Source organism: Carcharhinus amblyrhynchos, chromosome 2 (genome assembly GCF_965287045.1).
Source record: "Carcharhinus amblyrhynchos chromosome 2, sCarAmb.v2.hapA, whole genome shotgun sequence".
Taxonomy (NCBI): domain Eukaryota; kingdom Metazoa; phylum Chordata; class Chondrichthyes; order Carcharhiniformes; family Carcharhinidae; genus Carcharhinus; species Carcharhinus amblyrhynchos.
Genome location: NC_137325.1, coordinates 7,849,114 through 7,960,106, shown reverse-complemented (window position 1 = coordinate 7,960,106; position 110,993 = coordinate 7,849,114). Strand labels below are relative to the sequence as shown.

Here is a 110,993-nt window from a genome sequence, read left to right as displayed (position 1 = left end):
ACAACACCAGGTTAAAGTCCAACAGGTTTGTTTGGAATCACGAGCTTTTGGCATTGCTCCTTCATCAGATGAGTGACTCACCTGATGAAGGAGCAGCACTCCGAAAGCTCGTGATGGGGTGGCACATTGGTTAGCGTCTCTGCCTCACAGCGCCAGGGACCCGGGTTCAATTCCGGCCTTGGGTGACTGTGTGGAGTTTGCCCAAGTTTGCGAGGGGTTGCTCTGGTTTCCTCCCATAGTCCAAAGAAGTGCAGGTTAGGTGGATTGACCGTGCTGAATTGCCTCTTAGTGTCAGGAGGTCTAGCTAGGGTAAATGCATGGCGTTATGAGGAAAGGGCCTGGGTGGGACTGTGATCAGTGCAGAGTCAATGGGCCGAATGGTCTCCTTCTGCACTGTAGGATTCTATGATTCTTCCTTGTAGCCCCTGCAAGTTTACTTCCCTCCAGTGTCCATCCAGTTTCCTTTTGAAATCATTGATGGTCTCCCAGATCCTTATTAGTTGCTGGGTTTAAAAGACAAATTCTTCACGGCGGAGACATTTATATTTGATGGAACCACAGCAAAATATTAAACTTGTTGGACACAGTATCTTGTAATCAATGAGGCAAAACTGAATATGAATAATGAGACCTAAGTAAATAAAGAAACTATAACATTATTTAAATATTCATGGCAGTAAATGTAATGGTTTTCCTAGTTGGGAGTTGGTGTTATAATATTTAGGAAAACGTTCACAACCGGGGCTAGGCTGGAACTCCAGGACCTGAACTTAAATCAGACAAAGGTGTGTCTGCTGGAAGGTTTCTGTGTGACATTATTCCAGTGGACATAGAACTGCAGCACTAAACGGTGAACGTTGTGACCAGGAGGAGTGACTGTTAGGGTTGCCAACCCTGTATGATTGGCCTGGAGTCTCTAGGAGTTGAAGCCCAATCTCCAAGACATTGTTGTGTGCGACCCTGGAAACAAAAATAATCGAGGGGCGTTAGAAAAGGATTGTTCTTTTTGTCATTTTCTTTAAACGTTTCTTTCTACTGGATGTAAAAAGATTGAAAAGGGTTGGGGGGGGGCAGTGTTTGGTTTATAATCAACGATTATCCAGTTGGGTAATAAATCTTTTTGCTTTCCAATTGGTGTTGCGACATGGGATGGAGGTGTTGGCCAACTAATGGCTGGAAGTGGGGTGCATGTCATGCAATGAAACCTCCGGAATACATTTAATCACAGTTGACAACCCTGTACAATCCCAGTGGAGTTAGAAATGATTTTCTAAATCTGGCCAGCAGAATGTTTGAACCAAATCTACAATATCCCTGACTTGTTTCCTAATAAGTCCCTGGTTTTAGAATTTACAATAAACGACAAGGATAAACTGCAATAAAAATCTGTGCGTGTGTGTATTCCATTTGCTTACTAGTAATTTAAATGAAGATCACATTAAATATATAAATATTAGAGCACAAATTATATTGAGGACAGATGAAATTGTCTCAAAAGCTTGGATGAAGATGTTTTGGGCTTTCTGAAGTATTTTCTGATTTAAGCTTTTAAATAATCTTCATCTTGTACTGATGTCTCTTTTTGTAAGGATTGTAGAGTCATGATGTTTTTTTCCATTCCCCCCCCCCCCCACAATCCATGTAGATTCTGCTTAATGACTAATGACTAAAGCTTCAGGTTTTTAGGTGTACAGATCACTAACCACCTGCCCTGCTCCCCAGCCCAGGCCAAATGGTGGAGGTTACATGTAGTGTGACATGAACCCAAAATCCTGGTTGAGGGATCTTGGCTTCATGTCAGTTCACACCTCTTTAACCTGTGATTGGTGGTGAACCAATGGTGAACCCTGGTGCTGTGAGGCATCAGTGCTAACCATGGTGCATAACAGGTTTGGTTGAAGTAGCCAAGTGGAAACAAGAAGCCCACCACCCCACTCCACTGCGGCACTATAGTTAAAAAGCCCACCAGTGCCTCTACTTCCTCAGAAGATTAAGAAATTTGGCAAGTCAGCTACGACTCTCACCAACTTTTATACATGCACCATAGAAAGCATTCTTTCTGGTTGTATCACAGCTTGGTATGTCTCCTGCTCTGCCCAAAACTGCAAGGAATTACAAAAGATCATGAATGTAGTCCAATCCATCACGCAAACCAGCCTCCCATCTATTGACTCTGCCTATGCTGGCTGCTGCTTCGGTAAAGCAGTCACCATAATTAAGGACCCCATGCACCCCGGACATCCTCTCTTCCACCTTCTTCCTTTGGGGAAAAAATACAAAAGTCTGAGGTCATGTACCAACCGACTCAAGAACAGCTTCTTCCCTGCTGCTGTCAGACTTTTGAATGGACTTAACTTGCATTAAGTTGATCTTTCTCTACACCCTAGCTGTGACTGTAACACTACATTCTGCACTCTCTTCTTTCCTACGAACAGTATGCTTTGTCTGTATAGTGCACAAGAAAAAATACTTTTCACTTCATATTAATACACGTGACAATAATAAATCAGTTACGCTGCGTGTATCTATCACAAAGATACAGAGCTGTACCGTGTGTGAGTAGGGGGAAAGCGAATGGTCTCGTTCTCAATGTAATGAATGTTTGATACACTGACAGTCCAGGCTTGGTGATTAGAATGCATTGTGGACATTAATCCTTAAAACGTCCAGAGAAACGGAAGGACAGGGGCGAGGTGGAGACTTTGGGCGCTGAGTTCAGCCACAGTTTAACGTTGACGGAAATGTTGAACAACTTGTCATTCCGTGACTTGGCATTTCTTTACCACGTTGCCTCAATCACCATCTGATGCATTTATTTTAGTGGTTTGTTCGAGCTTGTTTAAGCAAACCAATTAAGAGTTTAAACCACGCGATTACCAACAGGCACTACAGCAAAATACTTAACTCGAAATGACCCCTAACATATTTAACTGTCAGATGTAGAGCTGTCAGATTTCTGCTGTTTGCCTCGAGTTGGTTAGCAAATCATTCCTAGTGATCCATCTTTGAGAGTGAGTAATCAGCCATATCTTTCATACCATTTCCCTCTGCTACCATTCACAAAGCCAAAGAATTTGCCATTTTTGCCTCTAGTCCATTCGTTTAATTTGCTTTTCTCTGCAGGTTTTATTTTCTCGATGTTGGTATTTGGCTTTTCTAAGACCCTCGGTTTTCACCTTCGTAACATCACCTAGTTCAGTCCCTACCTCAGCTGCTGAAACACTTAACCATTCCTTTGTTATCCTTACACTTGCCAACTCGAATGAACTCTTGGCAGGTTAGTGTAGACATGAGTTCATCCTAAACTCTGCAGCCCCTGTCCCACTCATACTGTTCCCCTATCACCCCCCGCCATGCTCTCTGACATACACTGGTCTCGGTCATGCAATGTCTTGATTTTAAAATTCTCACCCTTGTTCCTCTGTAGCCTCATCTCTCCCAATCTTTGTAGCAGTGGTTAGCACTGCTGTCTGAAAGTGTCAGAGACCCAGGTTTGATTCCCAGCTTGGGTGACTGTGCAGAGTCTGCATGTTCTCCCCGTGTCCGCGTGAGTTTCCTCCGGGTGCTCTGGTTTCCTCCCACAGTCCGAAAGACTTGCTGGTTAGGTGCATTAGCCATGCTAAATTCTCCCTCAGTATACCCAAACAGGTACTGGGGTGTGGTGACTAGGGGATTTTCACAGTAACTTCATTGCAGTGTTAACGTAAGACTACTTATGACACTAATAAGTAAACTAAAACTTAACCTCCTCCAGTCTCTGAGATATCTGTGCTCCTTTAATTCACGATTTGAATCATTCCACCATTGGAACTGCCTGGGCTCCGAGCTCAGGAATTCTCTGTCCCTCTCTACCTCACCTTTCTCCTTTCAGACATTCCTGAAAATTGACCTCTTTTGACAGCTTTTGGACATCTTACTGAATGCCTCCTTATGTGCCTCGGTGTCGTACTTTGCTTTATGACGCTCCTGTGAAGTGCATTGGGTATTTTTTTATGTTAAAGGTGCTCTAAAAATGCAAGTTGTTATTGTAATTGCATTCTGGAATGTTGTCGGGTTTCCACCTTCCAGGATGGCAGCTTCTATACCCGGCCCTGCTGTCACAATGGCAGAGATCAGACCCAGACTTCGCCCCATCCACCCAGAGTGAGCTGTCATTGGCCTTTTCTCTACATCTCTCTCTGAGAGAGATGATGTGCGCACTGAGCCACTTGCCTTCCCAAAGTTCTCAGGATGCCTTGCAGAAGCAAGGAACAAGATTCAGCAAAGGCAGAAGATGGCGACTTCTTTGGGGAGATGATGGGTGAGATTCTCCGATCTCACCCACTGCAAGTGAACTGGAGAAATTAGTGTTCTAGCCAAAACTCCATTCACTTCCAGCAGCATCGGAGAATGCCAGCCACAAACGAGGGTGGAGATCTTTGCCGTATATCTGAAACTGTTGCCGTTCTCATATCAGCTGTCTGTCTTCCCTTAGTGTTCTACAGTTACATCATTTAATACCCTTTAATGTTACCCACCTTGTGGGTATGTGTCAATTTCTTTACCTCTCCACTTTAAAGTTAGCACTTTTATAGCCCCATTGTTTTCTCTGGTCACACCTGTAAACACTTGTTTTTCCACTGATAGGCTAACTCGCGTCTCATCATTATTTTCCCAACATCTGCCTCTAAGCAGTTAAGTATAGTGTCACAAGTAGGCTTACATTAACACTGCAATGAAGTTACTGTGAAAAATCCCCTAGTCGCTACACTCCAGTGCCTGTTCGGTTACACTGAGGGAGAATTTGGCATGGCCCGTGCACCCTAACCTGCATGCCTTTCAGACTGTAGGAGGAAACCGGAGCACCGGGAGAAACCCACGCAGACACGGGGAGAATGTGCAGACTCCACACCGACAATGAACCAAGCTAGGAATCGAACCCAGGTCGCCCAGTACGTTTTGACATCATGCATATCTTGATTATGTGTGATGATCTCTCTGCCTGAATTAGTTTGCATAATGTTTAGCATCATCTTATTTTCTGATTATTCATAATTATCTCTCTGCCTTAAATTATCAGTTCTTATGTTGTCCTTTCGCTTGTTATACAGCCTGTTGACACTTTACACATACTGATTATACTTAACTGCTTGTACTTATCTATTAGCACGCGTGATTACCAGTAAAGAGTTGTTATTCAGTCAGCCTACACTGCACTGTCTGTACCTATCTATTTTCACTCTTGATTAATTATGAGTCAGGCTTTTCTCACAGCACCTATATATTCTGTGCCTGCGCGCTTCTCTCGACCTCACCTGATGAAGGAGCAGTGCTCCGGAAGCTCGTGATTCCAAATAAACCTGTTGGACTATAACTTGGTGTCGTGTGACCTCTCATCCTGTCCACCCCAGCCCAACACCAACAACCTATCCTGGTCGTTCCACGCCGACCCTATAGCCTCTACTTTCTCAGAAGACTAAGGAAATTTAGCATGTCAGCTACGACTCTCACCAATTTTACAGATGCACCACAGAAAGCATTCTTCCTGGTTGTATCACAGCTTGGTATGGGCTCCTGCTCTGCCCAAGACCGCAAGGAACTATAAAAGGTCATGAACAAAGCCCAACCCATCACACAAACCAGCCTCCCATCCATTGACACTACCTACACTTCCCGCTGCCTCAGAAAGGCATCCAGCATAATTAATGACCCCACACACCCCGGACATTCTCTCTTCCAACTTCTTCCATCCAGGAAAAGATACAAAAGTCTGAGGTCACGTACCAACCGACTCAAGAACAGCTTCTTCCCAGCTGCTGCCAGACTTTTGAATGGATCTACGTTGCATTAACTTGATTTTTCTCTATACCCTAGCTGTGACTGTAACACTACATTCTGCACTCTCGCCTTTCCTTCTCTATGAGCGGCATGCATTTTCTGTCTCGTGTGCAAGAAACAATACTTTTCACTGTATACTAATACGCGTGACAATAATAAATCAAATCACATACATTGACATGTCCACATCATGGCCAGATTGAATATGAAGCTGACTTTCAATGAGGATGTTAGGCCCTGATTGAACTGATGGGAATACAACAACAACTGACTCCCCCTCAGGGGGACCAGAGCTCGTTGCGCTTTCTCGCCGCTCTTTTTGTCCCCAGCTGCGCGCCGTGGCGGCAGCGACGTCCTGACGTCAGGCGTCCAAGGGAGCGTGTGCGTGCCAGGAGGGAGGAAAAGAAATCAGCGGCGTCACGTGTCCGTGGGCGGGGCCTCGGAGCGGGGCCAGAGTGCACGGCCGGCGTCACGTGTCCGTGGGCGGGGGGGGGCCGGGAGCGGGGTCAGAGTGCACGGCCGGCAGCGGAGACGGCAAGATGGCGGCGGCCGCGTACGAGAGTCTGAAGCTGTGAGTGCAGCGCCCAGGATTATAGTGATTGCGGCTCCGGTGTTTCCTCTCTGATTTGGGGAGGGTGATTCACACGGTTTCGGGGTTTGGTTGCCTGTGCGCTTTTGTTTCACTTTCTTCCCCCCTTGTTTTGAAGCGGGTGTGGGGAGCGAGCTCCAGTCAGGCAGCTCCTCTCTGCCTGAGCCCGGAGGGCCCGAGCTTGGGGAGAGGGGAATGGGGTAGTGTCCCTCCTCTGTCCGGGGTGAGGGGAGTTCACCCACTGCCCTGCTTGTGGGGCGCAGAGAGTGAGTCTGGAGTTGGGGCAAAGGCAAGTTTGTTCGGCGAGTGGTGGGGGGAGCTGGTTCTCTCCACTTGCCCCCCCCGATCTTCGCTGCCCCACAGTCCCCAACATTTATTTATCTCCCTTCGTCTTAATTTGATATGTTATCAACCATTATCTTGCAATTGTGTCTTTGTACCTCTTTAACCTGCGATTACCACCCCGCCCCCCCTCCACTCACATTGTCTGTACCCGTCAAGAATTGATTACCTGTAAAGACTCGCATTCCAACCATTATCTTGCAATTGAGTCTGTATCTGTACATGCCCTGTTTTTGTGGACACAGCTCTACTCACCTGATGAAGCAACATCTCTGAAAGCTCATGATTCCAAATAAACCTTTTAACCTGGTGTTCTGAGACTTCTCACAGTGCCCACCCCAGTCCAACACTGGCATCTCCACATGATTTATTGTTGCCTGTTTTCGGATAGTGAAAAGTATTGTTTCTTGCGCACCATACAGACAAAGCATACTATACATAAGGAAAGCAGGACGCAATGTTACAGTCACAACTAGGGTGTAGAGAAAGGTCAGGTGGGTCTAGTCAAAAATGATGACAGTACCTCGTATGAAAGACTCAGGGAAATCCACAGGAGCATTCTGAAGCAAAACCTGACCTCAAGACAAAGCACCAGAAGGGTGGTGGAAGAAGCTTTAAGCAGAATCTGTGGGTGGGGAAGGTAGCACAATTTCAAAGTTCCCCCCCTCCTCCCTTTAAGATGAGCTGGGAAGTTTTTTCTCTTGGATGATGGTCATCAGTCTTGGGAATTCTCATCCCTGATGGGAACTGGAGGCTGGCTGGGTCATTGAATATATTCAAAGTTGACGTGGGCAGATTTTTGTACTGTGAAGAAGTGAAGGGGCAGGTAGGAAAGTGGAATCACAGCGATGTCAGATCAGCAATGACCTTATTGATTGATGCTGGAGGAGCCGAGTAACTATCTACTTCTATTTCTTAAATTCTTGGAAGAGAGTGAGTGGGTGATGTTTAGGGAAGGAATTCCAGAGCTTACGCCCCAGGCAACTGAAGGCATGGCTGCTAATGGGTGATTCAAACCTGGAATTCTCAAAGGGCCAGAATAGAGGAGCACAGAATATCTTAAGGATTATAGGACTGGGGAAAAATACAGATTTGGAAGGGTGAGGTCAGAGACGGGTATTGAAAACAAGGTCGTGAATTTTTTAATTGGGCAACACAGTAGTTAGCACTGCTGCCCCACAGCTCCAGGGACCTGTGTTCGATTGCTGGCTTGGGTCACTATCTGTGCAGAATCTGCACGTTCTAACTGTGTCTGCATGGGTTTCCTCCACAGTTTGAAAGACATACTGGTTAGGTTCATTGGCCATGCTAACTTTTCCCGCCATGTACCCAAACAGGTGCTGGAGTGTGGTGACTCAGGGATTTTTGCAGTAACTTCATTGAAATGTTAACGTAAGCCTACTTGTGACAGTAATAAATAAACTTAAAAACTGTTTAACTAGCAGCTATTGTAGGTCAGTGAGCACAGGCTCACAGGATGAACCAGGTTTGGTGCGAATTAGGATGAGGGCAGCAGAGTTTTGGGTGACCTCAAGTTAACAGTGGATTGAATGCTGGAGACTAGCCAAAGTGTGTTAGAACAGTAACATTTAGAGGAAACAAAGTCATGTAGAATACTTAATTTTGTGATATATCTTATGGTGATTTGAAGCAAGTATTCCTCTTTTCTACATTAATGTCCTGCTGGTTAAAGCTGAGAGGTTTGTTGATTGCTATATCTGTGACACCTTTTATTAAAAGTAAAGATACTGGTGTTTGTGATATGGACCACATTTCTACACAAGAACTACTATTAGCCTTACTATTTAAATTTGTTTTTAGCTGTTGGCAGTGTTGATTTGGAACATTTATTATTCTGCACTGTAGGGATTCTATTATTAATAGCAGATTAGAGTTCAGGTTACTTGAGTCAGTTGAGTTTTATGAACTCTGGCAATTTTTATTGCCTTTTTTTGCTCTCTGTTGTCAGGCCACAGATATATTGAATTTGAGCTTGCAACTCGCTCATGGACAGTGAACTCGTGCCCTCTAGGTTACCAGTTCAGTGTCACAAATGTTGCATGTGTTATTTAGCTCTCCTGTCTCTATGTTTAAGGAAGAAACTCTCAGTTAAAATCCCTGGTGCGCTACTGCCATGCCATCGTCTCTACGTTGCAATGTAGTCAATTAAAAAAGGATATTATTTGGATGTACCATCCCTAATTACAATTGAGTGACTTGCTTGGCCATTGTGGAGGGAAGTTAATGTATCTACCACATCCTTGAGAGGACTGGATTCTTATGGGGTGGCTGAGTGGTTTGCACTGCTGCCTCAGCACCAGGGAATCGTGTTCGATTCCAGCCTTGGGTCATAGTCTGTACAGACTCTGTACATTCTCCCACTGTCTGTGTGTGTTTCCTGCGGATGCTCCGGTTTCTTCCCACAGTCCAAAGGTATACGGCTTAGGTGAATTGGCCATGCACAATTTGTCCCTTAGGGTCAGGAGGATGTGGGATTATGGGGATAGGGCCTGAGTGGGATTATGTTGGTGCAGTCTCAATGGGCCGAATGGCCATCCTTGCACTGTAGGGATTCTATTCTATATCGACCAAACTGGATGAGAATGATAGGTTTCCTTGCCTAAAGGGCACTGATGAAGCATTTGGATTTATAGGGCAATCCAGTAGCTTCATGGTAACTTTTAAACTGCCAAGATGGGATTTGAACTTGCACTCTCGGGATTTTTAGTCCAGTAAAATGACTACATTATCCTGCTGCCAGTGAAGAGCTCTCTTGGCACTTTTTAATGACTGACTTTAAGCCAGTGGTGGACAACATATGCCCCAGGGGCCACATGCGGCATGGCAAATCAGGGTTCTGAGTGTGGCTCACAAGATATTTTGTTGACCGTTGCAAGATTCCACAGTCCACTGGTTTCCATTGTGTATTGCCTTTGCTACTGGTATGACTCAAACACGTAAAATGAGGTGCATGGTGGCACACACTGATAGCCACGCGCTCCCTCTGCATTCAATCAAATCGTAAATGTTTATTCTGCTTTTACTACTTGACGTTGATGACAGTCCTATTAATAGACGAATGATTAAGCATTTCCTATAAACGTACGAAGTATTTGGCATGCATTAAATTTTTTTCAAGGGTCATGGTTGTGAATATGCTTGATTTTAATCTTATGGCCCCTGAGATGGAGGAGGGCCACTCATGTGGCCCACTCACGAGCCTAGATTGCCCATCACTGCTTTAAGCCACGTTCACTCTGGGACCCACACCTCAGGGTGGATATCTCGTTTTTGGAAATGTATACTGCAGAATCACCCAAGTCTCCAAGCATCATCATGTCAGAACAAGTTGATCACTTTTGGTTTGTATCCCTTTGAGTGGAAAATCCAGAGGCCAAAGCTAATAATATTTTGGAGACATTGGTTCAAATCCCACCATGGCAGCTGGTGGAATTTAATTCAATTCATAATCTAAATCTGGAAATGAAAGCTAGTCTCAGTAATGGTGACCATGACAACTTCCATCAATTGCTATTAAAAACCAGTCTGGTTCACTGAAGGAAATCTGCCATCCTTATCTGGTCTGGCCTACGTGTGACTCCAGATCCACAGCGATGGATCTCAACTATCCTCTGAAATGGCCGGGTGAGCCCCTCAGTTCAAGGGTGATTAGGGATGGGCAACAAATACTGGCTTTGTTTGTGAAGCCCACATCCCACAAAAGAAAAAATATATGCAGGATCTATTTCTTCAAGTAGCAGAATGCAGATCTAGTGGATTCTAATTTTAAAATTGGGTCAGGCCAATCAAGAGGCACTTTACACATCCGGTTGTTGAAATCTGGAATTCTCCTCCAAGACTTTGGAATCAAAGTCAGTGGAAACTTCCAAGACTGAAATGGATAAGATATTTATAGGTAAGGATACTGAGCAAAGGCAAATGGAGGTGTGATGCATATTAGTTATCTAATTGAATTGTGAAGCAGACACAATGGGCTGAATGGTCTAATATTCCTGTTTTGCTTTGCAAGAATGAATATGGTTTGTTACTTGTACTAAGTTGTTTGACATTGTAGTTAATTGAACAGTTGAATGAATGGTGACACTGATATGCTGTACTAATGCCTGCTGTTTAGATAACAATCTTATTAGGAGAGGTTTGCAAAGGGCCATTTTTTCCTGCTACAGTTCAAATTAATGAAAGAAAGTTGATCTTAGATCGGAGAGAAGCCCTTATAAATGAGGGAATGGAAGGCGAATAATATTCCACACAAACTGGTCTTAGCCTTTCAGTAAACATCTGTTGAATTTTTTAAACCGCTCAAGGTCATTGTTGTCTGTTTACTTCAGTGACTTTAATACTGGTGATGTTATGTTACACCTTTGTTAGGTATCAATACAACACAAGCTTTCAGGGCTGTGTGTATTGATTACACAGTTTAAATCCAGATGGTAGTGCTATTCTCGGCTAGGGTAGGCTAGCCTTGACTTAGTGAGTGGCACTCTTGTTTGTGAGTCCGAAGGTTGATGTTCAGGTCCTGCTCTGGATCTTTTGAGTACAAAAATCAAGGCTGACACTCCAGTGCAGTACTGAGGAAGTGCTACTCTGGAGATGCCATAGAATCCTACAGTACAGAAGGAGGTCATTTGGCCCTTAGGATTGGCCATGCTAAATTGCCCCTTAGTGGAAGGGGGACTAGCTTGGATAAATGCATGGGATATTGAGGATAAGGCCTTGGTGGGAGGGGGGGAAGGAAGAAAGTATGTGGAGTTCTCTCTGACGCCAACATTTACCTCAATCAACATCTCAAAAATGGATGATCACAGTAACATGCTGCTGGTTGTGGGAGTTTGCTGTCTGCAAATTGATTGCCATATTACAACAGTGACAACAATTCCAAGCACTTTATTGGCTCTGAAGCACTTTGGAGCATGCTGTGGCTGTGAAAAGCGCTATGTAAATGCCAGTCATTTTCTGGGCCAGCAAAGATTCAGTCGAGCCCTGTTGCACGATGAAGTCCTAGTGCTGTTTCATTGCCTACAAAGCAGTGTTCAGGTGTGATGTACTGTGTCATGCTAGTGAACTCCCTGAGCATGGTTGATTCATCACAGAGTTGGAAATGTTATAAATTGCAAGGTATTGTGACTTCCATTAACTTTGTTATAATTGATAGTTCAAAGCAAGCCTTATCATCAAGTAGGAGGAGTGGGATTGTGGACCCTGATTTCCACATGTTCTCTGACTGCGATCGTGTGGCATTGTTGCATCACTTGCATAAAGTCAGGTGTAGAACCCGAGAGGGACTCGTAGTATATTGAACATGACTCATTGAATCATGAACAAGTTATGAGTAAATTATTTGTTCAGCCCATACTTTGGACTCCAGGAATCTTTGTGCAGAGACTATCCCTCCCAAACACTAAATTGGGTGGCACCAGAGGAATTATATCTGCTCGGAATGGTGTATTTTTATGATTATTTCAGTAATGTGACTGCTTTATTATTCATTTTAATGAATAAAACAACCGAGATAATTAATCACAGACAGTGTTTAAAACTAACAGTGTCCTGTTGTAAATGAGCTCTTGTGTTTCTACCTTCCATTTAACAAAGAAAATAAACAGTAATCTGCTCCTGGGTCTTAATAACATTCTGCCATGGTGCTAAAGAGTGGTCGGATGAGTTCCCAGAACTCTGCTTTGATTTCTTGTCTACTCCTGTCAGTTAATTGGGACTGAGAACCCCGTGGAAGGCATTGTAAAACGTGTAAACCGTGTCTTATTGCCAACGCACTGATGCTCGAGTGTGATTTATTGCTTTTTTGCCAATGTATCATGCTAGTCCTACTAGTGAACTTTCTGAGCATGGTTACAGAACTATTGTTTTAATTGCAAGATGCTCTAATTTAAATTAACTGCTGTCATATTTGATAGGACAGCAACAGTGTTCATTTTCTATAGATTTTCCTGCATTTATAAAAACATACATATGCTTCACGAGTGGAAATGGATGAAGAAATTGAGCTTGAATTGCAGATTGGATGAGCAGAAGAGGAAGCTGAAAGCTCAATCAGGGAGATTGGTGTTGAAATGGTTTGGAAGAGAAGTGGCAGAGTTCTGTGAGAGGGACTGAAGTGGGGAGGGTCCTGTCACTAATTGGCACATTTGCAATCTTGTTGGGCAGCTTAATTTAAGAATCCTGATTTATATTTGGGCTGTTTGAATTCCTTCCCCGTTTCTTTCTTGAAGGCACTACCTCATTCTGGTTGGAATTCCATGGGCAGAGAGCAAATCTGCTCTAGTCAGTCTTTTTGATCTCTGATCATCAGTTGCATTGTGGCTGTAAGTTGGAGTTTGCACCTTTGGTGAATCGGAGAAGAATTGAGTAACCTTTGGAGGACTCTGAGGCAGTATAACATTAAACACAGGTTTATGTGGTTCTTAATCACTGTGGTTATGATTGCCAGCAGGGAGCCCTGGAAATTATACAGAGAACGGATGTTATTAAAACATAGCATAGAAATCTGTCTAAATAGATGTTAAATTTAACAGAAGTTGATTTAGTCATGTTAAAGTCTTTTAGTCACAAGTAGGCTTACATTAAAACTGCAGTGGAGATACTATGAAAATCCCCAAGTTGCCACACTCTGGTGCCTGTTCGGGTACACTGAGGGAGAATTTAGCATGGCCAGTGCACCTAACCAGCACGTCTTTCAAACTGTGGGAGGAAACCCAGACGCAGACACAGGGAAAATGTGCAGACTTCGCATCGACAGTGAACCAGGCCAGGAATTGAACCTGGGTTCCTGGCACTGTGAGGTAGCAATGCTGTGCAACTGTGCCCCCCTCATGGAGCAGAGAATTCTACAGATTTACAAGCCTCTGAGTGAAGAAAGTTTTCATCATTTCAGTGTAAAATAGCCTATCCCTCTTTCTGGGACTGTGACCCCATCTGCTAGATTCCCCAACAGGGGAAATAACCTTCCAACATCAGATTTTTTGAGTCCCTTAAATGCTCATGTTTCAGTGCAATCACCTCTCATTCTTTAAACTCCAGGGTTGTATAGCCCTAGTCTCTTCAATCTTTCATAAAACAATTTGATCATTTTAAGAACTTAAGAAATAGGAGCAGGAGTAGGCCATCTAGCCCTTCGAGCCTGCCCCGCCATTCAATAAGATCATGGCTGATCTGTCGTGGCTCAGTTCCACTTTCCCGCCCTCTCCCCATAACCCTTAATCCCCTCTCTTATCAAGAACCCATCAACCCGCTTCTTAAAAATATTTAGCAAGGCAGCCTCCACCACTTCAACGGGCAGAGAATTCCAGAGATTCACCACCCTTTGAGTGAAGAAGTTCCTCCTCAACTCCGTTCTAAACCGCCTCCCCTTTATCTTGAGGCTGTGCCCCCTAGTCCTACTGTCTTTTTTGAGCGGGAAGAGTCTTTCCACCTCTATCCTATCCATCCCATTCATCATCTTATACGTCTCAATGAGATCTCCCCTCATTCTTCTAAACTCTAACGAGTACAAGCCTAGTTTATTCAGCCTCTCCTCATAGCTCAATCCCCTCAACTCCGGTATCAGCCTAGTAAACCTCCTCTGCACTCCCTCCAGGGCCAAAATATCCTTGCGCAGGTGCGGCGCCCAAAACTGCACACAGTACTCCAGCTGCGGCCTCACCAATGCCCTATACAGCTGCAGCAAGACCTCCCTACTTTTATATTCAATCCCCCTCGCTATGAAGGCCAGCATCCCATTCGCCTTCCTGACCACCTGCTGCACCTGCAAGCTGGGTTTTTGCAACTCATGCACAAGGACCCCGAGGTCACTCTGCACCGTCGCCTGCTGCAGTTTTTCGCCTTTTTTTAAACCCTTTGGGATTAGTGCTTCATTTCCTTCAAGTGTTGAATGTAAGACTTCATTTTGAGAGCTTTTTGTGATTGTCAGTTATGATGATATTGGAGGAGGTGTGAAGCTTTACTGCGAATAAATGTTATAAAAGCACAAGAGATCTATCTAGATAGATAAAGCAAAGGATTGGGGAATGCATTTAGCTTTTGTGTGAGGATAAAGGTGGGAGGGGATGTGAGGAAGACTTATTTTTACACAGTGGGTGGTTATAACCTGGAGCTCACTGCTCATGAGGATGGTGGAAGCAGAGACAGTGAATGATTTCAAAAGAAAATTGGATAGGCGTTTGAGGGAAACAAACTTTAAGGGCTAAATGGACTGAGTGGCTTGCTCTGTAGAGATTTGATGGATCAAATAGTCTCCTGTGTTGTTATGGCTCTAAACGAGTCACTGTTCCACACACTTCCTGATGGGAAGCGGTTTATTATGTGTGGTTTTGCAATAATTACATATTCTGGAACCTGAATAAACCGACTCTTCCACGCCCAAATAACTGCACTGCTAAATATTTGGGAGACACGCACCAACAACAAACTACAGACAGCCTTCGTTACACTGAGCATTTTAAAACACGCAGCGCAGTCTGCTGCCACACTTTCACATCTTCAGTGTATGGTCTGAGCCTGAGGATCTTGGTATCCAGTTGTTTCTGCTTTCCTTTCTGTTTGTGCAACCTGCCTGCTGCTGCTGCTTCACTTCCAACAATGACCTTCTTGATGGACATCACAAACCCATCTTGACACAGAGCTGAGGCCTGTGTCCGCACCCGTCTCCACGCGGGGCCGTAACCTTTGCGAGCACCCATCCTCTGGCCCCACATGGACCCGGACTGTCATATAAACTCCTACCGCACATGTGGATTCTGAAGGTTAACAAGCAGCAAGTGCAGACATGACTCCAGGCTATCAGCCTCTCCTTCATCTTGAGAATGTTGCAAGAAACAGCTTTCACAATAGTTATTGGAGTTGGCAGATCAGTTTTGTGATATCTGCTTCCAATCTTAACTCTTCAGCATTGATGCAGCTGAATTGGTGCTGTTCAAAATCTGCTTCCAGTTTGTTGGAAAAATGTTTTTGTCATATGCCCATTTTGAAAATAAAAACAGCTGCAAAAATAAGACAGCTGCTGCCTGCCTGTTGGGGATTGTCGTTTATAGCTTTCACTATACTCAGCGCACTATTCAAAATCTTAAATGGTTTAAGAAGTTACAAACTGTGTTGCATGTGGTTGCGTGCAGAGGTCCAGGGACTTAGACAAAAATCTAGGTTGACTCTCTGGTGCAGTACTGAGGGACTGCTGCACAGTTAGAGATGCTGTCTTTTGGCTGAGACACTGTCTCTGCTCTCTCAGGAGGATGTAATAGATCCCATGGCCGTTATTTTGCAGAAGAAAAAAGGAGTTAGACCTGGTGTCCGGGTCAACATTTATCTCTCAACCTCTCAATAGCAGATTGCCTGGTCATTATCATGCTGCTGTTTGTGGGAGCTTGCTGTGCATACAAATTGGTTGCTGTGTTTTCTACTTTCCAACAATCACCACACTTCAAAAGTGCTTCATGTGCTTTGGGACATCTAGAGATTTTTAAATGCGCTTTTTAAAAAATATACCTATATTTTCATGTGATGTGGCCGTCACTGGCTAGGCCAGCATTTATTGTCTATTCCTAATTACCCTTGAGAAGGTGGTAGTGAGCTGCCTTTTAGAACTGCTGCAGTCCCTGGTACACCCACAGTGCTGATAGAGAAGGAGTTCCAGGAAACCCAGTGAAAAAACAGCAATATATTTCTAAATCAGGAAGAAGGGTGACTTGTAGACAGCTTGCAGGTGATGGTGTTTTGAAGCATCTGTTGTCCTCCTCTTTCTAGGTGGTAGAGGTTACTGGTAAGGAAGGTGCTGTCGAAGGAGCCTTGGTGAATTGCTGCAATGCATCTTGTGGATGTACACACGGCTGTCACTGTGTGTTGGTGCTGGAGGGAGTGAATGTTTTAAGGTGTTTAAATGGGGGTACCGACCAATCAGGGTGCTTTGTCCTGGATGGTGTCGAGCTTCTTGAGTGTTGTTGGAGCTGCAAGTGGAGAGTATTCTATCATATTCTTGGCTTGTGCCTTGTGGACAGGCTTTGCAGAGTCAGGAGGAGAGTTAGTCGCCACAGAATTCCCAGCCTCTGACCTCTTGAAGTCACAGTATTTATATGGCTAGTCCAGTTCAGTTAGTGGTCAATGGTTAAACACACACACACCGGTGTTGATAGTGGGGGTTTTACCAATCTTAGTGCTATTGAAGTCATGGAAAGATGGTTGGATTATCTGTTGTTCGTGCAGTTTGATAGGTGTCATCCATAGTGCTATCACTTTGCTGATGGTCGAGAGTAGAATAATGGGGGTGGTAAATGGCTGGGTTGGATTTTGTGTACAAAACATATGGGAAATTTTTCACATTACAGGGTCAATGTAGTGTTGTAACTGTACTGGAACAGCTTGATGCGGAGTATGGCTTGTTCTGGAATGCAAGTCTTCAGTGCTACTGCTGTAATATCCATAGTCTTTGTTATCAGTCCATTCAGCCCTTTCTTGATATCACATGGAGTGAATAGAACTGGCTGATGAATTACACGTGTAATGCCAGGGACCTCAGGAGGAGGCTGAGATATATCATCCACTCAGTACTTCCGGCTGAAGATGGTTGCAAAATAAATAAATTTAAGCCTTGTTGAAAATTCAAACAGATTGTCTTAGAAGATCCAAAGCTACTGGTCAGGAGCTGATAGCGTCAGCTGTCTAGTCCTGGATTAAACTTCCAGCAATGCTTCACTAATTCATTGCAATGTTGGTTTCATCCACTGAAAGGAAGTCAACAAGAATAAGGTATCGGATTGTCGACAGCCAATGCTAATTCTGGTGAATCTGCTGTTTGGATAAGGCATGAGGTTCTGCTGATTAAGAGGCTCTGTTATCAGTATTGGATTACTTTGTTCTTAAACGAGCAAAGGGAAAGCAGCATCTTGTCTACTCCAGCATTTCAATGTAACGCAATTTAACTAATGGGATGGAATTAGTTCAAAGGAAGTCTTGTTGAAAGTATGGACTAGAAGCTATTGTTTGTCTTTCCTCTGCCTGCAGCAAGAGCTCAAGAATATTGGGAAGAGGTGTATGCCAGTGAAAGATATTTGAGAGCTTGCATCTCACAGATACTTAATTAGATAGTTTAGAAGAAGTGTTTCTTCCAATGAGGATTGTGTAATATGGCCCAGGATGTGAGATTGCTTGTGTCAAAAGCATAACCAGTTGTCAAACAACGCAATTATCTGAATTCCTACAAGCCAAACTCATCACCATTGGTTCTGGACATCTGTACGTAATGGTACTCGCGACTTTAATCACTAAGGATTTAATCACTAAGGATGTACATCAGATCCTGATCATTCGTCTCGTTGTCTAGAACAAATGTTAAGTGTTAATTCACAGCTAAGCGGCTTGTGACCACCATCTGTCTGAGAAAAAGCTTTCTAGTTTATCTTTGCAGTGCAGTGCCTGAGGAGGAAATAATCCTACCTAGATATTGCTGATGTTTTGAGTTGAAATGCTCGCCTTTAGATTTTGCCTCCATGCTTTTTTAAAAGCTTTGCTATTTCATTCTTTGATAACATTAGTGACTGCCAGGTTTCCCTTTATTTTTAAATGTGTATTGTGTGTACACAGCTTGTTATTGGGAGTGTACTGTGTCAGAGGTAATGGTATCAGTATCAAATCACACTAGATGAAACCGATATTGCTGCTTCTCACACCTAACTTGTCTTTTCCAGCCATTTTACTCAAACCACTGCGGTAACCCCTGTGGCATTAGTAGTTGCAGGCCTTTCTACTGACTTGATACAAGGAGTGACATGCTGACACCCAGCAGACATGTATCTTACTTCATCTTGCTGGTTGAAATATTTAGAAAAAGCACACAGTACACTTTCACATAGAGGAGTGCTAGGATAGACAACTCTATATACGTGCATCCTGTCCTATTGATTCCAGTCACTGTCTTTGTCCGATTGTTGGTGTGGTGGTCCGACACCTTCTCAGGCTTGGAGTTACATTCAGGTCATAACCACGCGTGCGCACCTGCTTACTACTTGCACCGGAGGGACTCCCGTAACGGAGTAGAAATTGAATTTCCAAATGGGAAACTGATTCACCAGCCATTTCAGACAATCATAGAATCCTACAGTGCAGAAAGAGGCCCTTCAGCCCATCGAGTCTGCACTGAACACAATCCCACCCAGGCCCTACCCCCACATCCCTACATATTTTACCCGCTAATCTATACATCTCAGGACACTAAGGGGCAATTTTATGGCATGGCCAATCAACCTAACCCTCACATCTTTGGACTGTCGGAGGAAACCCATGCAGACATGAGAATGCAAACTCCACGCAGACAGTGACCTGAGTCGGAAATTGAACCTAGGTCCCTAAAGCTGTGAAGCAGCAGTGCTAACCACTGTGCTACCGTGCCACCCACAATATGTGAGTGACCTGCATGATGAAGGTTGGCATGTGACAGTAATCTCTCTCGGTTGTCACATGAAGGGTTTGTATAGCTGTTGCAGCCACTGACAGGAACAACCCTGTCCTGGACATGGCTCGTAGGTTTGGATGCAGAAATCTCTCATTGCCTTCTTGGAGAATTGTAATATTAGCACACAGGTGTCTTCAGACATGTTCATGTGCATGACTCCAGCCCTGTTTCCATGGGTTAAGCACAGTACGAAATCTCACAACACTAGGTTAAAGTGCAACGTGTTTATTTGGCAGCACAAGCCTGCAGAGTCTCAGGCCCCTCCTTCAGGTGAAGAGTTGTGTTCACAAACAGGGCATATACAGGCACAAACTCAATTTACAAGATAATGGTTGGAATGTGAGTCTTTACAAGTAATCAAGTCTTAAAGGTACAGACAATGTGAGTGGAGAGAGGGCCAAGCACAAGTTAAAGAGGTGTGTATTGTCTCCAGCCAGGACAGTTAGTGAGATTATCCAAGCCCAGGTAAGTTGTGGGGGTTGCAGATAGTGTGACATAAACGCAAGTACCCGTTTGAGGCCGTCCTCGTGTGTGGAACTTGGCTATCAGTTTCTGCTCAGCAATTCTGCATTGTCAGATGTTGTGAAGGTTGCCTTGGAGAATGCTTACCTGAAGATCAGAGGCTGAATACCCGTGACTGCTGAAGTGTTCCCCAGTTGGAAGGGAACACTCCTGCCTGGTATTTGTCAAGCAGTGTTCATTCATCTGTTGTTGTAGCGTCTGCATGGTCTACATGGGTCAAAGCAGAGACACAGTAAAAAGTCTGACAACACCAGGTTTTAGTCCAACCTATTTATTTGATAATATACTCGCAAGCTTTCGGGTTAGCCCCTTCGTCAGGTGAATGGAGAGTTCTGGCCTCAGACAGAGCATATAAAGCACAGACAGTTTAGAGATTACTGATTAGAATGCGAATCCTTACACCTAACCTGCTGTTCAAGACCTGAAGTGGCTGATAATGTGAGTGGAAGGAGCACTGATCACAGTTTAAAGAGATGTGTATTGTCTCCAGACAGTACAGTAAGTGAGGTTTTGCAAACCCAGGCAAGTCACGGGGGTTACAGATAGTGCGACATGAACCCATCTGTAACCCCCGTGACTTGCCTGGGTTTGCAAAACCTCACTTACTGTACTGTCTGGAGACAATACACATCTCTTTAAACTGTGATCAGTGCTCCTTCCACTCACATTATCAGCCACTTCAGGTCTTGAACAGCAGGTTAGGTGTAAGGATTCGCATTCTAATCAGTAATCTCTAAACTGTCTGTGCTTTATATGCTCTGTCTGAGGCCAGAACTCTCCATTCACCTGACGAAGGGGCTAACCCGAAAGCTTGCGAGTATATTATCAAATAAATAGGTTGGACTAAAACCTGGTGTTGTCAGACTTTTTACTGTGTTTACGCCAGTCCAACGCCGGCATACCCACATCAAAGCAGAGAAACAGAGATGCAGTGGCATCAATGGAGCATCAGTGGTGGTGATATCATTACTGGATGAGTAGACATTGATGGATGCTGCTCAACTTTAAGAAGCGATCAGAAACTTTGGCTGGCGTTTCTCTGGTTTCCTTTCATCAAGAACAATAATGTAACAGTTAACCGATGACTAACAAGCCAATATATCTCTAGCAGCAATGACCTACCTTTTAGCAGCACCAGGATTAATGTTCAGGAGCGTGAATTGTGTTATGGAGAGACTGCTCAATGCATGTGTGTATGGACTTTGATGAACTTAACAAATGGCTGGTGCTCTTGGGTGCTTCCAGCTCGTAATGCCCAGCACTGTACACAGGGATGCTTTGTTGATCTTGGTACCTTGAACCTCGTAAGTTAGGCACCTAACTAACAATAGCAATAAAGTCTGGATCGTTGGATTGAAAGTCTCTCCTTGGCATTATATGTTTTGTATAAGTTTTATGTCCATAATCTGTTCCTAGTCCATGGTTCTAACCCTGATATACCTGCAAAATACTAATGGGATTATAAGGAAAGGTACTGTGGAGATGGAATGATATATTGGTGTGATGACCCCAGCAAACTATTTTAAGAATTTGGGTAAAAACTGTATTTAAAGTGGAAAATAGTTCATTATCTTTCTGAGGAGATCTGTGCTTTCCAGGGTGCTTTGGATAGTAAGATTACACTTTTGGTTTTCTTTCACCTATTAGACATTCACGTAACTTAACTTTTTTTTTAGGCACACTACACCAGAGAAGTTCTACTTCGAAGCTTGTGATGATGGATCAAATGATGTGCTCACGATCGACCGTGTCTCAAATGAAATTACCCTTGGAGGTAAAACATATATGTTTGAGCTGTTTCAAAATTGGCATTTGTAATTCAAAAGCAACAAAGCTTTTTAAAAATTTCCAATTAAAAATGTTCTCATTACTGCAAGAAGGTGCATTATAGGTTTTATTACTTGTGTGTTGCCTCAGCTGTCAATGTCAAAGGAAGAAGTCGTAATAATAGAATCTTAGAATCCCTACAGTACAGAAGAAGTCTGTATCAGCCACATCCGACCTAGGCCATAATGTAGCTGTATTTAAGAAGAAGCTAGATAAGAATGAAGAAATAAAGGGGTGGGAGGAGGAGTGAGTGGAGCATAAATGTAGGAATGGATTAGTTGGCCAAATGGCCTGTTTTGAGTTGCATGCTCTGTGTTGTGAGAGCTTGCAACAGGTTGGAAAGTGCTTGATCAGTGGGCAGGTATAGATGTGATCAGTGCAACTTGTGGGCCGAAGGGCCTGTTTGTGCTGTAGTGTTCTATCTTTCAAATGGAGCATTGCTTTGTTATGGAACCCCTGTTCAGTAAAATCATATTCTACGTTGGTCCAACACACCCCACCAAGATGAGTTAGAGCTTTGAGGCTGAAATGTGAGAGATATTTGGTCAAAGTTTAGACACCTTTTGTCAAACAAAAAGACAAAACTGATGAAGCTTCTGTTGATTCATACTGTGAGAAGGTGTGAGCCTCAAGGTCAAATTTAACAAAAAAGGTATCTAACAGGAATAGAACAAAGGGATCTCGAGTACAGATTCTCAGACCATTAAAAATGGCAGTGCATGTTATCAAGGTCATAAAAATTGCAAATATAACACAGGAGTTCCTTTTTTTTCAGTGAAGTAAAATTGCAAAGTAGAGAGGTTATGTTGAGCTTCAATTGGACTTTGGTTAAACCTTGTCTGGAGTAAGGTAACCTCTATTTTTGTAGTACACAGCTGATTAGTTTTGGTCTGTAGACCCTTCAGAAACTTTTTTTGTGACTGTATAGTGCCTATTAGCTTAACGCCATGGTGTATGCACAATCTGCATGGGGACTAGGCAGGGGGCTGCATAGCTTAGATGGGAATATAGGCTAGGGGTGCTGTGCACAGTTCTGGTCTCTTATAAAAGGTGTGTTGAGGTATTGCAGTGGGTGCAAAAAACTGTCAAGGATGATACCAGAACCAAGAGGTTCCAATCCTCAGGAAAGACTGAACAGTCTAGGAAAGAGAAACCTTGAGGCTGTCTGCATAAAGTTGTTTAAAATGATGAAGGGACTTGATGGGGTAAACAGAAGTTTATGGGGAAGTCTTAAACCACAGGGTGTAAATGCAAGATGGTCACTAATAAATTCAGCAAGGAATTCAAGAGAAACTTACTTATTTAGGGAATGTTTAGAATGTGGAAGTCACTGTCATATAGAGTAATGGAAGTGAATAACATAGCTGCTTTGAGGAAACTAGACAAGCAGCTGAGAGAGAAAGGAATTGAAGGAGGTTAGATGATGTAGAGTGGATCATTTGGACCAAATAGCCTGATTCTGCACATCAAGTTTGCGCTGTCAACAGAGCAGGCAGGTTTTGTGAAACCCAGTGATATGACTAATCATTCTGTCAGCAATTTGATATTGGAATGTTCAGCATTGCTGAGGTTTAAGAAGTAACTATCTTCTTCATGAAATCTTACCCGACCTCCTAAGTTTATTTTTCCTGATACTGTATCTAGCATCTTTATACACCTACTTATTTTTAACTCGGATGAGCAAATGTGAAGTGATCTCCTGCTGTTGTGCTCCAGTTTCATTACTTTATAGACCAAAGTTTCTCCTTATTCAAAGTACAGTTAAGGTGATGACAAGTAATTCTCCAAGCGTTGAGCTTTGTATATGGGAAGTTCTGCTGCAGGATCAGGCTGTCTGCTTTCTAATGATTTCACGTGGAACTTTGACCTTCAAAACACAAGGAAAGGACAAAGAAAATTGCAGCACAGGAACAGGCCCTTCGGCCCTCCAAGCCTGCACTGTCCGTGCTGCCTGACTGAACTACAACCCCCTACCCTTCCTGGGATCATATACCTCTATTCCCATCCTATTCACGTATTTGTCCAGATGCTCCTTAAAATTTGCTATCGTTACCTGCTTCCACAACTTTTCCCGGCAGCGAATTAATGAAACTTGTTACTATTTCTGCTTGAATATTTTTTTTAAAAAAGTGAATATTTCCATTGACCTCTGCAGCCACTTGAAAATTCCAGGCCAACAGTCATTCCAAGAGGCAGAACACCCTTCCTGTCTGTCTCCCTCCAGTCATTATGTTGGTTTCCTCTAATACCCCAAATGCTACAGCTTTCATACCCTACGTCAGAAAGCTGCTCATATGTTTCTGGCGATTGTTTTTATACTCACATTTAAAGTACTGCAGCTACTCAAGGCATGGTCTGAGTAAGGTTTCTTGTTGGCAAATTTTGTTTTGTTCTCCTGGGATAAATTAATTTGATTGCAGATTAGTTTGGCTGAGCTGCTAATTAATTTGCTTCTACAGGTAACCCAGGGAGATATGTCTCCAGTTGACTGCATGCTCATCAGATTACCTGAGGACATTGCATAATATGTGTTGACTTTTTTTTAATCTTGATCTATGTTTTCAATGTGTTGGATAAACACACCTAGGCATTCATGCCTGCTACAAATGCAAAGCATTTTTGTAAGTTTATTTTCTTTATGCAATCTGAATGTTTTTGGCAAGGCCCATCCCTAATGCTCCTGAACTAAATAGCTAGTGAGGTCACTTCAGAGGGCAGCTAAAAGCCGTCCACATTACTGTGAATCTAGTGTCATGTGTAGGCTAGACCAGGTAAGGGTGGCAGATGTCCTTCCTAAAGAACATTAGTGAATCAAATGGTTTGGTGCAACAGCCAATTAGAGCTTCATGGTCCCCTTTTCTGAGACTAGTTTTTAATTCAAATTCCACCAGCTGCTGTGGTAAGATTTGAACCTACATCCCCAGAGTATTAGCCTTGTTCTCTGGATTGTTGGACTGGTGACAATGCCATTATACATCTGTCTCCCTTATTGTCTCTGACTTTTTCATCAAGTCCCCAGCTAGAAACTGATCATGTTTCCAACCTCCAAAATTGAACTCTGGATAACCTTAGCCACTTTACCAATAAAGACACTTAGTCTTAAGAGGGAGGTGGGGTACTCAGCAGTGCATATGCTATTACCATGCTGTGTTCACTGAATGTTATTGTGGTTGTGCAGCTCTTGAAGATTTCCACTCCTGGTGGATGTACTGTAGCTACAAAGCTGAAAAGGGAAATCTATTGATGGAGATCTTCCGTCTCACTGAGGAGGCCAATCCACATTCAACAACCTGCTCTGAAAACTCTGCTCACGTTTTGCTAGCTGTGACAAATTCCACCGCAGTTACTGAGACCATCTGCAGCATTCTAAAACAATTCAGCAACATTTTAACCAAAACTTCACTCTCTCTCCAAATGTCATATCCAACCTGTGGACCACACTTTCGATTTTCTTGACCTAACCCAGCTGCGTGCTTACATCACGTGACCCCCTACAAAGTCCATTTTCAAATAAAGTTTTGATTAGCACAGTTTCTGATTTTTTTTCCTTGTCTTATGGACATGACACTCTCAAAGCATAGCATCCAACTAACTTCCCTTAAACAGCACAATTTTAAAAACCTATTAGTATGAACTATACAATATTAAAATTAGGGGCATGAAATCATTAAAAGCTTAGTTCCTTGTAGTCCCTATTTTGTGTGTCGGTGGTGCTCTAAGTATTTTCACTATTGATTCTGCCACACTTTACATTCGCCATCACACTGTTCCATAGTGACATAATATGGTACAAAGCTGCTTTTAGCCTACAGTTTAACTTTTTGAGCCTTCACCCATGTTGGTAAAAGTTAAAAAAGAAGTAAGGACTAAATTTACATTGGAAATTTTATGTCCGTAGAGATTTCCTAGTGCTCTCTGCAGTTGAATCCAACCATCTCCTTTCCCTGCTGACCCCGTACCTCAGCTTGTATTTCTGCTTTGAGCCTTGCTCTAAACTCCTCACTCATTTCCACGTTCCTCAATGATCTTCTCAGTAAATCTGGCTGGCCCCTCTGCATGATCCACCCATTGTGACGCAGTGCCTGGGACTTGGTCACTGTAAACATAGCATACTGTGGGTGTGAACTGTTGTTCAGGCTGCACTGCTGTTCCTTAACCCTGCTATAGTGGCCATCAGCTCAAAGTGTTCTTTGAACTATTGGCATGCCTTCTCTTTAGTCTCTGGCTATTCTCTGGTATTTAACACCTACCTACCCACCCTCCCTCCACCTACATCCGGCTATGATCCACCTACATCTGGCTATGACCCACCTTTCTTCCTGGGTTTCTCTACCTCAACTCCTGCTGTACCTTTCCAATTTTTCCCATGTCTCAGTCCCTAACCGTGCTGTGTACCTCCTGCACTGCTCTATCCCCACGCACACTCTAACATTTGCCCCTCTCTGCCTCTCCCTCCACCATCTTCTTCCATCCCATTCCCTCTCTGGCCCTTCAGCATTTATGATGTGGGTATGCCAGCGTTGGACTGGCGTAAACACAGTAAAAAGTCTGACAACACCAGGTTTTAGTCCAACCTATTTATTTGATAATATACTCGCAAGCTTTCGGGTTAGCCCCTTCGTCAGGTGATGATTCACCTGACGAAGGGGCTAACCCGAAAGCTTGCGAGTATATTATCAAATAAATAGGTTGGACTAAAATCTGGTGTTGTCAGACTTTTTACTGTCCTTCAGCATTTGCCACCCTTCCTGAGTGCTGGTCCAGTTCAGATCCAGCTTGACCTGAAGACTGGTTTTCGACTTGATTTTCCCACGGAAACACCAAGGGAGAACCCTGATAACAGTTAGCATTGGTACGCCACAGCCCAAACATCGTGTGTCAAAACAATCTCAAATGGCAGCATTTCAGACATTGAGCAGCGCTTTGAAATATGTTTATCAATGCATTTATACTCGAGCCTGTGTTTGCTTAACAATTCAGGTTAAAATATTACTAAGAAATAATACGTTCAAGGTAAAGTCACTGTAGTCCCAGATGACCATAGGCGGCTTTGAGGGGAAGAGCTGACTGGTGATGATTTAACCTGAGGGTCACCACCCCTCAGGCAAGGGACAAGGTTGAAAAGGTGGGGCCTTTATGAATAACCTCAGCCGATACAGGAATTGAAACCATACTGTTGGCGTCGTTCAGCAAACCAATTGTCCAGCCAGCTGAGCTAACTGCTTCCCCATACATGGTATGATGTTTAGGCCCCTATGAAGAGCAGATCTATTATTAAGATTCAAAAGGGAGATAGTGGCTTAGTGATAGTGACACTGGGTTAGTAATCAAGAGGCCCAGGCCTGGCAATGTGACAGCTAGTGCAATTTAAATTCAATTATTAAAGCTGGACGATGAAGTAATGGTGACGGTGACAGCTATCATTAGTTGTTTTAAAAAAAAAGAAGCCTATCAGGTTCACCAGTGCCCTTTAGGGAAGAAAATCTACCATTCTTACCCCAGTCTGGCCTACCTGTGATGCCTACGTCCCATGTAAAAAAATTTTAAAGATGTGTATCTAGTCTGTGAACTCTGCATTAGAGTCAGCCCAAGGTTAGGGTGAGAAAATAGTGGGTTGACTATGATGCTGAATTACCAGTCCCTGAAGAATGCATGTTTCTTTGCACGCGTTCAGTTTACACTGGTTTCTCCTGGATGTATGTATGAATGCTTTTAACGTCTAAATTTGCAAATGCATATTGATGCATTTTCACCTCTTCTGTTCATCAGTTAAGAAAGACGTCCCTCCCTCTGCAGTTACCAGAACTGTTTATGGAATCATGGGAACAATCCGTCTGGTGGCAGGTGGGTTAACCTAATTAATTAACGTACACAGTTTTAGAATTGGGAGAGATATGTTTGTGTTTTAATTAGTTTACGTAAGACACCATTGCTGTGTTTTCACTATTATTGTGGCAGAGCTCCGAGCTTTACCTCGCCTTCTATAAATCCACGCCTTCCTGGTCACTGTGAAACAACTTCTTGGGCCATGCTTGGTTCAGTATCTTGTGCTACTGGCACAGTTGTGCCTTTCGACGGCACCGGCCTGCGTGGTGTTAATGGGCTGTCTGCAGGTGGGGCAGTCAAACCATTGGTTATTTTTAGTTCTTTGGGAGTTTCAATTCTGTTGAGGCACAAAATCCAAATGTCAGTGTTAGCGTGTGTGCAACAGTCAGTTATCTTGAATACGCCAATTGAGTCTAATCTGGGTGCAGGATATACATGCAAGCAAGCTCTAGTTGGGTCACTTCCTGTTTTTATATATTCCGAGCAACTCAGTAAAGAAAGATCATAAAATGCTGCATGCTTTTCAGTTGGTGTAGCGTATTTGCAATGAATTCTTTGCTGCCTAATTTCTTTTAAAAAAGAAATGTCAGTTAGTGACCAAAGGTGATTCATAACTTGTTCTTATCCCATTTGTAAAGAATGTCACATTGGTTACATTATTATTTTAATAAAATGATAGTTGATGTATTTAAGGAGAAGCCAGGTACACACATGTAAGAGCAATAAATAGGAGTTCACAAGTAGGTTTACATTAACACTGCAAATGACCGTAGGCAGCACGGTGACACAGTGGTTAGCACAGCTGCCTCTCAGCGCCAGAGACCTGGGTTCAATTCCTGGCTTGGGTCACTGTCTGAGCGGATTTTGCACTTTCTCGTCATGTCTGTGTGGAGTTCCTCTGGGAGATCTGGTTTCCTCCCACAGTCCAGAGTTGTGCAAGTTAGGTTGATTGGCCATGCTAAATTGATCCTTTGTGTCAACGGGATTAGCAGGGTAAATACATGGGGTTATGGGACTAGGGCCTGGGCGGGATTGTGGTTGGTACAGACTCAATGGGCCGAATGGCCCCTGTATGTACTGTAGAGATTTTATTTTAAGTCTCTGAAAATCCCCTAGTCACCATACTCTGGTGCCTGTTCGGCTACACTGAGGAGAATTTAGCACGGCCAATGCACGTAACCAGCATGTCTTTTGGACGGTGGGAGGAAACCCATGGGGAAAATGTGCAGTCTCTTCACCAACAGTGAACGAAGCCAGGAATAGAACCTGAGTCCCTGGCACTGAGGTAGCAGCACTAACCACTGTGCCATCGGGCTGCCCTAAGGGTATGTGAAAGGGGTTTCGATGCAGAGGGATCGGAGGCGGCTTGTGTGGAGCTTAAACACCATGAGGACCAGTTGGACCGAATGGTCTCTCTTTGTGCTCATGTTCTATGAAATTCTATGCCAAATAATCAGTAATAGTTTCAAGAAAATTGTTTGTAGATGTGTTGCGAACTCACAAAGAGCTTTTTGTGCAGTACCAAGCATAGTGGTTACTTAGTAATTAAAGCAACACTGCTTCCATTGAAAAGCAGCTGGCAATCTTTCCCGTTTCCAAAATACCATAAGGGAGTTTATGGTGCCAAGATAAAATGTCACATTACTCCCAACTGCCCCTCCCCACAAGGCTCTTCTTTTAAAAAGAATAAAGTGTGCTTATGATGGTTTCAGCAAATTCACTTCGTTTTCTGCTTTCAAATTTTAATTGTTTTGCCCATAGATTAAATTACGTTAAAAACTCAATGACTCAATATTTTCCATCTCTGTCACTGAACTGGTGTTGGGCACTTACCAAGAACTGGTGGGTGCCAGCCAGGGGTATCCCAATTTACCTTGCTGGCTTACTTTCTGTTGTTTCTGCTGAACAGCTTAAAAATCAGCTGTCCAGCCCTGGGGTGGTGGGGGGGGGGGGGTTGTTCTTCCTGCCGCATCTTAAGTGTTGTATCTCTTTGGAAACCCTGAATGAAAGAGGAAGGTGAAGGAGAAAATGAAGAAAATAACGAGGGCGGGAATTAGCTGGTGAATAAACCAGCAATTCGATGTTAGAGTTACCAGTGGTATGCTGTAATTGTATAACAACATGAGACACTAACACACAGTTTACTTCAAGTGGGGAAAGTCCTAGTAAGATAAAATACCTTCAAAGTCCACAGATGCTTGCTATTGTGTCTGGGGTTTAAAACAAACTCACTTAAGTGCAGAATTGAAAGATAGACTCTAGATTTGTAATATCTTCAAGGCTAACATCACTGGAATCCCAAGGCTGGTACAGCTCTGCTATGCACATTGTAGTACGGTTTGATTAAATACTTCTTTCCTCTTGCTGTCACTACAGGCATGTACCTCATAGTTATTACTAAAAAGCAAAAGATGGGAGAATTGTTCAATCATGCTATTTGGAAAGCAACAGAATACAACATAATTTCCTATAAGAAGACTGTGCTGCACCTAACTGAGACACAGGTAACACATGCATCAAATTCTGTGTTTGAAGTACATACAGGACCAATTGGGTTTCAGCTTCGTTTTCTCTTATTGACTTCATAAGAAATGCACTGTCCCATTTTCACTGCGTAGAATCATAGAATCCCTACAGTGCAGGAGGAGACCAATTGGCCCATCGAGGCCCTATCCCTGTAACCCCCTGTAACCTTGCTAATCCCCCTGACACTAAGGGGCGATTTAGCATGGCCAGTCAACTTAGCCTTTGGAGTGTGGAAGGCAACTGGAACACCTGGAGAAAACACACGAAGACATGGGGAGAATGTGTAAACTCTACAAACACACTCAATGGCTCGAGGCTGGAATTGGACCCGGATCTTTGGTGCTGTGGTAGCAGTGCTAACCGCTTCGCCACCGTGCTGTTCCTGTAATACTTTCCAAAGGATTTAGTTCTCGTGCATGAGCCACAAAAATTGGTGTGCAGGTCTGAGATAAGGTCATATCATTAATCTTTCAGGCTGGCATTATTACATATTCATGTGATGGCAGAAGCTTGGGATAATTGGGTATAATTACCTAGGGCCCGTTATTGCACTCCTATCTGAACTTTGGAAATTGAATCTCTGATCTTCTGACTAATAACCAGATGTTCAACTGAGAGGTCACCTCTTTTGATATTTCTTGGGAGGGTAAAGGACCACTAAGGAATGCTTGTTATATATATGTGTTGCCTTCAGAATGTTGTTACAGCATTTTGCCACATGGTGGCATGCTAAGCTAAGGTTGGGGGGAGGTTGCCCATTACAGTTCTTTCTGAACTGTACATTTGCTTCACAAGTGTCTGAGAGTAAAGTGCAACCATATTCCAGATTTCTAATGTGTTCTGTTTGCTCTGCACTTGGCTCTTCTTTGAACTGTGTAATGTTTTAGTGCTGGATGAGCAGCCTGCTGCCTCCTTCATCAAAATTGCAATTTAATTTCAGCCCAAACTAATGAAATCACCAATCTAGTCTCCCTGCGGATTGTAAGGGTACTGCATAAACGTGCCTAGAGTGGGTATATCTGTCCATCCAAATGCTAATTCAAACGTTTAAACGCGTTATATCAGCTGGCTCGTGCAGTCATGTCTGTTCCAGATGCAAAAATGATCTTAATACAGCTACAACCTGAAATGAATGAGTGTGTCCCAACTAGCAAAGTTCCCTGGTTGTGCAGTTGAACTCTGAGTGGCCTCAGATTCTGTTTACTTATCGCAATTAGACATTCAGGCAGTGAGAATTAATCAAATCTCCACTTCGGCAGTGGATTAATATGTTGTGTACATGGTGTTGTACTCCCAGTCAGCATAAATGCAATTAAAAAGCAAGGTAATCTTTACTGGTATCGCACGTAAGCAGGTCTTAAACTCCTGACCTATTGACACAGAAGCCTGAATGCTCTGAGCCAGATACAGAAAATCAGTTTGAATTCAGCTGCCTTGGTTCCTTCGTTGCTTGGTTTCAGTTGAAACACTAAAGTGAAGGAGTTTATTCAGTGGTGCAACTCAGCCTGTCCTTATTCTATTTTATGTTTGTATGGCTAAGGTATTATGAAAGGCTGGGAATAATATGACATGAGTTCCACCCCACATTCTCCACTTTGTACAAAGGTGGAAAAAGTTTGCCATCAAATGTTGTTTGTTTGTTCTTGTCCAACAGATGCTAGATAACAAGACCTTCCTGGCAATGCTCAACAATGTTCTTAACACTGATGGCTTTTACTTCTCCACGACCTATGACATTACTCACACTTTGCAACGGTTAGCTAACACCAGTCCAGAGTTCCAGGAGATGACTCTGCTGGAAAGGGTAAGGTGGACACTGATCCCATATTCTTTATTCTTCTCTCAATGTGTACGGTCCACTCCACAGTTACAAAGTATGGTGGGAAATACATTTTGCACTCCAGTGCTGCACAAACATTTCTAACATGGGTAGACGGGCATTTTTAAAAATTCATTCGTGAAATGTGCTCGTCATTTGTGAGGACAGCATTTATTATTCTCAGGGTGGTGGTGAGCTGCTGCCTTTAACCCCTCCAGTCCGTGTAGAGGAGATGTTTCTACAATGCTGTTAGGTAGGGAGTTCCAGCAATGAAGAAACAGTGGTATACTCCCAAAGTGTTTTACCTGGGCGGGGAGCCTTTAGTGCTGGTGTTCCCATACATCTACTAGCCTTGACCTGTAGGTAGCTGAGTTTGTAGATTTAGAAGTTGTTTTTGAAGGAGGCTTGGTGAGTTAAGAACATGAGAAATAGGAGCAGGAGTAAGCCATCTAGCCCTTCGAGCCTGCCCCGCCATTCAATAAGATCATGGCTGATCTGTCGTGGCTCAGTTCCACATTCCTGCCCTCTCTCCATAACCCTTAATCCCCTTGCTTATCAAAAACCCATCAACCTGCGTCTTAAAAATATTTAGCGAGGCAGCCTCCACCACTTCAACGGGCAGAGAATTCCAGAGATTCACCACCCTTTGAGTGAAGAAGTTCCTCCTCAACTCCGTTCTAAACCGCACCCCCCCCCCTTATCTTGAGGCTGTGCCCCCTAGTCCTACTGTCCTTTCTGAGCGGGAAGAGTCTCTCCACCTCTATCCTATCCATCCCATTCATCATTACTGCAGTGCAGCTTGTTTAAGACACATGCCTTGCATTGTAGGTGAAGGGAGTGAATGTGTAAAATGGGTGGGGTGCTGATCAAGGAGGCTGCTTTGTCCCAGGTGTTAGAGTTTCTTGAGGGTTGTGGAACTGCACTCGTTCAGACACGGCGGTGTGTGCTGTCCCTCACTCCTGAATCCTGCCTTATAGGTGGTGGAAAGGCTTTGAGGAGTCAGGAGTTAAGTCACTTGCTAGATGCCCAACTTGTAACTTGGGCTTTTAGCACGTTCTTTGTGGTTTTACAGTTAACGTTCCTGGTCAATAGTGACATGGAAGTAGGCTGATGGGGTGGTAATTGGTTGACTGGATTTATCCTAAGGACAGGGCATACCTGGGCAGTTCTTCACATTGATGGACACATGCCAGTGTTATAGCTGTACTGGAACAGCGCCCATGAGCACAAGTCTTTGGCGTTACAAACCAGGATGTCGCATAGAATAAATTGAGTATTAATCAATTTAAAAAATAGAGTAACAAAAAAAAGGTATGAGTACAGCATTCGGTAGTCTTGGGGCCCAGTGGGTAGCATCCCTGCCTGAGTCAGAAGCTCATGGTTCAAATCCTACCCCAGGACATGATGACCAAGCAAGGTGTATTCATAATGTGGTCAAACAAGTTGAGGAGCATCCTTGCAACACACTGCAGGCGGTAAGGGTGGAAAGATTCCTGGTCGGCTATGTGATTGAAATAACGCTGGAGCCTCTACCATCACTATCCAGGCTGCAACACTCATGTAAAAAAATTCAAGTTGTCGCAGCACCGTGGATTTCGAGTGAGCTGCAACACATCCCCATCGTGTCAATACTTTACAATGTCTCTTTTTCCAATGTGGCAATTTTCATTTGTTTGTTATTACATTGCGTAAATGTTTCCTTCGCATTTTGTTCTTTTCACCACATTCCCTGTGCTGCAGGGTACAAGTATTTCACACCAAACAGTAATTGAAAGTTTTGGAATGAAATGAAGTTATGATCCAGAAAGTACTGCAGCAGATGCATATAGTTCCAAACTATACGCAAGTCAAGCAGCTTGTCAAAGGTCACCCCATAATAATGGTGAAACTGAGAGGTGATCTGAGTCCTAACGGTGTAAATGTGACGGATTCGTTCTCAGATGTGTTTGGAATTAGCTGGATTTGATTGCCTGCCCTAACCTGGAGTGATTGGTAACAGCAGCAGCACTGGTGTTTTGCGACTGACCAGGAGTAGATAATCTACCAAGCTCCGAGTTAAGAATGATCCAGCCCTCATTTTTATATTGTGCTTGGGAGTAAGACATGAAGCAATTTTGGCAGCTCGGAGAGGAATGGATTGACTAAGTTGCCAGCCACACATCTGCTTTGCTTGTCTGTCTACCAGACTTGCACTTACATCAACAGTTATTTCACAGATGATGATCCCATGGTACTTGCATATTGGCTTTGTTAAGCCTCTGGACCTGCCATTTAAGCAGCTTGATTTGTTCTGAGAAGTGTTGGTTTTAAGCAAGCTGCTTTTAATATGGGCTATTCTGCAATATCCATGTCAGGAAGCACATAGCAGGGGTAAGCTCATCTTACTGAATGGTAGTATTGCAGCTTTGAACTTCTTAGCATCAAGCCAATGTATCTAATGAAGCAGAGTGAGAGGTGCGGATGTTTATAATGACATTATTCCTGCAGGCAGATCAGCGCTTTGTATGGAATGGACATCTCCTGCGGGAATTTGCTGCACAGCCAGAGGTAAGCCTTTTGCAATATCGTTGGCTTAGAATCGTAAAATGATACGACACAGAAGGACATCATGAAATCTTGCCCAACCTTACGCTGACAGGACAGAGGACTGGTGTGCAATTCATAGTTATCTCTAGAAGCACTCCTAATAGAAAGATAATTCCCTACCTGCATTAATAGTTTAGCTAATGCTGTTAAAGAATCAATTCAGCGTGCATGTCTGTATTGTACAACAATCATAAGAACATAAGAAATAGGAGCAGGAGTAGGCCATCTAGCCCTTCGAGCCTGCCCCGCCATTCAATAAGATCATGGCTGATCTGTTGTGGCTCAGTTCCACTTTCCCGCCCTCTCCCCATAACCCTTAATCCCCTCTCTTATCAAGAACCCATCAACCCGCTTCTTAAAAATATTTAGCGAGGCAGCCTCCACCACTTCAACGGGCAGAGAATTCCAGAGATTCACCACCCTTTGAGTGAAGAAGTTCCTCCTCAACTCCGTTCTAAACCGCCTCCCCTTTATCTTGAGGCTGTGCCCCCTAGTCCTACTGTCTTTTTTGAGCGGGAAGAGTCTCTCCACCTCTATCCTATCCATCCCATTCATCATCATATACGTCTCAATGAGATCTCCCCTCATTCTTCTAAACTCTAACGAGTACAAGCCTAGTTTATTCAGCCTCTCCTCATAGCTCAATCCCCTCAACTCCAGTATCAGCCTAGTAAACCTCCTCTGCACTCCCTCCAGGGCCAAAATATCCTTGCGCAGGTGCGGCGCCCAAAACTGCACACAGTACTCCAGCTGCGGCCTCACCAATGCCCTATACAGCTGCAGCAAGACCTCCCTACTTTTATATTCAATCCCCCTCGCTATGAAGGCCAGCATCCCATTCGCCTTCCTGACCACCTGCTGCACCTGCAAGCTGGGTTTTTGCGACGCATGCACAAGGACCCCGAGGTCCCTCTGCACCGTCGCCTGCTGCAGTTTTTCGCCACGTAAGTAATAGTCCTTCCTACCATTCTTCCTACCAAAGTGGACCACCTCACACTTGCCAACATTAAATTCCATTTGCCATTTCCTGGCCCATTCGCCCAGCCTATCTAGATCCTTCTGCAGACTCTCCACACCCTCCGCACAATTTGCCTTTCCCCCAATCTTGGTGTCATCAGCAAATTTCGACACCCTGCACTCGGTTCCCTCCTCCAGATCATCTATATAAATGGTAAATAGCTGAGGCCCCAGCACCGACCCCTGGGGCACCCCACTAGTCACCAACCGCCAATCCGAATAGCACCCATTGACCCCCACTCTCTGCCTCCTATTTGACAACCAATCCTCTATCCACGCTAACACCCTACCCCCAACTCCATGTCCCCTGACCTTCTGCAATAACCTCTTGTGAGGTACCTTGTCAAACGCCTTCTGAAAATCCAGAAAGATCATATCCACCGGCTCTCCTCTATCCACTGCCCTAGACACATCCTCATAGAACTCCAGTAAATTTGTCAGACACGACTTCCCTTTAACGAAACCGTGTTGCGTCCGCCCTATCAAGCAATTCCCTTCAAGATGCCTCGCAATTTCCTCCTTAATGACGGATTCTAACATTTTACCTACCACAGACGTTAAACTAACCGGCCTATAATTCCCCGCCTTTTGCCTGGCACCCTTCTTAAACAACGGCGTAACATTAGCCGTTTTCCAATCTTCCGGCACTTCCCCGGAATCCAGCGACGTCTGGAAAATAACCACCAAGGCATCCACTATAACCTCCACCATTTCTTTCAGAACCCTCGGATGCATTCCATCTGGTCCTGGGGACTTGTCCACAATCAGCCCCTCCAGTCTGTCGAGCACCACCTCTCTAGTAACAGTAATGTCATTAAGACCCTCCATTCCTACCACCTTTCCATCGCTAACACCCGGCAAATTATTCACGTCCTCCTCCGTGAAGACAGAAACAAAAAAGTTATTCAAGACCTTAGCCATATCCCCATCCCCTACCACTAGCTCCCCTTTCTCATCCTCTAAAGGACCAACGTTCACCCTAGCCAGCCTCTTCCTTTTTATATATTTATAAAAACTCTTGCTATCCTTTTTTATATTAAGTGCTAGCCCAGCCTCATAGCTTCTCCTACCCTCCTTTATCAACTTCTTTGTCAATCTTTGTTGACATTTAAACCTTTCCCAATCCTCTTCTCGCCCACTGCTCTTAGCTACTCTAAATTCCTCCGCTTTTAATTTAACACTTTCCTTCACCTCCTTCGTTATCCACGGCTTATTACCTCTCTTCCTACTGTCCTTTTTAACCATCGGAATAAATTTCTGCTGAGCACCAAGAAAGATCTCCTTAAAGATCCTCCACTGCTCCTCAGCAGACCTACCTTCCAACGCACTCCCCCAGTCCACATTCGCCAATTCTTCTCTCATCCTACCATACTCCCCTCTATTCAAACAAAGGACGCGTGTCCGGGAACCCACTTTCTCCTCCTCCATCTGCACCAGAAACTCCACCATACAATGATCACTCTCTCCAAGAGGATCCTTCACTGCAAGGTCCCTAATTCTACCCGCCTTATTACATAGCACCAGATCCAAGATAGCTCGCTCCCTCGTTGGCTCCAACACACACTGTTCAAGGAAATTATCCCGGCAGCATTCCAAGAACTCCTCCTCGAGCCCACCTCGTCCAACATGGGTCGACCAATCAATATGCAGATTGAAATCTCCCATAACTACTGCCGTCCCATTCCTGCACGCCGCACTTATTTGCATGTTAACAGCCCGCCCCACCTCCAGATCATTATTCGGGGGCCTATAGACGACACCCACCAGCGTCTTCCTCCCTTTGCTGTTCCTAATCTCCACCCACAACGATTCCACGTTCTGCTCTTTGGCTCCGATATCATCCCTTGCTACCACCTTGATACTATCCTTAATCAGCAGAGCTACGCCACCCCCTCTTTCCTCCTGCCTATCCTTCCTAAACACTTGATAGCCCTGTACATTCATCTCCCAGTCCCTGTCACCTTGCAGCCACGTCTCTGTAATGGCCACCAGATCGTATCCATTTGTGTCGATCTGCGCCACCAGCTCATCCACTTTATTCCGAATGCTCTGTGCATTCAGATAAAGTGCCTTCATCCCAGCCTTCACCTGGACCCTATTTGCCGTAACGCCACCAATTGGGACATCCTTGGCCTCTTCCCTTACCTGTACCCTATCCTTAACTTTAGACCTCGTAGCGTCACCTACCCTCGCACCCTCCCCCCCCCCTAATTAGTTTAAAGCCCTGTCTACAGTCCTCTTTACTCGATTCGCCAACACTCTGGTCCCAGCACGATTCAGACCAACCCCATCCCGCCCGAACAAGTCCCACCTACCCCAAAACTGGTGCCAATGCCCCATAAATTCGAACCCATTCCTCCCACACCAATCCCTGAGCCACCCATTCACTTCCTTTATCCTGTCAACCCTACGCCCGTCTGCACTCAGTTCAGGCAGTAGCCCAGAGACGACCACCTTGTCGGTTCTACTTTTTAATTCCATTCCCAGCTTCTCATACTCCCTCCGCAGATCCTCAGTCCGCACTTTGCCTACGTCGCCAGCACCCACGTGTACTACAACGACCGGGTTCTCACCCTCCCACTCCAGGTTCCTCTGCAGCCCAGCTGCGACATCCTGTACCCGAGCACCAGGCAGACAACACACCCTTCTGTGCACTTTGTCATTGTGACAAAGGACAGTGTCAATACTCTTCACCCCACTATCTCCAATCACTACTACGTTCCTTTTCCCCTTCTCTTTGCCTATGTCCTGCTGCATCACTGTACCGTGTGCAGTTTGCTCACCAACCTCACCTGCCTCGTCCTCTTCCAGACTGGAAGCAAGAACCTCAAACCTGTTATGCAGATTAAGAGGCTGAGGCCTCCGCTCCTCACCCCCCTTCCTCCTCCCAGCAGCCCCCTTTTGTCCCTGACCCTTAGATTTAGCCAGTCTAGGGGCACCCTCTCTCCCCCTGATGAGCCTCAGTGTCTGTAGCTCAGAGGCCAGCTCATCCACCTTGAGCTGGAGCTCCTCCAGCAACCTGCACTTACTGCAGACATGGTCACTGGGAAGGACCCTGGGGTCCACCAGTTCCCACATCATACAGAAACCACACATCACATGCCCCTCCATTATTCACTGTAATTTTTTATGGGGAAAAAATTTTTTTCCTTGTTTCTTGCTGTAGTAGTTTGTTTTTTTTCAAACAAACTCACCTGGCCTTTTTCCTTCAAGCCCTTTTTGATATTAAGCCCTATTAACTCACTCTGCTTCCCACTCACTCCGCTGCCCGCTGTCTACACCAGGCCTCCTTTTAAACCTGGCGCTGATTTAAAGCAGGCTGGTCCACAAATGCCTTTTCACCACACCCTCAGAATTCTTAAAGCAGTAAATACAATAAATAAATGCTTTAAACAGTTCTACAAAGAGTAAAGTGCTTTAAACTTATTTTAAACAGGTTTTTAACAGGTAAAATCTTAGCTCTCTCTCTCTGCTCCAGCAAACAATGGAAGGCTTCACCGTGTGGCCCCTTGATAATTAAAGCAGGCTGGTCCACAAATGCCTTTTCACCACACCCTCAGAATTCTTAAAGCAGTAAATACAATAAATAAATGCTTCAATACACTGTATTTACAGTCTTTTCATGTGTGAGGCTGGGACGATTGAGATGAGCAGTGTATTGTTGAGCTAACACCGGGTAAAAGTGGACATGGCAGTGAAATGATCTAGCCAGCATTAGAAATGGGAACCAAGTGAATCAAGATGAACTGTTGTACCCACTTTCCCTTAATGTCATTCTCAACTTGTGGGCTTAGGACAGAGCTGTTAGCATTTATATTACTTCCGCTATTCAAATTTTTGCATTCTCCCTGCGGGTCCATTACTGAATCTTTGCAGAAAGAACACAGTGGCAGCAAGATGCTCCGATTGAGTTATGCAATAAAATATCAAGTGTGGCGTTGGAATCTCCTTATGTTCCAATGAGTAACTAAATATTTTTCTGACACACTTGTAAGAATGTAAATGTTTTGTTACAACAGATTGGTTGGAAAATTACCTGAAGATCACAGCGTTTGTATTGTGCACCTTAAATGATTATCAGCAATTTAGTTCAAAGTTAAGGTTAATAGGCCAGGCGAAATTGCCCTTTAGTGTTGGGGGATTAGCAGGGTAAATATGTGAGGTTACGGGGATGGGGCCTGGTTGGGATTGCTGCCAGTGCAAGCTCAATGGGCCAAAGGGCCTCCTTCTGCCCTGTAGGGATTCTATGATTAAATCCTGATACGTTGAAGAAAGGATGTTGCTTTGTTGAGACTCATCCCACTTAGGGCACCATCCGTTGGTGATGTTTCAATAATCTCATTATTTCTACTGGAATATTGTGCAGGACACATCAATTGTTTCGAGTGCCCACATGCTCCTAATTTCCACACATTTTGTCCCCTTTATCTTACACAGAGAATATGTCTTAACATCTCCCCTTATTGAACACTGGCCACCATTTTTGTTTTTAAAAATTGTCATGCCGTGTTCAAAGTATTGTACTCCCAGTTGCCAGCTAACAGATATTGATATGATCTGCCCAGGCCTAACACGTTCCCAGCTGAGTGCATTTATTGTTATTTTTCTCCCCAACAGCTTCATAGGTTTGCTGTTCCAGTGATTCATGGCTGTATCCTTTTTCAGGCTGGTATTGGAGTGGTGGTTATAGCAATTATAAATCAAAATGCCTGGTCAAAGCTTTAACTGGTGATTGTAAGCGATGTGGCCTTGTTTGTAAAACAACTTTCATCTGTATAGTACTTCATAACCATGGGCTAGTTCGGAATGCTTTACAGCCAGTGAAGAAGGCGTAGTCACTGTTGCAATGTCAGAAATGCGGCAGCCAGTTTGCACACAGCAAGATCCCACAAACAGCAAGGTAATGGATGGATCGTGTGTTTTTTGTGATGTTGACTGGGGATAAATATTGGCCAGGACACTGGGGATAAATTCCCTGCTCCTGTGCCATGGGATCTTTTATATCTATCCGAGCAACAAAGTTAATGGAGTGGTGGGAATGGAGGAACGTTCTAAAAACCAAATGAGATGCATCTTTCTGTTGTGTCACATCTGTGCCACAACAATAATTATGTTGTAATGTCTACATAATAGTATAATATTGTGTATATATATATTAGTATATATCTGTATCCTAGTACTACTGCTTCTATCAGCAGTATATCAGCCTCAGGTAACTTTTCTTTGCTGTTACTGTTCGTCAGAGCTTCATTTCTTGTATTGTTTAGTGTAGGTTCTAAAATTTAAAATTAATGGTGCTTGCATTCCTAATGTCCCTAATGGGACAGCACGGTGGCACAGTGATTAGCACTGCTGCCTCACAGCGCCAGCGACTGGGTTTGATTCCCAGCTTGGGTCACTGTGTGGAGTTTGCATGTTCTCCCTGTGTCTGCGTGGGTTTCCGCCGGGTGCTCCAGTTTCTTCTCTCAATCTAAAGATGTGCGGGGTAGGTTGATTGGCCATGCTAAATTGCTCCTTAGTATCCTGGGATGTGTAGGTTAAAAGGGATTAGTGGCGTAAATATGTGGAGCGATGGGGATAGGGCCTGGGTGGGATTGCAGACTCAATGGGCCATGTAGAGTTTCTATGCTGCTTAACTGTCTCCCTTTCTGTCATTTCCCTTCTCTTAGCTGTCATGTTTACTGTGTGTATTTATACGTTACTGTCTTATACGCCTCCTAATTGGGGAAAGAAATTGCAGCTATTTCAGAATGTGAAGTGGCAGTCACTGCAGAGTCTGTGCTGACTTATTGGATGGAGATTTTATTGAAGAGCTGATTCCTTGTGAATGCCCCTGAATTGATGTCACATCGGAGGAGATATCCTATTACTGCTACTCCACACACAGCTGCCTCTATTTGGCTGACAGATTGAAAATGACATTAATGGGTACCAACACTCTTTATCTTGCCTTTCTCTCTTTTGCATCCTGATTTAGAATCACAGAATCCGTGCGGTGCAGAAGGACGCCATTTGTCCCACCGAGCCTGCACTGGCAACAATCCCATTCTATCCCAGTAACCCCACATATTTACCTGAATAATCCCCCGATACTAAGGTCAATCCACCTAACCCAACACACTATGGGAGGAAATCGGAGCACCCGGAGGAAACGCACGCAGACACAGGGAGAACGTACAAACTCCACACAGTTTGGACCCAAGCCGGGAATTGAACCCGGGTCCCTGGCCCTGTGAAACAGCCATGCTAACCACTGATGTGCTTTTTTTAAAATTAAAGTCATCATAATTTTTTAGTCTAATGGCCATTGCAGATTTCTGTTGTCACAAGTACCCTTCCTGGGACTGGTAACAAGGCAAAAGAGATTAATTGGATCAGTTTGTACAACTTTCTTTAACCATAGGCCAGTTAACAAAGCACTGCTAGTAGTTAATGCTTCCACGTTTCATTTCTATCAACTAACTAATTTAATCTGTAATGGTCATTAAAACGGAAAAAGAATTTTTAATCAAGTTGTAACTGCATGATTCTTAACAACAAGCCACCTTAAACTTATAAAAGCTTCTTATAACCCAGATTAGCTTCCTCACATGTTGTATGGTGCTTCAAGGATTTATTGGGTTGCCCAGCATGTAATTTCAGAAGAGATTTACTTTTTAATTTTTTTTTGAAGTGGAATATTGATCCCTGGAACATTTCAGTGGAACCAGTATTCAAGAAGGGGAAACCTGACAGATTGAGGTCTTTTGTCACCAGTTTTATTTGGAGAGCGCATCATGAAGTCTCTTTGTTTGAAGTACTGATAACTCACTTGAAGCTTTTTCATTTTGAGAGTGTCCCAGAGAAATCATATCACGGTGAAAAAGCGCAGCAATAAGAAACTGTGTAGAATGGTGCACTAAACCTTTGTCTCATCCCTTTTTTTAATCAGAATGTTGAGGCTGTACCCTCTGCTCATTATCTCTGATTAATAACAACTGCACATTAGAGACTTGAATGTTTCCAATGGTGATAGGAGTGCTTTGAGATGTTGTGTTTTGTCACCATTTTGACTCTCACCACCTTTTACAGATGCACCCTGGAAAACACTCTTTCTGGTTGTATCACAGCTTGGTATGGCTCCTGCTCTGCCCAAAACCGTAAGAAGCTACAAAAGGCCATGAACGTAGTCCAATCCATCACGCAAACCACCCTCCCGTACATTAACTCTGTTTACACTTCCTGCTGCCTCAGCAAAGCAGCCAGCATAATTAAGGACCCCATGCACCTCGGACATTCTCTCTTCCAACTTCTTCCATCAGGAAAAAGATACGCAAGTCTGAGGTCACGCGCCAACCGAGTCAAGAACAGCTTCCCTGCTGCTGTCAGACTTTTGAATGGACCTACCTCGCATTAAGTTGTTCTTTCTCTACACCCTAGCTATGACTGTAACACTACGTTCAGCACTCTCTCCTTTCCTTCTCTATGAACGGTATGCTTTGTATAGCGTGCGTGAAACAATACTTTTCACTGTATGCTAATACATGTGACAATAAATCAAATCAAAACTACCAGAGCTTGCCCAGTAGGGGAATATGAAGTGTGTGTGATGATGTAAAGTTGGGATTTTGTGTTTCACTTGGAGGTCAATGGTGGAGGTAATGTGTGCTCTAAGAGCAGTGCTGCAATGGTTGAGTTAATGAGGTATCTGGGAATGGTTAAAAGGGGCCCTGGGGTTAATGGGGGACTTTAAATAAAAGAGTTCCTGGTCTGAAGTTGTTGAACTCAATGCTAATTCCAGAAATCAGTGCCTAATCGGAAAATGAAATATTCATTTATATTTCCTTAACCATCCATTTCTGATCTCAGTCTTGGCTGTGAAACGTTGCAGCATCAATGGAAAATATTTTGACTGGACGATCCTCTCCAGGAGGAGTTGTTTCAGGGCGGGAGTCCGATACTATGTCAGAGGTAAGTAGATAGATCTTGCCGGTGATCAGTTAGCTAAGAGATATTGTATTTTTATCTGTATGACGTCTTTCAAAACACACCTCGGTGTTTGTTTGTTTTTGATCACCGAGACATAAGAGAAACTTTCCGGCTCTGTGACAAGTGCTGAAAGGACCATGATGTTGATCCTTGGTGTCACTGCATAGCGTTACAAGGAATAAAGGAAGCAAATTGGGGTCTTTTGTCCCAAAAGGAAATTGGCTGAGAGGGAATCTTTTCTAAGGTTAGAAGGTGTTCACTGGTATTGATGAGGTACTTTAAAAGGTGCAGTGGAACAAAATGCATGGGCTTAAGCTGGTGAAGATTGATCTAGGTCTGGACGAGGAAAAAGAAACCTGGGTTTTTTAAATTCTTTTATGGGATGTGGATGTCAATGGTTCGGTCAACACTTATTTCCCATCCCTAATTCCCTATCCCTAGTAATAGGCTAAATCCATGCCTTGAAGGGGCATTTAAGAGTCAACCTTATTGCTGTGGATCTGGAGTCACATGTAGACCGGATAAGGATGGCAGATTTTCTTCCCTAAAGGAGCATTACCAAACCAGATAGGTTTTTGCGACGATCGACATTGATTTCATGGTCGTTGTCAGACTTTTAATTCCAGATTTGTAGTGAATTCATATGCTGTGAAGGGATTCGTACCTGGATCCCAAGAACATTACCCTTGGTCTCTTGAATACTAGTCCAGTGACAATAGCATGATGCCACTGCCTCCATTTGTCGAGGTGCTTTTTTTTTTGCTTCATTTAAGATCCACCCCTTAGCTGAAGGGACAAAATCAGGGTCTAGATTTTTCTGTAGCAATCCCAACAGTGCCTATTAATCTTAACATGAGATACAGGCTCGATTATAAATTGGAAAGTGAAACATTTACATTTTGTTTTCTTGAATGGATGAGTTAAGTTCCACCATAAAGAATCCCTCATATGTGTTTCACGATTTTGTTTCAAGCGAGTGTTGGTTACCATTGTACTATGCAATATTAAGTTAGCAGTGTAGGTTTGTGCTCTTGAGTTCCAGTTTAAAGTTAAAGTTTATTTATTAGTCATAAGTAGGCTTACATTAACATTGCAATGAAGTCACTGTGAAAATCCCCTAGCTTGCTACAACCAAACACAAGCAGTTGGTTAGTCCTAAGGCCAGGTTTTCTCACCAGGAATCAGTGCATGTATGAGGAAGGAAAGTCAACTACCGCTGGGGGAAAAAAGGCATTTTCTATTGAAGCTTCTTGTCTTGCACTCACCAGGACATTTCACAAAATAACAAATCCAACAAATGTATGCTGTATGAGAAAAGTATGCTGGTTGGTGGACTCTGGTAGAGGTATTGCCATGGAGAATGTTAACGAGTATTGGTCATGTATTTCAGTGCAAATTGTGCACGGCCATGAAACAATTTTTCCTCAATTTTTTGTAAATCAGTCCTTTCATATGAACTTTGTGATTTGTTCTCTGAATGGTGCTTAAGTTTATATCTACAGCTAAGTTTAGGATTCCAATTTCTGTACAGCAAGATTCATTGACCGAAGATGTGTACCATTGTTGCTCAGTCTGTAGAGAGACCTACATTTGCTACATGAATTACACTCCCATCTGTGTGACCAGTTATTACATTTGCGTTTAAGTTCCCGGTTGTCAACTTGGTACTTTTTCCAATTGCTCTTGGACCAGCGTAGGCTTTTCTATTCCTGTTTTGTCTCCCCTTTTCAGGTCATTTAGCAAATTGAAATGAGATGCATTGGAGAAAATAAGAATTATTAGAGGTTAGATCTTCATGTAAGTTGTCAATTTAGTTGAGAAGCATAACTAGCAATTTAAATTGGATAATTAATTTTAAGCACGAGTTTGTAATAGAGTTTCACGTTTGAACTTTATCAGGTATTGACTCTGAAGGACATGCTGCAAACTTTGTAGAGACGGAGCAAATAGTACAATACAATGGTTATAAGGCATCATTTGTACAGGTATGTCACTGCCACTGTCTGTTGAGTTTATGTGACAGCAAAACTTGGATTTCATCAGTGTTTTAAAATGAAAATCATTCTATCAAACTTCCCAAATGGCAATGGAAAATTAACACTTGGCCTATAAATGGACAGGTGGAGAGGGATGACCAAAGGTTTTGGCAAAAAGATGGGTTTTGAGGAGGCTTAAAGGAGGAAAGCGAGGGCCACAGCGTGCGGGCGGCATGGTAGCACAGTGGTTAGCACTGCTGCTTCACAGCTCCAGGGTCCTGGGTTCGATTCCTGGCTCGGGTCACTGTCTGTGTGGAGTTTGCACATTCTCCTCGTGTCTGCATGGGTTTCCTCTGGGTACTCTGGTTTCCTCCCACAGTCCAAAGATGTGCGGGTTAGGTTGATTGGCCATGCAAAGAAATTGCCTCTTAATGTCCAGGGATGCGTAGGTTAGAGGGATTAGTGGGTATAATATGTAGGGATATGGGGATGGGATTGTGTTCAGTGCAGACTCGATGGGCTGAAGGGCCTCTTTCTGCACTGTATGATTCTAGGAGTTCAGGAGATTGCAACCACAGCCACTGTTTTATTACAAATTGTGAGGTATAGTGAGACAATAGCTTGCATTTAATAGGCAGCTTTTTAAAGGGGAAGGGTTCTTTTCCTCAAATTTATAATCAAATGGCTGTCAAGTCCTAGAAAATATTAGGGGTGGATAACTAAAATTGTGATCTGAGAGGTGGGCTTTAACAAAGCTTTCTAAAAAGACGAGGGAGTTGGCGAACCAGAGAGGTTTAGAGGGAAAATTCCAGAGCGCGTGGCTTAGACTGCTCAAGTCACAGCCAGTGAAAATGGGGTGAAGAGAGTGGGGAATGTGTAAGGGGCCAGAGTTGTAGAATTGCAAAGTTCTAGGAAGGGTGCAATGCAGAAGACAGGGAGGCCACAAAGGGATTTAAACACCAGGCTGAGAATCTAATGTGTTGGGGACTGGGAAACCAATGTATGTTAGCACGCAGAGAGGTGATGGCTGAAAGGCAACTGGTTGCAGAAATGGATGCAGGTAGTAGCATTCAGGATGAACTGAAGTTTTTGGAAGATTGGAAAGCTGCCCAGGAGCATGTTAGAACTGTCAAATCTGGAAGTTACAGAAATGTGCATGATGGCTTTGGCAGGCAGCAAGAATAGTGGTCATGGGTTCAAGAGAGGGTGGTGGAGAGTTGGAACTTGGTTTGTAGTATAAGTGTTGTGGGTACAGTACACGGTGCCCAATTAAGTTGCTCAAAACCTCTTAATACCTCATTTGACTTGATGTCAAATTCTCTTTAGATGCTCCTGTGAGGCACTTTAAAGATATGATATAAATTTAATTTGTCGCTGAACTCCAGGTAACTAGTTTGTTCTGGTGCGTGGGGCTGACTCTTAGAGTCAGACGCTGACTCTGACATTGAGTCGATGTGGATCTGGAAAGAAAGATTGTTTACTGAGAAAAACCACTAATTTTTCCCATTATTTACGTTCATTAAAAGGTGTAATGGATGATGGGAAATAAAGGAATATAGTTGATGCTTGAGAGCTGTTTCATTTATGATTTTTAATAAATCATTTTAGTATGTTTACCAGTAAAAATACTTGAAGCTGAGAATACAGAAAAGATTTACCAGGATGTTGCCTGGCATGGAGGGCATCAGCTGTGAGAAACTTGATTTATTCTCACTGGAACGACGGACGTTGAGGGGCAACCTGACAGAAGTCTACAAGATTGAGGGGCATAGAGACAGTGGATAGTCAGAAGCTTTTTCCCAGGGTGGAAGAGTCAATTACTCAAAGGCTTAAGGTGAGAGGGGCAAGGTTTAAAGGAGATGTACAAAACAAGCTTTATACACAGAGGGTGGTGGGTGCCAGGTGGGGTAGTAGAAGCAGATACGATAGTGACTTTTAAGGGGCGTATTGACAAATACATGAATAGGATGGGAATAGAGGGATATGGTTCTCAGAAGGGTAGGGGGCTTTAGTCCAGCTGAGCAGGCTTGGAGGGCCAAAGGCCCTATTCCTGTGCTGTAATTTTCTTTGTTCTTTGTTCCTCAGTACTGTAGAAGGGGATAGTTAAAGGCTGCCAGATGTTGAATAAATTTCTCTTTCTCTTCCTCCCCCACCCTTGTTTTCAAGACTCGAGGATCAATTCCCTTTTTCTGGTCACAAAGGCCAAACCTGAGATACAAACCAAAGCCTCAGATCAGTAAATCCATGAACCATGTGAGTACATTTGAAAACACAAGTTTCCGTAAGGAGCCTGTTGTCATACAGTTAGAGAAGAGTTTACTGTGCTAGTGAGTGTGTCTCTGCAGGTTTCCTTTGTACCAATAAAAGCAAATGACTGCAGGTGCTGGAACCTGAAAGCAAAAGAGAAAATGCTGGAAAATTTCAGCAGGTCTGGCAGCAACTGTAAGGAGGGAAAAGAGCTGACGTTTCGAGTACAGATGAACCTTTGTCAAAGTTTGCGCTTTGACAAAGGGTCATCTGGACTCGAAACATCAGCTCTTTCCTCTCCTTACAGATGCTGCCAGACCTGCTGGGATTTTCCACTGTTTTGGTTCCTTTGTACCAATGTTCACTTCGAACACAATGAATGTGCAGATTTTTTTGGCAGAACTTCAGTCGCCAATTAAGTCTCAAATCCATTAGTTACTTGGAAAAATCACAGAATTTGTGTCGCCAGCCACGCAGCTCAAGCTGTGCAAAAACCTGCTATTAAACCATACTATTTAAAGAAATTGAGTGTTCACTAAAAACTAGAATGTAACATATTGGATAGTATTTCGTTTTCCAATTGGTGAGGTTACACGTGTAGTATTCTTCCTAGTGCTGATTTTTAAGGTGTTAAAGAGATCGGATGTCAAATGTTAAAAATAGGGCAAGTGATTTCTTTTTGCTCAGAAACTGGCATTTTCACTCCCTCCAGAATGTACCTGGGCAGCAAGTTGTGCTCCACATGGTAAGTGTAGAAGTTTGCAGAATGTATTATCGTGCTGTGTCATATTGCTTGTCCTATCAGTAACCACCTCAGCCATAGAGAGCAGTTTTTTTTTTAGCGCTTTAGTGCACGATGTAGATTATTGATGCTTTTGACTGGGTTTTGTTTGTCAAAAGTGGATTGTAAGTGTCATTTTAATTTTGATTTCAGATGGATGGCTTTCAAAGGCATTTTGATTCGCAGCTCATTAGTTATGGGAAGCAAGTGATCATTAACTTGGTATGTCTTATTTTTGACAAATGTGCCTTCATACTGTAATGTGAACTCTTTGTCATTTGGACACACTGTTTTAATACTTACACTTTTACAGGTTGACCAGAAGGGTCCTGAAAAATCCCTTGAACAGGTTTTCTCCAAAATGGCTTCGAGCTTGGGCAATGGGATGGTTAAGTAAGTTTCCATGCTCTTGTATAATGGCATCGTGCTATTAACCTTTGCTTCTATTTAAGAACATGGTTAGAATTGACTTGGGCAATTGCAGTTTCCTAAAAGAAAAGCCAAAGTGCTGCTGCCTCACAGCACCAGGGAACCAGGTTCAATTCTGGCACAGGGTCACTGTCTGTGTGGGGTTTGCACATTCTCCCTGTGTCTGTGTGGGTTTCCCCCTGGTGCTCCGGTTTCCTCTCTCAGTTGAAAGATGTGCCGGTTAGGTTGATTGGCCATGCTAAATTGACCCTTAGTGTTGGGGGATTAGCAGGGTAAATATGTGGGATTATGGGGAAAGGGCCTGGGTGGGATCATGGTCGGTGCAGACTTGATGGGCCAAATGGCCTTGTTCTGCACTGTAGGGATTCTATGGTTCTCTGAGGCTGGAAGCCTGAATTAAAAATAAAGTGCTGGAATGGGCGGAACAGTGGTTAGCACCGCCTCTCTCAGCGCCAGGGACCCGAGTTCGATTCCCAGCTTGGGTGACTGTCTATGTGGAGTCTGCACGTTCTCCCCATGTCTGCGTGGGTTTCCTCTGGGTGCTCAGATTTCCTTCCAAAAGACGTGCTGGTTAGGTGTGTTGGCCATGCTAAATTCTCCTTCCCTGTACCCGAACAGGGGCTAGAGTGTGGTGACCAAGCGGGATTTTCACAGTAACTTCATTTCAGTGTTAATATAAGCCGCCTAATGATGCTAATAAATAAACTTCAAAACCTTAAACTCCGCACTTCTGGAAGCACTTGTGAAGAGAGAACAGAGCTAACGTTTCGAGTCTGTATGACTCTTCAGAGCTGAAGAGGATGGAACCAGGTGGATTAGATAGTTGGGGGAGGGGGCATGTGGAGAAGGTGAGGCTATGGGTCCCACATGGGCCCCAGTTATGCCTAAAAATCAGAAGCAAGGTGGAGGCAAATTGAAATAACACGATATAAATTAAGCCAACACAACTATTTTGTAAATGAGTTCAATCCCTTCCTGTCAAAATCTTGTTCCCTCGCCATCAACTCCACCTCACTCCCAGATAACTGTGAGAAGCTAAATCGGGCTGTTGCCTACCTTGGTATCACATTTCATCACTGGATTGTTTTTCTAACCACTGTCATTAAGACTGCCTATTCTAAACTGTATAAAACCTGGGTTCGATTCCTGGCTTGGATCACTGTCTGTGCGGAGTTTGCACATTCTCCTCGTGTCTGCGTGGGTTTCCTTTGGGTGCTCCGTTTGCTCCCACAGTCCAAAGATGAGCGGGTTAGGTTGATTAGCCGCGCTAAAATTGTTCCTTAGTGCCCTGAGATGTGTAGGCTAAAAGGACTAGCGGGTAAATATAGAGAGATATTGGGGTAGGGCCTGGGTGAGTGGTCGGTGCAGATTCGATGGGCCAAATGGCCTCTTTCTGCACAGTAGGGTTTCTGTGATTCTAAAACCGCTCAGCTCTGCCTCAGCTCATCAACTGAAAGCCTCATCCATGCTTTATCTCTTGAATTGACCCATCCTTGCTGACTGCTGATATTCTACCTTCTATAAATTTGAGCTCACCTAAAACTCTGATGACCATGTCCTTCCTTGAATCAAGTCCCTTTCATCTATCACCCCTGTGCTTGTTGACTTACATTGTCCCCTCTGGTTAAGCAATGTCTCAATTTTTAAAATTCTCATCCTTGTTTTCAAATCCCCCCATGGCCTGATCTTTGAAATTTCCTCCAGCCCTTCAACCCTATGAAATCATAGAAACCTACAGTGCAGAAGGAGGCCATTCAGCCCATCAAATTTGCACTGACCGCAATCTCACCCAGTCCCCATAACCCCATATATTTACCTTAGCTAGTCCCCCTGACCCTAAGGGGCAATTAGCATAGCCAATCCACCTAACCAGAACCTGGACTTTGGAGGAAACCCTCTGATATGGGGAGACAATACAAACTCCACACAAGGCAGTGACCCAACCTGTGTCCCCTGACGCTGTGAGGCAGCAGTGCCAGACACTATGCCACCCCAGAATTTTCTGCACTCTTCCAATTCTGATATTAACATTCCTTATTTTAATCGCTCCATCATTGGAGGCCATGCCTTCAGCTGCCGAGTCCCAAATATCTGGAATTCCCTCCCTAAATATCTCTGCCTATTCGTTCTCTTTCCTCCTTTAAGTTGCCCCTTAAAACTTACTACTTTGGTCGCTGTCTCCTTATGTCTCGGTGTCAAATTTTGTTTTATAACGCTTCTGTGCAGTACCTGGGCACATTTAACAATATTAATTCTGCTATATAAATACAAGTTATTGCCAATGTTTATGTTCAGCTTGAGCATTATAAGAATATAAGAACATAAGAAATAGGAGCAGGAGTAGGCCATCCAGCCCTTCGAGCCTGCCCCGCCATTCAATAAGATCATGGCTGATCTGTCGCTGCTCAGTTCCACTTTCCCGCCCTCTCCCCATAACCCTTAATCCCCTCTCCTATCAAAAACCCATCATCCTCCCACCTTTAGACCTATCAGCATAACTTTCTATTCTTTTCTGCTTCCTGTACTTACTACTTAATGCATTTGTACAAATTGCCTGTTCTGCTTCTTATGATGGGGCATTCCATGTCCTATCCGCGATGAAATTCTCAGTGGGGAGCTTTCCACTCAGTCTGTTTCACTCTGGTCTAATTACTGGAAATCTATTATTATTTTGCTAAGATGTGGAGATGTTGGACTGGGGTGGGCACAGTAAGAAGTCTCTCAACATCAGTTAAAGGCCAACAGGTTTATTTGATATTGCGAGCTTTTGGAGCGCTGCTCCTTCATCAGGCAAGTGGAGAGTTGTGTTCAAAACAGGGCATATATAGACAAAGAACCAACTGCAAGACAATGGTTGGAATGCAAGTCTTTACAGGTAATCAAATCTTTACAGGTACAGACATTACAAGCGGAGAGAGGGATAATTACAGCTTGGGTGTGAATTGAGCCCAATTCTCTACTCACTTGATGAAGGAGCAGTGCTTTGAAAGCGTGTGATACCAAATAAACCTATTGGACTATAACCTGATATTGTGAGACGACTTACTTTGCAAAGGTTATGCCAAAACATTGACAGCCTTCAGGTAGATAGAATTTCACAAAACTGTATACTGAGTTCTCCATTATGGTTGTAATGTGTATAAATTATTTCTTTAAAAGATCACTGATCATTGTCCCCTCAATTGTATAGATACTGTGCATTTGATTTCCACAAGGAATGTAGCCGTATGAGATGGGACCGACTCCAAATCCTTTTGGATTGTGTAGCAGACCAACAAGATGAGTACGGGTGAGTAGTTTTTGTACTTTGAAGATTCTGCTCACTTCCAAAAGCTATGAAAGTTATGAAACTTAGATTCAAAAGAAATTGTGACTTTCTGTTGCTATTTTATTTTAAAAGGTAATCACTGATGTTTTCTGTTTTAATAATAGTTATTTCGTGGTGGATTCTGAAGGGAAAATGATGGTACAGCAGGAAGGAACTTTCCGGACCAATTGCATTGACTGTTTAGACCGAACAAACGTAGTGCAAAGTTTGTTAGCACGCCGTTCTCTCCAGTCACAGCTTCAGGTTAGGAACATTTTACTAGGTTATGAAGTGGAGATTTAATGTTTGATCATTATCCAAGGACTCTGGTGAATCAAGTGGATTTTCTTAAGCCCCATTACAGACACTAACTTTATATTCCAGAACCATTCACTGAATTTAAATTCTATCAGCTGCCATGGTGGGATTTGAACTCCAGTCCTCACAGCATTAACCTGGGCCTCTAGATTACAAATCCAGTGACACCACCACTATGCCACTGTCTCCCCTGAATTTCAGTAGGTGATGTGTTTCAGGGTGAATGATTATAGTGACCCATCGTGTTTGAGGTATCGTTGTTAGCAAGGAGTATTTCCATTCTGTTTTAAATCCATAACTTTCAATATTAAACCACACTTTATGGTTTATAATGCTAAGTGCTGCTGTGGCACACCCTCAGCTGTTTGAATGGGGCAGAGATTGTATTTGAATGCTGATCAAGCTGTGTGTATTTCCTTGTTCCTCAAATTCTACAGTCATTGCCCATCCAAGTGTCAAAGGCAGGCAATTAATTACACAGTGTGGAAGTTATTTAAACCATAGGATGTTTAACCTGCTAGCAGAGATCCTAACCATCTGACCAAACGACCCATTTTTATATGGGGGTGGGGGTTCACTGTCAGCAGCCAATCCAGTTGTGTGGCCATCACAGCCCAGACCAGTCCTGTCCCTGTGCGCACACCACTAGCTATTTATAGCATGTTGATCAGAGACATTCTTCCATTTAATTTCTGTGCAAAATGGAGATTAATTGTGATGAGGCTCTAACAGACTCCCTCATGAAGACTGGAAGATGTATGTATGATCCGTATGGTTAAAAGCTATGTTACTTGCAGTTTAAGATATTGTGAGCACATCATTTAAAAGCAGAAAAATAATAGATGCAAATTGAACTGTAATTATCTATTGTATTATAAATCATAGAATCCTGACAGTACAGGAGGTGGCCTTTTGGCCCACTGAGTTTGCACCGACTGCAGTCCCACCCAGGCTGTATCCCCATAACCCCTCATATTTACTCTGCTAATCCCCCTAAAGCTAGGGTTAATTTGTCATGGCTAATCAGCCTAGCCCGCACATCTTTGGAGCGTGGAAGGAAACCAGAGCACCCGGAGGAAATCCACACAAACACAGGGAGAACGTGCAGATTCCACACAGACAGTGATGCGAGGCTGGAATTGAACCCGGGTCCCTGGTGCTGTGAGGCAGCAGTGCTAACCATGCGCCACCGTGTCACCCAGTATAGACAACCAGTGTAAAATGTTATATACACACACACACACACACACACACCACCAGTTATATATGACATTAAACTTGTTTTTCTATTGGTTATAGAGGCTGGGCATTCTTCATGTTGGCCAAAGAATTGAAGAACAAGCAGAGTTTGAAAAGATTTACAAAAATGGTGAGTTTCAATTCAGTTATCAAAACTCGTTCGGTGAAGTATTTTGCTTTGGAGCAGTGCACTCCTTCAGTAGTCCAGTGAGTTTATCCAATGACTAGCTGAAACATATGCCCCGGGGAGGTTTGATTTGCACTGAGCTGATTCCAGCAGTAGCAACAGTACAACTGGTTTCAAAGCATCAATGTGAAAGGGTGGGAAAGTTCATGCTTCTAACTGCTGTCCATCGCTCTCTGCTCCATGCATGTGCGCTTGGGACTGATGGGTGAGAGTTCAATGGGAATGGCTTGACTACTGCAATGCTCCCACGCTTGCTGCCAGGGATTGTGCAAGCATTGATTGTTTAGACTAGCAGAAGATGCTGAAGGAACCTTACATCAGTGTGGAGTCTGTGTCTTTGAGAAAGGAGAAAATTGGCAAGAGAAAAGTTGGGAAGAAAAATCTACCATGAAAGTAAAATCTAACTACTGTTACTTTTGTTGAATACTTTGAAGTTGTTACCTTTGACTGAAGTACTACAGCTTAGCAATTAATGTGATTTGTTCACAGCATGGGCGGATAATGCGAATGCTTGTGCCAAACAGTATGCTGGAACTGGGGCCTTAAAGACGGACTTTACAAGGTAATTATTCTCTGAGCATTAACTCTGTGGTTAGTTTATGCCTTGCATGTTTTGTGGCAAACGGGTTAATGTTGCACGGGGAAGGGAGCAGGGAAAAGGCCCTCGAGCTGTGGGATGCAAAGGAAGAAGAATCCCGTTGTGTGATTTGTGACACTGATGGATTTCCAAAGGTAGTTGGATAATTACCTGAGGAGAGAGAACTTGCAAGGCTATGGGAGGAAAAGCAGGGGCCATGGGTCTAGGTGAGTCACTCTTTCCAGTGAGCTGGTACGGGCACAACTGGCTGAATGGCCTCTCCTGTACTGTAGCCATTTTATGTTTAGTGATTAAGGAAATGGCTATGTAAATGTTTCTTTACCTCAATTTATTCTGCTTAAACCATAATTTTTTTTGTCTTTAGAAGTGTAGGATTAAAATTCTTGTTCCTAGGCCATCATAAAAGGTTTAAGATGGCGCATTAAATCTATTTGTAACAGGAAAATAAATCTCAGCCAACATGTTTTACTAGTTGAACCAAACAAGGAACCCAAGCAAAAGCAAAATACTGTGGAAGCTGAAAATCTGAAATAAAAATCTCCAGAACTGTATGCTTTTATTAAGGAGTTCAAGCATTTGTGAAAGAAATGCATCCTGAATTACATAGAATCTGTATCAGAATCATAGAATCCATACAGAAGCAGCCCATCGAGTCTGCACCAACTCTGACAGAGTATTTTGCCCAGGCCATCTTCCCCTGCCCTCTCCTCATAACCTCACACATTTACCATGGCTAATCCATCTAACCTATACATCTTGGGACACAAAGGGGCAACTCAGCATGGCCAATCCACCTCACCTGCACATCTTTGGACTGTGGGAGGAAAAACACATAGACACGGGGAGAACATGCAAACTCCACATAGACAATGACCCAAGGCCAGGATTGAACCTGGGCCCCTGGTGCTGTGAGGCAGCAGTGCCCAGAATAAACAGGCTCTCAGTCTAATTGGTATGTGCTGGTGTTTAAGCTCTGTGTGAGTTTTGTCCCTCTGCTCTATATACTATTATTCCCTTCTTCCTCAGGTGCTTCAGGACTCCCTCTTAAATTCAGAGGCAGTATTTGCTTCAGCCACTTTACATGGCAGTATGTTCCATGTTCTTGTCATTTACAGTAAAGAAGTTTCACCTAAGTTATTTGATCTCTTGGTGCAGGAGTTTTCAATCTGTGGGTCATAGAATAACACCATTTTTGGGGGTTAAGATCCTACACGATCCTAGCTGAGTTTAAAAGTATTTCACAAAGCAGAGACTGAAGGTGAACAGTGATAGTATCTCACTGAGAAACTTGTACGTTCTTTGCTCCAGAGTAGCATCTTCTGAAGGGATATTTTAAACACCTATGTGGAGATACAAAAACAGCATGTGCTCCAGTCAGCTGCATTGTATTCAATGACTCATGTTAAATACAGTGCAGTTCATCGCATACAAATACTCTGGGCTAAGTTACGAGCGCTAGCAATCAGAAAATAAGTTCACTAAGTGGGGAAGTTAAATACTGTTCAGGAATGTTTAGAATGGGTTTTCCAGAAGACACCAAGAGCTGTCATACCACATTTTAAGATGTGCCTGAAGTTGACATGGGGCAGTTATACTGCCCAGGTTCATTGAAAATGAAAGTAACTAGAAAATGTTGTGTTACCTTGTTCTCCAGACTTAAACCGTGCACTTCTGCCAAATCCTTGGCAGTTTGCCTTTTATTTTTAATATCACTCTTGCCCAGCTCCTAATCTGGAGTTTAGAGTCGGAGGTTTACAGCATGGAAACGGGTCCTTAAGCCCAACTTGTCCATTTCTGGCACAAGTATTCACTGTTTGTTTAATACACTTTTCCTTAGGACTGGAAAGAGAACCAAATGGGGTCTTGTAATGGATGGATGGAACTCAATGTTAAGATACTACAAAAATAACTTTTCAGATGGATTTAGACAGGTAAACCATTCTGTTTCACTTTCACCCTGGATCTTTACCAGCAACAGCATGTGTTGGCTGTTTTAAGCATGTTGTTCTTTCTTAATTCCTTTTTGATTATTTTGGAATGTTTTGTAAAGTCCAAAGAGAAGGACTTAAGAAAGCTGTACCTTGCTGACGAGCAGTGTTTCTGCATTGCATGTTATTCCCCTTTGTTTCACGTGCAGTTGGGAACTATCATTGCTTGCCCCCTAACACTACCGTCATTAATCCTCCATCCATTCACACTTTGGGACATGTATATTTCTGCAAACTGTCACTAAGGAGCTTAGAATCATAGAATCCCTACAGTACAGAAGGAGGCTGTTTGACTCATTGAGCCTGCACCAACCACAATCCCACCCAGGCCATGTCCCACAATCTATGTAATTACCCTGCCAATCCCCCTGACACTAAGGGACAAATTTGCCATGGCCAATCCACTAACCCACACATCTTTGGAATGTGGGAAGAAACCGTAGCATATGGGGAGAACATGGAAACGCCACACAGACAGTGAGCCGAGGCCAGAATTGAACCCAGGTCCCTGGTGCTAGCTAGCTACTGTGTCACCCAGATTACTCAGAACTGACATTTGCTTTCTTTTTGAGCATTCCTAATGCTCTACGGAGTTAATTCTGTTCAAAGACAGATCCCACATCTTCAATCTTCTCTAGCCCCTTCATTACCCTTGTAGATAACGTATCGGAAAGAAAGTCCTGACAGGGAATCCTCCCTCTCTCAACATTCCCTGCCCCACCTTTCTCTCTTCCGCATCCCCTCCCCGCCCAGCCTCAACTTTCAAACAATCACATGTCTAAGTCCTTGCAATTGTTTGAAATTTGGCGTTCTTGCATTTGTCCTGAAGAGTGCAAGATGAAAAGCTTCAGCAACACATCTCTCTTTCCGGCAAGATTCAAATTCTTTATGGTCTAGGGACTGTCTGAACTAGTAACGCATTCTGTATGTTGTTATTGTTGCAGGATTCCATAGACCTATTCCTTGGAAACTACGTTGTGGATGAGGCTGACTCTTTAGCCTTTTTGCACGACCAGAAAGAGTGGCGATTCCTAGCCGTGAGTTTGAAGATGATCATTCATTTTGATAAACCATTTACAATTGAGCAGCACCCCGGTTACAATTCAAGTCTGTGCATCATTATTACATTGGCAAAATAAAATGGATGTTGCCTCTGTGACATGTTTGCTTCACCTGTGGGTTTTAGCACAGTTATCGTGGTATTTAATTGCCGTGGAAAGAATTTGACAGCTACTGGAGTGTCTCAAACTGCTCATGATCAGTTAATTACAAGTAGAGCCAGCCCTGACATCATGGTACAAGAAATACGGTGATCAGAAACAAAGGTTGGGGGTGAAGAGGCATTAACACAGGAAATTCTGTTCCAATTTTGATACAGATTTTGTGTAGTTTCAATAATCTCGCATTCAGGCAGTGTTGCTTCAATGTCAATGTGAAGAAGCAGTCGTGCTGGGATTACTTGGCATAGAAAGTGGAGATGTTGATAAAGCAATATAGTATATTTAGTATTGGTATTTGAACCAACGTAGGCAGGAACGCAACGGACTCTGGTAAATGTTATTCTTCTCCTTTCACAGCTGCCTATTATCATGGTCGTGGCTTTCTCGATGTGTATCATCTGCTTACTGATGGCAGGTGAGTAAAAATGTTGAAATCAAGAGTAATATCCAATGCAAATGTTACTATTTTCCTGCATTTTTGGATTTAACTTACTTTTTCATTCACGGAATGGGGGAATTGCTGGAAAGACCAGCATTTTTGTCAATCGCATTTTCCCTGAGAAGATGGCGAGCTGTCCGCTTCGAACCACTGCTGTCCATGTGGTGTAGGTGCACATACCGTGCCGATAAGTAGGGATTGCCAGGATTTTGACCCAGCGACAGTAAAGAGATGGTGGAGCAGTTCTGGGTCAGGATGCTGGTGTTCCCATGTGCTAGCTGCCCTTGTCCTTGGAGGTTGCAGTTTGGAAGGTGCTGTTGAAACAGCCTTGAAGAGTTAGTGCATTGCATCTTGTAGATGGTACACACTGCTGTCATGCTATACAAATGGTGGAAGGAGTGAATGTTTAAGGTGGTGGCTGGGGCACCAGTGGGCTGCTTTGTCCTGGATGGCATTGAGCTTCTTGAGCATTGTTGGAGCTGCACTCACCCAGGCAAGTGGCAAGTATTCCATCACATTCCTGACCTGTCCCTTGAAGATGGTAGACATGCTTTGGGAAGTCAGAAGGCCTTAGAATTTGCACCATCTAACTGTAAACACAATACTTATGTGGTTGGTCCACCTCAGTTTCTGGTTAATGGTAACCTCCAGGATGTGGAAGATGGGACATTCAACATATTAATCCTAATGAATATCAAATGGAAGTCTGTTAGATTCTCGCCTGTTCGAGGTAATCCTTGCCTGGCACTTAAGTGGCAAGCAACATCCAAGCCACATATCAGTCTGGCCTGAATTTTGCGCGGCACAGGCTGCATTGTTATCTGAAGAGTTGCGAATGGCGCTGAACACTGCAATCATCAGCAAACATTCCTACTTGATAGAGGAAAGGTCATGGATGAAGTAGTTGAAAATGGCTGGACCTCGCACACAGCCCTGAGGAACTCCTGCCGCGACATCCATGGAATGAGATGATTAAATTAATCCAATTAAACAATTTAGGTGTAAAGAGTTTAAAATTCAGAGCTTTCATTTTCCCCTTGCATTGCTGCTGTCAGATCCCTGAATCTGTTCAAGAACTTTTGTACTCAGTGGGTGAATCCGAGGAATATGTTTGTCAATTGATTCCCGGCTTGGGTGACTATCTGTGTGGAGTTTGCACATTCTCCCCGTGTCTGCGTGGATTTCCTCTGGGTGCTCTGGTTTCCTCCCACAGTCCAAAATGTGCAGGTTAGGTTGATTAGCCGTGCTAAATTGCCCCTTAGTGTCCCGGGATGCGTAGGTTAGAGGAATTAGTGGGGTAAATATGTGGAGTTGTGGGGAAAGGATCTGGGTGGGATTGTTGTCGGTGCAGACTCTTTAGATTGAATGGCCTCCTCCTGCATTGTAGGGTTTCTATGAATTCACCCTGACTGAGGCAAAACCACAGTGATTTATCTGATTAAAGATAGAACCATTAAAAACCATGTTTGTTTAGACAGGATTGACTCTGAATGGGACCATCCCACTTTCAAAATGGGTGATTTTCTGTTGGATCTTGTGTGGTGATGGAGCAGGAGGAGGCTGGGGGAGGAGACAGGTAAATCTCCTGCTCCCAAGTGACTGAAATTTAAAAAGAAGAATGGGAAATAATATAAACAAAAACAATGATATCCCAAAATAATTAATTGTAATAGAGAAAAGGAGGAGGGTAAGGAAAATAAATAGCAGTTGATGGGTGGACTGGATTGATATTATGTGCCTATGTTTGGGAGTACAGGATGACGTTTTATCAAAACTTTTCATCTTGCACTTACCAGGACAATCACAAGAATACTGATGTCAAGCTTGTTCGCCACACTGTCAAGGTTATTAGGGGACATTGGTGAACGTGCCCGAAAGGATGCCAGAACTGAGAATTTATCTTCTTCTTGAATTCTGTGTCCAAAGACACATCCAACTCAAAGCACTGTCACCACCTCCAGCTAGGGTAAAGAGGCAGGTCCCGGACCTACCCCAGCCAGAATGATGATCGAACCCCGTGCTATTAGCATCAATCTATTTCACACTGACTGGAGTTGAACCCAAGTCCCTGGTACTGTGAGGCAGCAGTGCTGTGACGAGATGGTCGGTAGTCTCAGCAGGAGGAGAAAGCTTTGTGTGGCACCCTGTTGCTGTGTAATGACATTATTTCTAGGTTTTCTCAAGTTCAATGTTAGTTAAAGCATTCATTGTTGGAGACTTAGTTAATCAGACCCAGGCTCTAAAATTGAAAATTTGCTATTAGAATTTTCAGTAATTACAGCTGCTGGTTCTCATGGTTAAAATCTGCTGTCGCTGTTTCAATTGTGACTGTTCTTCACACTTGAATTTTTTTTCTTTGGACATGGCATTAGGTGACACCTGGACGGAGACCTTGGCTTACGTGCTGTTCTGGGGGAGTGCGAGCTTCGGAACTGCTGCAGTCATTCTCTTCAACGGCAAGGAGTTTGTCGATGCACCAAAGCTGGTTCAGAAAGAAAAGATGGACTGAATTTGTACCTGTGGAAAGCAGCTTGGCCGCCAAGATTCTGTGCAAATGTGGAGGATCTTCTGACCTGCTTTCCACAACCCCAGGCGCTGGGTGTTTTTTTTCCTCTTTACAGTCGATTTCTAATGGTGGAACTAACGGGTGCGTTCTGCAGCCAGAGTTGGGTCATTCAGCCTTAGCCAAGATAAACTTTCTCTTCCTTCGTCATCCTGAACGATTTTAAGAACCACAGTGGTGAAATGTAAAGGAACAAAAAAAAATTCCTCCTCGTGCGATCTTCCTATTTGATATCCAAAAAAAAGTGTATAAAAAAAAACAAACTCGGGTGTTTCATACAGGGTAGCGGTTCAAATCCAGCAGGGCTTAATTCTTTTCTTCTTCCAGTCAGCTTATTTGTGTCACATGTATCATGAGAGAGCGACACAGCGGTGTACCATCTTTGCGGAAATGAGTCATTGCTTCCACACTACAAGCTTGTTGAATTCAAAGTTCTGTGTAACAGTTTGGACATCGACGTGTTGCATGATCTCGGTTCTTTCAGTCCAGTGTTTAAAGCTAATGCTGCTCTCTCTCGTCCTTTATGCAGAGGATGGAACTTTTAGGTAGGGGCTGTAATTTACCTGCAAAACTGTACAGTGAGTTTTAGACAAATATGGAATTTGTATTATGTTTCCAATCAACTGTATATCTTGTTTTTCCAAGTTGTGCATTATTCTCTTTTCATTTTAGTATAAATATATCATAGTTGAAATCTGCTCTTTTTTTTACATTTGTTTGAGTCTCTCTTCTAATTCAAGTATTATGATGGTATTTAAATGTTAACAAAACTGTTGAAATACTCAATGAAAGTTTATGAATTTGTCGCTATTAGCAAAATAATGCACTCAGATTCACCTTATAATTCCCCCATACGGTGCCTAGCTTATCAGTTCATTTATCTTTTCTTTTAACATATTTAAATGTGTCTTTAAAATCATCCAGTAAATTGCTGTGGATGCCATCAACCATTTCATCCAGTCACCTTCGGTGGCGATGTATAAAACAGGGTTGAAACTGTAGCAGAGTGGCAAATTTGCAAAACGCCTTTCAACTGTAATGCAATCATTGAGGTAGAAGGTGATTCAATCTGTGTATTTTGCAAATTGCGAGCATGAATTGTTCTTCAGAATTGGAACTGTGCAATGTGTCGTAAGCGATTAGGTCAGATATTGACATCCAGGACTGTGTTGGGAGCAACTTCTATTTATACAAGTGAATCTCTCATCAGTTTTTGAACTATTTCCATTCCATTGTCCTGCTATGTATTATGTTTTGCGTCCCCTTTTTGGAGTAACAAATAAATTGAAGTAGGAATTAAGATTTTCATTGACTTTTCTTTCAGTTTGTTGATAATACAATCATTGATACAGCTTTGAACTCAGCCACAAGAACAGGTCAGAGGCTGGGTAATTCTGTAGCGATTGACACACCTTCCAATTCACCAATGCGTTCGATGAGCACAAAATACTGCGGATACTAGAATCTGAAATGCAAACAGAATAATCCTGGAAAAGCTCAGCAGGTCTGACAGCATCTGTGAAGAGAGAATAGAGCCAATGTTTTGAGACTGGATGAGCTCTAACAATGGGTCATCAAGACTCAATGTTTCTCTCCACAGATGCTGTCAGATGTGCTGAGATTTTCCAGCATTTTCTGTTCGTGCGTCACCGATGCTTTCCACAATTTACAAGGCACAAGTCAGGAATACTCTCCAATTATTTTGCTGATCAAACAACATTAAAGAGTCATGACACTGTACAAGAGAAGACAGCCTGCTTTATTGGCACCTTATCCACCAACTTAAAATGTTCCAGATGAGCCAAAAACCTGATCATTCACCATTCTTTCTAATTTTTTTTAAATAAGAATTCATTATAATAAACAAATAAATAGAAGTTATAATAATTGTTACTGTAAGACACTGCAAATATTTTTGACCAGATAAAAGGTTCACAACATCATGATAGGAGAATTCTCAGCAAATAAATAATTTTGAATTTTACTAAGTGAAAATAGCCACATGCACCACAGACATTCCCTCTTCCACCTTCACAGGATTTCACAGTAACTTCATTGCAGTGTTAATATAAGCCTTACTTGTGACTAATAAATAAACTCTTCCGTTGGGAAAAAGACACAAAAGTCTGAGGTCACATGCTAACCGACTCAAGAACAGCTACTTCCCTGCCGCTGTCAGACTTTTGAATAGACTACCTCACATTAAGTTGATCTTTCTCTACACTGTAGCTATGGCTGTAACACTACATTTTGCACCCTCTCCTTTCCTTCTTTGTGAACAGTATGCTTTGTCTGTATAGTGCGCAAGAAACAATACTTTTCACTGTATGCTAATACATATGACAGTCCAAAGATGTGTGTTACATTAATGGGACATGTCCGTTGGCATCAGGGGCATTAGTATGGTGGGGTGGGAATGGGCCTCGGTGGGATTGTAATCGGTGCAGACTTGATGGGCCAAATGGCAGCCTCCTGTACTGTCGGGATTGTATGAATAACTCACTTTGCGCATGCTCTATTCAGAAACGGCCGGCCGCCGGCATCCCATTCATGCCCAATGTTGGGCGGGACTTGATGCCGGTGCCTTGCGCACGCTCAGTGTTGGGAATACTGAGGACGGCATCCTGCGCATGCTCATTGCTGAGGCCGGCACCCCACGCATGCCCTGCTAGGCACGTTGCGGCCGGCACTCCATACATGCTCAGTGCTGAGCGGGCAGCCGGCACTCCGCACGTGCTCAGTGCTAGGCACGCTGAGGCCGGCACTCCACGCGTGCTCGGTGCTGGGCGGGCTGCCGGCACTCGCGCATGCTCATTGCTGGGCGGGCTAAGGCCGTCTCAATTCCGCGGCTTCCCGGGGACAATCCGCCGCCATCATGAAGCTGGTCCGGTAAGCGGCGGCATCGGAGGCTGGGGAAGGGCGGCCCTGGGTGTACACTCACCGATTGGGGGGATATGAGGAAGGGGGGGAAGCCGCGGCCGGAGTCTAGGCCTGGGGCCTCAGGCAGCAGCTGCAGCCGGCGGAAGTCTTGGGGAGCCGGGCCGCCGGCGCGGGGAGAAGCCGGTGCTCAGAGGCCTGGGCCTAGGGAGCGCTGCAGCCCGGACTGGAGGTTCCCAATCCAGGCGTAGGGCCAGGGGCTGCTCCTGGTCTGATTGATTCTGCACAGCTGCTAGTGGACGGAGCAGGGCCGGGCTCTCTCCCTCCCTTTGTGTCTACAGCATTTCCAAAGGCTTTCAATACAAACACACACTGCCCCTGTCTGCCTTTCAACTCCCCAATCCCACCAACTCGCAGCCTTGCTGTTCAACTGCAGGGTGCATCACTCACTCTGCTCCTTCCTCCTGGTACCTACACACACAGTCACTGATCCCTCTACAGCCATGGACGAGTGGTCAACAAGTAACTGCCCAACTTTGTGCCCTGCTGCTGCCACCATACATAGCTCCTCACCATCCCTCCTGCCACCATCACTGGGTGGTCAGTAAGGAGCAGCCCAGCTCCATCCCCACCCCACCCCACAACTATACCCATAGTTGGGCAGTCAGCAAGGGATGCTCACCATCTCAAGTGGTCAGCAAGAGACTGCCCAGCTCCATGCCAACTACCATACCCATAGCTGGGTTGGCGGGGGGGGGTGGGTGGAATGGTCAGCAACACAGTACGCAGCTCCTCGCCATCTCTCTTTGCAGCCATGCCTACAGCTGGACAATAGGCTGAGCAATAAATAAAGGGGTGCCCAACCTCTACCACTGCACATTCTCCCCGTTGTGGCCTGTTCAGTCCAGTCAATATTTGCTTTTCAATGAGTTGTAACATGAGTGTGAAGCCTTTCCCATCCACCTTCTGGGCTCTTTTGTTTTGTCTACAGATTCTAATCCCACCCTCCTCAGTCTCAGACCGTCAGTAACCTTGCTGTTCTGTTTGGCCCTCAGCTGAGTTTTAGACCCACCAATCCAGTCTCACCAAACCACCTCTGTAATGTTGACTGTCCCTGCTTTCTGATGCTGAACATCATCCCTACCTTTTATCAATGGCTGTAATAATCTGCTAGCTGTATTCTATTTATCTGAACCAGGTTGAATTCATCACACCTATCCTGTATCCTCATCTCCAGCACTGTATCTATTATTCAACAATTCACTTTCAAAAACTGATTCAATATTCCACTCGTTTCTTTACAAACTCCTTCACTGCAGTTTTCACTATCCCCACATTGCTCTATCTTCATCCCTGCTCCAGCATTGGTGAAGAAGCATTCAGCTGTCTTGCCTTATCTAAGGCACTCCATCTCTTGACCTTTGAAGCACTCTTTGAACAATCCTTTGGTTGCTCTGTCCTGTTTCCTGTCCACTTTCCCTTCAAAGTGGCTTAAGAAAATTTAAGCTGTGTTAAAGCCAGGTGTAAATGTGTGATGTCGTCAAGGGATAATGAACAGGGCCTGCCTGATATTGATAAATGTGGTGCGACTAAGTTTGCATACTGGGGTAAGAGAAGCAGTTAGATTCGTAGGATCAAGATAGCTATTGGACCACTGTGAAGGCAGAGTGAATGATGATGTGTTGCAGCCTCATCTAGCTGTGAGATTTGACGTATTGCAGAGTGCTTTAGAAGGCCTTGGGCACTGCCATGAGAGCACAAGAAATAGGAGTAGTCCATTCGGCCTAACAAGACTACTCTGCCATTCAATACAATTGTGGCTGTTCTCGGGTTTCTACTACTGCCCGCTCCCCATGTTCTTCCATCCCAAAACCAGAAATCCATCCATCCCACTCTGAAATATATTTACAATGCAACTTCCACTACCCTATGAGGTAGAGAAAACTGTCATTTTATGAAGCAGCACATTAATAGATTTGTTGCATTGCTATGTCTGCCTTGGTTCAGTAATTATTGCTAAACCTATGATGCAAAGCTTTGGAACAGCGATGATGGATTGACATAGTTTACGTTTCTGCACTGTGTTAAATCTTCAGGCTCAGTTGGTGCAATGTTCTCTAATTTGTCCCATCCCTTGTGGAATGCAGCAACATCGAGTAATTGTGGTTGATGTGTGCTACCAGTAGAAACACAAATAATGTGATGTATGGTGGCATAGTGGTTAGTGTAGCTGCCTCACATCGCCAGGGACCCAGGTTCAATTCCAGCCTTGGGTGACTGTGCGGAGTCTGCACGTTCTCTCTGTGTCTGCGTGGGTTTCCTCTGGGTGCCCAACCACCCTCCAGAGATGTGTTGGGTTAGGTTGATTGGCCGTGCTAAATTCCCCTTTAGTGTCAGCAGTTAGTGGGGTAAATGGTCAGGGTTAGATGCAGACTCAAGGGCTGAATGGCCTCCTTCTGCACTGTAGGAATTCTGTGATATATTTTTCAAAAGTTACCATCAGTAGGAAGAAGAAGGGCTACCTCCCTCACTCATGACACAGACACTAGTTCACATATAACCAGAATCACTGTGTTCCAAAGCAGGGTCTTGTTGGATGTTTACTCAATTTCTGTCTCCACAGATGCTGCTAGACCGGCTGAGTTGTTCCAGCATTTTCTCTTTATTATTTCAGATTTACTGGATTCAATTCTAAATTTACTGTGGTGGCATTTGAATTCTCAACCTCTAGGTTGCAAGTTTAGTACCATAACCAGTGCACTGCTGTGCATGAGAGAGTCATTTGCTTGTTTTTATTGTTGTAGCTGCCTTTTATTCATTTGACGGAGCAAATTTGAATGGGTTCAAGACGAGAAAAGGAACTTTTGTTTCAGTTTGAATGTGGAAAAGGCAGCTTTTATTTTTTTCAGCTTGTTGCGTTTTTCCTTGTTTACAATGGCCATGAATGGAGGGAAAATTGCTCAGTCACATCAACAAACATAGGCAGAGATAAAGTGTCCATGAATTTGCAGTGGATTTGGTCTTGTGAACCAGAGGGTGAAAATTAGTGTCACGGTCTCCCTGTAGACTAAATGAATTTTGATTTGATTTAATATTGTTGCATGTATTGGGATACAGTGAAAAGTATTGTTTCTTGTGCGCTATACAAACAAAGTGTACCATTCATAGAGTACATAGGGGAGAAGGAAAGGAGAGGGTGCAGAATGTAGTGTTACAGTCACAGCTAGGGTGTAGAGAGAGATCAACGTTGTGTGAGGCAGTTCCATTCAAAATGGTGGCAGGGAAGAAGCTGTTCTTGCGCCAGTTGGTACGTGTTGAAAACTACATTTGGGGAAGACAGTGTTCTGGTGAAAAGAAAATGGGATCCTTGGAGAGAATGACTTGACGTTTTTGAGAAAGCGGTGACATTTGAGCAGTATCTGTGCACAGAGAAACAGAGTTAGTGTTTCAGGCTAATGAATTTTCAGTAGAACTGGCCATGCATGATTGCACTCTCCCTGTTCCACTGGGAATGGAACTGTTGGTGATGTGGGGAATATTAATGTTAACTCAACACTGAAGAGTCCATTCTAACTTGCTATAACTTACCTCAATGTAGATTTGCCACCATTTCATAGGCACTAGATGTCAGCCAGATTTGATTTGATTTATTATTGTCACATGTATTAACATACAGTGAAAAGTATTGTTTCTTGTGTGCTCTACAGACAAAGCATACTATTCATAGAGAAGGAAAGGAGAGAATGCAGAATGTAGTGTTACAATCATAACTAGGGTGTAGAGAAAGATCAAGTTAATGAGTTGATAGAGTGGAGTGATGTACTAGTCTAGAATTAATTTATATATCTTTCACATAAACACAGCCATAAGTTGATTGACTCTTGAATGTTTTAACGGGGGTGTTGCGTGCTTTAACGGGGGTGTCCTTTCTACAGATTCCTGATGAAGCTGAGTCATGAGACTGTGACCATTGAGCTGAAGAATGGAACTCAGGTACACGGAACTATCACAGGTAAGGAGAAATGTCACAACAGTTGTTGGTGGTTTATGTGGGAACCAGGAGTGACCCATTAAGCGGGCAGCACAGTGGCAGAGTTGTTAGCACTGCTGCCTCATAGCGCCAGGGACCCGGAGTCAATTCCCGGCTTGGATCACTGTCTGTGCGGAGTCTACATGTTCTCCCATGTCTGTGTGGGTTTCCTCCAGGTGATTTTTGATTTGATTTATTATTGTCACGTGAATTAACATACAGTAATAAGTATTTCTTGCGTGCTATACAGACAAAGCATATTGTTCATAGAGAAGGAAAGGAGAGAGTACAGAATGTAGGGAAGCATAAAATGAGAGTAAAAGATAGAATTAGAGGGTATGCTGGACACAGCTGCAGTGCCATCTTGGAAACCTCTGGTTTCCTCCCACCAAGGTGTGCGAGTTAGGTGAATTGGCCATGCTAAGTTGCCCCTTAGTTCCCAGGATGGGTAGGTTAGAGGGATTAGTGGGGTAAATATGTGGGGTATGGGATAAGGGCTGGGTGGGATTGTTGTTGGTGCAGACTCGATGGGCCAAATGGCCTCCTTCTGCACTGTAAGGTTTCTGTGATTTATTTCCCGGTGCAGTTGTGGGGAACATTTAACTCTGTAAATGCAGGGCACCAATACTAGAAGGGAGATGAAACCCATCCTGAGTTAGGGCTCCTACAGGGACGTTTCATTCAACAGCAGGCAGACAGTCTAAAGACAAGAAATGGTGACTGGCCTTTCAGTTTGAAACAGCTTGGCACAAAGTATTTTTCAGCCATCAGCTTTCGGAATAAGAATTATTCTACAAATTAATTGGCTTTGGAATCTCTCCTGTCATTAACCAAATTGTGAATAGTTTACTCAGAATTGGAGGCTCTTATTATTAAACTGTCTCAGTTGTCTAACTGTGGGGGCACAGTGGTTAGCACTGCTGCCTCACAGCACTAGGGACCCAGGGTCGATGCCTTGCTTGGGTCTCTGTCTGTGTGGAGTTTGCACGTTCTCCCGTGTCTGCATGGGTTTCCTCTGGGTGCTGTGGTTTCCTCCCACAGTCCAAAAGACATGCTGGTTAGGTGCATTGGCCATGCCAAATTCTCCCTCAGCGATGGGTCATACTTGGGCTGCTCTTGAATGTTTCGAGATTGGCCTAGTGCTTCATGTCGTTAGTGTGTGCTTAAACTGGACCAGATGCTGGGCAACACGACAGCTCAGTGACTGTCACTGTTTGCTGTGCAGACACATGGATTTGGGCCGGTGACTGTGGGAGTTTGCGCATTCTCCCTGTGCTTATGTGGGTTTTCTCTGGGTGCTCTGGTTTCCTCCCAAAGATGTGCTATTAGGCTAATTGGAAGTAATAAATTGTCCCTAAATTAGTTTCCCTCAATGTGGATTGCCATAAAAACAATAGATAAGGGTCATGGTTGGAGGGGGGGACTGGTAATATTAAAATGGCGGCGTGGGCTCGTTGGGCCGAAGGGCCTGTTTCCTGGGCTGTTTTTGTTCTTTATTCTTTGTTCTTTGTACCTGAACAGACGCTGGTGTGGCGATTAGCGGATTTCCACAGTAACTTCATTTCAGTGTGAATGTAAGCCTACTTGTGACCAATAAATAAATAAACTTTAATTCAGGCACTGTATCAATCTCAAACTGACTAATCGATTCTATGATCCCTTCATCTTTAATAGGTTGTGTCAGTTTTCCATTATCTATACTCTGTATTCACTAAATTTATTAATATCAGCTTCATTGTTACTATTAATCAATTTGCTCTTAAAAACAATCTCCAGGTGTGGATGTCAGTATGAATACTCATCTGAAAGCTGTGAAGATGACATTAAAGAACAGGGAACCTGTGCAGTTGGAAACACTGAGTATCCGAGGAAACAACATCCGCTACTTTGTTCTCCCAGACAGCTTGCCCTTGGACACACTGCTTGTTGATGTTGAGCCCAAAGTCAAATCAAAAAAGAGAGAAGCAGGTATGGTGTTTGCTGGGAATTCATTGGGGTGTTTGGCTATGAATATTAAATCATCCTTCAAACCACACCTCATTTTGAACACCGGCTGACCACGTTTGAGTGACAGATTTCTTTTGTCAGCAGCTGGGTTTTAGTCTGACTCAAGTTTAATGGGCATTTTTGCTTCTGGGTTTGGAGTCAGCTTGTGCTAGCTTTAATCCCACCTCACAAACGGTTTCAAGGCACATTCTGTTGTCTGGCGGGGAATAATATTGGAGTATTAAGGAATGGACTCAGGTAACCTTTAAAGCAGAGCTTCCTATCCACAGATGAGGTTTTGGTTAAGTATGTTCCCCATAATCCTTGATTCCCTTACTGATTAAGAATATGTCTATCTCAGCCTTGAACATACTTAACCAAAATCTCATCTTCCAATAGGAAGCTCTGCTGTAAACCCAACCTGAGGCGTAGCTTTAAACTCAACATGGGTTGGGTTCAAAGCAGAGCTTCATATTGGCAGATGATATTTTGGTTAAGTATCTCAAGGCTGAGATAGACATGTTCTTAATCGTAGGGGAATCAAGGATTATGGGGATAAGATGGGAAAGTGGATTTGAGGATTATCACATCAATCGTGATCATCAAGCAAACTTGATGGGCTAAATAGCCTACTGCTCCTCTATCGTATGGCTCTATAGAGCTAGCTGATTTCTCACACCCAGGGGCCCCTTTAATTCCTCAGCTTTAGAATCTTAACAGTACAGAAGATGCCTTTCGGCTCATTGAGTCCGTGCCAATAGACGAGAAACTCCTGGCCTCGTAGCAAATTTCGTTAACCAGCATTTGGACCGTTGCCTTGAATGTTGTGACATGCCAAGTGCTCAGCCAGGTACTTTTTAAAGGATGTGAGACAACCCATCTTTACTACCTTCAGATTAACAGACTGCTCCCTGAGATCCGATTGCTGCTGCAAAGATAAGCCCGTTAATAGGTAGAAGTCTGGTTTATCTTTTGGATAGAGCCTGACTTTTCATCAACAACCCAGCACTCAAATCCTCACCTCCCTGCCCCATCCATAGCAAACTGAAGCATCAAGCATTAGCCCAACCTAGCCTGGTCTTCTCACCAACAAGAACCCCTGCTGAACAACTGAAGCCTCTAATCCCCAACCTCATCCACTGAGCAGCTCTCCTTATTCACTCTGGTCATGCTGAGTCTGAGCCATCGCAATGGGGCCACACTGGCTAACGGTTCGAACAGCAGTGGCTTATGACATGTTTGAATTTTTTATTGTATTTAATCTACACTCTAAATGGCTAGGATCTGGATTTCCAAAATGATGAGGGGTGAAATGGTTCACCCCGGTCTCTATGCTTAGTCTTTAAATTCTCCTTGTCTGTTCATTATGTAGTCAAATTGCCACCAATGTGTAAATGTACAAAAGAAAACTTATTGAAATAAAATCTGAATATTTTAGAGAAAAATAGCTACTAAAATTCATATGGCCTTGAAGTGAGAATTTGTGAAGATGCTGGTGAGGTATTAACTCCAGTGCACTGACTCCTTACCATTTCAAAATGACACTGTGCTCCTATCATATTGCTGCAGGTCTTGGTTCATTTTAACTAACAACTTCTTCCCGTTTTATCTGACAGTTGCTGGCCGAGGCAGGGGGAGAGGTCGAGGCCGGGGAAGAGGACGCGGGAGAGGACGGGGAGGACCAAGGCGATAATGTTCTGTTCTGTTTTGTGGAGACATTTGCCGTTGATGTTTGTACAAGTTTTGTTTACTCAAGAATTTTTGCATTATTTTTGTTTTTAATAAACTTAATTCACATCAATTTGTTTCCCCACTGTTATGTTCTACTGATGGCACCATTAAAATTCAGCAAAAGATAAAAAGCCACTTTTTAGCCTAATCTTTATATTTTAAGGTCTTAATATCTCAGGTGGTCCTGTTATTTGGCAGCAAAATTAAATGGAACTAATTTAAATTGGTCAGGAATTGATTGAAGTGACACATTTATTGCAGAAGAACATAAGAATTGGGAACATGTAGAGATCACATGGCCAGTGGAATCTGCTCCACCTTTCAACGTGATCGTGACTGAGCTTTGGCTTTGACACCATTTCCCCAATTTTCTTGAGACTCTAAAAATCTATTTCGGTCTTAACTGAAAATGCCCAAAATTTATCTAAAGCAATGAAAGTGGAAGCTCTTGGGCCGTTTGGCTTGCATTAGTTGTCCCCAAGACCCGCTGCTGTAAATAGGGGGGTGTGAACACAGCTCTGTGAGCTTTGATGAGGGTCACTCAGACTCAAAATGTTGGTTCTATTCACTCCCCACAAATGTTGTCGGACCTGCTGAGATTTGCCAGCGTCTTTAGTTTGTGTGCAATGTGAACACAAGCTGCTGCACGGAGTTTTCGATTAGCTTCCTGTTGGTCCACGCTTGACTTTGGCAGGATGGTTGTGACCGTGGCAAACTTGATGCTGGTTTTGACGTCAGGGGACAGGTTGCTGGTCATTCTTGACCTAAGGTACGTGAAGCTGTTTGCCAGCCTTGCTGTGGGGGTGGTTAGAGTTGATGGAGGGTGGTGTGTTTATGTCCTGGAGCATAACTTTGGTGTACCTGACACTGTCGGTCCAAACTCCTTGCAGAGCCAAATCTATAAGCTGTAGCAATGAAGAAACATGCCAGAGTTGGTGCCAGCCTGTAGCACGGCTCCACCCTGCTGATTTTGTCTGACGTGCATTCTTGTGGAGGGAAGAAATGACACCCAGGTCCAGGCTATGGGCCGATTTCCCACAGCAATTTCAAGAATCCACCTCTGCTGGCAAGATCAAAGACTAGTGAAGTTGGCATGGTGGTGCTGCGCTTACCACTGCTGCCTCACAGCACCAGGGACTGGGTTTCGATTCCCGGCTTGGGTCACTGTGCAGAGTCTGCACACTGTCCCTGTGGATTTCCTCCCACAGTCTGAAAGATGTGCTGGTTAGGGTGCACTGGCCATGCTAAATTCTGCAGCAGTGTTACCCAAACAGATGCCAGAGTGTGGCAGCTAGGGAATTTTCACAATAACTTCACTGTAGTGTTAATGTAAGCCTACTTGTTACACTAATAAATAAACTTTTTCTATGAAGCTAATGTGGAACGGCCTGCACTTCTCACAACACTGCTGTAATTTCCAAAATGAGGTTTTGTTTGCTGGGGACTTGCCTGTAGTTCATAAGGGCTTTCCCCGTGGTTGCAGTAACTGATTCCATTTCAGTTCAATACGTCTCAAACCAGAGAGCTTTCCTGCTTTGACAAAGGCTCATCTGGACTTGAAACGTCAGCTCTTTTCTCTCCTTACAGATGCTGCCAGACCTGCTGAGATATTCCAGCATTTTCTCTTTTGGACAGCTTTCCTCTGATCTCTTTTCCTGCATTTTTAAAAATTCGTCTGTGGGACATGGGCATCACTAGCTGGGCAGCATTTGTTGCCTATCCCTAGATTTGACACCACTTTGGCCTTGGGTACTGTGTTCTGAAAGAGCCTGATGGAGCATCTGAGGAACTCCTGGGTTCGTTTTGGGCCAGAGGTATGGCAAGTATTGATATGAGGATGACGTTCTAGAAATAGTGTATTAGCTAAAGCTTAACCTTGCTACATGCCAAGGAGCTGTCAGTGTCACAATGCTGAGAGTGATAAGGGCATTTGAGGATGGCACGTCTGCTGGTAACAAGGTCTAGCATATGCTTGTGGCATGATCTTGAATGTCTCCAGGACACCTTGTGGCACAGCTTGGTTTGGAAGCGACTGGCCAGGAGTCCATGGTAACAGCGTAGCTCCTCTGCCCATTTTCCTCCATCTTGCTGATGCCATTGTGCCCTCTACATATTGGCCAAGCTTTGTAGTCCGTACCCATCCTTGTGCTGAAACCCCCTTGAAGATACAGCTTCTCGGTGCTGGAAATTTTGCTGATGGAAGTATCAAATGCCTATCTAATGGGAGAGTTTGTTTTATGGATAGCATGATATTACAGTGGTTAGTACAGCTACCTCAGAACCGGAGACCCAGATTCGATTCCCAATTTGAGTTGCTGGCTGTGTGGAGTCTGCACGTTGTTCCTGTGTCCGTGTAGGTTTCCTTGGGTGCTCAAATTTCCTCCTACAGTCCAAAAGACACGCTGGTTAGGTGCGTTGGCCGTGCTAAATTCTCTGTGTACCTGAACAGGTGTTGGAGTGTGGCGACTAGGAGATTTTCACAGTAACTACTTCTGACACTAATAAAAAATCTTTATGTTGTCTCTCCTCGTGTTTGGTACTAAAATGTAGCATTCACCCTTCTCTGCTTTGATATCTATCTGCCACGTGTCCCCCCAGCCACCCATTCCACCAGCCTCTGCCCTCTTGAAGTTTTTCACTCTCCCCTTCAGTTCACAACATTTCCAAGTTTTGTGTCACCTGCAGAATTTGACACTGTGTCCTGCACAGCCGAGCCTTGGTCAAGAAAAGCAGCTGTACAAATACAACACCTGCGTGAGCCCCACTGCGCACCTTTCTCCAGACCTAATCACAGCCATTCATCATTCGCTCACACACCCACTTTCCTGTCATTCAGCCAACTTCATATCCATGCTGCCTTGGTCCAAAGAAGGGAATTTGTCCTGCCCATGGAATCTCTACAGTGCAGAGTGAGACCATTTGGCCCATCGAGTCTGCACCAACCACAATCCCACCCAGATCTTATTCCCGTAATGCCATATATATACCTTGTTAATCCCCCTGACACTACGGTTTATTTAGCATGGCCAATCAACCTAACTCGCACATAGACATAGAATCCTACAGTGCAGAAGGAGGTTGTGTGGCTCATTGAATATGCACCAACCACTATTCCATCAGGCCCTATTCGCATAACCCCTTGTATTTACCCCGCTAATCCCCCTGACACTGAAGGGCAATTTAGCATGGCCAATGCACCAAACCTGCACATCTTTGGACTCTGGGAGGAAACCAGAGCACCCTGAGGAAACTCACGCAGACACAGAGAGAATGTGCAAACTCCATACACAGTAAAAAGTCTGACAACACCAGGTTTTAGTCCAACCTATTTATTTGATAATATACTCACAAGCTTTTGAGGGGACTGCCTCTTCGTCAGGTGAATGGAGAGTTCTGGCCTCAGACAGAGCATATAAAGCACAGACAGTTTAGAGATTACTGATTAAAATGCGAATCCTTACACCTAACCTGCTGTTCAAGACCTGAAGTGACTGATAATGTGAGTGGAAGGAGCACTGATCACAGTTTAAAGAGATGTGTATTGTCTCCAGACAGTACAGTAAGTGAGGTTTTGCAAACCCAGGCAAGTCACGGGGGTTACAGATAGTGCGACATGAACCCAAGATCCCTGTTGAGACCGTCCTCGTGTGCGGAACTTGGCTATCAGTCTCTGTTCAGCGACTCTGCGCTGTCGTGTGTCGTGAAGGCCGCCTTGGAGAATGCTTACCCGAAGGTCAGAGGCTGAATGCCCGTGACCACTGAAGTGTTCGCCAACAGGAAGGGAACAGTCTTGCCTGGTGACTGTCGAGCGATGTTCATTCATCCGTTGTCGTAGCGTCTGCATGGTCTCCCCAATGTACCATGCTTCGACAAACTCCATACAGACAGTGACCCAAGCCGGGAATCAAACCCAGGTTCCTGGCGCTGTGAGGCAGCAGTGCTAACCACTGTGCCATTGTGCCACCCACTTGCTGATTCTTTCCCTATTTTTTAATCTTACATTTTGCGCCATTTATCAACTTCAGATTCCTCATTTGAACAAGTTTCTAACACTTGCACATTGAGCTTCAATTGAACATTTCCTATCTATCTACCTGTATACACTTGGGAGACCTTTTGGAGATTTTTGCTTTTCCATGGTTTGGAAAGCCACGTGAGTAGATGAGGGTCCTGTCTCGCACTGCGACACATACATAGTCTCTGAGAATTGTCCAAGCTAACTCCAGCAGCTGGATTTCTACCCTGCTCTCATAACTGGCCTCCTTAGCGTTTCCCCCTGTGCCCACACCTTTCCAGTATCCCAGCGTTGACTCCAGTGCCTTCAGCTGTGGGATCCTGCTCTGGACTTCCATTCCACCAGCCACAATACCTGTCCTCTTCTCATTGCCTCTGTGCAAATTCTCCCTTTGACCAAGTCTCTGAACATCCTTCCCGTTGAACATTTTGTTTTTATTTGTCTATGGGATATGGGTGTTGCTGGCTGGGCCAGCATTTAATGGCCCTCTCTGAGGACAGTTGGGAGTCAACTACATTGTTGTGACTCTGGAGTCACATGTAGGCCAGACCAGGTAAGCGCAGCGGATTTCCTTCCCTAAAGAACATTAGTGAACCTTATTTTCCTTATGCCAATCCACATAAATTCTTTAAGTATTCCGTATGAAAGGAAGTGCTTGTAGTCCATTAAGCCCTCATTATTTCAATGAAAACTGCAAGAACTATAGTTACTCATCTGACATTCCTGTGTGTGAGACAATAAACAGCTGGGGCCACTCTGCTTCTAGCTTTGGCAGTGCGTTAGGGGCAGGCACCACCATCATCATTCCTTTGTCAAGAGACAGCTTGGAAGACAACTTCCTGAATATCATTAGATAGAGGAGAGGGAGACTCCACCGGGTAAAACACAAAGAACAGTACAGCATAGGAAACAGGCCCTTCGGCCCTCCAAATCTGTGCTGTGCATTGGTCCAATTAGACCATTCGTTTGTATCCCTCCATTCCCAGTTTGCTCATGTGACTATCCAGGTAATTTTTAAACAATCCCAGCGTGTTTGCCTCCACCGCCCTACTTGGCAGCGCATTCTGGACCCCCACCACCCTCTGCGTAAAAATCACAGCAGGATTGGATAGAAGGAGCATGTTGAAGATGACTAAGATGTTCTGATTAGAGGTTAAGGTGATGCTCAGGTATAGCTATATTTATAGGGTTGAGAGAATTTCTGTTTCAGCGCTGGCATTTTACTTACTCAGCAGCTTGTTACTGTGTTCTGGAAAGCCGCTTCCTCACCACAATGGGGTAGATCTGGTTTCCTGTCTCATTGCAATAAAGATTGTGGATTTTTATACATTCTCATATGGTCTGTGGACATCGCTGGCTAGGCCAGCATTTTTTGCCCATCGCTAATTGCCCCTGAATGGCTTGCTCAGCCATTTCAGAGGGCATTTAAGAGTCAACCACATTGATATGGTTCTGGAGTCACATGTAGGCCAGACCAGGTAAGGACGGCAGATTTCCTTCCCATTACTGAATCAGTTGGAACTTCTAAGTTAAACAGCATTACTGAGACAAGCTTTTCAATTCCAAATTTATGAACTGAAGTTCCACCAGCAGTGGGATTTGAACCCTTGCTCCCAGGGCATTCGCCTGGGCCTCTGGATAATTATCATAAAAGCAAAATATTGCTGATGCTGGAATCTGAAACAAGCATCTGGAAAATCTCAGCAGGTCTGACAACCTCTGTGGAGCGAGGATAGAGCTAACATTTCAGGTCCATCCAAGCTCATTCAGTTAGGGACATTTTGGAGGCAGTTCCGAGCTTATGTGGAAATTGCAAAAGTCACCAGGCCCTGGCAGCCATTTTAGATTTTAATATCTATTTTTAAAAGTAAAAGGCAGTTCCAGAAAATTCTATACTGAGAGCAAACCATGCTTAAAGTTATAATTATAACGTGCCTTCTTTCTGGGCCTGATACTGCTTTCCATGTTGTAACTATTGTATGACTCTATCATATATCAATGTGGTCGTGTATGAAAAATAATGTCCTCAAATTGCTCGTAGAAATGGCAGCACGATGGCATAGTGGTTAGCACTGCTGCCTCATAGTGCCAGGGACCCGGGTTCAATTCCAGCCTGTGTGGAGTCTGTCCGTTCTCCCCGTGTCTGCGTGGGTTTCCTCCGGGTGCGCCGATTTCCTCCCACAGTCTGACGATGTGCTGGTTAGATGGATTGGCTGTGCTAAATTACCCCTCAGTGTCCCGGGATGTTTGGACTAGATGGATTAGCCATGGTAAATATGCGGGGTAGAGCAGGGGGATAATCTGGGCCAGAGAGTCAGTGCAGACTTGATGGGCTGAATGGTCTCTTCTGCACTGTGGGGATTCTGTGAGGAACTTTGGATTTTGTTGAACCCAGTGATGTATCTGCAACTGAACTGAATATGCAGTGACCTTCTTCAAATGAATTCATCATGAGAGTTGCCAGAGATGTCCAATTGTTACTTGTGAATCAGCATCAGTTACACATCAACTGGACATTGCATGGAATCCTTCTATTCCTTTCTCCCCATGCTCTTTTCTAGCTCTCCCTTGAATGCGCCCCCGTATGGTAGCGAGTCCTAGATTCTCACCATTCTCTGGCTAATGAAGTGTCTCCTGAATTCCCTTTTCGAGTTTTTGGTGGCAATCTTATACCTATGGTTCCTAGTTCTGGTCTCGCTCACAAATGGTGCCCACCACAGCAAATCCTTTCATAATGTTGAAGAGTCAAGGTGACCTTTCAGTCTTCTATTCCAGGCAGAAAGGATAGTGGGCGGCGCAGTGGTTAGCACAGTCGCCTCACAGCGCCAGGAACCCATGATGGGGGGTTGCCAGCGGTGGATTGGAATAGACACAGTAAGAAGTCTCACAACATCAGTTTAAAGTCCAACTGGTCTATTTGGTAGCACGAGCTTTCGGGAGTGCTGTTCCTTCATCAGGTGAGTGCTTGAAGAAGCACTCTGAAAACTCGTGCTACCAAATGAACCTATTGGACTCTAACCTGGTGTTGTGAGATACATTTCCAAGTCAGGATGGTGAATGACTTGGAGGGGAAATTGCAGGTTGTAGTGTTCCCATGTATCTGCTGCCTTTGTTAATGTTAGTCTACTTGTGACACTAATAAATTAACTTTAAACTTTATTTGTCGCCCGTCTCTAATTACTCTCTGAAGACATTGCTGTGGGCCTGGAGTCACGTGTGGGCCAGACTGGGTAAAGACGGCAGGTATCCTTCCATTAGTAAATCAGATTGAATTTTACACCCTTTGTAGTTTCACGGCCTCTCTTGCTCAGGCTAGTTTGTGATTCCTGATTTAATTAGTGGAATTTGAATTCCAGGAACTGAGATTTGAACCTCGAGCATTAGCCTGGGTCCCAGGATTACTAATCCAGTCACAATAACAATACCCCAGCCCCAAGACTCTCCCAAATAACAGGACGCTGTACGGCGAGGAATCAACAGCTGTGTGGAGCAAACAAAAACCAGAATTGCTGCTGGATCCTTTAAAACCTATTTTTGTCTTTTCTGGATGCAGATGTCATTCGGACGAGATACACATCACTGTCCACCTCAAACTATTTTACAAATCCCCTCATATTAGTTACGGAGTAACTGGGGTGGCTCAGTGGTTAGCACTGCTACCTCACAGGGCCAGGGACCCAGGTTCAGTTCCACCCTCGGGTGACTATGCAGAGTCTGCACGCTCTCTCCATGTCTGCGTGGATTCCCCTCCCCGGTGCTCCGGTTTCTTCCCACCCTCCAAAGAAGTGCGGGTTAGGTTGATTGGCCATGCTAAATTGCCCCTTAGTGTCAGGGAGATTAAGAGATTGAAGAGATAGGGTTACGGGGATGGGGGCTGGGTCAGGTTGTTGTCAGTGCAGACTCGATGGCCCGAATGGCCTCCTTCTGCACTGTGGGGATTCTATGAGTACTTGCTGCCACTGGGTGGAGCTTGGTTATAATCAATCACACAGGGAACTGGATTGCAAACATACATTCCAGCGAAGTGATTTATTAAAATCTGTTGACTGGGGGGATGGGGGATTCTGATGTTGGCTGGAAATAATGCCAGGGTTAGGGAGAAAATTAAACAGTATGAAGAGGGAAAAAGAGGGAAACAGTTGTTTAGGTGGATAAATGGTCCAATATGTATATTCATCAGCGAGGGAGTTTAGGGGTGTGACACACACCAATCGGACTTACACAAGGTTAGCGTGTGAATGCAGCAAGAAATTGGGAAGGCAGACAGAATGCCGGTCTATATTGCAAGGCGGGGGGTGGGGGTGGGGGGAGGTGGCATAGAATGGTGGGGAAGTCTTGCTGAAGCTGTACAGGACATTTGTCAGACCACACCTTGAGCCCCCCCCCCCGTGCACAGTTTTAGTTTCCTTACTTAAGGATATAGATGGTCTAGCACTGCTGCCTCAAAGCGCCAGAGTCCCAGGTTCGATTCCCTGCTTGGGTCACAGTCTGTGTGGAGTCTGCATGTTCTCCCCGTGTCTGCTTGGGTTTCCTCTGGGTGCTCCAGTTTCCCCCCACATGTGTGGGTTAGGTGGATTGGCTATAGTAAATTGCTCCTCAGTGTCAGGGGGTTAGCAGGATAAATAAGTGGGGTTACGGGAATAGGGCCTGGATGGGATTGCCCTTATACCAGCAGGGGGAGAGGGTTAACAAGGTCTGCACTGCCCAAGTATCCCCTCCAAATTTGGCCGTGGGAGTCCACACACCACCCCGCCCCCTCCATGACCTCTCATCCACACCTGGGGTCTTCTGTGCTCTCCTTGGAAGAAGTAACAAGATGAGGGAATATTTAATGAATGGTGGAACACTGGAAAAGAGGAACAGAGGGATCTTGGGCTACTTATTTACAGATCCCTGAAGTCTGCAGAAAGCATGTGAATTGGATAGTTGAAAAGGCAAATGGGACACTGGCTTTTAGAGCGTAGAGCATGGTAGAGCGTATAAAAGCAAGGAGGTTATGTTGGAGGTGTACAGAACATTGGTTAATCCACAGCTGGGGTACTGGTCACCTCACCATAGGAAGGATGTGGTGGCACTAGAGGGGGTACAGAGGTAATTTGTCGGGATGGAGCATTTGAGCTATAAGGAGAGACTGGATAGACTTGGGTTGTTTCCTTTAGAACAGAGAAGGCTGAAGGAGGACATAACAGTGAGATTGTGGGAGGTATGGATAGGGTGAGTAGGGAGCAACTGTTCCCCTTGGTTGAGGGGTCAATCACGAGGGGGGCGTAGTTTTAGGGTAAGGGGTGGGAGATTCAGAGGGGATTTGAAAAAAAATAAATTTCACTCAGAGGGAGTGGGCGTTAGGAATGCACTGCCTGGGAAGGCATGGAGGCCGGAAATCTTACAATCTCCAAATATTTGGACGATCACTTGAAATATCACAACATTCAAAAGTATGGGACAAGTGCAGGAAAATGGGATTAGAGTGAATTTGGTGGTAGTTATTGTCGGTGCAGGCTCAATGAGCCAAAGGGCCTTTTCTGTGCTGTGTGACTCTTTGACCTTCCCACTGCCTCATCCCAGTGGGTTTACCTCCAGCTTGGATTTTTGCATTTTGCTCTGTGGGACCAGTTGCACTCCCGGCAGTGACCACCACTCCTGGTGTCGCCACTGGGGGCGAGAGAGAGCTACTGGCCAGATGGGGGCAATGGGCCCTCCTCCAGTTGGAGGATATGTGCTCTCCAATGAAACTTTCAGTTTTGGGGCAGGAAACTTGACCATCTAGAAAAGTCTGCCCCCTGCACTTGTTAAACACAAATCTGCTTCCCTTAGTTGCTGAGCAATCAGCCGCCACTAGATGGAGCCTGGTCAAACTTATTCATTAGTGTCGCCAGTAGGCTTACATTAATACTGCAATGAAGTTACTGTGAAAATCCCCTAGCCGCCACACTCCAGCACCTGTTCGGGTACACTGAGGGAGAATTTAGCACGGCCAATGCCCCCTAACCAGCATGTCTTTCAGACTGTGGTAGAAAACCAGAGCGCTCGGAGGAAACCCACGCAGACACAGGGAGAACGTGTAGGCTCCGCACAGACAGTGACCCCCACGCCGGGAATCGAACCCTGGTCCCCGGAGCTGTGAGGCAGCAGCGCTAACCACTGTGCCACCCCATCACTTTCCAGAAGGACAGAAAACAAGGCTGCAATTTAAATAAAAATGAACAGATCCATCCCAAAGAAGATAGCTTTTTATTTAAATCTGTTGATTGGACAAGATACAATAATTTTGCACAAATATGACATGTTGAGTTTGGGGGGATGTGGGAGGGAGGTGTCTGTTACCTCGGGGAAAGAATAACCAGCGTCTAGGATGTCTCAAAGGAATTACACAAGAACACTATATTGATAAAGTCTGAAAGGTTTGAACTTTCTATTGCTTAATTTCCAACACAGAAACTCCCGTGTTCCTGTTGTTCACATCTGAAGTTCTCCTCAAGGGTTTCTGCTGGAACTTTAACTTCAGGACTTAACTTGAGGCCTTTTGCCTCACACGCAAACTGCTGGTACTGCCCCCTCCCCACGGACAACCCAAACCAGCGAGTGATTAGAAACAGAGTCAGGGTTGACATGGGGAAAACCTCTTGCACGCGACAGTGAGCGGTTAGGATCAGGAATGTCCTTGCCTGAAGGGGTATTGGAGGCGGAATCAATTGTTGGCTTTCAAAAGGGAATTGGCTAAGTTCCTCAAACAAAATATATTGCTGGAGGAGCTTGTTTTGGTGTGTGTGTGTGTGTGTGTGTGTGTGTGGGGGGGGGTGGGGGGGGAGTAAAGTGGGACAAACTGAGCTACTCTTGCAGAGCTAGAACATACCCAATGGGCTGAATGGCCTGCTCCTGTTCTGTAACCATTCTATGATTCTGTAGCTGTGTCCACGTGCACTCAGGCATCCCTAAATTCTGACTCTTGAAGTGTTTGTAATTACCGGGGACCATTGCAAATAGTCTGTTACAGACTCTTGTGTTTTTTGATCTATAATATGATCCTTAATCCTGTGCAAGTGTGCATTTCAACTGGCTGTGCTGGTTCGCAAAATAGCATAACCAAGTTAAAAGGTGAAATTAAAAGACAATTTACCATTCTAAATTATTAACAATTATTAATAGATACACAATACAGGGACACAATAGGTTAACATTCGATTGGAAAATCTATTCTGGAAGGTGAGAGGGGAGAGAAGAATGAGAACATTTTCTGCACTCAATTTTGTTACCTGAATAACTACTTTAGTTGCCAAGAGTTCATAGGTATTGACTATTTATTATACACATACTCAATGACCTTTGCCACTCCTGAAATGTTTAACTAATGTGAGATCATATACACCAATTAGATCTTTGAATCCTAGCAGAGAATTACTGACTGTTACGATTCTTGAGCATTTGTCTTCATTAGACAAGATTTGTGAAGGATCTTTGCACACACATTTTGATTCGAGACCCAGCCATTCCAACAGCCACTGGCTGCAACCAGAATTTGGACGATGGGCCCAATTGTAAATGTGTCCGGTGTCATAAGGAGCATGTCAAAACTGCAGAAGCTGTTTCATGCAATGTTACAGCAAATCGGGTCTGCAATCAGGTCAAATTATCTCATCCCAATTTGTAACATACCACTCTGCTCTCCTGAAGAAATAAAGAATTGCACCTTAGCTACTATCTAAAGGATTGGGTGAGAGGAACATTCATGGCATTTATTCTCTCTTGTATAATCTCAGAATCAATACAAACGTTAATCATGGTTTGTTATAAATAGAAAGCACTCAGCCAAGCTCTTCAAAGGAGGTGAATGCAGTTGTATAAATAGTTGCTGTTATTTATTCATTCACAATCTCTGAGTACCAGGCACATTCTTATCCTTCTAGAGTATCCCAATAAGGTTTTAAATATAGCTTAAGCTATTCTATTTAAGTAACAATGTATTTCACTGGGACTCTGCCCGATTGCCTCATGTTCTTCTGGGGTCTGATGTGTGACTAAGAATTCAACTAACTCACGCTGATGGTTGGAATCAGTGACCAGTTACCCTGCACAACCTCCTTTGGTTGCCTCTAGGTAATTAGACCTGGGTTTTACCTGTGTTTTTGTGTGAGAGTGTAATGCGGAATTAGTCGGCAGAGACCAACATCTAGCTTTTATCATCACCAGAAACATTCCCCTCCCCCCACTTACCCTTATGGTTACCCTCCCAACCCCCCGGTCCACCTTGGTCACAGTATCCCTTATTTTATACATTGGCCACCTTATTCTGTGTTTGGAATTTCAATTCACACACACACACACACACACACACACACGTACACAGGTGAGTGGGAGATGTGCAAAAACCTCCCAGAGTTGCTTTGACGCCAGGTCTCATCCCATTCAGTGGCTCCTAACTTCTCCAGCGGCCAAATCCAACTTTCTTGTCCATGCAGGTGAAATCCCGATTTTCCCACTCTGGCACGGCGGGCTGTGACAAACGCGGCCGATCCGGGCTCGGGGAATATCTGTCTCCCAGGATTCAACTTGGACAAAGCATAGGGAGTGAAATGTCCGGTTCGATTCGCTGGTTGGCGAGGGGCGGTCGAGATCCAGGGGCCTTTTGAAACGCCCGCCTTCCGTGAAATGACCAAGGCTAAAGCTCTACTATCAAAATCACAACACGTAGTTCGACAATGTCGTACCAGAGCTTGCATTTTCCCCATGGAGGAGGTGTTTTACTTCTATAAGTTTACACATTCCATCTCACAACGACATACAGAATTTCCAAAATATATTAAAATAAATCCATTTAAATGCCATTGCCACTTTGGAGACAACCAATGATATAAGTAAAAAGATATTACAAATTGCAAAGGATTGATGCATAGATTTTTCCAGTTATTAACAATTCTATTTACAGTATATTATATTCTTTAATTCAGAGGCCCTCTTGTTAAGCACATGCATCAGTGTGTTATTATGCAAACTTAAGTGGGCTTCACACATTGGGCTCCCTGTTGTAGTTGGCTTGGGGAGCCAGAAGGAAAGGGAACAAAATAAACCTCTGTCTTTCGAGTCCTTTCTCAATGGCCAATGACACTTGGGTCAGTGTCAACTTTCTGCTTGGATGAGTTGGAATTCCAACAATAGTACAGTCCCCACCACGTATGGCAGGAACTCTTGATGTTAAAAATAGGTTTCAGCATTGAAACAGCGTATCAAACTTGGTCAAACTTAACCAAGGCATTTACAAAAAAAAAACCGACTTGATTCTGATGCCCAAAAACTCCATGGAGCAACTGCATCGCAACAACGATAGCCGCTGCACCTCAGTTTGTTTGAATTTGTTCTCAGTTTGGGAAGGTCACTGGCAAGGTTACCATTCATAGCCCAGCCTCGTTGCCCTTGAGAAGGTGGTGGTGAGCTGCCTTTCTGAACCATTGCAGTCTGCGCAGTGTAGGTACACCCACAGTGCTGTTGGGGAGGGAGTCTCAGGAACTTGACCCAGCGACAACGAAGGAGCGGCAATTTACTTGCAAGTCAGGACGGTGAGAGGTTTGGAGGGGAACTCGCGTTCCCACGTGCCTTTGTCCTTCTAGATGGTAGAGGTCGCGGGTTTGGAAGGTGCTGTTGAAGGAGTTGCCTCAGGGCATCTTATAGATGGTACACACTGCTGCCACTGCGCATTGGTGGTGGAGGGAGTGGTCGGGTGCCAATCAAAGGGGCTGCTTTGTCCTGGATAGTTTCGAGCTTCTTGAGTGTTGTTGGAGCTGCACCCATCCAGGCAAGTGGGGAGTATTCCATCACACTCCTGGCTTGTGCCTTGTTGATGATGGTCAGGCTCTGGGGAGTCAGGAGGTGAATGACTCACCACAGGATCGACGTGCTCTGGTAACCGCAGTATTTGTATGGCTGGTCCAGCTCAGTTTCTGGTCAATGGTAACATCCAGGATATTGATGGTGGGGGATCCGGAGGTGCTAATGCTATTGAATGTCATGGGGAGATGGTTCGAATCTCTCATTACCTGGCTCCCACGGTGTGACCGTTAATATGCATCCTGTCAGGCCAGGCCCGAAGGTTGTCCAGGCCTCGCTGCACACGGACACAGACTGCTTCAGGTGCGGAGGGGCCGCGCATGGTGCATGTCGCAAATCATTAGCAATGCAAAGTGTCACGTCACCAAAGTTACTGTACTTGAACAAGGTGCAAACAACTGACTAAAGCCCCCACATTGTCCGAAATCACCAGAGCTAATCAAGGTAGAAACAGTGGGATGTGGATATACTGAACCGCCCAAAGTAGGCAACACCAAGTGGTGCCTATGTGATTAACTCCTAGGATAATGACAAATGGTTGGTTCTATTTGTCTGACAGAGGCAGTGCCTCTACTAAGTGTAAAGAGGGGTAGGGAATGGGGACTGTAGATATTTTATTGATGGTTTGAGGGTAATGCTTTAATTACCATTCTTTTTACTAAAAAATGCCATTCTTCTTCAGAATGTGCATCCTTCATACCTTCTTGAACACATGCTGTGTAAAAAAAAATCCAAAATAGTGTGCATTTAAAAAAAATATTGGGATATCTGTCAAGGAGCCTAGAAGGAATGCTTCTAAAGTATGTTATTTTAGGTCACCCAAATTGGCATCTTAAACCTAATATTTCTCTCTCTTGAACTTCTTCTTGATGAATACTAAGACTGCTGCCAAAGGAATACACACAGTGGAACTGGCCACCAGCAGTCCAATCACAGCCAAGGCGTAAGGTGGATATTCCAACTTCACGGATCGCCCCTGGAAGATATAAGGTTACAGCAAAGGCCTAAAAATAGGGTCCAGATGATAATCACACAGTGAGCACTACAATGGAGCAGGATCATGCATTGTGGCTAAATCTGTTGGCCATTTGGCCACAGCGCTTTGTACAGAGTTAACCCCACGTGACGGCTCTGCCTGATAGGAAACCGGAGCCAGTTCCACACTCACAGCCCGTCTGAACATCATCTCCTGCCAGGGAGCGGTGGCGCATCGCAGGGAATTCACCGGCGGGAGGGGGGAAACGCCCCCAAAAAGGTCCCGGGCACACAGCGTACACACACCTGGCACACAAAGGGGAGGGGAAGGTTTCAGAGCCCCTCCCGACTTTGCCCAACAAAACGCTGCTTTAAGGCCTCGGCGGTGCTCTCCAGTTACCAATCTCGTGGAGGCCTCTATCTCGGTTGCTATCTCGGAGAAGAGGGTGGCCAAACGCGACTGGCACCACTCCCTTCGCTGAAGGTAACAAGGAGGATGGGACTTCCCAAGTGCGAACTCAGCCTAATGAGGCGAGATCTTCCGCCTGCTGCTACTCACAATCTGTAGATACAGGGAGTGGCAGCCATTCTGTGGAGAAGGTTTGTTGGTGGGGGGGGGGAGGGGAGGATTCTCTGTAGATAAATAAAACGGATGGCCCCATCTCGCTGCTGCCTCGTTCTCTGATGCCGAAGCAGATAAATCCGCCGGCTCTGCAGAAACACTCGCCAGTTGCCTGGTAAGTTTTGCCCGTACACCGGCCTGTTCAAAATTCCATGCCTGCTGGGAACAGTCCGTGCCATGAAGGTCGAGTGTGCTCCTCCCGGGATGGCGTGGCCAGATAACCGTGGCACCCAGAACCTCACAGGATTGGTGCTCTGCTTCCCTGTGGACACGTTGACGATCCGCACCCTTCTTCAAACACACCCACTCGTCATAGGCCTCGTGTGACCCGTTCTGCCCAAATATTCTTGGGAGAAGGGTGAATATCTGCCCGACTCTCTCTGAGTTTCATGGCATCACATCACATTTGCACACAGGGACAGGCCATTCGGCCCATCTTGGCTGGGCTGGTATTCTGATTGGGAACGCTTAACGCTGACACTAAACGGAAGGTTGTCCAAATTGTTCACATTCCCAGTGGTGGAGCTTTCATTGGGAAATCAGGAGTGTGCCCCAGTGACCCCAAAACACCGACAGCCCTCACCCCAGTAAATATAACCTCTACATAACTGACTGGCTGGGAAATCCACTGTAATCTACACTGAGATTGTGCACGGATTTGTTTATAGGATGTAGATGTTGCTGGCCGAGCCAGCATTTATTGCCCATCCCTTCAGAAGATGGTGAGCCGCCTTCTTGAATCGCTGCAGTCCCTGTGATGCAGGTACACCCACTGCGCTGTTAGGGAGGGGGTTCCCGGATTTTGACCCAGCAGCGACAAAGGAACGGTAATATATTTCCAAGTCAGGATGGTGAGTGACTCGGAGGGGAACCTCCAGGTGGTGGTGTTCCCATTTATCTTGTTCTTCTAGATGCTAATGGCCATGGGTTTGGAAGTTACTGCTCAAGGAACCTCTTAGTGGTCCATTCAACTAACTTTGATAGAACAACAGCCTGAGAGAACATCATCCTAGTCCACATCACACCACGTTCCTTGGCCAAGAGCACAAAAAGGGTGCGCAGCGTGTACCTAGATTTCTCCAACCATTATTCTCGAGTTCCCAGGGCCGTGGATGCACTGAATCCTTCCTGGATCTTGCCTCTCTCTCTCCCCGCGGAGAATCCCCGAAAATTTCCTGTGCGCTCGCTCGACAAGAGAGCATCAGCCAGGAGCCAAATGCTACCAGCCTGCGCCAGGGTTGGCCACTGCCGTGCCCGCAACCTTCAATCGCCCGAACGTACTCAATCCCCAAGTGATATTCGAGGGTCGGAAGTGGGCAGAGCTTAAAGTAAACCAGATGAAGCACATACCTCGGCTGCATTCCACGCAGTGTACTTTAGTGTTCCTGATATGCTGTAGTCAACAATGTAAAAAACCACCAGGCTTATGATTAAAATTGGGCTGACGAAAACCCAGGTGATCACCCAATACCAGTTTGGTTTACTTCCCATCATCTTTTCAATATCTCTCCGGAATCTGCAAGACATACTTTTCCTGATTAGTTACAAGCACCGATAAACATCGTTAAAAGTTCACAGCGGGGATTAATTATGGAAGGGAAGGGCCTGCATTTACGTAGCATCTTATCACGTCCCCAGGAGATCTGAAGCACCTTGCGGCCAATGGAAGGAAAGGCGCCAGCTGATTTGTGCACAGCAAGCTCCCACAATGCGATAACGGCATGGGGTATGAGCGATACTGACCAAAGGGGAAATAATGACCAGAAAACCAGACACGCATACGCCCAGCTCCTCTTGGGGTCCCTGTGGTGTCCACACACCCATGACGGGTTCAGGGTCACATCTTGGGTCACTGGGTCTGCCTGTCGCTGCAGCCTTCCACCTACACAGCCTGCGCCTGACCCAAACTCACAGCCTTCTGTGCCTCACAGCGCCAGGGACCTGGGTTCAATTCCCGGCTGAGGTCACTGTCTGGGGGGAGTCTGCACGCTCTCCCCATGTCTGCGTGGGTTTCCTCCAGGTGCTCCGGTGGGTTGGTTTAGTGGGTGAATGGGTGGCGTTACAGGAATAGGGCCTGGGTGGGATTGTTGTCGGTGCAGACTCAATGGGCCAAATGGCCTCCTTCTGCACTATAGGAATTGTATCATTTTATTTATCCTCGAGTTTGTTTAATTTTGTCCACTTAATTTACCCCAAAGGAAGGAGCACCTTCGCCCCCATCCGATCACACGTTCGCCAATCCGGTCTCGCGAGGCCATCACAGCAACAGCCATCTTTTATGCGTTCCGTTCCGAGGGGCAAACCTGGAGATAAACCTGGTTTACCCCCAACGATGGGAATCGCCAAGGTTTTGTTTGGAACGTGTGGGTCAGAGTTATGGAGCACCAGAGTTATGGAGCCAGTCGCAGAGACATTTGGGCAACCTCCCCAATTTCTCTCCTTCCACCACCCTCGCTGCCCCCAGTCCCCCCAAATCAACTCATCCTTCAGCCATGGCTCGGTATAGATAGCACACTTGACTCCGAATCACTCTCGGGCTTGAGCGTAAGTAAGGCTGCCATTCCATTCCAGCCCTGAGGGGGCGCCACACTGTCAGAGGCACTGATTGTCAAGCGAGATGTGAAACCAAGGCCCCGGCTGCCTGCTTGGGTAGGTGGAAAAGGAAGATCTCAATGCCCAAGGAGGAGCAGGGGAGGCCTCCCCGATGACCTTTACCCCTCAAATCAACATCACAAGAAACATGGTCCTTATTACAATGCTGATTGCGGGATCCTGCTGTGCACAAATTGGCTGCTGCGTTTCCTACATGACAGCAGTGACCACACTGCAAGGTGTACCTCAACGGCTGTAAAGTGCTTGGAGGTGTCCCCGGTGGCTGTGAAAGGTGCTATATAAATGCAAGCCCTTTCCCCCTCGTGCGCAGGGGCATTTGACTACTTGCGGTAGTGAGCTCCACTTTCAACCCGCTCTCTGGGTTAAGAGGTTTTTCTAGGCTGTTAGAACCTCTGCACATTTACAAACTTCTCCATTTTTATTTCATGTTTCCAGTACGTGGGTTTTTTTTTTCGAAAAAAGACAAATTCATATCCGTCTGTCCCCAGCACACAGCCACCAATACAATCCTGGAGCCTTCAGGGTCCCCCAAGCTGACCCCACCCTCTAGTCATACACAGACCTATCAGGAATAAGGAGGCTTTCACAGCGGGGGGGGGGGGGGGGGGGGGGGGGGAGAGAGAGAGAGAAAGAACGGAGAAGAGAGACAAGGGAGAGTGAGAAGAGACTTTTTTTTATTCATTCCTGGGCATGAACATTGCAGGCTGGCCCGCATTTATTGCCCACCCCTAGTTGCCTGAGGGCAGTTGAGAGTCAACCACGTTGCTGTGGCTCTGGAGTCACATGTAGGCCAGACCAAGTAAGGACGGCAGATTTCCTTCCGTAAAAAGGACATTAGTGAACCAGATGGGGTTTTTTTTTCAACATGGTCATCAGCAGATCCTTAATTCCAGATCATTTTATAGAATTCAAATTCCACCATCTGCCATGGTGGGATTCGAACCCGGGCCTACAGAACATTAGCTGAGTTTCTGGATTAATAGTCTAGCGATAATACCACTAGGCCATCACCTCCCTGGTAGGAGAGAGGGAGGCCAAGTGTGATAACCCCCAGGACTTGAATGGGGGAAATCACTGATTGACCTCTCTGTAGGACTCATTGAACACGAGCTCCCTAGGGAATGCTAATTAACTCACCAGGTGGCACTCGTATACCCCCTGTATAAAGCAGGCCCCCGAGCGGGTCCATTATTCCACTACCCCGCTTGGGATCTTTTTGTGTTCAGCACAGGCTTGTGGTTTTTGCTTTACTTTGCACAATAAAGCACTTACAGCCGACTCCTGGAGTTATTAAATCGAGGAGAGCAGATGAGAACTGCGATCAGGGGAGTGGAGTGGAGAGAAAGTGGTGAAGGTCAAATGGAGAGAGAGAAAAAAGAGGAGGGAGAGTTGCGAGGGTTGGGAAGTCAGGATCACATTAGAGGGGACAGCAAATAGGAAGGGAAAGGAAGGCGGTGGGTGTGGGAAGAGAGGAAAAGGCAGGGGGAGGAATGAAAGGAGGGGAGAGAGGGAGACGGGCAGATAGAAGGGGAAAGGAGAAGGTCGGGAAGAAAGGAGTCGAGGGTAACGAGGAGAGGGGGAAAAGATTGGATAAGGGGGAGCTCTGCAAGAACAGAAACTGGGAGATTTCCCCAAGAGCCTCCATTATCCACTCCTCAATGAGGTGACCACTTCTCCCAAGGCGTCCCTATTGGAGAACTAGGCTCGCCCCATCCCCGTTAGCTCTTTAATGAATATACCTTAAAAAAAAATTATTCGTTTACGGGATGTGGACGTTGCTGGCTAGGTCAACATTTATCACCCATTTCTAATTGCCCTGAGGAGGTGGTGCAGGGCCTGTGGTGTAGGTACACCCACAGCGCTGTCAGGGAGGGAATTCCAGGATCTTGACCCCAGTGGCAGTGAAGGAACGGGGAAATATTTCCAAGTCAGTGACTTGGAGGGGAGGTCAGGAGTGTGGGGGAGAGAGTGGGGAATGTAAAGTGGAGGAGTCGCCAATAAACCTTCTGTCCTGCGGGAATGAAGTGGTCACTTTATCTGTGCCTCCCCAGTAAAACAACAAAGAATTGCTGTTCCCCGTCCTGAGAAACTGGAAATAAATGAAGAGAAAACCGATAGCTCCCGGGGGGATGATTTGAGAGATGTGGGTGCAGGTGGTGGGCAAGTTTGAACTGGTTAATTATTTACCTCTTGGAGACCTCACACCATCGAGCAGAGTTTTTGCGATGTTACCTGTGGCCCTCGGGGCTGACAGGGGAGGGGGGGTGGGGGGAGCCCTGTCCGTGAAGAAATTTTGACAAAATGCCCCCCCCCCGGGGCAGCTTTTACGCGGGGCGGGCGCAAAGCCAAAATACCGCAGGTACTGGAAATCTGAAACAAGAACGGAAAGTTCTGGAAACACTCAGCAGGTCTGGCAGCGTCTGCGGAGAGAGGGACAGGAGGTACAAGTTCCCAGCCCCTTCCCGACTCTCCTTTCAGAGGTCTGCTTTTCCGGGCTCTGTGCCGGGGGGGGGGGGGGGGGGGGGGGGGGGGGGTGCTGGGATGGGGACATATTTGGCGCAGGTTTAGCTTCCGGCTGGGATTTTACACCCCACCCCCCTCACCCACCTTCCAGTGGCAGAGGCCGTCCGAGGGATCTGTCTCCCCCCCCCCACCCCCCGCCGGAAGTATTGTCCCGCCGGTGTGAGGGGGACGGAGGTTATGGAGGGAAACGGGGAGGGGCGTACCGGGAATGACAATCCCCACACCGCACACCCTCCCCCGACTCTCTTCCCCGCTAACCCCCGCTGCCAACACCGTTTCCCTCTCTCTCTCTCTCTCTCTCAGGCCTGCTGAGTATTTCACGTTCACCCTGTTCAGGAGTTGTGCGCGTGTGTCTTGCTGACATGTCCTACCCCACTCTGGACTCTCATCCTGGCGCTGAGACTTGTATGAATTCTGTCAGCATTAAAATTAAACTCCACCTTCTGGATTCCTGGCAGGAGACTACAGCTCGGCAGAGTGCCAAGCGGATCTCTAACAAAAGGCCCTGCAACACACAGGCAGTATTTTTCCACAAGCTAAACTTCTGATAATATTTTGTTTTTTTCTTAAGAAAAAAAAGAAAATCTTTCACAAGGCAGGGCGGGGAAATAAACGGAATACCTTAGTGCAGTGATCCTTCATTCCTTTAAAAGATCAAAGAAAGACTGGAAGCCTTCTTATCAACAGGAAGGGAGCTAAACTCGACTCATCATGACCTAAGTTATGAAATAATAGTTATGAAAAGGGAGAAAACCGTTTATTAATTCCACATACGAAGTAAGGGCTTCATCATATGCACTCGGCATGGGGCTGTCAACAGAAAGTTGGATAAATACTTGATGGGAAAGTATCACAGGGATGGGGGAGAGGGTTGGGGGTGGGATGCGTGCAGGGATTGGGACTGGCTCTTGTAGTGGGGTGGCCCAGGCACAAGGGTAGGGCCGAACGGCCTCCTTCCGTGCCCCAACCGTTTTCTGATTTTTATTCTGCAACGTTTGATTATATCTGGAGGGCTGCGAGCGCTAAAATATATTCAGCGCTTCTCCCCTGCACGGCGATGGCGTCATCGTGAACTTTGGTTCACTTCTGTTGCCGGACAGAGAAACGCCTGTCCCTCGGGATTTGAAAGCGAAACCTGCCCCATCTTCTCAGCTGACGACGGGCACAGGACACCCCCCCACCCCGGGGAGGTGGGAGAGGAGGGTGGTGGGGGGGACGGGACACTACCTGAGGAACTCTCCCAGTGAGACAGGGACAGTCTCCCAGTCTTTGGAGGGCAGAGGGAACCGTGGATTCCTGTCCGTAGAGCCTGAAACTGGAACAATTGCCCCAAATCTCCAGCCGCTCGATCCCACTTCACTGAGATTTGAGAAGATGGGGGTGGGGGGGAGGGTGTGGGTGGGGAGTTGGTGGGGGGGGGGAGGAGGAGGCAGTGAAAGGTCACGGTCAAAAGCAAAAGGTAATTCACTCACTTCTTGATCCCGTAGATGTAGCAGATACCAATGACTTCAATCAGGACGATGATCAGGAGGGCCAAGGTCGCTGCATAGTCATTGAATATAGAGAACCAATAATTTCCTGATCCAGTGTTGAAGATCAGTCCAATAGAGCAAGCCACAAGGCACACGATTCCTGCGAGAGAAGGAAATACTGGCTTCAGTGCATTGTAATTACAACAAGCCTCATTATAACTGGCAATTAACCTGAGCCATTGCTTTCACTCACTGCAAGACCGCAAGGAACATCCTCTGCTCGCCAACAACCATCCGTACAAAGTTATAAAAATGAAAAGGTTCAATGAAATGACCCATCACTCTTCCCATTGCCGGGCTCCCCATGTCGCATTCACTTCTTTCGCCCATTGTTTAAAACTGGTGCTCTCTCCTGTTCGATTCTCTCCCGAGTGGGAAACTCCTACTCCGTGCAGGCCCCCTCATGATTTTGAACACCACCTCCCAGCCCCCTCTTCTCCAAGGAGGGCAGCCCCAATCTCCCCAGTCCCGGGATCCATCTCGATCCGTACGCCATTATCTGGAAGGCACTTTGAGCCAGCTTTGTGTGACGGACTTGCGCTCATCAGGAAGCCCTCATAGAGAATCCCTATAATCAGGGACTTTGCTTCACCAAGTTACAACGACAAAGAACTAGGAGCAGTAATTCAGCCCCTCGAGCCTGCTCCACCATTTAGTATGATCGTGGCTGATCTCACCTTGGCCTCAACTCTATTTTCCTTCCCGTTCACCGCAACCCAATATTAATTAATCTGTCTCCTCCTTAATGTCCCAGCATCCACCGCACTCTGGGGTAGTGAATTCCACAGGGTCACCACCCTTTCAGAGAAGTCATTCCTCCTCATCTCGGTTTTAAATCTGCCATCCGTTATCCAATAACAATGACCTCTTGTTCTAGATTTCCCCACAAGAGGAAACCTTCTCTTCTCATCTACTTTGTCAATATCTGTCAGCATCTTATTTACCTCAGTTCGATCTCCCCTTATTCTCCTGAACTCCAGAGAATATCGGCCTGAACTGCTCAATCTCCCTTCATAAGGCAAACCTCTCATCTCTGGAATCAGTCTAGTGAACCTCTTCTGAACCGCCTCCAATGCAACTAAGTCCCTCCTCAAGTAGGGTGACCGAAGCTGTGCACTCCAGCTCTCACTCATCGTTGATTATCACAGAATCCCTACAGAGCGGAAGGCGGCCATTTGAGTCTGCACTGACCACAATCCCACCCAGGCCCTATTTCCATAACCCCACACATTTACCCTGCTAATCCTCATACAATTCAGCATGGCCAATCAACCTAACCCCTCACACCTTTGGGCTGCAGGAGGAAACCGGAGCACCCGGAGGAAACCCACGCTGACATGGGGAGAATGTGCAAACTCCACACAAGACATTGACCCGAGGCCAGAATTGAACCTGGGTTCCTGGCGCTGTGAGGCAGCAGTGCTAACCACCGTGCTACCTTCATGCCTTATACAGCTGCAGCAATGCTTCCTTACTTTTATAAGATCATAAGATAGAGGAGCAGAATTAGGCCATTCGGCCCATCGGGTCTGCTCTGCTATTCAATCATAGCTGATGTTTCTCAGCCCCATTCTCCCACCTTTTTTCCCAGTAACCTTTAATCCCTTTACCAACCAAGCGCCTATATCTGTCTTGCATGTACTCAATGACCTGGCCTCCACAGCCTTCTCTATTCCTACATTATCCTCTAGTCCTTTAGCAATAAATTCCATTTGCTTTCCTTATTACCTGCTGTACCTGCACACTAGCTTTCTGTGCCTCGTGCACAAGGACACCCAGATCCCTCTGTACCAAAGTACCCTGCAGTTTATCTCTATTTAGAAGTCTTGTTTTTTCCTGACAAAAACCTCACACTTATCCATGCTAAACTCCATCTGCCAGATTTTGGCCCACTCCCCTGACCTGTCCACATCCATTTGTAAATTGCTCACAGTCGACGCCTTTAACGTTATAAAACACTCCAAGGCTTTTTCGCAGAGATGCCGTCAAACAAAACTGGACTCTGCGCCTCACAAGGCAGCACGATCACCGGCAGCCCACAGCTCAGTCAGAAGAGGTTTCAAGGAGCGATGGAGAGAGGTTTAGGGAGGGAATTCCAAAGCTTAGAATCCAGGCAGCCGAGGACAGGGCCACCCAACAGCTGGGTTGTGCAAACTGGGGTACTGAGGGGGGCCTGAGTTAGACGCAGAGATCTCGGAGGGTTGTGGGCTGGAGGAGGTTACAGGGATAGGGAGGGGCGGTAAAGGAAGAGAGCAGCAAAAGGCTGACATGTTCTCACGGGATTTTTTTTTTTTGAAAAGCAAAAAAGGCTCTTAAACAGGATTTTCCACTTTTCTGATTGAGTTTTGGAGAAATGAACAAGTTAGCTTGGCAAAGGTTCACTTTCTTGTGCCCTGCAGTTGACAGAACATCTGCACAGTAAACCTCTACAATCTTTGGCACAATGTGCTTTCGCTAACAAGAAATTTTGCTTCCCCCTGATGTGTTTGCAACTGTTACTCCGGCGTTGAAACGTCCTCTTGTAACACATACCCCACTCATTGCACAACTGCAATATTCCCAATCTCAGCCTTTCTTTATCAACCAATAAACCAGGTCAAAGTCAACCTCTGTTACCAGGAACTGACTGTTATCTTATCATGCCTCTCATCTGTGTCACTGTGCTCTAGAAGCAGGCTATAAAAACTCCGAAGTGATTTGAGAAAAGCTGACATCAGCAGCTCGCTCCTTCCTCAGCTCAGGAGCTGGAGCTGGAATGTTGGCAATTTGTTGATATTACTTGCAGATTACGGACTCTGGAATGGACGTGTGACCCTGCAAACATCGGGAGCGGCCCAGAGTCAGCGTGACTCGCCACAGGAGAAATCGCTAGGGGAGCTGAGTATCCGCGGTCACTCTTTTGGGGAATCGGTTTAGCTCAGTCAGTTGTACGGCTGGTTTGCGACGCAGAACGATGCCAAAAGCGCGGGTTCCATTCCCCTACCGGCTGCTTACGAAGGCCCCCGCCTTCTCAACCTTGCCCCCCTGGCCCGAGGTGTAGTGACCCTCAGGATAAATCACCACCAATCAGCTCTCCCCCTCAATGGTCACCTGGGGCTGCGGTGACTTTTCCTTACTCTATCCGCCGGGGAAAGGGAATCCGGAATTGTCAGTGTGGTATTTGAATTTGTTGGCTTATCCACCACCTCTCAGCTGTAACAGACTTTGCAGCAGGAAGAAGAAGCCAAACAAAAAGGGTGGGAAATAAATCCTTCACTGCCCTTCCATGGATTTGAATCCATAAGAAGCAGTGTCCGGAGTGGACCATCTTAGGGGATCAGAGGTTATGGGGAAGAGGCAGGAGAATGGGGATGAGAAAAATATCAGCCATGATTGAATGGCGGAGCAGACTCGATGGGCCGAGTGGCCTAATCCAGCTCCTACGTCTAATGGTCTTACCTGGCTCTGCCATTCTAACTCAATCCTGGCTGATTTACCTCAGCTCCAAACTCCTGCACTATCCCCATTCCTCAATTCCCCTAGCTCCCAGAAATCTCTCTCAAGTACACTCACGGAGCACCAGTGGCCCAGTGGTTAGCGCTGCCGCCTCACAGCACCAGGGGCCTGGGTTCGACTCCCGGCTCGCGTCACTGTCTTGTGTGGAGTCTGCACGTTCTCCCAGTGTCGGCGTGGGTTTTCCCCAGGTGCTCCGATCTCCTCCCACGCTCCAAAGGTGTGCAGGTGAGGGGGGCTGGCCATGATCAATGTGTGGGTTTACAGGGATTGATTGGATGGGAGGGCCGAGGTAGTGCGTCCTTTTGAAGAGGCGGTGACGGGCCGAATGGCCTCCTTCTGCAATGCAGGCATCTGACACGCATTTTCCTTTGAACGCGCACATTTCGCAGTCTCTTACCATCCCAAAATATACTCTGCTTTTCTATTTTCTGCCTTAACAAAGTGGTTAGCTACACCACATTCCTGCCCACTCCAAACACAGCCCAATCGCATGTTATCAGATGCCTAATCAGGAGCAGGTTCCATACTCATGAACCTGTTCATTAAATAACCTGTCAGAACCAGGTATGTTAAACAAGGAGGAAGGAATGCAGAATCAGAAAGATAAGCAAAGATTACATTAAAATAGCAACTGATTATTCAGGTTATCATCTCATCTCTGGATCACAGTAGACCTATCAGCACATTCTAGATAACAGCTAAACTTGACTCAACCTCTGTAAAGCTCCACAAGGAACTAACTCAAGCTCATAAAAACAAACCAAAGGGAAACACTGGCTGCCAATATCCCATTAAGTAGTTCAAAAAAATTCCGGGATTGTTACTCTACACCCTGCTCTGCAGCCCGGGATTGTTACTCTACACTGTCCTGCAGCCCGGGATTGTTACTCTACACCCCGCTCCGCAGCCCAAGATTGTTACTCTACACTGTCCTGCAGCCCGGGATTGTTACTCTACACCCCGCTCCGCAGCCCGGGATTGTTACTCTACACTGTCCTGCAGCCCGGGATTGTTACTCTACACCCCGCTCCGCAGCCCAGGATTGTTACTCTACACTGTCCTGCAGCCCGGGATTGTTACTCTACACCCCGCTCCGCAGCCCAGGATTGTTACTCTACACTGTCCTGCAGCCCGGGATTGTTACTCTACACCCCGCTCCGCAGCCCGGGATTGTTACTCTACACTGTCCTGCAGCCCGGGATTGTTACTCTACACTGTCCTGCAGCCCGGGATTGTTACTCTACACCCCGCTCCGCAGCCTGGGATTGTTACTCCACACTCTGTCCTGCAGCCCGGGATTGTTACTCTACACCCCGCTCCGCAGCCCGGGATTGTTACTCCACACTCTGTCCTGCAGCTCAGGATTGTTACTCTACACCTCACTCCGCAGCCTGGGATTATTACTCTACACCCCACTCCGCAGCCCGGGATTGTTACTCTACACCCCGCTCCGCAGCCTGGGATTATTACTCTACACCCCGCTCCGCAGCCTGGGATTATTACTCTACACCCTGTCCTGCAGCCCGGGATTGTTACTCTACACCCCGCTCCGCAGCCCGGAATTGTTACTCCACACTCTGTCCTGCAGCCCGGGATTGTTACTCCCCATCCCGCCCGCCTCTCTCCCGAGCTGAGAGTTGGTGATGCCAATGCCAACTGGGAAGACTTCCCTTCCTTCAGCGCCATTATCCCCTGATGCCGACGGGCAAAGGTGCGGAAAGCTCCGGAATCTTACCTATCATGACCTCCCTTGGTAAATACTTGGAGATGATCTTCATGTCACTGAGAGGAGTGATAACTCCTGCTGTATTTCCCAACATGCTTCCAATGCCCAGCATCAAAACCATTAGAAAGTATAATATTGACCAGATCTGAGATGGACCTGGCATATTCACAATCGCTTCTGTGAAAACTATAAATGAAAGCCCAGTGCCTTCCGCAGCCTAGGGAGAAAAAAAAAACAAACTATGTAAATATTAAAACATACACTATATATATAAATATTATATATAACCTTTGGTTCCAGTCTGGGGCCACAAACATACTGTGAACAGAGCTCTCTCAATCCAGAGCTCTCTCTGCACCCCATCCCAAACTTTGTAGCTTCCCCATTTTGAATGCCATTCTCCGTGTAAGTACCTCCTTAAGATCTATTTTTATCCGATCCAATTTCTCTATTATCACCTCCTTTCCCTGTGACATTTGACAAGTCCACTTCTTTCGCGAAGTGCTCATTGCCACAGCCACGACCTTGCCCCTTTCCCTGGGCACATCATTTTCTTACCCGCAAAGGCCACTGGGTTCCCTTTTGTGTTCACAGAATCGTCGCGGTGCAGTAAGGGGGCCACTCGGCCCATCACACCCACACTGGCTCTCCAGGCCTCGCCCTGGTCGTTTCCCCCCCCCAGTGACCCTGCACATTCGCCCTTCCCTGGTAACGGTCTAATTCCCTTTCAAATGCTTCAACCGAAGACAATCTGATCGTTGACCGGACGAACATTTTCTGTTCTCCCCGGTGCTATCCTTACATGATTCCAAATGAAGACACAATTTCTGATCCCAGAGCTTGTGACTTCCAGGGGCAGGATCGGAGCTGAAAAGCTGAGGATAGCCTAATGTATTCCAGGATTTAGAGGGATCCGTAGTGATCCTAAACCTCTCCTCCCTGCTGCCTCACTGGGGACAGGCAGCCCAACCTGGTGGCACTGGGCTAAAGAGAAGAAAATGGCACCAGATCGAAATACCCATCTGGTTCACTAGTGTCCTTTGGAGAAGGAAATCTGCCATCCTTACCCGGTCTGGCCTACATGTGACTCCAGAGCCTCGGTAATGTGGTTGACTCTCAACTGCCCTCAGAAATGGCCCAGCAAGCCACTCAGTAAGTGCAACTAGGGGTGGGCAATAAATGCTGGCCCAGCCAGCAACACCCATGGCCCCCACAAATGGATAAAGACAAACACAGCTGGTGTTCGACCACCTCACCCGGGGTAAGGGGATAAGGATCAAAGCTACACTAAGTTTCACCATCTGAGGGCCAGAAATGGGGTGGGGGGGGGGGGGGGGGGTGTTGGTGGGGGACAAAAACAGTCAGAAATCTCTCTCTGAATAAGTTTTCCAGCAATCTGTGCAGCATCCGGCAAGGACAAAGTCAGATGTAGCTGCGATGTATCACACAGTTGAGCAGCTGCAATCAATTCCTCCCTGGGCCTTTACAGACATCGGCTTCCGTTCGTTATAAAGGGGTCTCCCACCTTAAAAGGGCGGAACTTATTTACCGTGTCCAAGTGCGACTGTAGGTCACAGGTTTCAATCTGTGCAGCAATTGTTGAAAATTTGTCGTATTGTGTTGTGTTCAGGTGTGACACCCAGTCATTGAGATTCTCCGGTGTTATCGCGGATTCCTTGAGGTCAAAAGTATTTGTTAGCAGCAGTATCATCCTGTCAACGAGACACACCAATAGTAAGTTCCAAAGGTAAGCAATCCACAATCAGCACAAATAGTCAACCAACAACTAGGAGTGGTTACTAAACATTAACATACTGTTAAAGACAAGATAATGTCAAAGTCTTCTTCTAAATGGTTAGATTACACACTCAAAACACTCTTATATCTACTCTGGACTGTCATTTTTATTTCAACTTTATTCAGGTGGAGTGGATTTACACTTGATCTCTATGTTTCTCAGCATGGACTTAGCCATAAGAGCAGAATTAGGCCTCTCAGCCTATCAAACCTGCTCCACCATTTAACTATGGCTGATATTTTTCTCATCCCCATTCTCCTGCCTTTTCCCCATAACCCCTGACCCCCTTATCAATTAAGAACCTATCTATCTCTGTCTTAAAGACACTCAATGATCTGGCCTCCACAGCCTTCTGCGGCAAAGAGTTCCACGTGTGCGAAAGGATGAATGAGTTTACGAGAGAGGAACGGACTATTTCCCTAATCCTATCAGTTTTATCCTTCTATTCCTTCCTGCCCCATGTACAGAATGACTGCTTACTATTTTAGACTCACTGCCCAGTCGTCTGCAGTTTGTTTGTGTGTATGTGCGTGTGTGCGTGTGACATCTCCTTGTAACAAAGCCCAGATGGCAGGGACTAGATTCTCTGGATAGCTTCAGGGTTTGTGGCATCCGTCTACTCAATGGGCTCAAGTGGTTGCACTTTTTTTTGTTATTCGCTGGTATTTGGATTTCTGCCCAGTCGACTTCTGTCTAATGACTCACAAGAACCTTGGGGTTACGGGCAAATGTACAGGAAACTGTGGCGAGGTGGGGGGGGGGATGGGGGAGGGGGGGGGATGGGTGGCTGTTGCCACAGCAACATTCAAAGAGGATACAAAGGTTGTGGGCGCTCTTTGCTCAAGTAAAATGCAGACGAGTAATCTTGCGGGTTGGGTCTTGGTGCGGAATAGACTGCCTGCTGTGATAGTGGAGTCGGACACTTTAGAAACTTTCAAGCGGTTATTGGATAGGCGCATGGAGCACTCCAGAATGATAGGGAACGGGATAGCTTGATCTTGGGTTTGGACATAGCTCGGCACAACATTGAGGGCCGAAGAGCCTGTACTGTGCTGTAATGTTCTATGTTTCTATGGAGTCACATGTAGGCCAGGTCATGTAGTGACACAGGTGGATTCTGTCCGAGAGGCAGGATTGGGGTTTACTAGTTCCATTTCAGGAATTAGCAGTTTTGGTTTGCCACAATGGCTTTAGATCCAGCCCAGGATCAGCCCAACTCCATATTTCATTGTGCTGCTCTGAAGTTCAGCAAATCACAGAATGCCTACAGTGCAGAAGGAGGCCATTCGGCCCATCGAGTCTGCACCGACAACAATCCCACCCAGGCCCTATCCCTGCAACCACATATATTTACCCTACTAATCCCCCTGACACTAAGGGGCAATTTAGCATGGCCAATGCACCTAACCCGCACATCTTCGGACAGTGGGAGGAAACCGGAGCACCCAGAGGAAACCCACGCAGACAGTGACCCAAGTCAGGAATCGAACTTGGGTCCCTGGCGCTGTGAGGCAGCAGTGCTAACCACTGTGCCACCGTGCCGTTCCCAGAAGTTGCGAGAATTGGGCCGTAAGCGGAAGCAAAGTCTAGACCTCAATCTGCCTTTCCTATTTCCTCTAAGCTGAACACACTCGAGCTGCCTCCCCCACTCTCTCTCTCTCTGTCTCCAGGACTTCCATGGCTGAACCCACAGAGAGTTACTGTGTTCTTCTCCTAAAGAGTCATCATATCCACCCATTTATCGCCACCCAGCAACACCCATTCAAAACAAATTTGAAAGCCCCCATTTTCTTTATCGTTGTAAGAGGACTCTGTGCTGTAAGACACTGAGCACTCATTAGTCACTACAAGCCACTCACCATCTCTTTCCTGTCAGCTTGGCCAACACCTCACGTACGTGAAAACATTGAATAACATTGTCATCAAGCACGACATAAAAATATGGAACGCTCTAACAAAACATCTCAATCACATTAGGATCTCACAAAACGTCGACCACTTATCCATCTTCACACTATTATCAATGATTGCATAGGATGTATGGTACAGAAACAGGCCATTCAGCCCAGCCTGTACATCCTGGGTGCTTATGCTCTACTTGAGCCTCCCTCCCACCTCTTCTCTGTCTAACCCCCTGTTCCCTTCTCCCCATTTGCGTGTCTGATGCCCCTTAACAGCATCAATATTCAACCACTCCCTGCTGTCTAGGGTGAAGAAGTTTCTCCTGAATTCCTCACTGGATTTCTTGGTGACTATCCGATATTAGAGGCCTCTAGCTAAGCTTTTCCCCAAAGTAGAAAACATGCTTACTTTTGGTTCTATAAACCATTTGCAATTTTTAAAGACCCAACACCGCCCCCCCAAACCCCACTCTCCCCTAGGCCCCACCTTTTTGTTCTTTGAGAGAAGAGACCCAACTCTTCAATCCATTGATAGTGCGTACGTCCACACTTCCAGCATCACCTCTGTAAATATTCTCTGCACCCTCTCTCCAGTGCATTAATATCCTTTTAATAACAGTCCGATCAGGACTGTATTCCCAAGATTTGATAAAGATTTAGCTTCACTTTGCTATTTTTCAATTTTATCCTTCTAGAAATAAATCCTAGTGCTTGATTTGTTTTTGTACAGCTTTACTGGGCCGTGGTACAACTTTTAGTGATTGATGTATTTGTACTCTGAGATCTCTTTGTTCCTCTGCTCCACCTACACTTGACCCTTCCAAGTAATAAGTGATCTCCCTATTTGTCCTATAAAGAATGTACGAGCTCGCATTTGTCTGTGCCCGAACTTCATTTGTTAACTGAGTGCCCATTCTGCCAGCTGCCCTCCTGCAGTTGGTTGCAGTCCTCCTCAGCATTGACCTATCGCCTCCCCTCGCCAATCTGATGGCATTCGCAAATTTAGAAACTGAGCTTTTGGTTCCAAAGTCCAAATCGCTGATGCAAGTTGTGAACAGTGGTGGTTCCAGCACTGATCCTTGTCAAACACCACTTCCAACACTGAATGAACTACAATGTCTTCCCGCTCACTAGCAATCCATTTTGCCACATGTCCCCCGGCTCCCCATCAAAGAACAAAGAGGAAGGAACAAAGAAAATTACAGCACAGAAACAGGTCCTCCAAGCCTGCATCGAGCATGCTAACAGACTGAGCTACAACCCCCTACCCTTCTGGGGATCATATGCCTCTATTCCCCTCCTATTCATGTATTTGTCCAGACACCCCTTAAAACTCACTATCGTATCTGCTTCCACTACCTCCCCCCGGCAGCGATTTCCAGCCACCCATCACCCTCTGTGTAAAAAACTTGCTTCATACATCTCCTTTAAACCTTGCCCCTCGCATCTTAAACCTGTGCCCCCTAGTAATTGACTCTTCCACCCTGGGAGAAAGCTTCCGACTATCCACTCTATCCATGCCCCTCATAATACTGTAGACTTCTATCAGTCGCCCCCTCAACCTCCATCGTTCCAGTGAGAACTCCATCCAGTGAGTTTCTTTGAGCTTATTCCAGAGTTGATTATGGGGCACCTTAATAAGGGCATTTAGAAAACCCAGATGGATTATTTTATTTATTAGTATCACTACTAAGATTATACTAACACTGCAACTAAGTTACTGTGAACATCCCTTGGTTGCTACACTCCAGCGCCTGTTCAGGTACACTGAGGGAGAATTTAGCATGGCCAATGCACCTAACCAACATATATTTTGGACTGTAGGAGGAAATGGAAGCACCTTGGAAGAAACCCATGCAGGCACGAGGAGAATGTGCAGACGCCACATAGGCAGTGACCCAAGCCAGGAATCGAACCCTAGTCCCTAGCTCTTGGAGGCAGCAGTGGTAACCACAATGCCACCATTCAGAAGATGAGATCTACTGCATTAGCATTGTGCAATCTTCTCCAGTATCCCCCCCCCAAAATTGAGTAAGGTTGGTCAAAAAAAGATTTTCTCATTCATTTTTATATTTTAGGTTAGAGGAACATCTCTCGTATTCTTCTCCTATCCAGCTAACTCCCACTCACTATCACCAAGCTTCCCAAACACATTTCCTGTAAATATCAATAGAATTAGAATGTCAGTTCAACAGTCTTGCAATCATTTTACAATTCATTTCCGTACAGTTTTATATAGCAGTTAAAAACAAACCTCTCAGTTCAGGTTTCTCAAGACATGTTATGTAATAGAGGCACTCAGTTTATTGACTGCGATGAGATCAAACTACAAGATAATGCTCTTTAAAAACAATTAAAATGGTACATAGAAACACAGAAACAAGAGGAAGCCATTGAGTCTGTTTCACCCTTGTTCAATGAGATCACGGCTGTTCAGTGACCTAATCCCATTTTCCTGTCTTTGCTCTGTGTCCCTTGGTTAACAAAAATCTATCAGCCGCAGTTTTCAAATTAATAATTATTTGAGCATCGATCGCTGTTTGCGCCTGAGTGCTCCAAAATTCCTGCCATCTTGTTAAGCGGCTCCAAATTTCACTCCCAGAAGATTTAGCTCTGGTGCTTTGGCTATAACCCCCTAGTCAAAAGCTCCCCAACCACTCCAAGTGGCTTCTCCCAATCAGCCTTGTCTGTTCCTCTTAAGATGCTTTGAACAAATTACCCTTTAGCTTTCTCAATCCCGGGGAATATAACCCCAGGTATACTTAATCCGTCCTCATAGCTTACCCCTTGGAGTTCAGTTTACCATCAACGATTTCTTGATTCTATGACATTGAAGGGGTGTCCCAAGTGATATCTTTCTCTAATTTGTTTCTGGGACGTGGGTAATTATGGGCACGAGGGGCATTTATTGCCCCACCCTTGGGTGCTCGGAGAAGGTGACGCTCAACCTCTCTGAACCCCTGCGCTGAGGAGACGTCCGCTGTGGTGTTGGCCTTGCAGTTGTGAAGGAAGAATGGTGTATGTCCAATTCAGGATGGTGGCCATTAACAGTGTTAATGTGAAAGGCTTCAACATGCGGACACCCCACAGAATCACACACATGTTCCTCGGTTCCACCAAGAACAACGAGACCTAAATAAAACTGACGGCGGGTTCCACTGTAATCCCAGCAGGAGGGTAGCTAGAAAACAGCAGTGAACCCGTTGTGCCGATTCTCTGCCTGCCCCGCGCGAGGTTACGTGTTACCGATGGGTGAGAGCGAGATGCAGGATCTCCGAGCATCAGCTGTTTCTTCTTGTCCGACTTGAGGACCGGTATATAATACTGGAGACCAGTGCGTCAAGCGGACCGAGATGGGTGAGAATGGGCATTCCCCTGGCTGTGGTCGTCCAAACTAGAGGAGAAAGCGAGATAATATTTGCGTAAAAATTCCCCAGTTGGCCCCGGGCCTCTCTCCTACAGTGGTAGGTGGGCAGAGTTGCAGTGTGCCACCCTGGCAACATTCTGTGCCATAGCAATCCCTCTGGCCCCACAGACGGGGGGGTTTATGGCTGGGATCATACCCCTCCCCAAGATACCCTGAGAAATTGAGGTTTTTGGCCTGGTTAGGATGGGTTTAATTGGACAGTGGGAGTCCGTGTGTCTATTTCATCACTTGTCCCCAGGTCACCATAATTAAGTGCCTTCAAGAATGCCACATCATGGAGTGTGCGAGACGCAACACAATTCATCTTTCTATGTCCAAGGTTTAATGAAGAAATGTTCACATGTTAATCACATCTCCCCTGTATTGAGATACTTATTTATATTACATAGGTTTGGGCCACTTGTAGGTTTGGGCCACTTGTATAAATATCATGATATGCTACCAAATTGGGATATACTCATTTCTTTAATGCACTTCAGTGACATTAGTATATTTATTAGCCCCTCCAGATCAGCAACCAGCCATCGCATTGGAAAGCCGGATGAGTAAGTCATCACAGCTCCAGGTTGCTAACTGGTTTTCCTTGGAGTTTCCCGGGGGCTGCCGAATGCAGAATCGATCGTTCCCAATGGGTTCGCAAGGAGGGACCGGGGCCAGGGCAATGAGAAGGCGTGTCCGCCTCGCCCTTGGGCTGATGTGAATTTAGGACATAGGAACACAAGAACAGAGAGAAGGCCATTTGGCCCCTCAAGCCTGTTCCGCCATTCAATGAAATCATGGCTGATCAGCAACCTAACTCCATATACCACCCCCCACCTCACCCCCGCCATTGTCCCATATCCCTTAATCCCTCTAGTCAACAACATCTAGCAATCCCCAAATGTAACATTAACAATCCAACAATTGCCACTTGTGCAAGAGTTCCAAACTTTTACCATTCTGTGTGTGTAGAAAAAGTGTTTCCTAATTTTGCTCCTGACAGGTCAGGCTCCAATTGTTCCATCCCCCAGACTCCCCAGTCCGTTAACCGTTAAAATCTCAGAAAATCTTTAATCTAACCGCCCCTTAACCTGCCACAAAGCAGGGAAAAAAAACAAACCCAACTTCCGAACGTGTCCTCAGAGTTTAAACTTTGGACTCTTCCCGGTAAATCCACACTGCGCTCCCTCCAAGGCTAATATCTCCTTCCCAAGGTGTGGTGCCCACAACCGCCCTCAGTGACTCCGAGTGTGGGTCAGCTTTGTAAAGCTGACACAGGGCTTCCTCCACTCCACCCCACCCCCATTCTCCCACCCGCTCCCCCAAATCCCACCCCCCCCGCACCCCCCCCGTATTCTAGTCCCCGAGATATAAAGGCCATTAATCCTTTAATCTCAATGATTTATTTACCGTACTTGTTCGTGACAGTTTAATGAACTGTGTACCTGGCACCACACCACTCTCAGCTTCCCCCCAGACCCATCCACCCTCACCATTTAGAAAGTTCCCGTCTCTGAAGCCCCTTCCCAATCCAAAGACTGGCTAGGCCGAAATCCATCTGCCACAGCTGTCTGTGACTAAGCGTGTGTGTGTCTGTGTGTGTGTGTTTATACGCGTGTGTGTGTGTATATGTGAGTGTGTGTGTGTATACGCGTGTGTGTATATATATGTGTGTGTGTGTATATATATGCGTGTGTGTGTGTGTGTGTGTGAGTGTGCGCACACTTGCCTAGCTGGGTGTAGTGGGTCATGTATTGCTGCTACTTACACTGGTTTTAAACGGTTTTGAGATTCGCTCCGGTATAGCGAGGAAGGCTAGACTGCCAAGCAATGTGGAAGGGAAGAGACACAAAGAGAGAGAAAAAGAGTGCAAGAGACAGCACAGGAAAAAGGGCAAAAAAAAAGCAAGAAAAGAGAGATAGAGAACAAAATAAAAATAATGAGGAGAGAGGGGGAAAGAGCTAGGGTGTGAGAGCGAAATTCTGCCTATTACATACTCTTACCTTTCAAGACAGCTTTCATAATTATATGTAGCTTTGAAACCATATATGGCAAAAGTGACAACGCTGGCAAATACGGATGTCAGACTGTTAATTAAAGCAATCATAACTGCTTGTTTCTCACAGTTGTTGTTTTTCTGGTTGTAACTTGCAAACGCGATCAGACTCCCAAATCCCAGGCCAAGTGAGAAGAAGATCTGTGTGGCTGCATCAATCCAAGATTTCGGGTCCATCAACTGCTCAACCTGAGAATCAGCGCACAACAAGGTTCAGCTAGACTCGCGGCAAGAACGGCACATACCACAGAGGGCCACACGCTACGCTACAGGCTGCACCGGAGCTTCCGGAACGGCTAAACGTTCTGAGAATTGATCAGATTTCTTAAACTGGCTTCTCCTTTTTCAAAGGGTACTGAGAATAAGAACTGATCAGGATTCTTAAACTGGCCTCTTCATTTTGAAAAGGTGCTGGAAATAAGGCAATAAAAGGCATGCACACAAAACGGGAAGATGTTTCCATTAGTAGGAGAGGATAGAGTCCGAGGGCACAGCCTCAGAGTAAAGGGACGACCCTCTGGAACTGAGACAAGGAGGGATTTCTTCAGTCAGGGGGTGGTGAATCTGTGGGATTCATTGCCACAGAAGGCTGTGGAGGCCAGGTCACTGAGTGTATTTAATTCAGGGATAGATAGGCTCTTGATTGGTAAGGGGATCAAAGGCTAGGGAGAAAAAGCAGGAGAATGGGATTGAGAAACTTATCAGCTATGACTGAATGGCTCAATGGGCCAAATGGCCTATTTCTGCTCCTTTAACTCATGGTCTAAAACTCCAGGTCGAGAAACCTTTATCCAAAAACCCTGGCGCCCTTTGTATTTCAAACTTGCTGAATATAGCAGATGGCTGAAGCCAGCTCGAGTCTTCAGGAAATGAAATGGCCAGAAAATTAAGATGCATAACGGGATAATAAATAGAGAGTTCCGGGAATAAAATTCCTTTTGAACAGGCTCACCAAACAAAAAAAAAATCACAAGGTAAACAGTGTGGGCGAAGAACTAGACTTCCTGCATGAAAGGTGGGGGAAGTCTCTAGGGTGTTCCAATTTACGCTGAGAAAATATGTGACCTGGAGAATAGAATTCGACACAATTCTATAAAACTGGATATTAAGAGCTCAGTGTAATTAACCAAAGAACTTACTCTCCCCGTCCCCTCCCCCCATATTAAAACTGCCTATGACTCTGTGATTAGCTGGGAGGGGTCGGATATCTTTCCACGGTTTTAAAGGTACGTTTAGATATGGCCCTTTCCTCAAGCCAAATGTTTTCTTTCTGTAATTTTCCAGGACATTCCTCCAGTTTCATGTTTTTTTTCTAAAGGGCAGATTGAATTCACTAATGGGAGTGGAAGCGGCTGATTGGACCGTCTACTGAATCCAGGCCAGGATTAAATTCCTACAATCCCACCAGAACATGTGACAACTTGGCTCGAGGTGCAGCTTTCCATTATGCTCTTCAGAGCTGGTTTTTATTTCCTCTTCACAGTTCCACTGGGCTCCGTCCCGAGGCTGCTGGATCGGACTCGGCTCAGGCCAAGGTCCCCGTACCTCGGGCTGTGGAAATATCACCCCAAAGCCAAGTTGATTAAACACCAGTCCTGCTGCCTAAAACCCTCAAGCGAGGCAAACCTGAGAGGCTGGATTGCAAAATACCAATAAAAATGCCAGAAAAGACTGCTGAAATTTAATGGCCGGAAACTTGAATCCTGCGGGAAACGAGTTGCTGAAGTTTTTCATCCTGCATTCATCAGGAGAAATGCAAGAATCAAACAATCACAACAATTTATTCTAGACCTGTAAGCACTCAAGCACTCCACGATAATATAAAACAATGTCCCCCTTCCCCTGCAATGTTTCCACAGTGTGCCTTCACACAAACTCCTAATATATTGTCTAGAAGTGGAGGAGGTCCCAGTACCCGACACAGCCCTGCACCATCCACTCCCAGCGGCAAACACCAGCAGATACCTCCGCTCTGGGGCTAGAGGGGTTTAGAAACTTCGAAGGGGAGCTTTCGGTGAAATATACAGCACAGTGCAGGGAAGCAGTTGCTGCTGGAATTGCAGGAATCACATCCTGATAACCACAAGGTCAGCTGGAAGCTATCCATGGGAGCCACTGTTTGCATAGAGCAAGCTACCCATCGGATTTGTGCCTCAGGCCCAAGCTTCTGATCCGGGGCGGTGTGGGCAGGTCAGGGGACTGACCCCCCCTCTGCTTATCCTGCGTCCGGACCTGGCCAAACTGACCATAAACAGACCCAGGCACCTGGGCGACCCTGGAGAGGGAGCACATGGTGTTGCCATTGCTTCAGGCCTTCTGTGAACTGGAGTGCATTGTCACGCATAACTAAGGACCCCACGCACCCCGGACATTCTCTCTTCCACCTTCTTCCATTGGGAAAAAGATACAAAAGTCTGAGGTCACGTACCAACCGACTCAAGAACAGCTTCTTCCCTGCTGCTGTCAGACTTTTGAATGGACCTACCTCGCATCAAGTTGATCTTTCTCTACACCCCAGCTATGACTGTAACACTACATTCTGCACTCTCTTCTTTCCTTCTCTATGAACTGTATGCTTTGTTTGTATAGTGCACAAGAAACAATACCTTCCACTGTATCCCAATACATGTGACAATCATAAATCCAATCAAATCAAATCAGAAGGTCAAGGGCTGCAGGCACATGGGAACACCACACCCTGCATCTTCACCTTCAACTCGCACACCATCCCGACTTGGAAATATATCGTCCGTTCCTTCACTGGGTCAAAATCCTGGAAGTCCCTCCCAAACTGTACTGTGTGTGTACCTACACCCCAGGGACAGCACAGGTTCAAGAAGGCAGCTCACCACCACCTTCTCAAAAGGGCAATTGGGGAAGGGTAATAAATGCTGGCCATCCCACAAATGAATTTAAAAAAAAAATCAACCCCCCCCTCCCGGAATGGTAAATTAACCTGAATAGGTTTTCTTAATATCCACACAGAATCCCTACAGAGCAGAAGAGGCCATTCGGCCCACTGTGTCTGACTGACTCTCTCATAGAGCAACATACCCAGGCCTCTTCCCCTGCCCTATCCCTGTAACCCCACACGTTTGTCATGGCTAATCCCCCTGACCTGCATGTCTCGCGACACTAAGAGGCAACATAGCACAGTCAATCCATCTAAGCTGCACATCTTTGGACTGCGGGAGGGAACCCACGCAGACACGGGGAGAACGTGCAAATTCCACGCAGACAGTGACCCAAGCCGGGAGTCGAACCCGGATCCCTGGAGCTGTG

At 45.3% G+C, this 110,993-nt stretch overlaps 3 protein-coding genes across 7 annotated transcripts in view; 2 read left to right on the top strand and 1 right to left on the bottom strand.

Moving 5' to 3' along the window:
* Positions 1-6,317: 6,317 nt before the first annotated feature.
* sacm1lb (SAC1 like phosphatidylinositide phosphatase b) lies at positions 6,318-61,906 on the top strand. Of its 2 annotated transcripts, XM_080201811.1 has the most exons (21): positions 6,318-6,388; positions 21,422-21,519; positions 27,342-27,416; positions 29,775-29,902; positions 31,579-31,728; positions 34,231-34,290; positions 39,964-39,997; positions 43,195-43,296; positions 45,214-45,299; positions 47,457-47,543; positions 48,250-48,282; positions 48,472-48,540; positions 48,632-48,711; positions 51,938-52,036; positions 52,180-52,318; positions 53,672-53,741; positions 54,288-54,360; positions 56,234-56,327; positions 57,329-57,421; positions 57,962-58,019; positions 60,416-61,906. In XM_080201811.1, exons 1-21 carry the CDS (start codon positions 6,357-6,359, stop codon positions 60,550-60,552), a joined length of 1,797 nt encoding a protein of 598 aa, XP_080057937.1. In that variant the 5' UTR covers positions 6,318-6,356; the 3' UTR covers positions 60,553-61,906. The 2 variants fall into 2 exon arrangements, with proteins under 2 accessions (XP_080057937.1, XP_080057945.1); XM_080201819.1 differs by lacking the exon at positions 48,250-48,282.
* A 1,480-nt stretch (positions 61,907-63,386) lies between these two features.
* Positions 63,387-71,300, top strand: snrpd1 (small nuclear ribonucleoprotein D1 polypeptide). The gene is made up of 4 exons (XM_080215162.1): positions 63,387-63,495; positions 67,419-67,495; positions 69,290-69,481; positions 71,116-71,300. The coding sequence occupies exons 1-4, from the start codon at positions 63,482-63,484 to the stop codon at positions 71,190-71,192; spliced, it is 360 nt and encodes a 119-aa protein (XP_080071288.1). The 5' UTR covers positions 63,387-63,481; the 3' UTR covers positions 71,193-71,300.
* A 12,647-nt stretch (positions 71,301-83,947) lies between these two features.
* Positions 83,948-110,993, bottom strand: part of slc6a20 (solute carrier family 6 member 20) — a 55,657-nt gene continuing 28,611 nt past the window's right edge. The window contains exons 6-11 of one of the 4 annotated variants that reach the window (XM_080201781.1): positions 107,659-107,900; positions 100,100-100,262; positions 98,560-98,767; positions 93,270-93,429; positions 88,012-88,177; positions 83,948-86,040 (exon numbers count right to left, since the gene is read on the bottom strand). In XM_080201781.1, coding sequence (XP_080057907.1) covers positions 85,903-86,040; positions 88,012-88,177; positions 93,270-93,429; positions 98,560-98,767; positions 100,100-100,262; positions 107,659-107,900 — 1,077 coding nt within the window. In that variant the 3' untranslated portion in view covers positions 83,948-85,902. Of the gene's footprint in view, positions 86,041-88,011; positions 88,178-92,170; positions 92,303-92,418; positions 92,514-93,269; positions 93,430-98,559; positions 98,768-100,099; positions 100,263-107,658; positions 107,901-110,993 lie in introns of those variants that run through there. The other 3 variants (XR_013888477.1, XR_013888476.1, XM_080201791.1) reach the window with 3 other exon arrangements.

What these genes read in the sequence shown, in the direction of transcription:
- sacm1lb (XM_080201811.1), top strand. Translation starts at nt 6,357, where the DNA reads ATGGCGGCGGCCGCGTACGAGAGTCTGAAGCT. An exon ending in TTGGGCAATGGGATGGTTAA is followed by an intron (nt 48,712 to 51,937) that starts GTAAGTTTCCAT and finishes TCAATTGTATAG; the next exon opens with ATACTGTGCATTTGATTTCC. An exon ending in TTAAAGACGGACTTTACAAG is followed by an intron (nt 54,361 to 56,233) that starts GTAATTATTCTC and finishes ACTTTTCCTTAG; the next exon opens with GACTGGAAAGAGAACCAAAT.
- snrpd1 (XM_080215162.1), top strand. An exon ending in GGTACACGGAACTATCACAG is followed by an intron (nt 67,496 to 69,289) that starts GTAAGGAGAAAT and finishes AACAATCTCCAG; the next exon opens with GTGTGGATGTCAGTATGAAT. An exon ending in ATCAAAAAAGAGAGAAGCAG is followed by an intron (nt 69,482 to 71,115) that starts GTATGGTGTTTG and finishes TTTATCTGACAG; the next exon opens with TTGCTGGCCGAGGCAGGGGG.